The sequence below is a fragment of the Eleutherodactylus coqui genome, chromosome 2, assembly GCF_035609145.1.
Source record: "Eleutherodactylus coqui strain aEleCoq1 chromosome 2, aEleCoq1.hap1, whole genome shotgun sequence".
In the NCBI taxonomy this organism is placed as follows: Eukaryota; Metazoa; Chordata; class Amphibia; order Anura; family Eleutherodactylidae; genus Eleutherodactylus; species Eleutherodactylus coqui.
Window position 1 is genome coordinate 112,317,866 of NC_089838.1, and position 144,179 is coordinate 112,462,044.

Below are 144,179 nucleotides of genomic sequence, written 5' to 3' on the forward strand. Positions count from 1 at the left end.
TAATTTGCTTAAATATTAGAGTGTTAATGCTATAGAATGTAGGTTGAGAGATATATGTATACTCAGTCTAACTTAATGACCAATAATGAACATTTGTGAAGAAATATCAGATTGATGAAAAACACCTACAAATGACACATTGAGACTGGGAAACAGACAATTAAAACTTTGCAATGTCTAATATTTCTATGTGTTCTTCTAACATTGTGGAATTGTTGTCCCTCCAGCATCATCTCCAAGGAGAAATCTCCATGATGACTATCATACTGGTTGACCTGATCTATGAAGCTATTGAACCATAGAGCAAAGCAGCAAGTACTGTTCGCTTACAAAGAGTGCATTCTGCATAAATTATGGACAGCTGAACAAAGATGGACTGTACTTTGAAATGTGTTGTTTAGAGATGAGCGAGTATACTCGCTAAAGGCAATTGCTCGAGCGAGCATTGTCTTTAGCGAGTACCTGCCCGCTCGAGACTGAAGGTTCGGGTGCCGGCGGCGGGCAGGGAGCTCTCTCCCCCCCGCTCCCTCCTGCTGACAGCCGCTACTCACCACTCCCCCGCGCCGGCACCTGAACCTTCAGTCTCGAGCGGACAGGTACTCGCTAAAGGCAATGCTCGCTCAAGCAATTGCCTTTAGCGAGTATACTCGCTCATCTCTAGTGTTGTTCAAACACCTCCTTACAATATTGTATTCCGCTTCTGCTTGTCTCATGAAGACACACGCATGCTCCTTCTCCTACCCAGGGATAGCATAGCTGCCATAGGATCCGGCGAGGGGATGCCCTACGGGTGTTACCTTGTATGGGTAAAGGGTGTGGACTTCTGAAAAGAGCCCAAGGCGTTTATGCCCTTCTCCCAGTGTTAGGTAAGGAAACCTGCCCCTGTAGGATAGTTTAGTTTGGTGTCGGGAAGGAGAGTGAGAGGTTTGCGTGGTATAACATAGTAGGGCAGCAGAAGTGATCCCAAAACGGTGAAAACAATGGAGAATACCTATTTGTGTGACATTTTCATATTAATTATTCATGATAATAAAATTGTATGTGTGTCCTTGAGTTAACATATATTGAAATATTAAGAGTAGCAGTAATAGGGCCAGTCTGGAAGATAATAAAGTGTTGTGTTTCTTAGAAATGTAAACCTTAGGAGTTAGAATATAGTGTGTGAAGCTTTAGGGGTAACATATTGTGTGCAGCAAGTATATACATAATGTAAGAATAAATCATGTAAGTTGCTGTTCTCTTAAGGAGCACGTAACCAAGGTCCAGGTAATGCTCTCTGGTATGTTAAAAAGGGATTAAAGCACTGTAGCTACCTACGAGACCAGGAACTGGTAATGAGACACCTGTTATCACAGAGGTCATCCTAATAGCAACATAGAATATAATGTGTGCTGTGAATATATATATTTTACTAACCGTGAAGAGGAGGACGCCAAGAAGCCACTGCAGGAAGATTGTATTGCTCAGTTTCCATTCAAATAAGAGGAGGAAATGTAATGGAAAATATTTGATTATGAAATATTTTGGTTATGGAAAATAATTATTTGAATTAAACTGCGCCATAACAGACAGCATTGAAATATACCAGAGAAGCTACTTCACAAACTAGGTTGTGTAACTATACTGAGGGACATATGTCTAGATAGGATAAGGATATCGAGAAACTTCCACATGTCGGCTCAAGGGGCCATACCAAGAACATCAAGATACTAAGGGGGGGGGGGGGGGGTGACGCCTCACACTAAGGATAGAGAATAATGTAAAGTAATCATGAACTGGATATATGTGAGTGTATATATGTATATGTGTATATATATTTATATGTAAGTGTACATGTATGTGCGTATGCCTATGTGTATATGGATATATGCGTATAAGTGATATTTGAAATATTATGCCACAGAATCATCCTGTAATGTATTGCACAGATCACGTGACCATATTCTTAGCTATTCACTGCTGACTTGGAAGTTTCTGGAAGGTATGCAAATGAAGAATCAGAATGTATCCAGTGAATGCCATGCAATGTCTGAGAAGTAACCAATCAGAGGTCAGATTGAGAACTGTCCAAAGAACTATGATATTTCTTGGAGTAATGAGGTGTAACCAATGGACACGAATAAGAAGGGTTAAGTTGACCTATGAGAAATGTTGGATTGGAAACTAACCAATAAACGTGCATAGTTAATTGTCCAATGATGTTGCGACACCCCAATGTAAGGGGGCTATAAATAAAGTTGCTCAACATCGATTTGTTGGGAATTCTTTGATGAATCCATAACTGTGTGGGCTCTGTCATTTAATTCCTCCGTCATATGACGTACTGAACTCTAGGTGTGGCAGCCCTACTGCATGGGTCACCTAGACTTCAGTCTCATGGTACACTCTGCTGTCCCTCAGCAGGCTGTCACCGTAGCATGGGTCATATGATGTCATTCACAAGGTACACTCCGCTTTCCCTAAACGGCCATAGATTTTTGCCGTAACATAAGGTATTGAGAAAGGTATTGAACATTGACTATGGTGCTTGCTTTCACAAGAGTAATGTATGTTTCTCTGCTAAACTTTAGTAAGTTTATTGTGAAGAGTCAAACTGGGGCAGACATCACTCAGGCAATCAGTGTGTTCCAGTCTCTGCTCATAATTTTTGGAGATGGAATTAATTTGGTTGGAGGGATTAATTTACATTAGGCTGTTTTGTGGGTGTGATATACATAAAGAGGCAGGGCTGTTGATAAAACTTTTGGGTCGTCTGTGGTTTTTGCCCCAGTTGTCCAGAAATAGTTCAAAAGTAGGTTGGCAACCCTGCTCAGAATGCACCATAATACTAGGTTGCAACAATATTTAAGCCTTTTCTCAAACTGGAATTGCATACAAACACACATCAGTGTAGAATATATTCAAGTAATTGACATCTTGATGTTGATGTAGAAAAAATATGAAGGTACAATAAATTGTGGTTTAATTGCAATATAAATGCTTACTGAATGTTCAAGCAACAATTGATGCTGTATGCATAACATACTAGCTCAGAAATTGAAAATATTATGAATTTGTTAGGTTATGCTTCTGGGACCTGTACTATGAGTTTCCAGGAGCACATTTCCACAGGTTTGGCATGATTGAGCTGGCTGGGTATGGTGTTCTCCAGCCAGCCAATCATCACCAATCTGTTACATATAAATATCACCCCTTTGGCTGGAGGGACCTGGTGTTCCTCATTTCTCCTTGTGGTTGCACTCATGCTTGTTGCTCAGTAAGTGTGAGCTGCGATGTGTTCTGTGTGTCTGAGCTGGTTGCCAGACATGTGGTGTGAACAGTCCTGTGTTAGTATGAACTAATGTCTTGTGCTGCATGGATTGTTTACCATCTAGCAAGAATTAGGTCTATAGGTTCCAGTGTGAGGCCCTCCCTATCAGGACGAATGCTGTGCATGCAGGCAGGATTCATGGGGGCTAGTTGTCTTCTAAGAGTAAGGACCCACAAGACAACGAGGACCCTTGAAGTGGGCTTGCAGGCTTAAAGGAGTTTTCCAGTGTAATACTACTGATGATCTATCATCAGGATAGGTCATCAATAGTTGATCGGCTGGGGTCCGTCGCTCTGGACCCTGACCGATCAGCTGAATGGGCATATGCTATCAGCGCCGCAATAACACATAGGTTGGAGCAGAAGCCTCAGCACCAACCTCTGTTTAGTGGCAGGTGCTTGTAACTGCAGGCACAACTCTCATTGGAATTTATGAGAACCGTGCCTGCAGTTACAAGCACCGGCTACTACATGGGAGGTCGGCATAGAGACTTCCGCTCCAAATACACAAAGGTCAGAGTGGAAGCAGGCAGGTTTCTTAGGGTTAGTTGTCTCGTTAGGGTAGGGACCCTTGATGTGGGCTTGCAGGCTTAAGTGTCTTGGCTGATCCACGAACGAATACCTGGAACATTCTTTAGCAATTCCACCTGTTATGTGTGCAGGTATGTATGGTGCATGTTTTGGGTTATTTGTCAGACATGGTTTATGTCTGTATTCCATCCTATATCTGTTCCACCTGTCCACTGGTTGGTGGATGCCTGGTTGATGATGTTTATTTGTCCTACCTGTCCATTAGTGGGCCGATACCTGAGAATTATCCTGTCCCATTCGTCCATTGGTAGGCAGATGTTAGGGTCTTGTTTGTCTATCTGTTCCTGCATCTAGCCACTAGTATAGCAAGCTCACACATCAGTCCTGGCTGCTCCTGTGCCATGTGATCCCAGAGTCCCATTGGCAGGCTAGGACGAACATAATAAAACTAGATTTATGTACAGAGATGTATCAATACAGAATACAATCAAATAATTGCTAATATGCAGTACATATATAGATGAAGTTAACTATGGCTGACTAGTGATATAAGTGCTAGCCGTGAATTTGCGCAACTGGCTATGATATGCATGACATACTGAAGTAAGGACTAAGTGCTCAGTGGTATCTGGTGGAAAAACGGCACTTTCACTAATATAATATTATAGTGACACAGGCACCACTTATAAATGAAAGAGACAAGGTGCAGCAATACTGTGTCAACACAAGCTGACTCTATAAGCACATGTGCAGAAACAGAACAGGTATCAGATCAGTTTTAGGCAATCAGAATAGAGCGAGTGGACTACACACAAGGACTCCCCAATAACTGGCACAGGTAGAAAGGCTGAGCAGGTTCATATAGAGCACCGAGCACACTGATTGGCTGCTAGAGAGGCACACTAATTGGCTGCTAGAGAGGCACATTGATTGGCTGCTAGAGAGGCCCACTGATTAGTATGCTGGCAGAACCTGATTGACAGGGGGGAAGAACCAGGAAACACTCAGCTCAGAATTAAAGCAAGACACAAGGAGGAATAATAGAATACAGAAGTTCCATAATGCTACAGCTGGGGTCCAAGTGACGGTGGCTGGCACAAAGAACACGTAGGTACATTACACTCTGCAAACTGTAGAAAGCCGAGTTCATCCCAGGCTTGGAGAAATTTAAAATCCAAAAACTTAATTTTTTCATCATTTAAAAAAAACGTGATTTTAGTGGTGCTTCCCAATGCATATGTTTATCGCATACCCCAGCCTGCCTCATCAGGAGCCTGATATTAGAACAATAGTCATATAAAGATAGATAGAAAATATCTAAAAGAAAGGGCGTCCAGCCTTGAAATCAACATGGCAACCATCAAGGCTGGGTGTCATTTATTATTTTCTATCTTTATATGAATAGTGTTGTAATATCAGGCTGCTAATGAGGCAGGCTAGGGTATACTGCTGAAACATATTGAGCCAGAGCAGCAATAGTTCGGTACTGGTTATCATATTACTGCCTTTGAGATGGATATAAGGACTTTTATATATTCAAGGCTGCCACATGAATAGGGGTATTTAGGGTCTTGTTTATGGGAGATATAGGGTATGATAGTCCTGTTTTAGGGCTCGTTCACATGAGGGAATTTGCGCAGCTAAGTTAGCCGCGCAAAAAAGTTGCAACTATTAGGACCAGTGGTATCCTATGGAAACGTTCAGATGAAGGAATTTTAGACATGCAAAAAAATAAAAATCGTACCTAAAAAGATAGGACATCAGCGACTAAAATTCAGCAATGGAAATTCCCCGCTATGCGAAAATATAAGTTTTGACCTATTTTTGGTGCACGATAAGCAGGAGTGTCTATAGACTATGGGAGCTGGGAAAAAGGAAGGGCAGGGAGTTTAGCTGCGTCCAACGCTCGGAAAAGAGGACAGGTGCCTGTATTTAGGACATTAGAAGTCACTAGGAGGATTTCTACCAACCAAGGGAATTCCGAACAGCTGCACTTTTTTTCTGCAGCACTCCACTCCAGATCGTGTGAATGGGCGATTTTTACGCGAATGAAGCTTGGGACTCGACCAAGGAAACCATCCATTTTCTTGTTTTCTTGCACAGTTAGCAGTGATTTTGTTTTCAATCAGAACCTTTGCGCGATTAGGTATCTTGTGTGAACGAGCCATTAGGAATGGAAGAGCCAGGGATCATCTAATTGACTGAATAATTGAGTGGCATTATGAATGTAAATGGACTTCCCAGCTCCTATTTTTGATTCCTTCGTGTGGGACAGGAACTGAACACGTCGGTCACATTCTTGATGCATTATGGTATATTCTGATCTATTATCAGCTCAATTTGATTTTTAATATTTATTAAATAAAGGCTATGTTTTATCACTTTTCTACTCTCCTGCAGTGAATACAGAGTGTTTTTGATTAAAGGGGTTGTCCCGCGAAACAAAGTTGGGGTATACACTTCTGTATGGCCATATTAATGCACTTTGTAATGTACATTGTGCATTAATTATGAGCCATACAGAAGTTATTCACTTACCTGTTCCATTGCTAGCGTCCTCGTCTCCATGGTGCCGTTTAATTTTCAGCGTCTAATCGCCCGATTAGACGCGCTTGCGCAGTCCGGTCTTCTCCCTTCTGAATGGGGCCGCTCGTGCCGGAGAGCTGCTCCTCGTAGCTCCGCCCCGTCACGTGTGCCGATTCCAGCCAATCAGGAGGCTGGAATCGGCAATGGACCGCACAGAAGACCTGCGGTCTACCGAGGGTGAAGATCCCGGCGGCCATCTTCGCAAGGTAAGTAAGAAGTCACCGGAGCGCGAGGATTCGGGTAAGTACTATCCGTTTTGTTTTTTTAACCCCTGCATCGGGTTTGTCTCGCGCCGAACGGGGGGGCTATTGAAAAAAAAAAGAAAACGTTTCGGCGCGGGACAACCCCTTTAACATTGTTATTTTATATTGCAAATAATATTTACATTATACAGAATGCAATTTAAACAACTCAGTGATCCATAAAGCTCTCCACAGTGCTGCATTTCCCTATATCTCCTTCCTCATCTCTGTCTACCAATGTACCTGTTCTCTCAGCTATGCTAATGACCTAACACTGAAGCCCCATTTACGCAGGACGACTGTTGGGCAAACAATGCCCGGCACTCATCCCCGCATGTACTCGCTCCTGTACTGTTGCACAGTAGCGAGTATCATTGGCTTGCAGTAGGGCGGTTCGAGGAGATTTCATTCCTCGCTCTCCCCCGCCCCTCTCCATTCACTTAATACAGCGGCCGTTCAGTATTGAACGGCTGCTTTTTACATTGAATGATCATCATTCAGAATCATCGTTCAGCTCGTCGTTTAGGCTGCATAAAAACCTGAACGATGATCGTTTAGTTTAAAAAGCAGCCATTCAGTACTGAATGGCCGCTGTGTTAAGGGGCGGGGGAGAGCGAGGAGTGAAATCTTGTGCAGCAAGTACACACAGGGACGAGTGTCGGGCATCGTTTGCCTGACATTTGTCCAGTGTAAATAGGCCTTAAGTTCCTCCTTAATCCAAACTTCCCGCTCCCAACTTCAAGATTTTTCCAGAGTGACACCACTTCTCTAGAATGCACTACCCCAGTCAGGTTTGTTCCCAACTATCACAGTTTTCAGAGTACCCTAAAAATGCATCTTTTTAAGGCTGTCTTCCATATTCCCTTATCTAACTTCTTTGCATCTACCCTGCTTCTACACTCCCCCTTGAATCCTGCCCCCCTTCTTCTCATTGTATCCCCCACACACCTTAGGGGCTCATTTACATAGGCGTATGCATACAAAGCTGCAGCATTCTATGCATCGCAGCCCATATCCTCTGCCATCAGAGAGCTGGCAGAGATCACGTACAGGCTGAGATTGGCACTGCGCATGCCCGGGAATCTGACGTCACGGGCATTCAGATTGTTATTTTATTTTATTTTTTTTTTCAAATTCCCCGCTCTGTTCAGAGTGGGGCTGTGTATTGAAACGCTGCCCATACAAAATACATGTGTATGGACAACATTTCATATGCAGCCCATACAAGAGCTGCGTATGATACGCAGGGAAATAGAGCATGCTGCGATTTATTTCCCCTGTGTATCGATATGCAGTGTCCGCACGCAGGTGTGCATGGAAGAGTGACATTTATTGCCTCCATTCACCGCGTGTTACGCATGGGAAACACATGTGCATAATACCCGGTGACAATACGTCTGTGTGAATGAGCACTAATGCACGTGTTACCTGTATATACACAGATATGGCTTCTGGGCGGCTCAGAGAACGTTATGTATATACTGTATGTAAAGCACTTGTACCTCTTGTGTCACCTCTCTTTCCTTATAGTCTGTAAGCTCTTGTGAGCAGGGACTTCTATTGTTCAAGCTGTCCATTGGTTTAATACTGTATATTATGTCTTATTTTGTGTATATTCCCTCTGACTTGTAAAGTGGTGTAGAATATATTGGTGCTATATACGACTCGTAATTAATATTATTTTACGAATGCCTAATTTTAACATTTCATGTGAAAGATGCAAAAAAAAAAGGCAGTCCAGCAAGTAGCAGCTTTAATATCCTCCACCTTATGAATGTATCCACTTAATACAATATATACAGTACATGTATCTTTACACTATAGATGCTTTTTTGAGGTAGGTAATTAGTACCGGAATTGGTCTTCCCTAAAATGATACCTGATAATATAGACTGCAGAAAGCTATTGGCTCATGAAATTGAATAATTGAAAAATGGCCTCGTAGTGACCCAGCTATGGGTTCATGGTAGTGGCTGACGTGTATCTGACCTCATCATGTCTGATGGGAAGAGGGAAATTATAGAGCATCCTTGCATGAAGGAGAAAAGGTCAGAGATGAGAGCTGAGCGAGGGCTTTGAATTATACATATGTCATTTTACGAGTATGTTGGGGGCTGCTAGTAAAAGGCGAGGATCTGTCTTATAGCGGGGGGGGAGTTATTGACTGTGGGCTTCTGAAATCCATTCTTGGTTGCTCATAGGATCTCCTACCACAAGGGGGTGGACAGCACTCACACAAGCAGCAGTAAGCACTTTGAAGCGTAGCTTTATCTGGAAGACAGGGGCGGGTGTACACTGATAGAGTAGCATCCCATGGCTCTGTAGCACTGACACTGCCTGCTGAGGGACCCCCTGAGATATCTACATCTGATCCCTCCTCTGCTTCATCGTCATATAGAGAAAGGACTGAAACCCATTCACCTCTGAACCCCAGGTAAGGGAGGGCGAGGGGCTGGCAGAGCTGCATTTATAAGAAGCTTCATCACAGCTGCTCCATCTGTCTGACATTTTCCTTTGCCTTTTTTTCACACTTGCAGACAGCCTGTTGGAGAAGAGCGACAGCACCTGCAATAAGATTGGGTCTGAGAAGGTCAGTGTTTTTCTTTAGAATTTCCGTCTTTTGGTTGATTGCATTGTTGTCCAACCAAACCTGTTTGCAGGGCCCCTAAGACACGACGGCAAGAGAGTGGGGGTAGTTGCATCTGTCATAGGCGAAAAAGCATTGGCTGCTCTCATCTGCATCATGCCTGGGGAGACAATTCCAGGTCCTTCTACTAATGTTTATGTTTGATGACATAGGGAGACACGGAATACAATATAGCCTAATCTTCCATTATGTGTAAGTCTGGGGAACAGATGAGATTTCCTGATGCTTAGCGAGGGTGGAACTAAGGTGCCCTCAGGGCAATTTCTAGTCTGTCATCATCTGCTGTCTCTTGTATAATCACAAGATGGCCAAACTGTAGTCTACATTTTTCATCATTTCCATCCTAATATTCAATTATATTATCTCCCCATCTTATGAAAACTGCAACGCTTGTGTACAGGGTAATGCTGGGATTGCTGCACCTCCCCCTCGTACCCTTCCTCCTTTATTTTGCAGTGGGGGAAAAAAATCCAGGTTTCAAGGACATGAGGCCAATGTAGCTTGAATAATTCTAGAGGAATACACCTGTTCAATGTATCATTCAAATATACCGTGTGCACATATAAGTGTGTATTAGCATGATTATATATGTGCATATATTAGATTAGGGTGTCCGTATGATAGATGCATGTGTAAATTAGCAGATTAAATGCACACACCAATTCCAATAGGCATACTTCGACTCGATACATAGTAGCTACTTCTCTCCTGTATGGTGGCAGAATGGCTGTGAGATCATGTATTATAGATGTATCTCTATTTCTAAACATAAAACAGCATATGTTTCTAATAGATGTGTACATTTACAAGTCTAGAATGAAAAGTGTAACATGCATTTTCCTGACTCATTGTACCCCCTCCCACCCTCCTCCCCCTGTTCTATCAGAGTGAGGAATGTACTAATCTGATGTGAGTAGGGGTAGCTTCCTATTTGAAAAGCAGGTCAGAGTGAGCTGCAGGGGCTTCTGCTATCACTCTGCTTCCTGTGCTTACACTACTAAGCTGCTGCCTCCTCTCCCTCCTCTCCATAGACTGCAACAGATCAGAATGGATGTTCTTATGAAAGGCTTGTCCAAAGCAAAAGAAGGGGTGGTGGCCGCAGCTGAGAAAACCAAGCAAGGGGTAGCAGAAGCTGCAGAGAAGACCAAAGAAGGTGTTCTATATGTGGGTAAGTATCTCAGGCCAGTCCCTGACCGGTGCTCCACAAGTTACTGCTGTCTGTTGGCTTTACTTATTTGGTAATTGTAGTCTGGAGTAAAAATTTGCATATTCATGATATCCTTAGGTGAGTTGAATATTTATATATGATTATATGGAACAAATTGTTTAATGCAGACTTAGGTGATTGGTAGCAGTTGTTTAAAAAGGTCCAAGAAAGCTTTATAACTTTTTTCATCACAAACAAAAATCTATCAAACATGATCATTTCAAGTTCATGGAGTGTCTGGGGTAATACAGAAGAAGAAAGAGCTGTCCAGTGCTGAAACTGTACAGAGCATAGGCTATCCCCTAGAAAAACTGTCTGCTTCATTTCCACTCTAAACATTGAGATATATATATATATATGTCATGTAATACAAGGAAATATTCATAAAGCATTTTACACAAGTTCCTGGTATAACAAATACCAAGAAAGTCACAAATGTTTGGCACAAGTGGGCCCTTTGCACTGCACTTGCCACCTTTGTTAAAAAAAAGTGGGTGGGGCCACCCAACCCCACAGATTTATGCATAATTTATGCCAGAAACTGACGTAAATTATAGCAGAAAAGCATGAGAGTCATGTGCCGGTGGAAATCATATTAAGACCAGTGTTTAAAATTCAATTTCTCCCATTGAGCTGTGCATAAAAAGAATGGAGTTCAAAGCTCTATAAAGTTTTATTATAAAACTAATCAACCCACAGAGGCACATGTACCAAAGCCAGCATATCAATGCCTACCAGAGTAAAGTGGGACAAATCTATTAAGAGGCACATGCTTTGCAATAAACGTGGTGCATCTCTGGCTACTCCATGTGCTAGAAAGTCTAATATATGCCAGTAGTAAATGTGTTGGCCCCATAATTAAAAATCTGCACGACACCTACAATAAGTGGACGCAGGCCTCTCGCACAGGAGTTCAGGTCATCTAAGTTTCACCACTTCTATTTGCTAAGATTCTGAAAGTAATTGCTGTCTATATAATCATCTAATATTTAAATCTAGGTGGATCTACACTGTCACTTTCCACTCCTTGCCTTGTGGATAGATCTGACACGGCTCACCAGACACATTAAACACATTTCTCTTACTTATGCCACATCATAACGGATGTAAAAGTACACGGATATTTTCAACTAAAAATTGGTTCAGGTTTTATTCCATTTGTGGCATTTAATGTTTCATTGTAGCCGCAATCCTTTTTTTAGACTCTTCGGAGTGAAAACGACCTAAAATAAATAATACATTCGGGGCACATCAGACACACTCAATTTTTTTAGATTGAATTCTGAAGATAAATGTGTTCTCCGTGAGCAAAAAATGTCATTCAGTGTTCTGAGTATAAAGTAGTCCATTTCCTTTTTCCTTGTGCCTTTTGTGGGTAATGGCCTCAAGGTTGGGTGTGTCATATGCATCGGCTGTTGGAAGTGTGATGTCTTCCTTCAGGTTATAATGAATTAGGATGTCTGAGCATGAAGATGTATTAAAAGCCATCTCATTACTTATATAGCATGTCATCATCTGCAGAGCTGTACACAGAATGTATGTGCTCTCATTACTTATATAGCATGTCATCATCTGCAGAGCTGTACACAGAATGTATGTGCTCTCATTACTTATATAGCATGTCATTATCTGCAGAGCTGTACACAGAATGTATGTGCTCTCATTACTTATATAGCATGTCATCATCTGCAGAGCTGTACACAGAATGTATGTGCTCTCATTACTTATATAGCATGTCATTATCTGCAGAGCTGTACACAGAATGTATGTGCTCTTGCCAGTCCCTCTCATCAGCTGAGCTCTCGACCTAGTTTATCACATGTAAACACAATGCCACCATACTGACCATATATATATATATATATATATATATAAATGCTTATTGCATCCATGCATACATTATATGTAGGTTTTTTTTTTTTTTTATAATTAACTCTACTTGCATTTCCATGAATTTCCATGAATTGGAACAAAAACACAAAAATACAACATTGAACTTTTTGTCAATAATTAGGCCGGTTTCACATCTGCGTCTGGACCTCCGCTGCAGGCTCTGTTTGAGATCCGGCTGAAAATACCGGAAGAAAAAGCGCCCTTCCGTCCAAAAGCTAGGCCGCTGAGTGGAGGGCAGATTGACTCCATTATAGTCAATCGGGTCCATCCATCGCTGTTCTGTTCCATCCAAAGACGGAACCATTCAGCCGCAGCGATTCCCCAACCGGAGCAGGAAAGCGGAATCGCTGCCACAGATGTGAGACCACCCTTACATATCCATCTTAGCAGTATAAGGATCTGTATAACATGGGTCGAATTGCTTATACTCTGTTAAAACTAGCACATGTTTAATTCCATACTATGACTGGATTATTGTATAATAGTACCTTATTGTACATCCTTTACTGAACAGCTCTCCAGCATATATTATAAGGTTATGCAAATACCAGTGTATAAAGAAACTATTTTTCACAGTATATTGTACATTCACACCTGCATGCCAAGAGAGGTGCAAGCTATACTTGAGAGAGCAGGAATTAACCATTTCAAGGATAGCGAATAAAGTATCAAAAGTACATAATCTATAGGAAAAGGGCAAAGGAACCAATAAGGATTGATTAGGTTATTGGCATTATCGTGTTACCTTATTAAGCTGCAATCATTGTCTTACATATGTAATGATTTATTGAAATCCTCAGCTGTTCTTTCTGGGTGAATATGGGTTAATTATAGCTTATCTTAGTATCTCTTTGTGTATAGCTGACTCTAGGTCCCTCTGGGCCTCTTGGATAAAATGCTGAACCAAATTAAATGGCTGCTATCAAGGTCTGTTTGACGAGCCATTGATTTCGTTGAAATAACATATAGTGATCTGCTTTTTATTCTGTGATTGTATGTATGTGTGTAGGCCTATATATATATATATATATATATATATATATATGTGTGTGTGTGTATATATATATATATATATATATAGTTGTGACTCATTTACATGGTTTGTGCTTGTTTTTAGGCCAAGTGACCAAACATGAATATTCTGTAACACAAATGCTTTTCTGTATACATGTATCACATATGCCTCCTAGCAGTTTCCTTTCTTAATGTCAGATGACCTTGGCTTCTACATGTGTCCCCTAATGTCAACCCGGCGGTTGAGTAAAACTCATTTATATTCTGGATCTATACCTGCCTACCTATGATGATTTTAAATCCAATCTGTACTGAAGATATATTCCAGCCGAAAGACAATCCTGTTCAAAGCTGATTTGGCCTTCTTCACTTGCTGATAGAGGCAAACTTTATTGGCTGACTTAAGGTCGATTTACACGCAACGATTATCGCTCAAAATTCATCCAAACAACGTTTTTTGAGCGATAGCCGTTGTGTGTCAATGTGTGCCCATCGTTCGTTTACCATGCACTCTTCGCACATTGCTGAGTTCAGCTCAGCATAAAATCCATCGTTTCTGATAACAGGGACAGCATGCTGAGTTCTCCATGGGCAGCGGTGATAGCATTGTATGCAGCCAGCTGCCTGCGGCAGAACAAAAGTGATGTATTTAGAGACCAGACCACCCGCTGTTCTCTAAATACATGCAAATAAAGCTAGTTAGATACTAATTAGCCCATTAGTACCTAATGCAAAATGATCGCTCAAAACTGTCAGTTTCTGACGAATTCTGAGCAATCATCTTTGCGTGTAAATGGACCTTTACAAATATCTGATTACAATTTATTAGATATCCCCTATGTACACAATGATAACAGCATTATTTAGAAAGCAATTAAAAGTGGACATGTATGACATGTTGTATATAGAGCAAAGGCAGGAGTAGAACTGAAAATATCTAATACTAAACCCAGGCCCCTGCTAACACACATGATTTGTAAAACTGGACTCCTCATATGGTACAGTTGGATCTTTTTGACTTCTCAAGCCCCACTGATTAAGCCTAGTCTCACATGGGTGTATTGGCATTGCACGTCATGCATGCAATTTTCACGCTCGCAATACACGATGCCAATAGCCCATTAATTTTAATTGTGGCACTCACACCTGCGTATTTTTCACGTGCGGAGCACTGAAGCAAAAAAAATTGTGGCATATCCTATCTTGGCATATATTACACGTGGATATACGCCAAGATAGTGTATGGGGATTGGCGTTACGCAGCAAATATCAAAAGAAACAGCAAAACCACAGGTCTGCGCCAAACAATTTTTGCAAGCAATTTAAATTGAGAAGTATGTACTGCAGGTAAATCATTTCCATCCCTAAGGATGCCTTTACACAGGAGCTAAAGTTGCACGAGATTTGTGCGTTTTGAGACGCACAAATCTCACACATATATGACTTCCATACTTTTGAATGGGGTCATACACATGAGCGATGTTTTCCTGTATGGTACCGCAATGTGATGCAATGCGAGAAGCAAACCGCAGCATGTTCTGTCTTGCTGCGTGATCTCGCATCGCAGCGCCAATTGTTTTCAATGGGAGAAACCCTGTGATCCTCCTGCTGCGGCTGACAGCCACCACAGTGGAGGATGCATGAATATGCATCTCATCCCTGGGGAATTCACATGGTGGGGAGTGCGCTAAGGGGCGGGGTTTAAGTTAGCCTAATGCCGCCTGCAGATGGGCGGGTCCGATCCGGCGGGAGGATTCTTGCCGCGGGACCTGACCTGAGCACCTGCAGGGATCAGCGCGTACTCACCCGCGCCCGCCGGCTCTGGCTCTTTGATGTGCCGGCTTGCAGCGCCGCCGGCGCATGCGCAGACCGGAGCCGGCGGCATGCGAGTGACATTTCTGTGCGGGGATCTGCGAGCCCCGCACAGAAATAGAGCATGTCACGATTTGTTTGCCGCGCGATATTTTGCGCGGCCAAATCGCGGCTGTCTGCATAGGATTGCGTTTGTTAACGCAATCCTATGCAGGTTTACAGCAGCAGAAATTCCACGGGAAATCCCGCCGCGGAATTTCCGCACATGTGCAGGGGGCCTAAGGCCGCTCTAACACGGGTGTTTTTTTTACAGCGCTTAGCTGTACTGAGCCTCCATTCATTTCAATGGGGCTTCTCAGATGAGCGCTGTAGCGAAGCATTTCTAACGTGCGCTAAAACAGTCGATGTATGTTCTATTTTTGTGCGTTTAGCGCATTTTTGATGCAGCACATCACCCATTGCAATGATGGGGTGTGTTAAAATGCTGTCAAACACAGTCAAAAATGCCATTCTAAAGCGCTGTAAAACGTGGCGTTTAAAAACACGGCATTTTTTACTAAGCCTGTGTGAGAGTGGCTTAACTCTAAATTATAATTGCAAAACCCTAAAACTAATATAATGTGTTAACTAAAGTAGTTTTCAGGGGAGCGTAATGTGTCCTTTATTGCTCCTCTATTATGAATGCAACACCCAAACTCCCCAAAGTTTGAACTGATGGTCGTCAGGGTGTTGCGTCTGTAATAGCACCCATATTACGCTCATCTGAAAATGGCCAAGCACGTTATTTTCTTTCGTGGAACTCATTTCAAATGACGTATTCACCGGGTGGGACTACATTTCAAATGACAGATTAGGGCGATAGTTTATGGGGGGAAATGTCTTTCTTGACTGTCCGAAACCTTTTTTATCTGTCAGAAATGTATTGGACATTCCTCTCTATTGATGGTCATTATCGTGACTGTAGCACATAACAGACATCCTTAGAGAAGCAGTCCGCATAGTTTTTATTAGATATGTGTAAAATATATAACCTTTATTGATGTTTGTGTATGTGGTGTGACTGCTGGTAAATATTTGACACCACAATGTCGATGTTGGTACTTATCTGGGTCACAGAATCAATAGATTTCCTAATAAGGCACAAAGGGGTAATTAGATGAGCATGTGATTATCTTCTCACTCCTTTTCCAAAAAAAAAAAAAAAAGGGCCCACCCACCCCCCATATGTGACAATCAGGGAGTAAATATATTCACTGATTACTGGGGGTAATAACATGAACAGCAGTCTGAGTTACCCTATAACTATCCACTGTGATCTAAAACCTTATGGCCCGTTTACATGTAATGACTGTCGCTCAAAATTCGTTCAAACAAACAAATTTTTAGCAATAATCATGCAGTGTAAATGCTAAAAAAAAAATCACTCACGATTCATTCGCAATGCTCCCTGCTCAGCGCTTCGCATACAAGGTGAAGCGCTAAGCGAGAAGCCTGCAAGAACCCAGCAATCCACTGGTGAAGTCTATTTGTCTAAATTCTTTGCACAAACGCTAATGACCTTAGGGATGATGTCAGTGCCCATGCAGTCATTTAGCTAACTGTCGTCCCATGTAAAAGGGCCATTATAGAGACATGAGGAAGATCACAGATCTTCCTTTGCTTCCTGCAGCCTGTTAGCATGTCCCCTGTTGTCCCGTCTCTCCTCCTCCATGAAGAATGGGGTACTTCAACTTTCTCTATCTCAGGCTACATTGCAGCTTTAATACAAGACCAGGATCACAACTCTAGCTGTCATCTAGCGTACGATAGAGCTTTTAGTAGCAAGTGCGTATCCTATTCATCCTTGGCTACTGAAGTTCATTTCTACCAGAATGCATGGAATATCTCTTTGGCAAGGAAAAGCTTAAAGAAAATCCAAGGCACCACAGTTCAGCATGGGACAGATCCCTTGGAAATGCAGCACAACTGATCCCTTCAACTTCACTGTGAGGTTTCTTTTTTTTTTTACTGGGTGTGTGTCAGAAAATACTATTCTTCCCACTACAAATCTAATGGAACAGGGGCTGATAGGAGCCAACTGATGGCATTGCCAACAGGAAGATCCCGTTGAGCTCAATGGAAAAACATTTCCCTACTTTTTTCTTTAAAAATGATGGAGGAGAATTAACATAAAGAGTAGAGATGAGCGAGTATACTCACTAAGGACAATTGCTCGAGCGAGCATTGCCCTTAGCGAGTACCTGCCCGCTTGAGACAAAAGGTTCGGATGCCGGCGTGAGGGAGCGGTGAATAGCGGCAGTCAGCAGGGGGGAGTGGGGGGGGGGAGAGAGGGAGAGAGAGATCTCCCCTCCGTTCCTCCCCAATCTTCCCCGCAGCTCCCTGCCTGCCGCCGGCACCCGAACCTTTTGTCTCGAGCGGGCATGTACTCGCTAAGGGCAATGCTCACTCGAGCAATTGCCCTTAGCGAGGATACTCGCTCACCACTAATAAAGAGGTTAACAGAGCGTAACACAATTCTAAACATTAGAGAAAGTAATACTGTATGTAATATAGAAGGGATAGAATTAAACTTCCCTCCACACACACACTAAATCTGGCAGCCCAAAGAGCAGTTCTCCTCTCTGTGTACCCCAGGAAACCTGAATAATCTGTACAAAGGCTGCTGATTGCCCTGCAGTAATAAGGTTGTAATAATATCAATAACATCATTATCTCCTCTTGCTTTTACAGGCAGCTATGTAAATGTGGAGCTCTGGAAGCATTCTGTTGCCTGAAGGGGACATATCAGCTCATTTAAATGAGATCGATATAGAAATCTTTATAAATAACTGCTTGTGCTTGCCCACAATAATGTTGGATCTCACTGCCCAGGTTATACCCAAGTAACATAGATTCATAGATTTGCTAAATATAATACCTACTAATAATGTTAGTGGGATAATTAATTCTATTTCACAATTTGAGAGGGAGGTACCCATATCTCTTGGATATCAAATACTATTATTATTGTTGGGGGACATGCACAGGCTCTGAGAACATATATTATGCAGAATGGGGATCCCGTCTGCCCACTTGTGCAAGCTTCTGCAAAACAGCTCCATGCAAGTGAATGTGTTGCCTGCATGGGGAGTTAAGGTAAAAATATGTGAAGGTGCCTCATCACTTAAATAGAGACATGCCACTAATTCTAATAGTGAGAAAACTCTTTTTATTAGGGTATTGCATACTCTAGTGCACCCTATAATCCCTATAGGCAACATGTTTATCATTTAAAGTATGTAGCAATGAATCCTTATGATCATGGAGAAAGGCAACATTGCTGAGTGCATTCTTATACCTTGTGCGACGTCATATGCGCAGATGACCTCTCGTCATCCAAACCAGAGACATCTCCAAGTGGAAGAGTCTCTGGTTTAGCTGACATGAGCTAATTTGCATACTCTTCCCCGTAGAGCATTAGCTGAAAATAAGTTCCCAAATACCCACTAGGTCTCGTCAATAAGGACAATACTGTTGCAGCCTTCATTGCCATCTTTTCTTACCTGTCACAGCTGGTGACCATGGTGCATGTTCCCCTGCTGTCCAAAGTTTGCACACACATGCACATGGCTGCAGTCTTAAAGGGACAGTTTATGCCTGGTATTTCTGTCCCCACGCAATCCTAGAGCACCTAGGGTTATATAAAGCACATTACTCCAAAAGGTACATTTATACACACAGATGATTGCTCAAAATTCGTTAGAAATGGTAGCTAACTAGCTTCATTTGTATGTATTTAGAGAACAGCAGGTGGTCTGTTCTCTAAATACACAACTATTGTTCTCCAGCGGGACAGCTGTTGAAAGAATGTTATCAGTGCTGCCCTCAGAGAACTCAGCCTGCGATTCCTCTTATCAGTCCCGATGGGTTTTAAGCTGAGCTGAACTCAGTGATGGGTGAAAAGTGCATGGTAAATGCATGATGGACCCACATTTATACACAACGATAATTGCTCAAAAGATGGCTTTTGAGCAGTAATTGTTGCGTGTAAAAGGGCCTTAAGGAATGAACCTAAACTTTTCTTTGTCCAGCTGAAGGTGTTATTTACCACTCCTGACTTCAGCTTACTTTACAGAGCATTGTCCTGTCTGCTGCCTGTCTTGACTCCTGGCCTGTTTGTATTATATTGAACCTACCTTGTTTGCCCCGACTTTTAGACTACTTGTGTTGAACTATATGCTGTCTGCCTCAATTCGGACTCCTCTGACTATGACTCTGTTTACACATTTAGCTATCACTCCTTTGACTAGTTGCATCAGCAGTCACAGAACTGAGACCACTTCTAGTGTAACAGCCTGGGGAACCCACATTGAAGCCCAGATTCCAACCAGTGGGGTGAGAGGGTGAACACCAGGGTTCCTCAGGTGTGGCCTCTAGATGTGGCCCAAAGTCAAATCAATATGTGGCACAGTGATCCATATCCGCTGATTCTCACAAGTACTTTCCTTCAGTAATGTCATGTACCTAGCTTTCTACATTCACACTGGTTTATATGGGATTTTACTCTATAATTGAGAATGAGCAAACAATTTATTCTAGCCATGCTACAAAATTCGAGAAGTTGTCACACTATCTCAGCTGTTGACAATTTTCTTTCAATAGATACAAATATAACAAGCAGCAAATAAACGTTGCTTTATGACCATTTGCATGGATTTGCGAAATTTCATACACAATTTCCATAACACAGCTACTACAAGACAAAGTAAATAGGCAGCCATACTATGTAAATTTTATCCGCGCAAAACAAATGTGTCTTAACTTGTTGCAAACATTCATTGTTACATTTGTAGGAATTAAAATGTGCGCAGAACACACCCACTCCCTGATTTAAATGGCTATTTAATCTAATGAGTTCCAGATGTGTTCGTTTTTTACAGAATTGCGCTATATATTGTGCATCTGTGTTCAATCATATTGCATGCAAATTTGCACACCTCCCGTAGACTTCTATGGGGACTTTTAGGGTACAAATATGCAAGTGTGAAGGAGCCCTATGGCTACATTGTGCTATTTAGCTGAGATTAGATAATTCCATTTGGAGGTTAAGATATAAATGAGATTTTTTGTACGTAGACCAATTTCTGTAAAAACAGGGTGCACAAGTTATGCATTAAAAAGATTGCATCGTGAAAGATAGGTAAAGTATGGAACCAGGAATGGAGTTGGAGGAGTCAGTGGACCTTACTACAGAAATGTGGCAGTGTGGCCAGCTAAACCCTTGGGAGTGGAGAGCAATGTGGACCAGGTATTAAAAATACAAACACTAGGGATTTGTGAGAAGGGGGGAGACAGGGGTTAAAGAGTTTTTTTTCAAAATCTAAGATTCCCCCCTGTCCCTAGGATAGGGGATAACTTTATGATCAGTGGGGGTCTGCAGTGCAAGCTGCCCAGCTGATTTAAAGCATGTGCATTTGATTTGCGGATCTTTGGATGCAGAATTCAAATTGCAGCATGCTCCATTTTCTTGCGGTTCCCGCACGGACGGCTTCCATTGAAGTCGATGGAAGCCATCCGATCTGCGGCCCATCTGCAGTTGACATTGTGGACAGGCCATGAATCCTGTGGGAAAGCAGGAGTTTAAAAAAAAAAACAAACTGCAAACTCTCTTGTGCATGTGCAGCGGCGTGCCGGCCGGCACTTCTGCACATGTCCGCAGTGAAGACCCGGGCAGGTAGGCACAGTCCTCGGCCACAGGCAGGGTTGGAATCCAACCCGCCCATCGACATGAGGCCTAAATCCATCATCTTTTGTAATATGACCACACACAGAGGTATAACTTGAAGCTACTGGACCCCAATATAAAATCTGTAACAGCCCCTGCACCAGCACCTACCGTCACCATAGATGACACTAGTGCCCAAGTGTGTCTCTGCACCCCCTATAGGTATGTTGCACTACTAATTGGATGTCCAGAAAAGTTCTAGCCACCCAAAAAGTGTGAATGTCCAAACATTGTTCACATTTTAAAGAAATTCAGAAAAACAAGTGAAGGCTAAGGTTAAAATAAGGCTGTTTACAGCACCTCTTGCTTTATAAATAGCTATTTATTGCATTGCCATTGAAAGTTGTCACATCATGTGAACAGTACACACTTATGTGTTTCTCACATCGTTACTATTATATTTGAAATGCGTAAGCGTTTAGTTTTCACGTGTTGCAACAACTTTTAATTGAAATCCAATATAGGGCTATTTCTAAAGCCAGAAGTGCTGGAAACAACTTATTTTCATATGGACCTTACTTGGAAATAAGCACCGTGGATTATAAAGCACATGCAGCCTGGGAGCGTGCGGAGCTCTTATCTGTAAAGCTACTGCTGCCAACTACTACTTGTCCGCTAAGTGGTTGATAAAAAGATAATCCATTACATTACAACTAGTTATGTACAAGAATTTCACTGGACATTCCCATCTACTGTACATTAGGGAAGAGGAATAGGCAAGACGCCAGTGCCTATTATTGTCCGATTAACTCTAATGAGTTTGGAGGTCCAAATGTACATTGTGGGCTTGTTCTCCCCTTTTGGACTTAAACAGACGAACATGTTTTACTCCCGTTATGTGGCCTAAAATTGGTTTATAACTCTGCCTAAGAGCCATAAAAGCCCTACATAACTCTCTTAGGTCACCTAGGGCGAGCGCGATATCGGGCCGAGACACCCAGCCCAATATCACGCTTGTCAAAGTACGTTTAACCCGTGAATGTAAAACATTTTTCATGCAAAAACGCACTTCTCTGATTGTTTCACGTGTCAGAGGATCGGTAAGTGTTGCCCATTGATTTAAATGGGAAACGTCATATTGCACTAACATGCACATCGCACGGCATGTAATTTGTTTGACTGGCCCATTGAAAACAATTGGTGATGCTTTCCGAGGGCTATGAGAAAATAGGATATGCAGCGACCTTGCAGCATCACTGTGCCGCAAAAAAAAAAAAAAATCGCTCATGTGTATGACTCCATTCAAAAGAATAGAATTCATATTCCTGTGAGTTTTCTGCGTCTCACAATGCGTGAAACTCGCACAAGGTTCATGTTCACGTGAATGTAGGCCTAGGCGGGCATTGATAGCAGAATTCCTACATTTTTTTATGTCCTTAATCCCCAAAATTATATTACTATGCAGTGACACACGCGTAACAGCCTGATTAATGCCATCTTAAAGCTTTGTCCATGCACAAATACAGTACATTGCGGCGAACGTATTTGTGCACACACTCGTTTGTTGAAGCCCTTACTTATTAATCAAGTGACTTAAATGGGAAGAGCGTTTCCAACAACAACCAGGTCTGTTGCAATGTGCGCGGAGCTGTCAGCTTCAGACGCCATCGCACTGACAATAGCCTGGTAAACGGCAGATTGCTGGGGGTCATGAGCTGCAGATCTCCACTGATCAGCTATTGGTAATCTATACCGAGGATAGATCATCAGTAGTTCAGAACGATACAACCCCTTTAATTAATACTGGCTATATTGTCATCTATCAGCTTATTTATCTTCCTTGGGGAGCATAAGATCGCAGAAGTTTTGGGCGCTGTGAAATGCACAAAATTTGCATGAAGATATAACCTATTCTTTTCAATGGGTGTATTGGCATGAGCAATTTTTTTTTCTGTCGCAGAGACGCATGAGAGTAGAACATGCAGATGTGCGGTCTCCTGCATATCGCACAGCACACAGTCTCTGCGTCCTGTGTGATGTGAGCCGCGCTGTGTCAATGCACCCTAAGTATTTAGCTAATTTCACTTATTTTTCAGGTAGTTTATACAATTCATTGCAGAAAAAAGTTTTTCCTGGAAACTTACTACCATTAGCTTTATGAGGTTATATATAGTGTTGGTCGTCTTGATCGGCCAGGTGATAAAATGCTTCCACCAGGTTTCCTCCTTCTTCTCCCAAAACAAAAATTTTCTAAAGCACAAGAGACAGCGGTAACTCTACAGCTATTTTTTGGAGCAGGCCCGTGCTTGAGTGTTATATTGGACTTGCAGAATCTCTCCTTGTAAAATGTATGGCATTGCTTTTATAACAAGCAGCACATCTGCTGTCTTCCTTGGTGCAATCTTTGATATAGGAGACCCTATATGGGCCGCCTTTTGTTTTCAGTGACACCCCTGTGCTACGATTTACCCTCACATCACTTTACACTATTTTGACCAATTTTCAGGAAGAGCAAAGTGTTCCCCAGATGTGTGGCTGTATTTCTATACAATTTGGGGGGCTTTAAATGCATTGGAGACCTTCTGGAAGGAAAATTGGTGAACCCGCTGTTTAATCCCATTGACTTTAATGGGAGTAGAAATTGGCCATCTCAATTCTAGATGCTTTTAGTGAAATCGCCCGGATACCGTCATAAACTGATTATTCCAATAATCGCTCATCACTAGTTATATTTCATCACACAATTCATCATGCAGTCATGGTGAGGTACTGCTATTGGATACTGAATTTCTAGGGTTTCACTTTTATTTTAATTATGCCTTGCATGAATACCCATTTTATTACACATGAGTATCTGATGGTTATTAGCACATCCCAACAGTCTGCTGAATAACTTAGGAATTCCTAAAACATGTGTTGGTTTTTCATGTATTAATGAACATGGATATTAATTTGTGAATAAGCCATTTAGACCCACAGCATACTCACTGTAGTACGTTGTCATGTATTCATACTACTACTGTAGTACTTCTTAATATAAAAAGGCCTACAGACTTTTTCGTGCACCACACTTTGACCCCTTCGTGTGGCCTTTGGTGGACAATTTTGGTGTCATTAGATTTAAGACATCCTCACCACTGCTGTAAAATCATAAAATTTGAGTCAGGCCAGGTCAAAGTTCCTATGTTAAGTCTAGCGGCGCGGTTGTGCTTCAGCCAACACCGCCGCTGGGGAGAGTCAGGCGTTGCTATGCAATGTTCATATCAAGTGCCTACCATTCTGACTGCTGCCATGTCCCCAAAATGTGGAAGACCAAGCCGTGGCCGGTGAACAGTTCAAGGGGTACGCTCAGATGGAAGCTGGTACACTGAAAATGTAGTTGATCCTGAAGTCATCGCCAATTAAAATAATCAGTTCTCAAATCATTTACAACCATTTTTCGAAACATTCTATGTTCACGTAGAAAACATCGGGTCAATCTAGTTATATGAATAAGTCCCATCAATAGCAGCTTGATGACAGTTTCCAGGAAGGAATGAGTTTTTCTGTACTACTAAAATCTACAAAAGCTAACTAATGAAAAGGAGGAAAGGAAAAAAATGCTGCAAAAAGTACTGGACTATAAATAGTCAATGTTAATTAAAGCTGAAGATTCACTTGTGTAAATGTGTGAAAAGAACAATAATTAGGCCACTCTCACACATAGCATCAGCAAAATGCCGCAATTTTAATAGATTTTACTGCAGTTTTCAGACGCTGGTTACTGCATCCGGCCGCGGTTTTTAACAAACCCCATCATTGTGATGGGTGATGAGGTGCTACAAAAAGCGTGAAAACTCAGTAAAACAGAGCAGACAGCTCTCAAAAATCGCCGCGCTTGTCTGCAAAGGCCCATTGAAAACAATGGGACATTTTCCCACAATTACCGCGACATTAATAACGCCACAGTAATCGCGGTAAAAAGCGCTTGTATGAGCGGCCTTATTATATTGTCAGACACATCTAATATAAATAAGCCTACTTGCTTTCTCTTGCACCACACTTTGACTCCTTTGCTGTAACTTTGGTGTATGATGTTGGTGTCATTAGATGACACACACGCTCATCGCTGCCGTAAAATCATCACATGTGAGTTTAATACACTCAGGAACCTGTCAGGCGGGTTGAAAGTTACAATGTTAAGTCTATGAGCGGCGCTGCTGTGCTTCAGGCGCGCTGGAGAGAGCGACACGTACAATGCTAAGCTGCAACATACACTGCTCAACCACCAGGGGGCCCATATAATGCCTGCAGTAATCCCCACCCACTCGGCTGCTGTCCCTCCCCGCCGGTCACCTCGTAGCTGTGACTCTTCACGGACAGCACGGAGCACAGCACTGGTTTCCATTTTTGAAACCAATTTTTGAAATCAATGTAGAAAAAAATGTATCTGTTTTTTCGCATTTTATTTCTATTTCATTCAACCAAAAACAGAGCATGAAGACGTAAACCACTGAGCCACAACGCAGGGGAGAAAGCAGCCTTAGGCCACTTCACCCAGCCGAGAGAATCGCACAAGATTTGTGCGTTGCGAGAATGGGGTCATACGCATCATGGTGCAGATGAAAATCACGGCATGTGCTATCTTTGAGCGCTCCCTCAGAATGCCTCGCCCATTTTCAATGGGGCTGGAATACATATCACATGGCGTGCGAAGTGGGTGGGTATATCGCACAATCCCAAGCGCAATATCGGGCCGAGTGTCATATCCCGATATCACGCTCGGCCATGTGAAATTAGCTTGACTTGCAAAGCTCCCATTCTCTTAGGCTAACTTCATACTGGCGAGTGCGATATGGGACTGCGAATCACGGCTTGATATCACGTTCGCCATCCATGTGAATTCTCCATAAATGCAAGCCGTTGTTATGTCAAAACATCCTCATATCGCTTCGGAGAAGAAGGCTTCGTAGAGTTTCTTCCATTGTTTTCAATGGGAGATGTCGCATCACGTACAGCTAGCATGCGGTGTGATGCTGTCGCCGGCCCCATTGAAAACAATGGGTGCTGCGATACAAGGGCATGCAGCAAGATAGAACATGCCGCATCGCAGTGTCGGGAAAACACTACTCATCTACATGACCCCTTTCAAAAGAATGGGGTTCTTATACATATGAGACTTGTGCGTCTCGTTGCACAGAAATCTCGTGTGATTTTCTCGCCCGTGTGAAGGCAGCCTTATCGCATGCCATGTCCATCTTAGTCACACATTTGCCCCGTTGACTTTAGTAGTAAAAATGATGTCATTGAAATCCGCATATAAAAACCGCTTTCTTATAAAAGTGGAATTGAATTTATAACCTAATTTGCCTATAGGTGGCGTAGCGGGGAAGCATTTCATTTGCAGTTTGGTTACATATGTGGTTATGAATATGTTAATTAGGCACATATTGGAATATAATAGGTGTTTTATGTAGATTCCCTAAACGCACAGCCCTGTTTTCCATATAAAGAACAGGCTGGTCAGCTTGGCTGTAGATGAACCCAAGGGTCACGTTATTATAACCAAGTTTCATTATAAACTGTTTATGTTGTGGCTTTCAAACATTAAGAATTTATTGCACTTTCATAATTCTGAACTACATCAGCTCAGCTTAATGTTGTCTTGTAGAATTACCCTAATGTGTTTTGCTAGGATGAAAAAGCAAGCAGCTGCCGAGTACATAAAGATGATCATAACCCAGTTTAAAATATCCTCCGCTCTTTTGTGGTTGTCTGTCTATATTTAGCCTATTCCTCTATACATCCTGCATGAATTCCCAGCGGAAGACATTGGCTACATCATGTGATACCGTAGTACTGCACAAACACTTATTATCTATATGGTATAGGGCAGGGGGGCAGACTCATTGTCAGGGAGGGCCACATCAGGCTTCAAAGGGACGATTGTAATAGTATAGTAAGGGCTCATTGATTTCAGCGGATTCACTTGAGTGTATTTTTTCACGTGATGTGCTATCGCATGAAAAAATACGCAGCATGACTTATTATAGTGCATATTGTACACAGCAGTAGGCCATTTAAGTGAATGGGCAAGCGCTAATACATAGGCCGTATCCGAAGCTACGCTCGCATCTATGGCGTGAACTTGAGCATGAATGATGGTTTTTCCCTACTTGCCGTAGCGCAGGATTTAAAAAAAAGCGGCGGGAAGATATGTCCTACGCTATTTTTTTCCACACATAGTATTAACTACAATTAACGGGCGAGAATCCCGGTAGTGAAAACGAAAGCAATCAATGGTTTCGTTTCATTCCTTTATGCTTCCGAGACTATCACGACCGCATAACGGGACAAAATCACACCCATGTGAAGAAGCCCTCACTGTATATTTGCACACCATTTGGATGGGCCTGTCTGCAGGGTTTTTTTTGCATGTGCATATACACAGTGTATTCATGCACATTAAAAGATGGCCGAAAAACCTGGGTGTAAGCAATTTCTGGTCACACAAATATGCAGCGTATTTGCAGGATCGAAATGCGTTTACACCCATGTGACCAGGCCCTAACAGTGACCCTCATAATGGCCACAGTAGTAATAGTGACCTGCATAGTGACCCCAGTAGTAATAGTGATCCCCATGGTGATCTTAGTAGTAATAGTGACCTCCATAGTGGGCTCAGTAGCAATAGTGGCCCTCATAGTGGCCCCAATAGAAATAGTAACCCTTATGGTGGCCCCAGTAATAATAGTAACCCTGATAGTGGCCACAGTAGTAGTAGTGACCCTCATAGTGGCCCAGTAGTTATATTAACCAACATTTTGGCCGCAGTAATAATATGGACCCCCATAGTGGCCACAGAAATAATGGCAACCCTTCTACAGGCTTTGCGCTCGCCCAGCCTGCAGCCCCGGCCTGATGGGCCTATAACCCCTGACCTGTAACATTGGCATCTGTGCTTCATGCAAGATGGTGCATGCAAACACAAGGGGGAGAGGTCAGCGGTTACAGACTGCACTACTGCCACCGCCAGATCGGAGCATCAGGCTGCGTGATTGAAATACCTGTTGGGTTTGATGCACAGCCAGCGGGCCACATAAAATGAGGGGAGAGGCCAGATTCGGCCCATGGGCCTTGTGTTTGACATATGCTGGTTAGTGTTATACTACAGACTTACAATCAATTTCATACTTTTAAAAGGGATTTATTTTGCTATATATGAGCTGTATATGCTCAGTGTTTCCATTGGTGGTTTGTTTTAAAGGGGTTGAACATTAAATGACCGGTGCAGATGTGCTAAAATAACAAATCAGGCGGTACTTACCCATCCTCAGCCCTGGAGATCCAGCGCTGCAGCCCCACTATTCATACGGTTTCTGTTGACAGCGGAAGTCAGGTGACCACTACCTGCCAATCAGAGGCTGTGGCATCACCAACCATTTTCCTGGCATCAGCACTCACATCCTGGGTGCCTTGATGCTAGGAGTTCTCGAACGGTAACTCATGGGGGCTGGCACCCTGAATCTAGGGATGTGAATATTATATTTACCTTCCCCACTGTGTGTTGTTAAAGCCGCTATTGCCCACATCTGGCAGACTACATGGGCACACACGAAATGAGAGAACTAGTCCTCTCACTCTATGCGCACGCTAAGAAGTCGCCTAGGTACATTCAGCGGCAGCTTTGACAGCACAAAATGGAGAAGGTAAGTATAATATTCACATCCCCGGATTCAGGATGTCAACTCCTACGAGCTCATAAGTTTAGTTTATGGGGCTCACAGTTGCTGACAGACTCCCTTTCAGTTTGTTCACACTAGTATTGTTTTTGCTTCAGCTATTGTATGGCATGACATTAGCTTAACATTGAAAGAAAGTGGAATAACCTCACTTTTATACTAGGTGTGGCCTGTCATTGCAACTGGAAACTGAGAATCTATATGTTCATTATATCCTATGGTAGTACCCCCCATGATAAATTGCAATTGAGTTATAGTCTCTCTGTGAAGTCTGCTGCAGTGTTTTCAGTGTTTAAAGGGCACCATCATAGTCATAAGAATGTACTTTATGAGTTCACAATGATCCAATAAAATCAGAGCTCTTAAGACCCATTTAGATAGGACGAATGTCGGGCAATAAACAATGGACGATGAGCTGAACGCTGAGCGTTCAGTGTAAATAGCAGCCGTTCAGTACTGAGCGGCCACTGTGTTAAGTGATTGGAGAGGGGCGAAGGAGGGAGAAGAGAACTCTCCTGCAGCCTCCCAACTGTGAGCCAGCGATACTAGCTCCTGTGCGGGATGAGTGTCGGGCATCGTTTGCCCAATATTCGTCCTGTCTAAATGGGCCTTTACTTAGGGTCCTATTAGACGAGTCGATTCTCGTTTGAATGAGGGAACAAGTAAGTGATGCCACTGCTCCCTCGTTCTCCCTCATGCATCCTGTTTATACAGGCAGATACATCATTGGCTCCTTCAAACAAGAGTCACTCAGTCCTGGTATAAGTCAATGAGAGGGACTGAACGAATGCTGTTTAAACTGAACGCGGAAACAATGGTTTTTTTGCCTGCAGAAACTGATTCTCGTTGATCGTTCAGTCGTTGGCTCGCGTTTAGCTGGAATGATTATCTTTCACTTTCACTATTTTTAACAATTCTTTGAACGATAATCGTTGTGTCTAAAAGCACCATTACATATAAAGTCAGTGATCAGCGACAGCCCACCCATCAGGCCTTCAAAATACCGTAGGAAGGTCTTCACTGAGCGGTTAGTAAAATTGTGTAAATTAGAAGGTGTATGTTCATGAATCTTAGTTAAAGGGGTTTTCCTATCCATGGCCTCAACATTTTTACAGAGGACCCCTTAGCAGAATACCACTGCGCCCTGCACTGTGCTGCCTTCATTGCTCACACTGCTTTTTGCTTTACTGTTAGTTGTCACTCCGCTTGGTGTTGCAGCAACTGCCCATTCAATTCACCTAAACGTATGGCATTGTGCACAACACACCAGTGTAAATGATGAAGGGGACATAATCATGGTCGGTTTTAGCTATGTGCAACCAGTGTGATCGCACTGCTCACAGGCCACTTGCTTGCAGGGGGAGCACTAGGTTGATGTAGGAAATGTCCCCCTCTTAGGTCCACCCAGCCAGGTGATCTTCTCCATCCATGCGGTAGCGTCTTGTTGAGCTACATGAATCGTTCTCCTCCTCACTCTATGGGGAAATGCACCCTATGGGGGACCGCCTCTGGATTCCACAGCAAATAAGGCCATGTAATGCAAAAGTGATTCTTCATGCACACAAGCGTAAACCAATTGTGGTTTCTGCTCACGAATGAAAAATTACAGCATGCTCACTTTTCCTGTGGACTCTGCACGAACGGCTTGCATTGAAGTTAATGGAAGCCATCCGACCCGCAGCCTGTCCGCAATTCCCCAGCAGATTCCAAGGGAAAAGCAGGAGTTTGAAAAAAAAAAAAAAAGGTACTGCGCATGTCCGACAGCGAGCAGTGCGGACCATCCACAGTACAGAAAGAAGAAAATGAAAGCAGGTACGCGCAGATGCCGATGCTGCTAGAGCCAGATTCCGGTGGGGGATTCCGCATTCGGAATCCGACTCACCCGTCCCTTCTGATGTTCTGAAGCACCGCTGTCAATCCATCAGCACACTCACAACATAATGGCTTTTTTCTGCTGCTGCATTTATGCTTTGTTATGCTCTGCTCTGGGGTTATATTTATATTATGAGCTTGGTTCTGGTATTGAATCTATGTAGTGACGTTCGTTCATGCTGTATGTATGTTATTAGTTTGGTTATGGTGCTATATTTACATACTGAGCTTGGCTCTATGCTGTATTTATATTATGAGCTTTATGAGATTAGTTCTGGTACAGTATCCATTCACAATGTATTCTGGTGTGGGGATACTGCTGTCCTGCTGCATTCTGCAGAAGCAGACCGTCAATCAGTGCAATATAAATAATTATTCCTTATGATGGGGGGAGGGGCAGCCAAGAAAATATTCTGCACAAGCTGCCATCTAACCTATAACCAGCACTTGATACGAGAGCCTCAGCTCCTTCAAACAACTGATCAGCAGGGTAGTAATAGTACCCCCCCCTCCCCCCCTCCACTTTATCCAGTAGTGATGGCTTATCTTATCAAACTAATGTCCCTTTGTGCAGGGAGTGTTCATAGGACTGATGATGTTTATTTTGCACTTCGTACTGAATCTCTTTATTTGTAAACATTCTGTATATACAATTTCTATGTTAACATTTTGTAACAGTTCATGTTTTCTTCTTTTTTTAGGAAGCAAAACCAGAGATGGAGTAGTACAAGGAGTGGCTTCAGGTCAGTGTCGCCATTGTTGGAAAGCTCTGTTCTTACTGCCGCTACAAAGACTGCTAATCTGTGTGACACAGCACCTCAGGCGGTCCAGCAGCCAGAGCCAGCTCTGGTCATAATAGGATCAAAAGCTAACGGGTGACTGAGATCGCCCAGGCTGAGCTAATGCAATTAATACAAGTAGCTACTGCTCATCTTCTGCATGTTTACATCTAAATCTGAAAGTAAAGACATGGGATGTGAATAGATCCATGATATGATATGACAGACAAACAGCTTGTTTAGTCATGTGTGGGTTGGAACATATGGAGCTCTGCAGTTACACTGCATAATATTTTACATAAATACAGTGAAATCTTTGAAGTTTCTCGGGGAAAGATCCGTGCAGACATCTCAGGAACCTACACGGCTCAGCAAGATTGACATATATCAGTCCACCTGTCACAAATAGATTGGCTTATTACTAGTGCAGGAATATAGACATTACCAATGGCATACATTTAGATTAGGTCTCCTGATAGCAAAAAATAAAATGTGGCCCCCTTCTGGTTTTGGTTAACGCTATGAAATTTCGAGCCATCTGAAACTAGAAGACTTGGTACTTGTTGACCTCCCTTCTCCTTTCCGTTATCCGTAGGTTAAGGGTGAATGCAGACAGCCGAGTCGAATCCCGTTGAGAGAATTCTTGCAGCGGGATGTGATCCGTGCCCCGCCAGTGACCCGCGGCTCACCTCCTCCGGTGTCTTCGCTCTGCGATGTACTGGCTGGCGCACAGCCGCACATGCGCAGAGCAGAGCCAGTGCGTCAGCTGTGATATTTTTGTGTAGGCCCCTGAGTTTTCACATGGTCAAATCGCGGTTGTCTGCATAGTGTTGCATAAACCAAGGCTATCCTATGGCAGCGGAAAGTCTGCAGAAAATTTTGCTGCGGAATTTCCACTCGTGTGCATTCAACTTAAGGGGAGTTCTACACAAGTTCTCACTACCCATTAAAATAAGGGCTGTAGCAAACCTGGGCTGAGGTCCCTCTATCCAGGGTCGCTATATAAGCCACTGCCTCTATGGTACATACCTTCTTGAATCTTAGGCTTTAGAATCGTATGTACAGTATGAGATGCTAGGCTTTTACAAGACATGATCCACTGGTAAAGAACATTTGGATAATGCTAAATCAAGCTATTGGAAGTCTAACAAGCTTGAATCCTACTATGTTTTGTGTAAACCACTGAACATGGATCTTTCAGTTAGTAGCATACATAGTTTGGTTTACTTGAGCACATTGACTACGGCACTATTAATACATTTAATACATATCATTAACAAGAATAAAAAAAACTGCACTGCAATGAATACTTATCGACCAGTGGGGGAGCAAATACTGAGAAATGTCCCAATCCTCTGAATAAAGAAATAAAAGTACTTAAAGGGCCACTCCTGCAAAAACACATTTTCCCATCTCTGCCGTTCTCATCTGATTACCCGTCACACTCTGGGGGTCTGTTTTGTGTAATCCAGGCACTTCCCTGCAGTACAGCCTCCTTTCAGCCACCATACTGAGAGTTAGGTGTTTTAATTTCAGTTTCATATGTTTTCCATGATGTAATGAGCCCTGCTGTACCTAGGGGTAGACCAGGTGTGTAACTATAGGGAATGCAGAGGATGCAGTTGCATCTGGGCCCACGAGCCTTACGGAGCCCATAAGTCCTCTCTTCTCCATATAGGTCACCCAGTACTATGAATAAAGCATTAGTTGGGGGCCCTGTTACAGGTTTTGCATTGGGGCCCAGAAGCTTCAAGTTACGCCTCTGGGTTAGACCATTCTACCTACAGGGGGATAGTTTAATTATCATTACCTTCTATATTCACCTAAATAAGCTACAGATCATAAGTATACAGTAAGGAGGATGAGCTGTGATCTCCTATATTGTAACTGTGTGACAGGAGCCCTGTGATCATCATCAGTAACTTTGACAGAAGTGTCTATCTTCCCCTCATCAAAACTTCTGTGATAGATTTAGGCAACAGCATCACATAGGCCGTAAAATTGACTAGAAAATGAACACATAACCCCCAAGTAGATCTGAACTGGTTAGAATTGAGATCTCATGACCATCTGAGGAGAAAGAGGCCAGGAGTTTTAGACAGAAAGAAATAACTACATAATGAATAGCTACATAATGAATGAATTTTTAAAATCCCTGGAGTGGCCCTTTAAATGCGCTCCAGTAATGCCAAGAACTATAGTCACGTGAATGTAATTTTTTCATTTTTTCCTTCGATGGCTTCTCAGAAACAGTTGGCAGACAGCAAGTTTACACTATTCAGGTTCTCCATTCCAGACTTTTCCTGCTTTATTTAAAGACAGTGGATTGACATAGACATAGATAGTAACCTATCCGGGTCTTCTGTATGCTGTCCGGGTCTTTTAGTTTCTGGTCTGTGAATGCATGCGGAAGAGCCGGCCAGCGCGCCACCACGCATGCGTAGTCTTTTTGGACTCCTGCTTTCACGCAGAATCCACAGCCCATCCGCAATTCAATTGCAGATGGGCCGCGTATTGGACGGCTCCATTGACTTCAATGGAAGCCATCTGTATGGGTTCCGCACTGAAATGGAGCATGCTGTGATTTGTTTTTTGGACCAAAAGGTCCGCAAATCAAATCTGCATGCTTCATTTTATTTGCGGACGCCCATGTTTCCCATGGTGCCCCGCACGGATTCTGCAAATCAAACCCGCCCGTGGATATTGGGCCTAATGCAGCCAAAATGAGACCGAGATCTTCTAAGCATTTTTATTATACTGAAAAGGATACATAAAATACAGGCCTATCAATAAGCTGGATGCCGACATGCCTGTATTTTATTCAATATTGTGAGGATAATAAAGAACAATCTTCTGTCCTGTTTAGCTGTATTGCATGTCGATCTATTGTCTTTCAATACAGCAGGAAACGCATGGGGTGAGGATTCTAAATAGTGTGAACTTCTGGTCTGCCCACTGTTTCTGAGGAACCATCAGAGAGGGAGAAAAATATCCATGTGACTACAGTATATTTCTTGACATTGCTGGAGCACTTTTAAAGGGAATGTGTCATCAGAAATAAATAATAATCTCATTTTTAGATTAAACGTATTTTTAAAGAATTGTTGGTGACTTTTTTTTTATTTATAGTTACAAAATTTCTATTAACAAAAGATCCCGAGTGACTGCCTGTTTGCCATTAATGGAGGCGGGTTGACTAGAAGAGATCTCTGGTCCACTCTATCTCCATTCTATAGCTCCTGTGTGATAATCACAACTGTGTAACAGGGCAAAACAAAACCATTGAGCTTGGTGTGGCAGCAGAGTGTTAAGGCAGCAGAAATGCAGTCCTAAGCTCTTGCTCACAACCTGTGTGGTTCAGGTAGCCAACTCAAGGTTAACGCAGGCTTCCATCCTTCCGAGGTTGTACGAGCTGTGACTATCTACTCCCCTCCCTGCAAAATCACCTCTGTACAGGTTACAGAGCATGTCTAGAACAGTCTTCCATACAAGTCAATGGGTCCCCTTCTGTCCATTGTGTGAATGGCCCACGAGGCTGCAGTAAAACTCATCTCTAAATCCCCCAAATAAATGCTGTTCAATTCAGGAAAGATGGCCGCCCCCATAGTCATGTACAGACAACAGAATAAAAAAAACCTCTACAATCAGAAAAGAAAAACAGATTGGAAAAATGTTTATCAGGTTTTAATTAGTAAAAATAAATTTTGTGATATACTAGATACAATATAATAATGATGTTTGTTGCATATTTCATATGCAATATTTTATAGCATGAGCCGAGCTTTAGAAAAAGGATATAATAATTTGACGTAGCCAGAGTGGGAACATCTTACTGCCCTTATCAATCAAGCTATGGCAGTGAGAATGCTTCCAACTCCTACACTAACCACCATCTAGCAATGCAGTCTGACTAAGAAAGTGGAGCAGGGTTCTGTCACCCTGTTACATATTATGTTACAGATTTAGGATCGCTGCAGGCTTTGTTACATTATTTAGTTTGTTAACTTTTTCAAGCCTAATGTTTCTTTTGTAACTCAGCTTGTCACCTTAAAGTTTATAAATAGTGGAAGAGAGTGCAGCCAAGACTTCTGAAGAGTTGCATTCAGGAACAAGAAGTCATTTCTGTATGACCTTTTCTACAGGTCTAATTTAAATAGGTCCTGTCGCCTCTGCAGACATGTTTAGTTTAGACTGGCCTAAAATTCTTGGACAGCCTATAAAAATCGGGAATTTTTTTCCACTGCCCATAAAAAAAAATTTGATGTGTCCGAAATTTTTTTTGAAGCTGGAAGAGCTTGTGCAGGTTATTACGATTGTAATGATCAGTATAGAGCTGCCAATAGATGCTACTAATGTGTTTATATCAGTATTCTAGACCGCAGACATGTATCACTTATAAACCTTAAGATGTATTATGATTTTTAATGTATCCATAAAAAATGGTGACTGTAAATTTTTTTTTTTTAAAGGTATGTAGGAAAAAGAAAAATATCAGGTTGGCAACCCCCGGATGGAACTACAGGGATAAGGGCAGATTTAGATGTACAAGGTTTTCTCCCGTTATGCGGCCATGATAATCACGGCTGCATAGCGGGACAAAAAGAGAACACTTATTTCAATAGGATTCCAGTGGTTTTGTTTACACTAACCCGGTTTTCGCCCGTTAATTGTATAGGCGAGAAAAAATAGGAGCTGCCCTATCTTTCCCGCATGTAGTAGATACTACGTGCGAGAAAGAACGGGCAGCACCTATCTTACCATGTTTTTTTTAAAACTGTGGTGCTCTGGCGCAGAGTTTGAAGAGCCGGCAAAGTTGCACCTACGCTCATCCGACACCACCCTTAATGTGTGCAATGGACACTATTTTGGGTTCTGTTTCACGAGCTTTCTGTCCCTGTCTTTTAACTAACTAGAAATTAATAATCTACAGGTTTACTTTGGTGTGAGTCTTGTGCGACGTGTTGGCAAGTGCAATATCAAGCCGCGTTTCTCGGCCCAATATCACGCTCTCCTGTGTGAATGTAGCCTTAGGCCGGCTTCACACGGGTGGGAAAATTGAGTAAGATTTACGCGTTGCATTCTTTTAAATGGCGTCATACACATGAGTGATGTTTTCCCGCATGGCACCACGATGCCATGCGGGAAACAAATCATGGCAGGTTCTACCTCACTGCGTGCTCTCGCATAGCACTGCCAATTTTTTTCAATGGAGCCGGCGACAGCATCGCACCATGTGCTACATGCGCGCAATGTGAGGTCTCCCATTAGAAGCAATGGGAGAAACTGCGTGATCCTCCGCTGCGGCTGACAAATACGGCAGAGGATTGCTACATCCCTGAAGTCATGGGAGGGGGCTTTGACATAAAAACGCCTCATATCCGCGGAGAATTCACCTGATGACGAGCACGATATCGGCTATGTGCAGGTATTCTAAGTCCTTATGCACATGACCATATGCTTATGCTCATGTATATACATGATTAATTTAGCAAAAAATTGTGATCATCTGAAGCATTGGATTGCAATGTGTTCATGCAGATGAGCGATTTTTAGGTGCTTATAAAAAAATCTCCTGGGAAGGATAGGACATCGGTGACTGAAAACGGCGACTGATTTTATATGGCGCGTGAAAAGATAGCTCTTGCCCTATCTTTTCTCAGAGATACGCTGGCAGCTCCCATAGACTTCTGTGGGAGCTGGAAAAAAGGAAGACTGAGGGAGTTTAGCTGCATTATATGCTGTAAAATGATATCGACGCTACAGCGTATTTTTTCGCCGATACACCACAGCTGCTCGTGTGAATTGATGACAAAACGCTAATTAAGATCGGGACTTGATCATGGCTAATCTTCTTTCATCCAATTTTTAGCCGCGATCGCATACGGTCGTGTGAACGAGACCTTAGGGTGCTTTCACATGTGGCAGAGTATTCTGAGCAGAAAAATCCACGCCAAAAGCCACATGTCTGACATGGATTTTGAGGTGGATTTGCAAGGGAATGGCTTCTTATTTAGAGATGAGCGAGCATACTCACTAAGGGCAATTGCTCGAGCAAGCATTGCCCTTAGTGAGTACCTGCCCGCTCGAGAGAAAAGGTTCGGGTAACGGCGCGGGGGAGCGGTGAGTTGTGCCAGGCAGCAGGGTGGAGCAGGGAAGGGGGAGGGGAAAGGGAGAGAGAGATCTCCCCTCTGTTCCTCCCCGCTCTCCCCCGCAGCTCCCTGCCCGCCGCCGGCACCCGAGCCTTTTCTCTCGAGCGGGCAGGTACTCGCTAAGGGCAATGCTCGCTCGAGCAATTGCCCTTAGCGAGTATGCTCGCTCATCACTATCCTTATTTCATGAAATCCACATAAATTCTGCTGCATATCTGCTACAAAATCTGCATGTTAAACATGTGGGTTTTGGTGCAGAGTTTTCCAATGTCATTAGGACCAAAGCAGGCCCCACTAAGTATTAACAAGTAAATAAATTCTACTTTTGTTTTTTGCTCAGATGTCCAAGTACTTCTTGTAGGATAGTGAACACCTCCGCAAACCTTTTTTTTTTGCTTTAGTGCATCTAAAATACAAAAAAATTAACACCTTTGCAAATAAATGAAAATAAATCCACTTCACCTTGCAGCAAAGGATGCGCAGACCGTGTAAAAAAGTGAAAGTCCAGCATCCATAAAAGGATAGTTTTATTTCCAAACTATTAAAATTTCACCAGGAAAGATAAGAACAGAGTAAAACCATTTACAAATAGTCTTGATTCAGCATCTATACATCCATGGTTACAGACTACAAACCAAGCCTGTGTGGTCAGATTCTGGAGTCATACTCCATTCCATCTACTCCCTGGAAGCAAGAGCAAAAGTCTGGCTATACATAAGGTTTGCTTGAAGTCTGTAACTGCAGAGACATATAGCTTTTTGTAGGACTTGGATGCTGAAAACTGTAAGATATTTTTAACCCTTTGCAATCCAATTTTAGATTCAGGGTTTTCCTAGAGGGCTTTCTCTTTCTACCATTATACAATGACACCATCTGCTGGCTAAGGCAAGTACTGCGGTATGTGACATGCTGGAGAGGCCCCGACAACAGAGCGGCCAGTAATACACAGTAAGAATACCCTGCCGGATGTCTTCCGACATCGGAGCTGTACAGCCTTCAATCAGAATGTCTTCAGACGTCAGACAGTGGATTGGAAAGGGTTAATCCAGAGTATTTACAATGTTTTCTTTTTTTATTATTTTGGATTCATTAAAACAATGAAAGAGGGTTGAAAAAAGTTCACATAGCCTTTAAGATGCCTAAAGACATGATAACATTGTTGACTACAACATTGCTAAGTGTTATAGTAACATAGTATGTAGAGCTTACAAAAGAAAATGCCCATCTAGTTCAGCCTATTACCCCCAATGTTGATCCAGAGGAAGGCAAAAAAACCTATGAGGTAGAAGCCAATTTTCCACATTTAAGGGGAAAAAAATCCTTCCCGACTCCATTCTGGCAATTGGAATAACCTCTGGCCCTTCTGAAGATATCAGTGATTATAACATATAATATTGTATTGCTCAAGAAAGGCGTCCAGGCCTCTCTTGAACTCTTAAATTATAATATTCTATATACTGTATGTGTGGCAATTCTATGAAAAATAATCATTTCCATGGGCAGCTTTTAGCCTTTTGCTCACAGAGCCTTAGATGTGGACATAGTGCATGGTGTAGTGTAAGAAACCGAAGAATGTGTTAAGAAATACTACGTTGGTGCATATTTCAAGTTAATTTTTTCCTCTGTTAAGCCACTTCTTTACTACCTCCGCCTTATTTTAACTTGTTTTTCTTATTCCAACAGTGGCTGAGAAGACCAAAGAGCAGGCATCTCAGCTGGGTGGGGCTGTCATGTCTGGAGCTGGGAACATTGCCGCAGCCACTGGCTTTGTGAAGAAGGACGAATTTCCAACGGATATAAAGGTGGGATGTTGGCAACTTAATTAATGACTATCATATGACGTCAACTTTTATTGGTGACCTTTCTTATGCTATATCATTCTAGCTGCTATATTTGTCATGCAATAGTCACAAGTAAATTCCACAAAAGTCAGAGTATGTGCGCACAAGCGTAATACGGGTGCATTTTTGCATCCATATTAGAGATGAGTAACTGGCCAGACCATGGATTTACTGATCGAAATTCTATGGTGCTGTGAATTTACATTATTAGTCCCACAGCCTGGGATGCTTGTGTGAAATGACCTATTACTATGGACTATCTTAAATGTTGCACTACCAAAACTATATGTGTAGGCCGATCCTAAAGGTTCATGTAGAAGGATACCTGCCTCTCAGATATAAAAATTAATAAGCAAATTTCCTTTTTCGTCAGGGTCTGGTTGCTCTCTAAGCATCCTGGGTTTCTGTGATTCAGACATCTTGAGGTTCTTCTTGCCTGCTTCATCTAAGACATAACACATTTATTTCCTACATAGCATGGTATCATGATCTTTCCCATTATCCACATAAGTGATACTGATGATAGGATAGATGATGATTCCACTCTGTACATGGTTTTTTGCTCCACAGCATACAGGAAGGATTAGCTATCATATCTTCAAACCAGCCATCTAATTAGATTCTGGGAAGTAAGTTGTGATATTGTGTTTCCATTTAGGGAATTTGGATATTTTGGCACAATGGATAGTTCACATAGTTTCAAGGTGCATGCTGAGAGGCTAAGATACAGTAGTGAGATGGATCCTAGATCTGGACACCTTCAGAAGAGTCACAGAGGCTGGTCAATCGGACAAAGACTGTTATCTAGGAAGCCAATGACTGCTAATTGCTTACAAAGCATTATAAAAGCCCTAAGATAGTTCATCATAGTACTAAGGAGTGTCTGACCAATGGCCTGGTCAAAGGCCAAAATGAAACTCAGACAGAGTAAGAGTGTGCTCGGGTTGGAGGAAGCTGGGACTACATCCACAGGTGGTTGCACAAATGGGATTCCATAACGATACTAAAGTCTGTAGTATCCTTCTGCAAGTAATATGTAGTGCAAGTGGCACCAAGTTGGCAAAGTAACAGATGTCCATAAAGACATATTGTTCAAATGATATTGTGTCCTGTGTTACAAGTTCAAGTTAGACTGGTACTTATAAACTGTGTAGTAAAACTGTATTGACCAAACATTGCAATAGTAGAAAAAGGAGGGGTGGAGTTAACCCAAAGCTGGATAGGTAGACCGAGAACTCTCAGTGAAAAATGGAGTTCTAATTGGAGATATGCCCCGGAAGGCAATTTTTTGATTAGCTCACAAGTGCTTCCAATCTAGACACCGTCAAACCTACGCAGGTAAATGTTCCAGTGACAAAATCATTGACAATGTAAAAATTTTGGAATAAGGCATAACCTGAAGAATATACAAACCCGCAGCAACGTTGCTACCTATTTGGACATTCTACCGGTTGCGCCTTATTCTAAAATTGTTATCTTTTCAATGATGTTCTCCACACATTGGTCTGGGGCCACTGTCTGCCAAAAGTGAAAGTGTGGTTGAGGTGTACAGTTTTTGCACACAACTTTAGGTGGACAGGGTTAATTTCTGTGGTAGGTAATGGCCTTGTGGTCACAACAACCCTCAGAGGTGCCAGTGCAACGACTGGAGGAGGTAGCAATAATGAGATCTATAGTGGCAAAGATTTGGGTGAGTCATCTTTGTCGCTACCTGACCTGCAGGGCTGCGATATGGTGCATAGTCCTCCAGCTGCTGGCAAGGGTCTGCACGTGGTTCTGCAACCATTCAACCATTAAACTCTTCCAGAGACTTTATCTACCAAGTGTGTGTCAAACCACAAAGCATTTTGCACCATTTAAAATGTCCATAAAGCCCCTAGAGTTGCCATGTGGCTATGCCTGTTAAGATGTGCCACTCTTAATAGATTGTCTGCACAAGTGCAATATACTGCAATAGTGAAGTAGAAGGGACCTTTCACATGGGACAGAATTAGCCAGCGTGGACATTTCAGCGTTTTAATGTTATCACTATGGGGCTTGAATGTCTCATCTGTTAAAATCTGTGCATCTATACTTCAAAACCACAAGATTAAATTCTGCAGTGGAAAAGCCTTCAGCTACGGAATTAAGGACGTCTTGCGGAATTGTTCTTGCAGATTTCTAACATTCAGGACATGTAATTCCGCAATTAAAATCTGCTCAAAAACATGCAAGAAATTCCACAAGACGTTCCATAGAACGCAATCTGCAGTTTAGTACACAACTATATCTGTACTGATTGACAAAATCCTCATCTGCGCCGGTTGCTGTGGACAATTCCATCACATGTGAAATGTCTCTATCAGTATATTGTATAAGTGATCAAGCTATCGCAAGTTCAAGTCTTTCACGGGGACGGAAGGCAAATTTGCAGCTGCAGAATTCCACTCCAAACTTCACAGGTCTAACGGAAGACTTTGATGCAGAATTAGGGTGCATTCAGACGACCGTATATAGGCCGGGTTTTCACGGCCGGCCTATATGCGGTGTCCCTCTCTGCAGGGGGGGGGGCTGGAAGAGTCGGGAGTAGTGCACTGAGCTAAGTCTCAGAGGGGGGCGGGAGCTCAGATCACTGCTCCCGACTCTTCCAGCCTCCTTCCCCTGCAGAGAGGGACACCGTATATTGCCCGGCCGTGAAAACCCGGCCAATATACGGTTGTCTGAAGCCGCCCTTACAAGCAGATTTTAAGCCATGTTTAATTCTGCCTGAAAAACCACAGATAACTTGTGGAATTTATGGCTTACGGTGCATCATGCGGCTTATTCTGTCTAGTCTGAAAGGTCCCTTAGGGGACTAAAAAAATAAAAATAATTTTTTAAAATTATCCCAAAAAACAATATTAGAAGTTTAATCCACCATTTTCTCATAGTTATAATATAAAACTTAGGGGTCTTCCTACAGCTTCATTGCTTCTCAAGCACCCTATTTCCTGGTTGCTGCTGACAAGGACAATATGACTGCTGCAGCCAATCAATGGCCACAGCAATGGCTTTTTATGGCCAGTGATTGGCTACAGTAGTCACATATTCTTGTCAGCAGCAAGCAGGGAGTACAGAGTGGTTGTGAAGTAAAACGTTAGGCCGTTTTCACACCGCCGAGAAAATCGTGAGTTCTGAGATGCCTGACTATGAACTCCATTCTTTTGAATGGAGTCATACACAATAGCGATGTTTTCCCGCATCACACCATAGGTGCATACGGTGCAATGTGAAGTCTCCCCATTGAAAACAATGGGAGACATTCCGCAATCCTCCATTGGCAGCTGTTCTTCCTGACACCAAGTCTGGCAATCAGAGTAATCCCCAGATCACTGCACCTTCTGAAGTAACTATAGGCCCCTCTTGTACTCGTTTATTGAATTCACCATCACCACGTCCTCAGGCAGACAGTTCCATAGTCTCACTGCTCTTACAGTAAAGAACCCACTTCTATGTTGGTGTAGAAACCTTCTTTCCTCTAGATGTAGAGTGCGCTCCCTTGTTACAGTCATAGTCCTGGGTATAAACAGATGATGAAAGAGATCTTTGTATTGTCCCCTGATATATTTATACATAGTTATTAGGTGAAATCAATGGTCTACAGGGGACCGTGGGAACTACACCCATTGTGATCAGCAGTTTTTAGATTTGAAGAGTTTATCCATTCAAAAAAATTCTTGGAAAGCTGATCACATCACTTGATTGCCCACCACTTCTGTTCCAACGTTGACCAGTCCCCTACTGCTCTCTGCTTCTAGTTGCAGCAGTGATAACATCGCGACAACAGGACATGTGGTGGCTGCAGCTAATCACCGGCTAAAGCGAACTGGTGATTGAGTGAAGTGATCACATGACCCTTATAGACGTGCAGTACAAAGAAGGGCCGGTAGAGAGCTGCAGATAGGACTTCTGGTGCTATAGAGAGGTAGAGAAAGGGTTAACATGTATGGGTGTGGCAGGGGGCCATATAAAAGTCTTAGTTCCTGTCACACTGGAAGGGCTGCTAGCCCGAGGTCCAGTTTGGACCCGTAAGGTCCTGTGCGGACCTGTTGTGGGAACCGTCACATATCTGATGGAAGAAGATGCCTCCGGTGGGGCAGTGATGGCGACTCTGTGGGTTTGGGAACCCTAAAATATGGACTTTATGCTGTGTATGCTATACAAAGTTTGCTGTGTGGTGTGAAAATAAATGCTGGCAGGGGTCCATTTTAGAAGAGTCCAAGTCTCCTGGAGCCATTAATGCACGTGTCATGTCCATTCTGGTCTGTGTGAGGTCAGCGATTCAGAGGAGAGTAAATTCCCTTGCCACACCCTGTTGTCGGAGACATTATTGCTGCTGTAGGAAGTAGAAACCAGCGGAGGATTGGGTACCATTGGAACAGGAACGAGAGCAGAATGAGCAGCTCTTCTCAAAAAAATTTCTTTGCCTGGATACCACCTTTAACCCCTTAAGAACTGTCCCCCCTCCCGCCCTTTTTTTTTCATTTTAATCTTTTACTCCCCATTTGGTAAAAGTCATAACTCTCTTACTCTTTAATGCTCCATATGATGTACTGAAAAACATTTTAAAAATACTAAGTGGAGTGAAATGAAAAAAAAAAAGAAAGCATAGTTGCACCATATTTGTTTCTGTGGTGGACCCACTGCAGCAAAAAAGACATGATAACTTTATTCTATGGGTCAGTGCGATTACTATGATACCAAATTTATATATTTTTTTTTTGCTGTAGTAATCTTAAAAAATAGTGCCGGCGGAGGCAGAGCTGGGAGGAACAGGGGGGAGATCTCTCTCCCCCCCCCCCCCGCTCCCCCCTGCAACTCACCACTCACCCCCACCGGCACCCGAATCTTTTGATATGAGCGGGCAGGTACTCGCATAAGGCACTACTCACTCAAGTATTTGCCCTTAGCGAGTACGCTCGCTCATCTCTACTCCTGATCCTTCCCTATACAAACCTCGATCCTCCATGACATAACTGTACATCATGGAGCGTTAAGGAGTTAAAAATAGATACATAGATTTACATTAGCTCTTTACTATGGTCCATAAAACATGGGCAAAATACAGAGCTAAAACACACTCATTGGAAACTGGCCTTAGGGCTCCCACACACTTGCGTTTGTGTTTTTTGTCAACGCGATTGTCAATGGGACTTTCTAATGTTAAAAACGAAACCACCAAAAACGCAATTGCGTTGCGTTGTGTTTTTAATATTGGAAAGTCCCATTGACAATCACGTTAACAAAATACGCAAACGCAAGTGTGTGGGAGCCCTTAGAATGATTATACATGTCCCGCTGGTCTATTATAAATTATAATTTATCTATTACTTGCCTATTACCTATTTATCTATCCTGTGACAGAAAATGCTATCTTCCAATATGGAATGATTACTAGCAGATTTTTAAATATCCTGTTCCATTGTTTTCATTTTTTAAGTAAAGAGCATCATTGCAAGATTTTTGCATCTTTTTTTAATATGTCCATGAATACCACTTCACTTTTTGTTAGAGAGTTGAACATTATCTCAGGTGTAGCAGCAGCTGAGCTCCAGTAATGGCTGGTATTAAAGGCAGGCAAGTAAAAGATAACAGGAGGGGAATCTACAGGATATACAAGCATGCTATGGAGCAGTAAGAAAGAAGAATCTTGGAATCCACACACTCCTCAGACAATGAGGGGACTGCTTCCAGCTTAGCTTATAAATAGCAACAGCTGAGAAAATGAGGCCACAGCTTATACTGGCAGGAGGAGAACAAGCACTGGTGGAAGGCAGCATGCCGAGCTGGGGACTGATTGGAGGGAATAAGCTTGCCCCCCTCACCCAAGGTCCCCTTTTGATCCTATAAATCCCTGTGTTCATACGACCCACAGACAGATATGAGTGGCCCTCTCCTCCGCTCCTGCAGATTACACTCCGAATAGCGGCTCATTCCCTAGGTTTACATTGCTTACAATCTACTGATTTGTTTTACCTGATGTATTATTTCTCTGTCTGCAGAGGCGTAGCACGGAGCTGTGACTCGCAGCAGCCAGGCTTTAGCGAAAGATTATTTTCTATGTCAACTGAGCACAGCAATGGCGCTAACCCACAAAACATGACATTAATTATTAGACATTTAATATGCATATCACAGATACAGGGAGGGCTTTTTATTAATCCGCGAGTGGGACAAATGAAGATATAAAGATCACAGCTAGAGGTGAAATCAGCTGGAACAGTATCACTCCTCGTAAGACAAAAGACCTGTTATTAAACGGGAACCATGACTGAAATGCAAGCCAAATACAAATATGGCTGTTCTTACCAGCGCCGTTTCTGTATATATATTGAAATCAGAGGATAAAGATTTCTTCTTAACATACGCCTGCAAAATTGATTGACTTTAATTGATAAAAGGTCTAATTAGCACATCCTATTGCCTAAGTCGTTGAAACCCCATGATATTTCCATTGATAGCAGCACAGACTTCATTCTTGCTATGGTAGATTGTTTGGACTCCTGCATTGTCAATTATGTTGTAGACGCCATGGCTTCTATATTAGACAGGGAATGAACCCTTCATTTGTACAATGAATGGGATGGCGTTTGGCATCCATGCTACAGAGATAATTAGAGGGTGTCCAAGTTGGGAAAACAAACCATTAGTAGATACAATATAGTAGAACCCCTCCACTGGCAGACTGTGATTTATAGCCTATTGAATGGCGTATCTCTTTTCAACACTATTTAGTTAGAGCTTAAACACATGGACATGTATTAGTCCCGTTATGCTGCTGGTTGACATCTTCCTGATTTTGCACAGTCAGGTCTCTTTCACACGGCCGTAGGCGTTTTTATGTGCGCCTGCCAGTGCCGTAAAAACGCATGAACAAGCGCACAAATCTAACGTTTGTGTGCCCGTTTGGACAGCACAGTCCCGGCGCATATACGCCAAGGCCGCTATGCCGTTGGACGTGAGGAGACAGCTTAGCTATCTCCCCCTTCCCTCTCCCTCGCCGACTCACCTCCACTCTCCTCTCCTCCGGCTGTTTGCAATGGGAGGGGGTGGGATGGGAGCGGAGCTAAGCTCCCACTCCCTTTCCGTCCCTTGTCCATAGCCAGCAATGGGATCCCACCGCCTCCCATTGCAAACAGCTGGAGGGTAGGAGAGAGGAGGAGAGAAGGGCAGGGAGTTTAGCAGTCACGTTGCTAAACTCCCTCCCACCTCCCTTCTTTGGCCACTGTCATTGGCTCCCATAGTAGCCCATGCAGTGATTGATGTATTCTGGCCAGAAAGATAGTTCCAGGACTATCTTTCCAGCCCGGTGTAAAAGTGCTCGGCGCTATATTGGCCAGCCGAGCACTTTTATGCCACAGGAATACAGCCATGTGATCTGATGCATTGGAATTCAATCAGATTGTAAGGTATAGCTGTAGAGAAACGGAGCAGCACCACAGGCTTCCAAGGATAGTTGTTTTTATTTAATCCATACAAAATGGGACAGCAACGTTTCAACTCCTATGGAGTCTTTTTCAAGCTTGAAAAAGACTCCATAGGAGTTGAAACGTTGCTGTCCCATTTTGTATGGATTGAATAAAAACAACTGTCTTTGGAAGCCTGTGGTGCTGCTCCGTTTCTCTACAGCTAATTGACACTAGGATCCCAGGAGTGGGGATCAGTGAAGCTTGCACACAGGACCTGTGCCTCACATCTGATGGTGGTTTATAACTGAGTGCTGTTGCATCGTTACTCCTTGTGTAGGGTATATCGGCCGGCCGTGAAAACGGTCACCGATATACGCTCGTGTGAAAGAGTCCTCAGGCTGGGTTCACACGGACGTCTTAACATGCGTAATACGCAGTGAATAGAGACTATTGATTTCAATGGGTTTGTTTGCATGCCCGTATTTAGCCTGCGCATTTTAACCGCACAAAAAAAAAAAAGATTATGCTCTATCTTTCTGCGTATTTGCAAGGTTCTAAAGTTCCCCATAGAAGTCAATGGAAGGTGCACAAATGCGCACACAATACGCAAGGAGACGCGTGGAACACTACGGAATTCCTCTGCAAAAAGAACGCATCTAGAACTCATTAGACGTATTAGCCATTTCAATCAATGTGTTTTTGTGTCCCGAACACAAATGAACATGCCCTGCTGGCAGAAAAAGCAGAGTAAAATACGTTGAGACGTGTGCAAAAAAATCCTCGTCCATAGCCCAAATGTTGCACTAAGGCATGCGCAATTGTCTGTGTGAAGCCGGCCTCAAGGTGCATTTTACAGTTTTGGATATAGTAAAAACTGCAGTAGCAAAACTATGTGCATTTTGCCAAAGTTTTTGGCACATTTTTAACCCCATACAAACTGCCCCTTTTGAGTGACCCCATTAGGCAAAAAGCTGTTAGTTAGCGACAGGTGGGCTGGGAAAGCATACATCTCATGCATATAAGACTCCTGCCTTAGGCCCCTTCACACAGGCATATGTATATTTGTGCGTGCATGAGCATAGCGTTTTTTGAGAATGAACAATGCTTTTTTCCATGTGCATCAGCATATTTCACTGTACTTTTTGCACCCACAAGGCATGTACATTTAGATGCAGCAAAAAAATATACACCGATTGGAAGGGCTAATTAGTCTAATGAGTTCCATATGTGTTCTTTTTTCTGCACAATTACACAGGGTTTCACGCATTTGCGCATCCCCATTCAATGAGACTTTAGGTGCACAAATGCGCAGAAAAATAGAGCATGCTGCAGAGGATTTTTTGCAGACCGAAATGTGAAGGAAAAATACGTGCATGTGAACAATCCTATTGAACTCAATGATTTCTATTCTCTGCATTTTGCGAAGGCACAAGCAGAACATTTCTGCAATACGCACTGCAAAATCCACAGCCCCTGTGCAAATCTTGATGAAGAATTGAAAATGGCTTAATTCTGCTGGCAAGCTCGTATCAAAATCTACATGCAAAATTACAGGCAGCACTTAGCCATTCATTGCTGAATGGCTGTGCGCTGCCTGTGATTGGCTGAGCGCTCAGCCAATCAGCACAGCCCTTCCAGGAGGCGGGGATTTTAAAATCCCTGCCTGCTGAAAGAGCTTTACAGCAATGCCGGGGAGCTAGCTGGAGGACGCGCTTGCGCGGTGGAGAGGTGAGTATATAATTTTTTTTTCACCAGCTAGGGATGATTTTCAGGGAAGCGCTTATATTTCAAGCCCTTTCCCGAAAATCATTGCTACGAGAGTTGCCTACAACCCACTGCTTTTAATGGGGCTGCAGCAGCGCCGACCCCATCAAAAGCAATGGGATAGCATCCTGGACTTCTGCCACATCTGTGACAAAGGACACCGCGGGATGAAGGAAACCCCTGCCACAGCCGTGGCAGAAGTCCGCGATATACTCCCTATGTTTTCAATGGGGCTAGCGCTGCTGCTGATGGCCCCATTGAAAACACTGAGCGATATCGCAGATTTCTTCTCTGCGATGCGAAGCTGGAGTGAAAAATCGCAAATGAGTATGAAACTGTTGAAAATCATCGCTGTCACATCGCAGGAAAAAATATCGCTAGTGGGTAGGAGCCCTGACTGCGCTGGTGTAATGCTGCAACCAGAGTATTAACAGCTCATGCTGCCCTAATCACTATGCTTGTGTTTAGCCAATGGAGGTGAACAGTGAACATCAGTTATGCGTTTGCATTGCAGGTAGTGGTAATGCGACACAGATTCAGAATATGATGCAGCAGATGGTGTTACAAAAATGTGCAATATTTATTTGCAAACGTTAAAAACAAAAATGGGCTATATAGGATAACAAGAAAGCAATTTAACTTTTAGCATAGATTTACTTAACGCTGACTACGGCTAACTAAATCTTGAGATTAATAATCTCGGCACAATGCAAAATAACAGTAATGCGGAAAACAGTATCAATAATGCTTTAAAGAGATCAATTCTGTTAAACCGAAATATAAATCACACAGTTTGTACTTTTTTGGTTTAACACTTTGCTATCAAACTCACATTGACATGTCTCTATTCAGTAGGCTCGCGTCCCTGTGACACTCTCTAAGTTCGTACCCGTAAACACCAATATAGTCCAAGACTACACAATAGGCCTGTTTAACTGTTTACATCCTTACGATGTGCATACTTAGAGGCTTTTACTGAGGCCGGCTCATGATTCTTTGACAGCAAACTCCTAGGTGTCATCTTTGGTCTTGGTCCATTGCTCAGTTGTGTGGTGCCACACTATCCTGCAGATTGCTCTTCGCCCTGGATCCTGGCGTTCACTCAGGCCATAAAGCAGCAGCAACTCAAACAGTCCCTCTTAGGGGTTCAGGTTTCTGCTGCCTCTTCCTCTCTGCAGCAGTAGCTCCTCTGCAGGCTGTTTTACCGATCCAGCAACACCTCCACTCACTAACAGTATCTGCACTGTCCTCTTAAAGTGTGGACAACATCTCACTAGAACCTTCTTAGGGCATATGCTCAGTTCTGTTTGGAGTGGCCATCGTAGCACATCCATGCATTATCACTTCTGCAGTCCTTTTAGCATTAATCCCTCAGGTGTGTAATGGAGGGTGGCACCACCAGTTTGGAGATGGGGGTCTTACCTCAGGGGCTCCTAGATGATGCTCCAGCTCACTCACTCACTCCCCAACTGGGAAGCTCTCTGGTTTTCACCCAACAATACATCCATGGGCCCGAACATACTGGCGGTCACCAGCCTGACGAAGAGTCACCATGGGCTTCTAGTCATACAAATTAGCTATGTAAGCCATGGTCCACAAAGCTATTTTGCAAAGTTCACTTTGTTAACAGAAAACAGTAACTTGTTAATAGTTCGCTCAGCGAGAAAAATTGTGCTCTGAAGAATTGATCCCAAGTAACAGGAACAGATCAGGGTAAGTCCTTAGTCTTTCAACATATACAAGCTAAAGGAGATAATATAACAGAGTCTCTAAATAACTTCTCTCGCAGCACGAGGGTTGGTGCACTTTGATGTTTCCATACAACAACAAGGCTTTCATCTCACTCATCCACAGAGCGGAGTTATAAGTCAGTCGGTAAGTTAATAAGAATTCCCCGGAGTATCAGGTTGGCTTTGGTCCACTCGCCAGGTCTCATTTGGAAGTACTGTAGGCACTGGTTTCTCTTGCTGTTGCCAGGTGCAATGGCAAGGGGGAGGTTGGAGATGATACTGTAGTAGTCTCCGGGAAGTGCACAACTCCCTCTCTCCATTAGCCAGGTAAACTGCTGTGTCCATAAGGAACACAGGGTTGATAGGAGCCCAACTATAGTTCCAGGCTTCCAGGGTCTACCGGAGGTGTTGAGGGAATGGTCCAGTCGGTAGCCAACTTCTTCACATGATCACTTGGCGCCTGAAACTCTCTAATGGCGCACCTCCAAATCTATATGTACTGGCAGGTGAGAGAGCGTCCTCATGCCTCACCTTACCACAGTAATGGGTGGAAGCACAACCACCCATCCCACACACTCTGAAGGTAATACAGCATTATACCAGTAGGTGGCAGCACATAATCTCAAACATTATAAAACAACGACTAATCAATATATAATAAATCATGTATTGCATTAACAACAGGACTCACAGTCCACAGGCCCCTTCTTCAAGGAAAATCTCTTACATTTACAAAGAAATAAATGGTATTTTCCACAAACAGCACTTGTATGAAAGTCTTTAGAATCTCGGTATATAATTTTAATACCATTGCCTATACTGGTAATTTTAGAAAAGTGGAGTTGAACAACAGCTGGTAAAGCTCATCATTGTTCAGCATGTTTGATACGGTTGGTCAGAATCTGAAATTTTCTAATGAGGACGATATTGAGATATAATGCATAAATCAATAAATAAAACTATTATTTATATGAGTATGGAAAACAGTTTCACAAATTTATAAAACGTTGACAGGATATTTCTGGGGATTGCAGCAGATATTTTGAGGCAAGCTTATTTTTTGGCATCTATGCTAATTAAAAAGGAATTATAAAAGTGGACATCAACACTGCCCCATAAAACATAACACAACCAACAACAGTGCTGCCATCGTGGTGCCCCATAACACAACCAACAACAGTGCTGCCATCGTGGTGCCCCATAACATAACCAACAACAATGCCGCCATCAGTGTGCCCCATAATACAACCAACAAAAGTGCTGCCGTCACAGTGCCCCGTAACACATGAAATTGCTACATGACCAGAAGCACAGTTGAGGGGGTGGAAAGGCAGCAGTCGCACCTGAGACCAGGTGCTTGAGGTGGCCCAGTGCTGCCATCGTGGTGCCCCATAACACAACCAACAACAATGCTGCCATCACAGTGCCCCATAACATAACCAACAACAATGCTGCCATCACAGTGCCCCATAACATAACCAACAACAATGCTGCCATCACAGTGCCCCATAGCACAAAAAACGACAATTCTGCCATCAAAGTGCCCCATAACATAACCAACAACAATGCTGCCATCGTGGTACCCCATAACACAACCAACAACAATGCTGCCATCACAGTGCCCCATAACACAACCAACAACAATGCTGTCATCAAAGTGCCCCATAACACAACAAACAACAATGCTGTCATCACAGTGCCCCAAAACACAGCCAACAATACTGCCATTACAGTGCCCCATAACCTAACCAACAACAATGCTGTCATCACAGTTCCCCATAACACAGCCAACAATACTGCCATTACAGTGCCCCATAACACAGCCAACAACAATACTGCCATTCTAGTGCCTCATTACACAGCCAACAACAATACTGCCATTATAGTGCCCCATAACACAACCAACAACAATACTGCCATTCTAGTGCCCCATTACACAGCCAACAACAATACTGACATTATAGTGCCCCATAACACAACCAACAACAATACTGCCATTATAGTGCCCCATAACACAACCAACAACAATACTGACATTACAGTGCCCCATAACACAGCCAACAACAATACTGACATTATAGTGCCCCATAACACAACCAACAACAATACTGCCATTATAGTGCCCCATAACACAACCAACAACAATACTGCCATTATAGTGCCCCATAACACAGCCAACAACAATACTGACATTATAGTGCCCCATAACACAACCAACAACAATACTGCCATTATAGTGCCCCATAACACAGCCAACAACCATACTGCCATTATAGTGCCCCATAACACAGCCAACAACAATACTGACATTACAGTGCCCCATAACACAGCCAACAACAATACTGACAATATAGTGCCCCATAACACAACCAACAACAATACTGCCATTATAGTGCCCCATAACACAGCCAACAACCATACTGCCATTATAGTGCCCCATAACACAGCCAACAACAATACTGACATTACAGTGCCCCATAACACAGCCAACAACAATACTGACAATATAGTGCCCCATAACACAACCAACAACAATACTGCCATTACAGTGCCCCATAACACAGCCAACAACAATACTGACATCACAGTGCCCCATAACACAGCCAACAACAATACTGCCATTACAGTGCCCCATAACACAACCAACAACAATACTGACATTATAGTGCCCCATAACACAGCCAACAACAATACAGCCATTATAGTGCCCCATAACACAACCAACAACAGTGCTGCCATCACTGTGCCACATAACACAACCAACAAAATTGCTGCCATCACAGTGCCCCGTAACACATGAAATTGCTACATGACTAGAAGCGCAGTTGAGGGCGTGCAGAGGTAGCAGTCGCACCTGAGACCAGGTGCTTGAGGTGACCCAAAGGCCTCTCTGAAACATAATAAGATACCAGAATTTTAAAGGTCTCATGGTTAGTTGAGGCCCTCTTATAAATTTGGCATTTGGGCCAAAGAGCTTTAGTTTACGGCAGAGACAAGATACAGTATCGGAGTATGGTATATAACAGCTTTTCTTCCAGTTTTTAGAAGTCAAGTAAACTCTATTCATGGTTTCTGCACAACGTGAACAAGGCAGACGGCAGAGAAGAAAGAGATTATATAACTAGACAGTAGGACTAGGATGTGAAACAGTTAGGAAGTAGAACATGAACAGTAACCAGGAAGAGAAATCAAGAGTAGCTCAACTAAATAATTTGGTGTCATCAGCACAAAATTCAGGGATTTGTTAAAACCTAATAAGCAGATTGCCAGCCATATAATAGAGGACATCGCTGGATTGTAAATTGAGTGACAGTTGTACTTCTAATACAAGAATCAATGTCTTTTAGCTTTGTAGCATGTCAGCACATTGCAGCCACCTTTGGCTAAGATATGTCTTAGCACTTTTCATGGTGTAGTACTTCATCTTGGTTTCTTCAGCCTAAAATCCAAACTTAGATCTAACAAACATGATACTAAACAGGTTCCACTTATGTTATCTCAGAGGGTCGCTTTGCTTGACCTAATCAAAATTCAATATCTTGTAGATAGCAGAATGTCCTGTAGGGTAACACCACATCATCATTTGAGAGGAATGCTAAAAGCTAGAAACTGTGTCAGTGAAAAATGATTCTCCAAGCCACCAGATCAATAAGACAATGTGAAGTTGGAAGGTGATATGTTATAAAGTGAAGTGTGGTGGATAACTAGAAAACAATCAGTTTGTCATTAAATCTGTCATTTATAAATCTTACATGGGGTCACCGCTACTTCCAGTCTGAAATATGCTCAATATCGCATAATAGCATCACCTTCTGCTTATGATGAAGAGAGAGAAGACAAGCACAATGTGGTAAGAAAGTAACATTCAGTAGTTTGTGAGGCTGAAAAAGATGTGTCTATCCGATTCAACCAAGTATCCTGCAATATTGATCCAGAGGAAGAAAAAAACCCACGAGGTAGAAGCCAATTTTCCCAATCTTATGGAAAAAAAATATTCCTCCCTGATTCCAAGTCTGGCAGTCAGAATAATCCCTGGATCAATACTAGAGATGAGCGAGCATACTCGCTAAGGCAAACTACTCGAGCGAGTAGTGCTTTATGCGAGTACCTGCCCGCTTGTCTCTAAAGAGTCGGATGCTAGCGGGGGAGAGCGGTGAGTTATGGCGGTGAGCAGGGGGGAGCTGGGGGGAGAGAGTGAGAGAGAGATCTCCCCCCTGTTCCTCCCCACTCTTCCCACCCCCCGCCGGCACCCGAATCTTTTGAGACGAGCGGGCAGGTACTCGCATAGGGCACTACTCGCTCGAGTAGTTTGCCTTAGCGAGTATGCTTGCTCATCTCTAATCAATACCCATCTCTAGAAATCTAGTTACTAAAACTTGCAACATTATTACACTTAAAAAAAGGCATCCAGGCCCCTCTGGAACTCTTTTAGTGAATTCACTCTGACAACTTTATCTAAGGGAGAGTTTCATAGTCAAATGCTCTTACTGTAAAGACCCCCTTCTATGTAGATCTAGATGTAGATGTTTTTTGCAGGAGTTGTATTTTTTTAATGGTACCAGTTCATGTTTTATACAATTTGTAGGAAGGCTTAAAACTTGTTGCAAACTGGGAAATAAACTGCACTTGCACCATCTTGGGGTTGGGGGGGGGGGGTATTTTACAGAGTTCATGGTGCAGGAAAAATGATATTTTATCTTTATTCTGTGGGCCAGTATAATTACAGCACTACCAAAATTACATATTTTTTATTTATAAAGTAGTGATTTTAAAAATACCATTAAAAAATTGTTTTCTGTTGCCAGTTATGGGGGAGTCAAATTCCATAACTTTTTATTTTTCTTTTGACAGGGCTGTGAGGGCTTGTTTCTTGAGGACCAACCTGTAGTTTGTATTGGTACCATCTTGGGGAACACACGACTTTTAGATCACTTTTTATTCTATTTTTTTTCTGGGAGACGGAGTGACCAAAAAACTGCAATTCTGCCACTGTGGGCTTTTTCAGATGGAGTTAGCCATGTGTGATTAATAGAATATTTTAATAAATTGAACCTTTATGGATGCAGTGATACCAATTTTGAGATTAAAAAAAAACATGCAATCAACGGAAAGGTTTTTCTTTTCCTTTTCTTTTTAATATTTCTTTTTATAGTACCGTATATTCCGGCGTATAAGGCGACGGGGCGTATAAGACGACCCCCCAACTGTCGCCTTATAATACCTTGGAATACAGTGTAAAAAAAAATCAGTATTCACCTCACCCGGAGTTCTGCGGCTGTCGCTCCCTCCTTGTCCCCGACAGAGCATTGCTTTCCAGATGCGGGGCTTGAAATCTCCGCCTCCAGAAAGCTAATGCTGTGATTGGCTAATTCACGCGGCGTCAGCCAATCACAGCCATTCAACATAGAGCATTGGTGACATGCCCACAACCTTACATTTATCAGTCTTACACTTAATTTGCCACTTTCTGCCTCCAATTTATCCAGATCCATTTGCAACCACATTCTGTTATCTCTTGTGTTAATTACAGTACTTTACATAATTTAGTATGATCTTCAGAAATTGATATTTTACTGTACAATCCATCTATAAGATTAATAAAGATATTTAAGAAAATAGGGCCCAATACTGCCCCCTGTGGTACCCCACCAGTAACAAGAACCCAATCTAAGTATGTGCTAATAAAAAATGATGCTAAGGCAGGGAATGTTAGCAAACCGCAAATGACATTGAGCGGGTACCAAGGCGGGCAACTAAGGTAGTAAACGAAATGGGAGGACTACAATACCCAGAGAGGTTATCCAAATTGGGATTATTTAGTTTAGATAAAAGACGGCTGAGGGCGACCTAATGACTATGTATAAATTATTTTAGGGGAAAATACAGAGATATCTTCCATATGTTTATACCCAGGACTGTGGCTCTAAGGCCGGGCTCACACAAGCTTATCTGATGAAGAACTCACTAAAAGAGTGTAAGAGGGTCCTGGACGCCTTTCTTGAGTGTTATAATATTGCACGTTGTAGTCACAAATTACTTCAGAAGGGTTGGTGATCCCGGGATTATTCAGATTGCCAGATAAGAGTTGGGAAGGAATTTACTTCCATAAAATAAGGAAAATTGGCTTCTACCTCCTGGGGACTTTTGCCTTCCTCTGGATCAGCATGGCAGGATAATAGGTTGGTACAGATGGACATGTATCTTTTGTGCAGCCTGACATACTATGTTACTACCCTATGTCACCTGTCCAATCCTGCACAGTTTCGGGGTTGCAGTTCTGGTTCTCTCTTCCAGGTTTTACTTATCTGGCAGCAGCAGTGACACCCCATGTATCCTATGTAACCAATGAAGATATTCACTAGCCTTGGTGTTCTTGTTCCACATATGGATGAAGTCAATGATTGGCTGAAGCGGTCATGATATCTCACCACGGCAGCCAATTCAACAGGAACAGCAGCACTGCAGCTATAGAGGATTGAATTATGGCCCTTTTACACGGGCCGACAGTCATCTAAACAACTGCATGAGCACTGATGTCACCGCTATGATCGTTACCGCTTGTGCAGAGTGTTCACATTGAAAGACTTATTGCAGGCTTCTCGCACAGAGCTTTACCTTCTATGTGAAGTGCTGAGCAGGGAGCGTTTACACGCATCGAAAAGCCAGTGATCCAGGGATAGTTTCATTACTGACTGATAGTCAGTGATAATGACAATTGAACCAATAGTGAGCGATTTTTTTTTTTGCATTTACACAGAAGGATTATCACTCAAATCCATTAGTTTGAATGAACTTTAAGCGATAATCGTTAAGTGTAAATGGGCCAGAAGTCAGTATAACTTCATTAGTTGTTTTATAACATTACCTGTATTGGCATAATTTTTAATGACTCGGACAACCCCTTTTAATAATAACCCTTTGTTTTCTACCTGCTGTTTTGTCATCTCCTGTCTTTGTAGTTCATTGTTGGGGTAATTGCTATACAACTGTACCACAGATGATCTAATGCAGTGGGTCAGCTGACCACACTGCTTCGCTCAGCCTCATTTGGTGAGGAGTTACTGATTGGTTTGGATTTTTCTGGCTCCTACTGTGTGGTGCTGGATATAGCATAAACCATGTGCATTTATATCCTTTATTCCTTGTTTGCTTCTACTATCTGGCTCCTATTTGAGTTTGTTTTGGTATTCTTGGCAGTGTGATCTTTTTCCTGTGGTTATTTATAGTCTAGTCTTTGCTTCTTGGCCTTGTAGTTTTTGTTTGCTCTTTTCCTGTTTATATTTAGCTTCGTAGTTCAGCTTAAGTTTGGTTTTCTTGTCTCTGTGTCTCAGTCCTCTCTCAATGGTTGTCAGGGTCAGTATTTCAAATAGGGTTTCAATTGGGGATATCTTTGGGGATACTCAGGGACAGTGGTGTCTGATGTTAGGGTTCGGGATAGATTAGGGAAGAAGGTCAGTTATTGTAAGTTTATTATCTGTTTACCATCTGGTCCACTATCTAATAACACCACCATAATCATCTGATTAGTATAACCATTATGTTTCTGTCATCTATTGGTGCCTTCCTAGTCTTGCATTTTTGTTGCCTGATAGTGTTGATACATGCTTCATATTACTGCTTACTTGATTGTCCCATATTTTAGTTCTACTGTAAGTTCTTAGGGTATCTGTGTATCTGGGAACACCGTTAGTACCCAATAAACAAGTCTAGTTCTGTTGATTAGTGTCCAACTGGTGTTGTTACACTCAATTTTCTTAGCACACACTAATGACTAGAGATGAGCGAGCATACTCGCTAAGGACAATTGCTTGATCGAGTATTGTCCTTAGCGAGTATCTCCCCGCTCAGAAGAAAAGGTTTGGCTGCCGGCGCAGGTGACAGGTGAGTTGTGGCAGTTAGCAGGGGGGAGCGGGGGAGAGAGAGGGAGAGAGATCTCCCCTCTGTTCCTCCCCGCTCTCCCCCGCCGCTCCCCGCCCGCCACCGGCAGCCGAATCTTTTCTTCCGAGCGGGCAGGTACTCGCTAAGGGCAATGCTCGATCGAGTGAAGAGAATTTACTAAGACTGACATTTCTTATGCCAGTCTTAAATCTAAGTACATTGCAGTAAAATGTGGCAAATTTATTAAGAGGCACCTACATCCCTCTTAAGAAATTTGTCTCCTCCTTGGCCAGTCCGTGCTCCAGAAATTCAAATCTATACCTGCAATTACGCTGGAAATCAACGGTGCCCAAATCTGCACCAAAATGGCGCATTTTATAATTGTGGATTAGCTGTGGAATTTAAGTCATGTATTGGAAAGGTTGAATTCTGCAGCATAAATAAATATGCCGTGGATTTAGAATTTATACAGGTGTGTCAAATTACTACCTACTACTACCTAGTGTTCTTAAATGAATACACAAGCATTATGTCTTTGGAGGCAGTTTTGCAAATGAAGCAAAGTGGAATAGTAAGGGAAGAGGGGGAAGGATTTTAGCAACAGGGATCCCTGAAAGAGAAAATACCAATACCAATTTATGTTTACTTTTTTATTTCTTCATATGGAAAAAGCTGTTTTTGAATTTTTTATATTTTTCATATTTTTTAAACATTTTAATAAACTTTTTGTAAGCTTTTTATTTAGTCCCACTAGGGAACTTGAACATCTGATTACCTGATCGCTTGTACCATGTACTCCAATATGGAGTACCTTTCAGTTTTGTCTATTAGGCATTCATACATGACAACCCTGAGAGTTTTCTCTAGGCCCCAGGCTGCCATGCTCACCCACTAGCACCCCATGATTGCATTGCAGGGTGGGTGGGTGGGGAGCTATGGGGTGTTAGAAGGGTCTCCCTTTGGCTAGCTGCTTAGAAATCACAGTCAGGGTGGACCATGATGTCTAAACAGCTAAATGGCTACAATCAGAGCCAGCCTGATAGCAGCCGCTACCAGCAGTTTACAGGTCTGCCTTATGCGCGACCGTATAGAAACATATGTATGGCAGTCGTAAGGGGTTAAAGGGGTTGTCAGGTTATAAAATCACTTTTTAAGTTTAGCCAAGTCACTTAAAACAATATAACAAAGGTGGAATTACTGTCCTCAGCCCCAGCGATCGGGCAATGAGGCTCTGCGATTCTCACAGTCTCCAATGATGGAAGTCAAGTCACCACTGTCTGCCAATCAGAGGCCGCAGCATGGTATACGCCAAGATAGGACATGCTGTGATTTATTTTGCATGCGTATTCCGCGCAAGTTGTGTCAGTGGCTGCATGGCTGCCTATGGCAGATTGGTACAACGTATTACGTGTGCAAGACTGCTATCTTTTCTCCTTAGGGAGAAAACCCAGACTCCTACTGTACACTGATGAAGGGCAAATACCCTGAAACAGCTGTCTGTGCATGGAGTCTGGCTTTGCTTTGAATTCCCAGTCATTGTTACAAGGCTTGTATAAAGAGATTTTTGCTTGAAGTAATGCTGCCTTCCAATAGGTGGCACTGTGTAGGTATTATTCTATCTCCCTTATTTGCATATTACCCAGAGGAGCATGAATGGCCTTGAGTCTCCTCACTCACCGTCTAGGTGCTCTCCCTAAGGAGAAAAGATAGCGTTTCTGACGCCCATCCCAGGCCTCTCACTAGCCAAGCTAGACTCCTACTGTACACTGAAGAAGGGCAAACACCCTGAAACAGCTGTATGTGCATGGAGTCTGGCTTTGCTTTTAATTCCCAGTCATTGTTACAAGGCTTGTCTAAAGAATCTAACTTTGGCTTGAAGAAATGCTGCCTTCCAATAGGAGGTAATATTCCATCTTCCTTATGTGGACAAGACTTGTGTGTGAAAAATGCCGTACTGAAATGCTCGTGTGAGATCGGTCTTAAGTGTAGCATCCATAATGAGCTAGAGTGGTGATCTGGTTTATGGTAACATCCCTGGAAGCTAAGGGTAGTAAAGGGGTTAATGGTAACAGCCCTTGTCATGTAGCATGGGGCTCGCCCATCTCGCCAGGGTCCAGCAAGGTGTTAACCGCTCTATTCAATTTTCAAATGTATAATCCCCAGTTAGTAATAAGAGTGGAGAGTTGTGTATGTGCCCAATCCTTGATATTTAAGAAGATCCATTAAAGGCAATTGTTACTGTAAATCTTTTCTACAAGATTATACTCTGAAACAAATGGGCAGTAATTACAACAATATTTCTAAAACATTCAATGAATATTTTATTTATTACGACTGCGGGAATAGCTCCATTATGCCTTTGGTAAATCCCACTGCCAGTTTTGGCTTTCCACCTCAGCATACTGTAGATCGCAGAGGACAAATGTGGACTCATATTAACAAATAAAAGTGCCGCATGTAAATTATTGAACACCTCTAATGTAAGCTGACACATTTCAATTAAGCATATATGCCGTATGCATTGGCTATAAGGCTGGCTTCACACGGGCGTATTTGCACGCATATTTACGCACACAAGATTTGAGCACGCAATTTGCAGTGATAAGAGCCCATTGATCACACAAAAAAAAGAAAGCGATGCATGCTCTATTTTTCTTCGCATTTGCACTCCAAAAGTCCCCATAAACGTCAATAGGGATGTGAAAATGCACGCAAAATATAGCTAGGAGATGAGGGAAAAGGATACGTCTTGAAATCATTAGACTGATTGATAGAGATGAGCAAGTATACTCGCTAAAGGCAATTGCTCGAGCGAGCATTGCCTTTAGCGAGTACCTGCCCACTCGAGACCAAAGGTTCGGGTGCTGGCGCGGGGGAGCGGTGAGTAGCGGCAGTCAGCAAGAGGGAGCAGGGGGCAGAGAGGGAGAGAGAGATCGCCCCTCCGTTCCTCCCCGCTCTGACCCGCAGCTCCCTGCCCGCCGCCGGCACCCGAACCTTTGGTCTTGAGCGGGCAGGTACTCGCTAAAGGCAATGCTCGCTCGAGCAATTGCCTTTAGCGAGTATACTCGCTCATCTCTACTGATTAGCCATTTCAATGACTGGTATAACTAGTGCGTATTTTTTGCGCAAGTAAAAGTACAGTAAAATATGCCGTGGTGTGTGCAAAAAAAGCAACAACCATTCCGTAAAAGTGCGGTGCACATGCTTGTGTGAAGCCAGCTTAAGGGCTCCTGCAGACGAGTGTTTTTGCCCACATTTTCAATCATGTAAAATCGCTTGTGTAAACCGCAAACAATAGAACCCATTGATTTTGCGCTCAATTTTCATGCATGTAAAAATATATATGCAACATGTTCTATTTTTGTGTGCATTTGCGCTCCCAGGGCACCAAATGCGCACCCCATCCGCACAGAATCACACACGGAACAGCGTGATTTTGCTATGTTAATTGATAACACCGGTGACTAATTAGGCTGCACAGCTGGTTCTGTGGACGGACCTGGCAGCATGGTAAAGTACAGTACACAGCGCTGCTATGCGTGCGAAAGCATGTGATGGTGCTCCCTTCACAGCGCAATCACGTCATGCTCTCGCGAGAGTATAGACGCCTACGCTCATCTGCAGGAGCCCTAAGGGTGGTTTCAGGAGGACGTATTTGTGCACATTTTTGAGTTTAATAGGTTCAGTCTGATTTCCCTTTTCTGAGAGTGCGAGAAAACAGGACATGCTCTATTTTCCTGCGTATTTGCACACCAAGGACTCTATAGAAGTCTATGAGAGGTGTGGAAATCTGTGCGCAAAATGCAAGAACACGCCCAATATGCTGCACAATTCTGTGAAAAAGAGAACACACTTAGACCCTATTAGGCTACATAGCCTTTTAAATCAGGACGGGGGGATGTCGTACGTGCAATTGAACTGGCCAGGCATATGCAAAAAGTAGAGAACTATGTGCAGACACACACAACAATCAACCTCATTCACTGCGAAAATACATTGCGCTGAGGAAAGCGTATTTGCGCATGCGCTCATCTGAAGGAGAGAGAAATGGTGATTAATTTGCAGCACATAATGACATGTAATGTTGGTGTCTTGCTCCCAGCATTTCCATATTTATCCAGCATGATTAATGCATTCACACCTTAGTCACCAGAGGAGCAAGAACTGCAGCGCAGTGACAAGTGACAGGAGCAGGATGCTACATCACACTGTGCTTACTTAGCAGTCAATGTGCCTGACCAGTGCCTCTACCTGTGCCTGTTCCCTGCAGACTGCCCTTTACCTTATGTTCCAGTGGCAGACAGGTACAATTCTCAGATTTCACTGGAAGGAGGTCATTTCTAATCTGAAAATCTGAGAATCTGTTAAGTTCCTATTACAGGAGTGCTAGATCCACATGCTGTACAGCAGATCAATATATACTAAGCATCCAACGTATGGCACAATTCTTAATTACTGTACCTTCAAGCAGACTGCATTAAACTAAGAAGAGGCTATCAATCTGCAGGTCTAGACGTACATTAAATTCTATTAAGCTGTTTGGTCTTGTTTAAGCGGAGGGAAACATTAAAGTCCGTTCACATGGGATTATTTCCTGTTCGTGTGCTGCCCGTGTATTTCACGGACCTATTATAGCTAGTTAAGCTATTCACACAGACGTTTTTTCACATGGCGGACCAATGGTATCATGGACAAGAACCGAAGAATGGATAACGTGTCGATGTGTTGTACGAATTTAAGGTGCAACCCACATATGCCCGTGTGAAAGGACCTGTAATAAAGAAAGATCTGTTTTTAAAACTTTGTGTAGGTAGGTTTTGCCTGTTCACCAGCCCTCTAATAAAGTGTAATGGGCAATCGGATTGAGACATTAATAAAGGTATTTTCACCTGTGGCAGATATGCTGCACACGTTTCGCAGCAGAAAAATCTGCCGCAAATCTGCACTAAAATCAATGTGTCACATTATGCTCCTGGGACCTGTAGTTCTGTGGGTTTCCAGGATCACACTTCCACAGGCGTGGAATGATTGAGCAGGCTGGGTGTGTATTACTCGACCGGTCAATTGCACATAAATACCAGCTACTCTTGCTAGAGAGTGCTGGCCATTTATTATCTGGTGCTTGGAGTCTTGTGTGGTCAGCTTTAGTGTTGCTTGCTTGCTTTCATGAGGTTTTGGGTGGGATTCTCTCGTCTGTTTATTGGTGTGAACTAATAACAAAGTTCCAGTGCGGGGCCGTCCCTATTAGGACGATCACCCCGCTTGTAGGTAGGGTTCTTTCTTTGAGTTTTAGTTGTCTTGTTAGAATAGGTACTCGCAAGACGAGGACCCTTGAGGTGAGCTTGCGTATTTTGGCTACAATATTAACCAATACCTCGTATGTACTAATTCATTAGATATTTCCATCTGTCTGGCGGTTGTGGTACATTAGTAAGTATTTTAGCAGTGTTTGTCTGTTGTTGTTGTTATGCACATTCTGGTTTATGGTTGATGTTGGTGTCCAGCGTGAATGCGCATCCTTGCTCCCCTTTCTTCGCTCCAGCCATTATTTGGGTTGTGTCCGTGTAAGTCGTTGTACCCACGGATGTAACACCACGTAAAGATCAGCACAAAATTTAATTTGCTGTTGAACCAGCAAAACCAGCAGCACATCTGCTACATGTGTGAAAATACCCTTTAGGCCATCCACACATGGATGCAGCAAAGCGCCGCGATTTTACTTTTGTTTTCAGCAGCAGTGATGGGTCATGAGGTGCACTAAACACCAAAAAAATAAAGTGGACAACACTTTTTAGCACTGCAGTTTTCAAGCGCTGTCTGCTCGATTTTCGAGTGCATGTCTGTGAGGCCCCACTTAAATCAAAGGGAGCAATCAAAACGCTGTGGTAAAAAGCGCCTGTGTGGGAGCAGCCTTAGACTGCATTTAGGCCATCTGCACACGGCAGAGCCGGATTCCACATGCAGAAGCCCACAGCGGAATCTGGCTCCGTCACGGCTGGCGACCGCGTGTACCTGTCTTCTTTTTTTCTTTTTTCTGTACTGCAGATTGTCTGGACGACAATTTTTTTTCTTCAACTGCTTATTTTTCCTGCGCCATCGCAAATCGAAGACAAGAATCCGTCCGTGCAGAGCCCACAAGACAATGGAGCATGTTACAATTTTTCCTCCGTGAGCGGAAATCGCAATTCATTTCCACTCATGTGCAGGAAGTAGCCGTTCTCTATAGGCTGTAACGAATGGTATTTGCTGTGGATTTACAGTGTGGACACAGACTGCAGATTCCGCAATGCAAATCCGCCCGTGTGCAGCCAGCCTTACACCTAGCTGATTTGGTGTGGAGCTGCAGAAGATTTCATTTTTCACTTGAATTCAAATTAAGGCTGCTTTCACATGGAAGACTATGGCTGTGATTGGTTCATCGAATGCTAGCTCTGATTGGCTGAACCAATCACGGCCAGTGCTTCATGGAGGCGGGGATTTTAAACCTCTAATCCAGGAAGGGCTTCCTGAAGACTACAGAACAGTGTGCCAGAGCTGCAGAGGAGACACGCGCTGCAGCTGACAGCACCTAATAGGTGATTTCTTTTTTTTTGAAGCAGCCAGGGCTTATTTTAGGGCTATTACAGTAGGAAGCTCCATTATAGGGCCCCTCTCTTGCCTAATACTGTTGCAGGTAGAACTATTATACACACGTACTGCTGTCTCCTTCTCGTCTGATGCGGGGCATGCTCTCACAGTGTGACCTCATTCCTACCCCTCGGCTTTGGCACTCAAAGTACAGTGGGTGCCAAATCCAGGGGCGGAAGTAAGGTCATACTGTGGAGAGCGTGAATGCAGTCTGTGTTTGTACATAGTGAAAGTTCTACCGTGTTTTCCCGATAATAAGACAGTGTCTTATATTAATTTTTGTTCAAAAAGGTTTAACTTTTTTACATGTATAGCTGCCTGGACACTATTTAAATTGACTTTTTTAATTAACTGTTAGCAGGGCTTAATTTTGAAGTAGGGCTTACATTTCAAGCATCCTCAAAAAGCCTGAAAAATCATTTTGCATCCTCAAAAATTCTGGAAAATCATGCTAGGTTTTATTTTCAGGTTATGTCTTATTTTCAGGGAAACAGGGTATCTGCTATAACATATATGTTGGGCCGAGATGGGTCTATTCAGTTCAGCCTATTACAACCCGCCCCATAAGTTGATCCGGAGGATGGCAAACAAACCCAATGAGGTAGTATTAGGAGTGAATGCTAGTAAACAGTTTGTACAGCTGTAGGGCCACCTGAAGCCTCGGGGCGTCCGCCCATACCGTCCATACGTAGATTTGCTATTGTAAGTGGCCATGGTGTATACAAAGCTTGTGTTCCTTGTATAGATGCCCATTCAGACAGCCAAATGTTTTGGGCCATATGCAGTCTGTGTATTTCACGGACAGCACATGGATCAATTATTACCAATTAGGCTATGAACATGACCATTTTTTCCCATGAACTGATGGTCAATATGAAAGAACTTGCTGCATGTCCTATTCTTCTCCATTTTCAGGTGGCCGTGTGCAGTCCAATGTGAGTTGCACAGTCAAAAACTAGAGTGCAAATCCGAAGAATAGGAATCCCTACTCTGATACTGCTGCAGGGTCCTAAAACCAGTCCTTGACTCTCACAATCCTGTTTACTGTATTTTGTAACTTTCTATAGTACCAACTGGCATTCCACTTTCTAACATGATATATGTAATCCAGCTTCCAGGCTGTGTGCTGTAAAGTAGTCCTGTCAGTAGACTTCTTACTAGATTTTATTTGCTTTGAGAATGGCAAGTGAGCAAATTGCCGCAGAGAAATAGCTTCCTACCAGGAGTACATAATGCCCTGTAAACAAAGCCGATAAAATATGGAAAGAGACCTGCCGGTTGGTGCCCATTAATGTGAGGTAGAAGTAAACAAAGGTTTTCTTCCAGAAAGGCTCAAGCCAGACAGCATTATATGTGTGTAACTTATGTTTCTATTAAATGGAAAAGACGAAGGTTGTATTTGACTTCAGTTTTTGTGTGATCCCGCACCGTTGCATGATGGAGTATTCCTGGGACAGAACATTACTAGTAAGCCTGACAGGAGAAAATAGGGAGCTCCAGAGGTAATAAAGTTCCATGTACACAGTATTTAGGAAATTATAGATCTTCTAAGTTTGCTTGTAGCAGATTTACTGTAACGGAAACTTCTGGGCAGTACCAAAGAGCTATAAGCCCTCTCTAGAGCCCTTTCATTCAGAAAAATCGGAATGGTCTGATATCACAGTTTTCTGTCGTGGTGTGATTAGATGAACGGTCTTGTCACCTGAAGGCCTAAAAGTGGTTCCACCCATGGTCTATAAAACGTCACTCAGAGACTCCTTGTACGTAGTGACCTCTTTTTCCACTTGTGTAGAGCTTGTTGACCGCTAGACGCCTCTAAGATGCAATTGAAGAGATTTCATCCAATTAACAGAGTTTGAGAAGGGATGCAAGAAGCTGGATGGTCGTATTGATGAATTGCCCACAACCTGGGCTATTTTGACCAGACTATTAGGAGTTGTTGGGACCAGTGGATGCGTGAAGGCGCACACAGAAGGCAACCAGGCTCAGGATGCCCTCGACAAACCACCAGTAGAGAGGATCGCTTGATCGTCGCACAAGCAGCTCCAACTCTTTCATTGTCCAACATCCAGAGACAGGTAGCACCATCGTTACAGGCTCTATGTCTATTAGAATCATTTCCAAGAGCTTGCTAAATGACATTTGGTCTTACGGTGACCATTACATGTACCGACTTTGACACCAACCCACCGTCGGCTCTGTTTGCAGTAGTGTCATGAAGACAAAACTGGACTGCTACAGAGTGGAACCAGGTTGCCTTAAGCAATGAATCCAGGTTCAGTTTGGTCACCGATGAAGGTTGTGTTAATGTCTGGAGACCTAGAGGTGAACACCTCAATTCTGCCCTTCCTGTGGAGCAGCACACTGCGCCCACTGCTGACCTGTCTGGTCGCCAGATTTAATCCACAGTAGAATATGTATGGGACTATCTGGGATGCCAACTTCAACAGCTTATGAGTTTGCACAATGTAGAGGCTCCGCTACAGCAAATATGAAGCACTATATAGCAGGATACCATATAGAACCTGTATGCTTCCATGCAGCCCATATCAGATCATGCATCCAAGACAGAGGTGGTACAACAGGTTACTAGAGCCTCCTTGCCCGCCCATATCACATCTTGTATCCAAGCTAGAGGCTGTACAACAGGGTACCAGAGCCTCCATGCAGCCCGTATCACATCTTGCATCCAAGCTAGAGGCAGTCCAACAGGGTATTAGAGCCTCAATGCCCATCCGTGTCACATCTTGTATACAAGCTAGAGGCGGTACAACAGGATACAACAGGGGAGCGATTTTTTTGTGACAATGAGTGTATTTTTTTCATGCATTCTGCTTTCCTCCTACAAACATAGTAGCCTTGAAGTCTTATGTACCTGTGAGCCTGGATTTCTATTTCTTTCCTCCTATGCATTATAAGCACACAGTGTTGATAAGAGCTGCTTGGCAAATACATAAGTAACACTCCCTCTGCTGGATGACACGGGATTCAACAACTCCAGTTTCTTATGCAATTCCGTTTGCTGCTCATGAAAAGGCCACCCAGCAATCATGTGTTATCACAGGTCCAACAGTATAAAGACGAGACTCAAGCCTTAAATATTTGAGAATTCTCGATATATGATAGCATTGTTGATACCTATTTGAGGACATACCAGTGACTGTTTTGGCACAATACACTATTGTTGGTTAATGTCATTATTAACTGTGGCTTCTGTGTTTACAGCCTGAAGAAGAAGGCCAGGAAGCTTTGGAAGAACCTCTTGCTGAACCACTGCTGGAGCCAGAAGGGGAGAGCTATGAGGAAGCCCCCCAGGTAAGAAATCATATTCTGCACATAGGGTGCTTGAATGAAAGCCATGGGAGTTCTCATATCACTATCATTGGCATAAAGAGTGGTAAAGTCGTTAGTGGGTTTTCATTTTTTCCCCCCTAGAAACATTGGTCCATGGACTTTGTCTGGTATTGCAGATAAATTCTAACTAGGTTAATTGCCTGATCGCTGCGGAATATGTTGGCGTTATAAAGATTTCTATTATTATTATTACAATACCAGATGTACAGGAAAAACATTCACAGGAGAAAAAACTCAATTTTTACAGGCAAAGATAATCTTTAAAACAATTGAAAGATTGAACGTTTTAGCAATCTTTTTGTATAAAGTGTTAATGTACACTAATGTCCATTTACACTTTATCATCTCAATTTGCATGTAAATTGGCCCCCAGGAGCTGCTTGCAGAGCCCAGCATGTGACTAATCATACGCCCTGCTGTGCAACCAGCTGCATTGTTCTCCCAGGGGCTGCCAGCAGAATACAATGTAATCCCTGACTCCCTTGGAGAACACAGCATGCGATCTATTGAGAGATACTTTATCTCTCTACAGCTGAATGATGGATTTTAAGTTAACCTTAAAATCATCCTTCAGACGAAAAGCGCACGATGGCAGCTGTTTACATGTAACAATTTTCGCTCATTTTCGGTCATTTGAGCAAATTTTGAGCAATAATTGTTACACCTTAACTTTATCTACACTTTTGAATGCAGGATCACAGAAACAATGGTACAGAGTGATGGCAGTACACTGGACATAAAACTAGTAACCCTTGTACTAACGGGCCAGTTTGAATATCTTTATATGTAAACTAGTAGGCTGATTGGGCTTAAAGACAATGCAGCCAGTCTATTGGCTCTGACGCCAGCGGGAGACGGTGTTCCCTTAATAACCAGTGTAGAATGACACTGCACATGCCCTGCCTGGTGCATCACATGGATCAGGGGCTGCCGTGCTGGCGTCACCCCGATCAGTCCGCTCAAGTCATTATGCAGGTATTCTTGCCTAGAAGCAATACTTTATTGCCTATAGAGATTGCCACAGAGCCACTTTTGTGTGCCCCCATCTTAAGGTAGAGGAACAGCAAAAGATTTATCTGGGTGGCATATTATATCTACTAGCTGATATACCCAGCTTCGCCCGGGTTAATTTGGTACTGGTGTTTATCTGATGTTCACATGGAAAATCTTATGAAGCCGTGGTTACTTTACAGATACCGAGCAAAAAAATATGTTCACTATTTTGCATGGTTCTTTGCGTTATCCAGGAAACACGACGTGGAGGTAACCATGTTTCCTTTATATAAAATGACATCAGGAAGTGAGAGAATTAGATTCCGTACGTAAAATTTGGACGCTAATTCTTTTGCGCTTAGAATTGAATAATGGAGTTGGGACCCATTAGCTTTTCCTATTTATGACATAACCAATGCTCGTGCCAAATTTCAAGTTTCTATGACATTGGGAAGTGATAGAATTAGATTCCGTACGTAAAATTTGGACGCTAATTCTTTTGTGCTTAGAATTGAATAATCGAGTGGGGAGCCATTAACTTTTCTTATTTAGGACATAATCAATGCTCGTGCCAAATTTCATGTTTCTATGACATCGGGAAGTTGGAGAATTAGTGGCGAGTCAGTGAGTGAGTGAGGGCTTTCATCTTCATATATATATATTAATTAAAGAATACAGCACATGTTACTCTACAATTCTATGTTGGTTTATCATGCCAGTCTTAGTAAATATGCCACCAAGTCTATTACAAAGTTCCATAACCTGTCATTACACAATAATACTAGACCACTCCTCTAGTGCCTTATATGATACACCTATGGACATGTCACAGTAACTTCCAAGCTTGTCACCAATCAAAAGTTAGGCTAATGGCTCTTTTAAGTTCAGAAATGGTTTATCTAGCATTAAGAAGGCTAAAGTAATTTAATCATAAGCGGAACGTTTCACCCGAGCTGCAGCAATTGTTTAAGTATGATTAAATGAGTTTAATAATTAATTACATCCAGGTGCAGAAACTTATGTCTGCCAATAAGCCCAGTAGAAAAGGTGAAATTAATAATACAACCTCAGCACTACTTCCAATTATAATATCCTTTAATGACTTTTGTCCTGGAATTAACCCCTTTACTGCTAATGAATTTACTCTATGCATTGTTTAATGTAACTTATAGGTGAAATAGCTCAGTGCAAATATTACGAGATCCCTGTTTACAAATTTCACACTCGCCTGTTTCCACTGAAGTATATGGAAAATGCAGCGGGCAGGAATCAGTAGACCCAATATGTGCAGATCCAATGGAGAGAGGTGGGGGCCAACCCAGACTCAGGGCCTACCTGCGAATTCACCTGTGGCCAGTCCATGCCTTGTAGTACCTGCGAATTCACCTGTGGCCAGTCCATGCCTGGTAGTACTTGCGAATTCACCTGTGGCCAGTCCATGCCTGGTAGTACCTGCAAATTCACCTGTGGCCAGTCCATGCCTGGTAGTACCTGCGAATTTACCTGTGGCCGGTCCATGCCCGGTAGTACCTGCGAATTCACCTGTGGCCAGACCATGCCTGGTAGTACCTGTGAATTAGGGAATAATAGATTTAGTAGATTTCCTGTAGATAGAAGGATACCATTCAGGTGACATATTTAATTTTCTCAGAGTTCAGCAGAACATATTCTTCATTATAGTTGCCAAACATTTTTATTTATCCACTGATGACTTGTAGTAATTAGCAATATGTATTTTATAGGTCTTAATGGTAACCTTGTGTACTGAGCAGAGGAGGGTCAGTCACTATAAAATGTGATATTTTATGTTTTTACGTCTTACACAATATATGAAATGTGCAATTCCACATATGAGACGTTATGAGCGAAGTATTAGACCGCTTTCAGACTAGCGTATTTTTAGTCCATATTTGGTCCACGTTTTGCGGACTGTAACACGGAGCTTCTGTAAATTTATGTAACTTTTTGCATAGCTGTATTTTTCTCACATATTCTAAAAACACAGCATGGCCTGTTTTTTTTTCCCATTTTTGCCTCCGTATTACTATTTTCCATTGAGCAAATACTGATACTCACTATCTGCCCAGTAGAATATATAAAACCAATGGCAGTAAATAGATCCAATACTGATGACATACGGTTGTAATGTCATATGGATCTGTATTACAGACGTGTCACAATACTCTGGTCTGAAACTGGCCTTAAGGCCGCCTTTACAGGGGCTGGAAATGCTGCAAAATTTCTGCTGGAGGAATTGCAACGAAAATTCCACAGCATTTAGGCCCAATGTTCACGGGCGGATTTGAATTGCGGGATTGCATAGGGAAACATGGGCGTCCGCACCTGAATTAAAGCATGCAGATTTGATTTGCAGATCTTTGGGTGCAGAAATCAAATCGCAGCATGACCCATTTATGTACGGTTCCCTCACGGACGGCCTCCATTGAAGTCAATGCAAGCTGTCCAATCTGTGGTCCGTCCGCAGCTGACAATGCAGACAGGCCGCGGATTCCGTGGGAAAGCAGGAGTTTGAAAAGAAAAAAAAAGTACTGCGCATGTGCCCCGTCACGCCAGTTGGCATTTCCGCAAACATCCGCAGTACAGAAAAAAGAAGATCCGGACAGGTAAGCAGGGTCCTTGGCCGCAGGCAGGGTCGGATTCCGCTCGTGGACAAGAGGCCTTCCAGTACAAGGCATGTGGAGGGAAGTTAAGAGATCTCCTTCACATACTGCAAAAAACTTCCACAACTAATCCAAAGAGTTTTTGAAAAATGCTGTGGATGCAAAATCTGTGTATTTATGCTGCAAAATTCAACCCTTGAAATCCAAGGGTCACATTCTACAGCAGATCCGCTTCAAAAACCACAGCCAAAGCCCCACCATTTGGGTGCAGATTTGGTCAGAAGCAGATTTCCAGTGTAATTGCAGTGGGCTTTCCATTGCAGAATGCCCACAGTGACTACGCTTTGTATGAGTGCTTAAACACATTGGCGTATTCCTATGCCGTTTTTCGGCTGTGAAAATCATGGCCACAAAACGGGACAAAACAAAACAATTGATTTCAATGATTTCGTTTTGATTAGCGGGATTCTCGCATTACTGCGCATTAGAACAGATAGGACTTGCCCTATCTTTGTCATACGTAGTTCTTCTGCATGCAGGGACGATAGGACAGGACCAATCTTCCCGCTTTGTTTTTCAAACTCACCAGGACAAGGCCTATCTTTTTACTTCATGTATAAAATCAGCGACTTACAACGGTCCCGTAGGTGCTATTTTTCCCAGCGCGATTAATTGACATGTCAGAAAAAAAAAGGTCATCCGAATGAACCCATTGGAATTCAATGCTTCACATGGTCACGTTTTCTGGATGATTTTTTTTATTTTACACAGCGAAATACCTGCGTAAATATGGTCGTCTGAATAACCCCTTAATGTGCTGTTTCCTTGTAAACTCGACAGCACATGGACTGGTGTCTGTGTGCGGTCCGATGCAAGTTGTGCCTACGCCTCTTGAGCGCAACTCGCACTTATGGCCAGTATGCCGGAGGTCTTACTGAAGTTTTTTCTTACTGATTGATGCAGAATCCAAGAAGATATATATTCCATCCTATGCTGTATTGTGCATTCCGAGGATTTCTGCCGATTGACGGATTTTCGCTCTATAGCATACTTTTTTGCAGATACGCTGCAGCTGCTTGTGTGAACGTCAGAAAATTTGCGGCTAAAGTTCAGAACTTGATCGCGGCAATTCTTCATTCATGTGATTTTATAGCGCATATCGGTGGCCATAAACATGCATGAGGTCGGGTGAAAGAGCCCTAAGACTGTATGCACACGGATGATATTTTTTGTGTGCGATTTTCGGACAGAAATAGAACCTATTCATATAATGGGTTCTTTCGCATGAACGATTTTTCACTTGGATCGATAAAGTCAAGTTTGAAAAATTGCTGCATGTCCTATTCTGGTCTGATTCTCAGACAAGATTTAAGCATGTAATGTGCGGTGTCCCACACATCAGACAGCGCACACATGGGGTGTCTCTGTGCTGTTTGTGTCCGAGAATGTCAGGCGGATCCTGCTATTGTCCGAGTACAGTCTTAAAGGTTTTTTAATTTTTGGACTCTGTACTTCCTGTTGCTGCTGACCAGGACATGTGACTGCTGTAGCCAATCATTGTGTCACGTTGCTGTTAGGTTGTGCTCCTAGAGCATCTGTGCGATATCGCTGCATTTTCTCGCGGCAATATCACAATTTTGTAGCGCTTTTTTGCCAGGCTTATATTTCAACCCCTACCCCGAAAAATATCCCCCAGCTGCATTATGAAAAATAAAAAAACAACCAATACATTACCTAACAGGCGCTGTCCACTCTGCTGCACGTCTCCTCCGCAAATTCGGTACTTGTTTGTAGTCTTCAGGCAGTGCTTCCTGGTCAGGGGGTTCATAAACCCCGCCTCCAGGAAACGCTGGCTCTGATTGGCTGAGCCGAGGCGCTTGAGAACCAATCACTGCAGCGCTCAATGAACCAATCGCAGCCATCGCATCAGAATATTTCCCTTTTTTAGCATTTTGTTATGTTGTGGCCTCATGCTAATTAAGAAAACATATTCAATTTTTTCCCATCATTCTGCACTCCATACCCTATAATGACAAAGTGAAAGCCGAATGTTAGAAATCTTCGTAAATTTTCAAAGAATCCAACATTTTGCATTGACATTAGTATTGAGACCCTTTGGTATGAGACTTGAAACTTAGCTCTGGAGGCCTCTCATATCTCCTGATTATGTTGTAAATGTTTTTACGCCTTGGTAAATTCAGTCCACCTGTGGTAAATTCAGTTGACTGGACTTCATTTTAAAAGACACACCCCTGTCTATGTAAGGTCTCACATAGAGATGAGCGAGCGTACTCGGATAAGCACTACTCGCTTGAGTAATTGGCTTTATCCGAGTATCGCTGTGCTCGGGGCTAAAGATTCGGGTACCGGCACGGAGCGGGGAGCTGCAGGGGAGAGCGGGGAGGAACGGAGGTAAGATCTTTCTCTCCTTCTCTCCCGGCCCGCTCTCCCCTGCTCCCCGCTGCGACTCACCTGTCAGCCGCAGCGGCACCCGAATCTTCAGACCCGAGCACAGCGATACTCGGATAAAGCCAATTACTCTCACAGCTTACAATGCATATCAGAGCCAAAACCAAGTCATGAGAGGAAATAACTGCCTGTAGAACTCAGACAGCATTGTGTGGAGGCACAGATATGGAGAAGGCTACAAAAATTTTCAGCTGCACTGCAAGTTCCCAGGAGCACAGCGGCCTATATAATTCTTAAATGGAAGCATTTTGAAACAACCTGGAGTCTTCCTAGAGCTGGCTGACCCACCAAACTAAGTAATTGGGGGAGAAGGGCATTGGTAAGAGAGGTGATGAAGAACCCAATGGTCAATCTGGCTGAGCTCCAAAGATCCTGTTTGTAGATGAGAGAAACTTCCAGAAGGTAAACCATTAGGGCTCCTGCACACTTGGGTTTTTCTTGCACGTTTTCTTCACGCGATTGTTAATGGGACTTTCTAATGTTAAAAATGCAACGCACAAAAATGGCAAAGCACAAACTTGCGACGTGTTTTTAACATTAGAAAGTCCCATTGACAATCGCGTAGAAAAAACGCTGCGATATCGCGTGAAAAAACGTGCAAGAAAAACGCAAGTGTGCAGGAGCCCTTACAGCAGCGTGGAGCCAATCTAGGCTTTATGGCAGAGTGGCCAGAAAGAAGCCTCTTCTGATTAAACTGCCCTAGTGGCAGAGAAGAGGCTCACTGCAGCTCCCTATTGCCGGAGCTTAGATTTCTAGGTGATATCTTTTTTTATTTTTCATATCAGGGATCCCCGGGGCAAGGGGAAACACAGGAAACTTTATAACATTCACAGCGCATCAATATTCAAACTTTTTTTATCTGTGTGCTGGAACCAGGATGAGCAGTTCTGTAAATTGCCCCAGAGAGGGTTATGAAGGACCGACCATGACCTATCCTGATATATCTTTATATTGCATGCATTTGCTAGTCCTATACACATTGTACATTTACCAGTGATCCTTCAAATTCCTGTATCACATATTATAGTGTCCACGGATGCAGGGGCGTAACTAAAGGCTCAGGGGCCCTGATGCAAAAGGTGAGCTGGGGCCCCCCCTCTATCTGTATCTGTACCCGTACCCATACCTAAACCATGCTGCACAGAGACATAACGTGAAGCTTCTGGGCCCCAATGCAAAACCTGTAACAGAGCCCCCAACTATAATGCTTTATTCATAGTACTGGGCTCGCTATATGGAGAAGAGAGGTCTTATGGGCCCCCTAAGGCTCCTGGGCCCCTGTGTAACCGCATCCCCTGCACACTCTATAGTTACGCCCCTGCACGGATGTAGCAAGGTGCTTGGGCACTGCGATCTGTGAACATAAGCAGGTCTCAGAGAAGACCTGTTCAGCCAAAGCTCCGTTATAAATAGGGAAGGCACGCTGAGTTATTTCATTACCCATCTCTCCCTCTGGTGGATACTGATGAAAGCTCACATGCTGAAAAAGTCATTTGCAACCACTGCTTTTTATTTATCATTATAAGCCCTCTAGTGGCCTCTAGCAAATCCTTAATTACTTAATCCAGGTCTATGTTACAGGCACACTGATGCACTACAAATGAGAGATGAGTGTTCAAATGCTTGTTGCATCAGATTAATCACATCCGCTAGGGATGCTATATTATGGTACTGCCAGTGAGAAGGCTTGCAGAATGCTCACCAACATCTGACTTACAGCACTTGTAAAAAGAAAGGGTGGTTCATTTTTCTTAAGAGAGATTTGAAAGACTTGCATCTGATTTTGAGGCACATTGGGTTTCTGTTACTGTTGTCAAAGTTGGGGCAACTAGTTATTGGTAACTGCATGCGTGATAAAGGCATTGGAAAACTGATTGTTCCATTGGTCTAATATTGCATACGCTTGAAGGGGTTTTCCCACAACTTAAAATTGCTCTAAAACTGCTCTGTCCTTCCTGGTTGCTGCTGACCAGGACATGTGACTGCTGCAGCCAATCACTGGCTATAGAAGAGGCCAGTGATTGGCTGCAGCAGTCACATGTCCTAGTCAGCAGGAAGTACAGAGTGGCTGTGAAGCCATTTTAAGTAATGGGAAAACCCCTTTAAAGTCTACCTAGCAATATTTTGTAGCATAAATCAGTGGCATATGTAAATATAAGATCCTGTTTGTGGGATGACTTGTATTTTTCAGCGGCAACATTTATGTATAATATAATGTTTTGGTAAACTTTTACAAATTGCATTGGTGAGGTTGTGTGAGGGCCCATTTTTGCAAGGTGACCTGTAGATTTTATTGATACCGCTTTGAAGTACATGCAACTTTTTGATCATTTTTTTCCCCTCAAGTCCAGGTGAACAAAAAAGCACAATTCTGGCATTCTCATTTCTTAAAGTAACAGTATAAGATATAACAAACCATGTGATAAGATATCAATATACTGGGGAGCCAACCTGCCTGTGCAGGCTCATACAAATATACACATTACACATAGATATGGTAAAGTGTGATTGTTCTTAGTAAGAGAAACCAATACCTTTTAATGGCTAACAAAAATACATGTTGTTATAGCAAGCTTTCGAACCTACTCAGTGTGCTGTCTGAGGAAGAACCCTGAGTAGGTTCGAAAGCTCGCTATAACAACATGTATTTTTGTTCGCTTGTTCATACGATAAATCAGCTTGTCTAAAAGTACCCTTTGTCTATCTGTATATCTAATATTTAAGACTAAGCTTAGTGAGATGCAAATTTTTACTCAACCAAGTATACTATACAGTGGCAGGCATGACTTCCTAGCTGACTGCCTATTTGAGTTCCTGACTGTAAGTACGACCTCTTGCTGATCCTCAGTCTTCTTTCATGCTTCAGTATCCGGTTTCTCTGGAGGAATTTATCACTTCAGTAAGACCTAAATCCTTGTCTTTCTAGTGCAATGTTTTATTAGATAAAGATATTTAAGATAGTTTGGCCAATACTTGAAAAGTGAAGCCACTGTGAACAGTCAGGATTCATTCCCAGTAGAAGTGGCATATCACAATATAAAAAGAGCCTTTGTTAATATTCACAGGGGAAATAGTGACACGGGGGGATTGTTAGCCCTGAATGCAGTAAAGGCCTTTGATACATTTAAGTGGAACTTTTTTTTTTGATAGTTCTTGCTAAAATAGGATTTGGGAAGAGATATTTGTAATGAATTAAATTACTCTATAATAGCCATTATTAATATCAATGGGACATTATCTGACTCTTTTTTTCCTCTGACTAGAAGAACCAGAGAGGGTTTCCCACGCTCTTGCTCTTTTTTGTTATTTCACTTAAACCCTTAGCAGAAAGGATAAGAACGGGCAACACAATTACATGCTTTAAGGCCCATTTAGATACAATGACTATCACTCAAAATTCACTCAAAAGACATCTTTTAAGCGATAATCATTGTGTGCATTTACACAGCAAGATGATCGCTTAAAATTTGCTCAAACGGCAGTTTAAGTGACAGTTTTGAGCGTTCACTTTGCATAAGTGTGTAAATGAAGGCTCACGCTGTATGCAGAAGACAAGTGGAACCACTATCTTCTGCATACAGCTATTGTCTTCTCAGAGTGCTCACCTGGTATACAGCTGAGCATTTTGAGCGGGGTATGCAGAACACAGCTGGAGCGCTGTCTTCTGCATACTCCTGCTGTGTTCAAGGAGCGCTCAGCTGGTATACAGCTAAGCGCTCCAAGCGGGGTATACAGAAGACAGCTGGAGCACTGTCTTCTGTTGTATTCTCTGAGCGGGATACCAGCTGAAACAATAGTATCAGCGGTATCCCACTGAGAACTCAGCATGCGGTACTGATAAGACTCATCGTTGTCTTTCAGCTTCAGCAAAGAGCAGGATTGAGGCGCTTACCCCTAGGTCTTTTCAGACATGAACATGGCCGTCACCAGTGCCCAAACCTGGATTTGTCGCTGAAGACAACCCAGTTCCACTCCGTAGCGTCAAGTTTTGTTGATCATGTTACGGAGGCGAATGTTGTTAACCTTAAGGGGATCTGTGGCATAAAGCTTTGTATTACTACATAATGCTTAGTTTATGGACTTTTGCTTCCAGAAGATACTATATACAAACCTGTTTGTAGAAATGCAAAAGCAAAGCATGTTCTAACTTTTTGCCTTACCCGGTATTAAAATTTGTAATGTAGCCCTTCGTATCGGAGGAATATATAGTAAATCAATAGCAAATATGGTGGAAGATATCCATAATACACCTATGCTAAAACTAATATGTTTTCTTTCACAGGATGATTACCAGGAATATGAACCAGAAGCATAACACCCCTTCACCCTGGACCCAGCCACCAGCAGCATCAGCACAAAGATAGCTATAATGAAGATACTAATAATAATTAAAAAAAAATCCCCATATTCCTAATCCTGTCCTACCCCAAGAGGAGTGCGGTCTACCCATTCTCTTTCCTCAAAAAGCGAGCTCTTCCTCTACTCCACGTTCAGAGAGCCTCATGTGAAGTGGTTTTATGTATGGTAATCCTTAGCGTTGAGTCATAGTCCAAACAAAACTGGTGTTTGAAATAACAAAAAGCCCTTTGTAACGTATGAACCCATGAATGCATTGTACTTGTCTTTGCAGTCATAATGCCCCCGGGGAATTATTTCTGTTTCCCTCCCAGAGAATAATTGTCGGGGGTTTTTGGTGAATTTTGTCTATCATGATTTTCTTTTGTTCTGGTGTGTCCTCTTGTTCGGTAGCAGAGGGGCCTGCAACCACCTGCAATTGAACCAGCTGATATTCTTTTGTGTCTACCTACATAAATAAAGCATGTTCTAACTTTTTATAAAGACATGGTGAAAAACACCTACAAATGTTGTTTCCTCTTTAACAAAGTGGCCGCCCTAATTTTGTGCGCCTGCACTTCTTCAGTGGCCATTGCGTTGAGGGAAAAAACACAAAAAAAACTGTAGTCGTGGATGACTGACCTTTGACATAGTTTATTCAGTGTTCTAATGTGATATTTATTTTGCTGTTGTTTTTTATACATATATACACATATCTGAAACATATAAATGGGTTAACTTATTTGTGACTGTTCTGTAAAGCAGATAAAAATCTGTGAGAATCCATGCAGAAACTTTTCAATGTCCTTGTGTTCCAAATAATTTTGCAAAAGGAATAAAAAAAGAATTAACAAAACAATGATTGTTATTCTTGTATCATGTGACTTGATTAGACGCTGGGCACATATAACTCTATGTATCAGGGCATGTGATATGGGCTAGGACACAGGGCAGGTGGAGTAGGCACTAGAGATGAGCGAGCATACTCGCTAAGGGCAATTACTCGAGCGAGCATTGTCCTTAGCGAGTACCTGCCCGCTCAGAAGAAAAGATTCAGGTGCTGGTGGGGGGCGGGGAGCGGCGGGGGAGAGCGGGGAGGAACGGAGGGGAGATCTCTCTCTCTCACCCCCCCCCCTACCCACTGCTCACTCCCGCAACTCACCGCTCACTCGCGCCGGCACCCGAATCTTTTTTTACGGGCAGGCAGGTACTCGCTATGGACAATGATCGCTCGAGTAATTGCCCTTAGCGAGTATACTCGCTCATCTCTAGTAGGCACCAATTTGGGGCAAGACACAATTAGTCAGTCTACATTATCTCTTTATTCTGATATTACAGTTTCCATTATAGCTACACTGTCCTGTGACATGACTTGGTGCATTCTCCCCATAGTGTAAATGGGAAGATGGAACAATGCCTCTACAGTACCACCTACTAGAAGCGGCATTCCTGCAAGTCAATGTTTGACCTTTTACAATAGCCAATATTAACACATTTTGGGGGTACATCCCTTCTTCAGAAATGACTGTAAGGAGAATAGAGTGTGTAAAGGATTTCTCCTATCTTTTAGCAGACTTTGCAACAATGACTGGGAAAATAAGCCAGACAGTTTTTTTGGTGATTTTTGCCCCTCATCAGTGTACAGTAGGTTGCTGACTGGTGAGAAGCCTATGATGTGGGTCAGAAGGAGTGAAGTTTCTCTTTATGTAGAGTACCTTTATAGGTGTGAGGAGTAGCACCCTGGCAACCAAACTTTACTTTTAGCCACTTGCTTGTCACTGCTAAGCTGGCATCTCCTACACTGCCAACCGGCCAAAGCTACAGCCTACCCTGGGTATAAGCACAGTACTGTGTACCCATCCCTAGCTTTCCACCTGGGCTGACATCTCACACAGTCCCAAAAGACTCTTCAGAATGGACTCTTACAAGTCAAGCAGTTGGCCCTGCTTTCACTACAACCCAACGACTTGTCCCTTCCCTCTGCTAAGACAACCCCAGCCTCTATACTCTAAAGTGGGAATATTTCCACAGTCTGCTCCCTATCTGCTCCTAGTGGAATTCTAAAAGGTCTTCTAAACCAGCACTTATCTAGACTACCTTTTATATCTCCTAAAGCATGCTAATTGACCCACCATACTGTGTGACTACTGTCCACTGCCACTACTTTCCAAACCTCCAGCATACCCATAATGGACAAGACCTCTTCAGCTTTCAGCCCACCACTTCTTTGGCAATGGTCAAGTCACTCCAGCCCCCAGGCCACTGATGAACACACATGAACAAGCCATCTCCTATGCGACTAAGAAACAAAGGCTTTAACAGGGCTGGGCGTAGGCTGCATGGTGCCCCAATTAAAAATGTCCCTGGGTGCATTTTTAATTGTTATGTAATGTTGGTATTTGGTGCCTTTGTTGACTAGGGCCATTATTATAATATATAATATATAATAATATAGTAACAGTGGTCCTCAGACTGCCCCAATGTAGTAACAAGGGTCCCGATAGTGCTCCCTTTGTGCCAATTAAAATAAAAGTAAACAAATGCACATATCAGCTGTTTCCACAAAGAGAAGCTTATCCTCTTCTGTCTGCAGCCCAGCACTGATGACACGATGAGGTGACATCATCACGCCGCCTGAGGCTTGAGCCTAACAACTCCTAAATCCTGGCCAATGTAAGTGCTGGGGTGGGAAGCTGTGGATTCTACTGCTGGTACTTCATTCTCAACTAGATTGCCATTCTGATGACAGTAATCCAGTTGAAAAGTGGAGATTGCCCGATCCTTAAATCCTTAGCAGCTCAGCAGGACAGGGGCTGTCGGACTGTACAGGATAGCAGATGCTGCAGATCATTTTAGGCACAGTCTGTATCCAGCCCACTGTCATACCTTCCCCGCCAGCTGGCACTCTGTGTGACCGCACAGACTACACATAGCTAAGGCTCGCCATGGACCCCAAGATAAGACACACTGTAAACATAGTCCATTCATCTAAAGTAACAGGAACAGAATGCACACTCCCCTGACCCTTGCTCATGTAAGGGGGCTGCCTCACACCCTCTGCTACACAGACACGGCATGCAGCCACTACCTGATGTAGCTGATGGCCATGTTAGCTCTATTCCCTCCAGTACCCATCCAGGAGGGGGAGCAGAGAAGAGGAAGCAGTGGGCTTCAGCCACTGGTTGAAGATCTACCCCCCGCCCCCCCACGCCAGCCAAGAGCCACGGCTGGAGAAGGAAGGTAAAGAGGGGCACATTTTAACTCCCTGCTCCCCTGCTATAGAACCGCAACAGTGAGTAGGGTTCTAAAAAGGTGCAGGGCACAAATTTCCTGAAGCCTCAGGTGAGACTAGATAAAAGAGGTCCGCCCCTGGTACAATGTGAGAGGTGACACAAATAGTTCATCACCGCCCAAAAGATCATTCCCATTATAGCGGAAAGCGTAGAATGGGGCAAGGCCCCATCTGAGCTCTGCCTATCCACCCATGATGTGGGCAACCATAGTAGAGACATATAAGCTTTTGTAGCTGCGTCACAGCTTCAGAAGAAAGAACAGAGAAGCAGGGCAGCAGCACACAAGAGCACCCCCAGCAACATTAGGGGGTCAGAGAGGCCTGTTGTGAGGTGGTGGCAGAGCAGTGACTGGAGCGCTGCCTCCATGCCGTGTTGATAATGTGTGCCACGGACCTCTGGAAATAAAATATGCTATACTATAGTTAGAGACAGATGGTCATAAGAGGGATTGAAGTGCCTTACTGGTCCAAGTTGAGACAGTTTATTAATGTGAAAATCCAATTTAAGTTATGTAATGTTAAAGTATGAAAAGCTCTCCTATCAAGCATAAATAGTTAGCTATTGCTTCCGGTTAAGTAAAGTTCATTTTTATAAAACAGAAAAATGCTGACTCTGCCTCCGTCTGTCACTACCATGCTATATACAACACCACCCACTGATAATAGCAAATTGATAGTACTCTGGACAGCCAAAGATGCATGATGACACCAATCCTGGGAATGAATCTACTAGCCCATCCATAACGTAAGTACTACTTCTCGTTTTGTGATCTGTGTTATGTTAGACTAGTCTTTTGAGTGAAGCCTCAACGGGACTTCAGTTTGAGTCTCTCACAGGATCTCCAAGTTCAGGATATCTGCATTGGCCAAGAGAGAACACACAAACTATACAACATAGAATCGTACAGTTGAAAGGGACCTCCAGGGTCATAGGGTCCAACATCCTACTCAATGCAGGATTCACTAAATCATCCCAGACATATGTTTGTCCAGCCTTTGTTTAAACACTTCCATTGAAGGAGAACTCACCACCTCCTGTGGTAACCTGTTCCACTCATTGATCACCCTCACTGTCAGAAAGTTTTTTCTAATATCTAAATTGTGTCTTTCAGTTTCATCCCATTGCTTCTAGTCTTTCCTTGTACAAATGAGAATAGGTCTGATCCCTCTGCACTGTGACAGCCCTTCAGATGTTTGTAGACAGCTATTAAGTCTCCTCTCAGCCTTCTTTTTTGCAAGTTAAACATTCCCAGAACCTTTAATCGTTCCTCATAAGACATGACTTGCAAACCGCTCACCATCCTGGTAGCTCTTCTCTGAACTTGCTCCAGTTTGTCTATGTCTTTTTTTTAATCGGAGTGCCTAAACTGGACACAATATTCCAGATGACGTCTTACCAAGAAAAAGTAGAGGGGGATAATTATCTCATGTGATCTAGACTTTATGCTTCTCTTAATACATCCCAGCAGAGGTGTAACTTGAAGCTCCTGAGCTAAAATGCAAAATCTGAACAGGGCCCCCAACTATAATGCTTTATTCATAGTACTAGGCTCCCTATATGGGCCCCCTAAGGCTCCTGGGCCCAGGTGCAACTGCATCCCTTATAGTTACGCCCCTGACCTTCAAGCCAAACAAGGGTAAATATTAACTACTAACCAGATGAAGATACTGCTGTATTATGAGTTTTGGAATCTATAAGATCTTAAGGCCTATTTAGACTTAATGATCATCGCTCCAAATTTGTTAAAAGTGTCACAATTGACATGTAACGCATAAACGCACGCCAGTCGGGCACTTTTCATTAGTCATTTGTTCATCGTTGTCTTTTAGTCCGCTTAAAATCTATCGTTTGGTAATTCGCTTATCGTTTGGTTTAAATGAAAATCGTTCAGCCGTTTAACGATTTTTACCAAATTTTTTTTTTACCTTTACTGATGCAGATGCCATTCAAGCAAACTATCATTCAATTATCGTTTATCATCCATTTTTCAACGATAATTGTTACGTTTAAATGGTCATCTTTTCAAGCAAAACCATCGCTCACTTTCGACACTTGAGCGATGAGCGTTGCGTCTAAATGGGCCTTTACACTATAGTACCCCAGGTATATGCCTACAGAGCATGTCCAAGTAACACAGGCTGAAAGTCAAGATATGGTCATGGTAACTTTCTTAGACAAAGCACAGATCAGAAAAGTGAAAACAACTGTCTAAGTGAGTTAACCTTTGATTATATATGAAATTGAGTCATAATAGTAACCTTATATTTATTAAGAACGGAGCTAAAGACAGACACACAAAAAGATAGAAAAAGAGAGAAAAATAATCAAGAGGTTGCCTTCTTAATCAGAGCAGTTAACAATTTCATGTCAGGCAACCATCGAAGCTCAAGGATGAAGATGTTTCTAGTGTGACCCATGGGTGTCACTTTTCTGGCTGGAATATTGTGTTTTATGTAACAGTAGCTTATACTGTATCCCACAAAGTCTGAAATATTTTACATGCTCAATCTTTCCGACTGGACTTTATATAGTATACTAGTGATTAGGTGTTGATACGTACATTGGCACTGTGGGAGTTAACATGGTGTACTGGTTATGTTGGGGTTCGGCGTGAGTGATGAGCTCAGAGACAGTGACTGATCCCATGATGGTGACATCATCACACGTCCTGTAAGCATATGGCTGCTGTCTGGTTCAAACTATAAGTGTAAGGCTGCCTGTCCACAGGCGTTTTTGGATTGCACTCCCTGCAGCGATAATCCGGCCACGGGGAACGCAATGCACGTTTTCCATAGCGTTGCTATGGAAAGCGCAGCCCCCCTGTCCACGAGCAAAGAATCATAGCGATTCTCCGCTCGCCTGCGGCAAATCGCAGCATGCTGAGCATTGCCGCAATTCTCTGAGGTCAGCCTATCTGTCAGATAGGCTGACTGCAGAGATCAGTCTGCCGGCTCCTGCTCCCGGGCGGGACTTTCTAATGTTAAAAACGCATCGCACAAAAATTGCAAAGCACCAACTTGTGATGCGTTTTTAATAGAGATGAGCGAACGTGTTCTTCCGAGCTTGATATTCGTGCGAATATTAGGGTGTTCGGGATGTTCGTTATTCGTAACGAACACCATGCGGTGTTCTGGTTACTTTCACTTCCTTCCCTGAGACGTTAGCGCGCTTTTCTGGCCAATTGAAAGACAGGGAAGGCATTACAACTTCCCCCTGTGACATTCAAGCCCTATACCACCCCCCTGCTGTGAGTGGCTGGGAAGATCAGGTGTCACCCGAACATAAAAGTCGGCCCCTCCCGCGGTTCGCCTCAGATGCCGTGTGAGTTAGATGAGGGACAGTGCTGTTTGTACCGGAGCTGCTGTAGGAAAAGAATTGGTAGTTAGTGTAGGCTTCAAGACCCCCCAAAGGTCCTTATTAGGGCCACTGATAGCAGTGTGTTGGCTGCTGTTAGCAGTGGCAATTTTTTTTTTTCTCAAAATCGGCTCTGCAGAGCGTTGCACCCGGCATTAGGGACAGAAGTGCTGCATAGTCAGGGAGAGTGTTAGGAGTGAGTGTAGCCTTCAAGAACCTCAACGGTCCTTTCTAGGGCCATATTTAACCGTGTGCAGTACTGTCCAGGCTGCTGTTAGCTGTGCTGCATTTTTTTTTGCTTCTCAAAATCGCTCTGCAGAGCATTGCACCCTCCATTGATACTGCAGGGAAAGAATTGTATAGGCAGGGCCACAACACAGTTATTATTCATTGAATATACGCAGTGCTGCCTTTTGCTTGTAAAACAAGTGAAAATAATTCTATTTGTCCTGCCTCTGTCCGTCCTAAGGGCGGTGGACACGTGTCGGCTGCGTGTGCAACCTGTAAAAATCAGACGCACCCAGCTACGTTTTACTCCTGGCTTCGCCATTTGCTTTCCTTAATTGGGAAAAAAAATACCTGCTCTGCCACAGTTAATAACTCTGCTACCCTCACGTTCTGTGACACATTAGCAGGAAAACAGCACAGTTATTAAACTTAGATTATACATTCACTAGAGGCAGTGGGGCCTTTCGTTTTCAAAAAAGGGAAAAAATTATATTTGGCCTGCAGTCTTGCGCCAATTTATTAGCTGCCTGTGAAATCAAATCACTGGTAATACAGCATGCTGAGGGGTGGGGGTAGGCCTAGAGGACGTGGACGCGGCCGAGGACGCGGAGGGCCAAGTCAGGGTGTGGGCACAGGCCGAGCTCCTGATCCAGGTGTGTCGCAGCCGACTGCTGCGCGATTAGGAGAGAGGCACGTTTCTGGTGTCCCCACATTCATCGCCCAATTAATGGGTCCACGCGGGAGACGGTTATTAGAAAATGAGCAGTGTGAGCAGGTCCTGTCCTGGATGGCAGAAAGTGCTTCGAGCAACCTATCGTCTACCCGCAGTTCTGCGCCGTCCACTGCTGCCAATCCGAATCCTCTGTCTGCTGCTCCTCCTTCCTCCCAGCCTCCTCACTCCACTACAATGACACCTGCTCAGGAGCGGGAACACTCCCAGGAACTGTTCTCGGGCCCCTGCTTAGATTGGGCAGCAGCGGTTCCTCTCCCACCAGAGGAGTTTATCGTCACTGATGCCCAACCATTCGAAAGTTCCCGGGGTCCGGGGGAAGAGGCTGGGGACTTCCGCCAACTGTCTCAACAACTTTCTGTGGGTGAGGAGGACGATGACGATCAGACACAGTTGTCTTGCAGTGAGGTAGTAGTAAGGGCAGTAAGTCCGAGGGAGCAGCGCACAGAGGATTCGGAGGAAGAGCAGCAGGACGATGAGGTGACTGACCCCACCTGGTGTGCAACGCTTACTCAGGAGGACAGGTCTTCAGAGGGGGAGTCAAGGGCATCAGCAGGGCAGGTTGCAAGAGGCAGTGCGGTGGCCAGGGGTAGAGGCAGGGCCAGACCGAATAATCCACCAAGTGTTTCCCAAAGCGCCCCCTCGCGCCATGCCACCCTGCAGAGGCCGAGGTGCTCTAAGGTCTGGCAGTTTTTCACAGAGACGCCTGAGGACCGACGAACAGTGGTGTGCAACCTTTGTCGCGCAAAGCTCAGCCGGGGAGCCAACACCAACAGCCTCACCACCACCACCATGCGCAGACATATGATGGCCAAGCACCCCGCAAGGTGGGACGAAGGCCGTTCAGCGCCTCCGGTTTGCACCCCTGCCTCTCCCCCTGTGCCCCAACCTGACACTGAGATGCAACCCCCCTCTCAGGACACAGGCACTACCGTCTCCTGGCCTGCACCCACACCCTCACCTCCACTGTCCTCGGCCCCATCCAGCAGTGTAGTTCAGAGCCGTCGCTTGCGCAACTGTTGGAGCGCAAGCGCAAGTACGCCGCCACGCACCCGCACGCTCAAACGTTAACCGTCCGCATAGCAAAATTCATCAGCCTTGAGATGCTGCCGTATAGGGTTGTGGAAACGGAGTCCTTCAAAAGTATCATGGAGGCGGCGGCCCCGCGCTACTCAGTTCCCAGTCGCCACTACTTTTCCCGATGTGCCGTCCCAGCCCTGCACGACCACGTCTCCCGCAACATTGTACGCGCCCTCACCAACGCGGTTACTGCCACGGTCCACTTAACTACGGACACGTGGACAAGCACAGGCGGGCAGGGCCACTACATCTCCCTGACGGCACATTGGGTGAATTTAGTGGAGGCTGGGACAGAGTCAGAGCCTGGGACCGCTCATGTCCTACCCACCCCCAGAATTGCGGGCCCCAGCTCGGTGGTGGTATCTGCGGAGGTGTATGCTTCCTCCACTAAAGCACCCTCCTCCTCCTCCTCCTCCTCCTCCTCTGTCTCGCAATCAAGATGTGTTAGCAGCAGCATGTCGCCAGCAGTCGGTGTCGCGCGGTGTGGCAGCACAGCGGTGGGCAAGCGTCAGCAGGCCGTGCTGAAACTACTCAGCTTAGGCGATAAGAGGCACACGGCCCACGAACTGCTGCAGGGTCTGACACAGCAGACCGACCGCTGGCTTGCGCCGCTGAGCCTCCAACCGGGCATGGTCGTGTGTGACAACGGCCGTAACCTGGTGGCGGCTCTGCAGCTCGGCAGCCTCACGCACGTGCCATGCCTGGCCCACGTCTTTAATTTGGTGGTTCAGCGCTTTCTGAAAAGCTACCCACGCTTGTCAGACCTGCTCGTAAAGGCGCGCCGGCTCTGCGCACATTTTCGCAAGTCCCACACGGACGCTGCCACCCTGCGCACCCTGCAACATCACTTTAAGCTGCCAGTGCACCGACTGCTGTGCGACGTGCCCACACGGTGGAACTCTACGCTCCACATGTTGGCCAGGCTCTATGAACAACGTAGAGCTATAGTCGAATACCAACTCCAACATGGGCGGCGCAGTGGGAGTCAGCCTCCTCAATTCCTTTCAGAAGAGTGGGCCTGGTTGGCAGACATCTGCCATGTCCTTGGTAATTTTGAGGAGTCTACCCAGGTGGTGAGCGGCGATGCTACAATCATTAGCGTCACCATTCCTCTGCTATGCATCTTGAGAAATTCCCTGCAAACCATAAAGGCAGCTGCTTTGCGCTCGGAAACGGGGGCGGGGGAAGACAGTATGTCGCTGGATAGTCAGGGCACCCTCCTGTCTATTTCTCAGCGCGTACAGGAGGAGGAGGAGGAGCATGAGGAGGATGAGGAGGAGGGGGAAGAGACAGCTTGGGCCGCTGCTGACGGTACACCGGATGATTGCCTGTCATCCTTTCAGCGTGTATGGCCTGAGGAGGAGGAGGAGGAGGAGGAGGAGGATCCTGAAAGTGATCTTCCTAGTGAAGACAGCCATGTGTTGCGTACAGGTACCCTGGCACACATGGCTGACTTCATGTTAGGATGCCTTTCTCGTGACCCTCGCGTTGCACGCATTCTGGCCACGACGGATTACTGGGTGTACACACTGCTCGATCCACGGTATAAGGATAACCTGCCCACTCTGATTCCCGAAGAGGAAAGGGGTTCGAGAGTGTTGCTATACCACAGGACCCTTGCGGACAAGCTGATGGTAAAATTCCCAGCCGACAGCGCTAGTGGCAGAAGGCGCAGTACCGAGGGCAAGGTAGCAGGGGATGTGCGTAGATCGAGCAGCATGTACATCCCAGGCAGTGCAACAGTCTTTAAGGGCCTGGCCAGCTTTATGGCTCCCCACCAAGACTGTGTCACCGCTCCCCAGTCACGGCTGAGTCGGCGGGAGCACTGTAAAAGGATGGTGAGGGAGTACGTAGCGGATCGCACGACCATCCTTGGTGACGCCTCTGCCCCCTACAACTACTGGGTGTCGAAGCTGGACACGTGGCCTGAACTAGCGCTGTATGCCCTGGAGGTGCTTGCTTGTCCTGCGGCTAGCGTCTTGTCGGAGAGGGTGTTTAGTGCGGCTGGGGGAATCATCACAGATAAGCGTAGCCACTTGTCAACCGACAGTGCCGACAGGCTAACACTCATCAAGATGAACAAAGGCTGGATTTCGCCAGACTTCTGTTCTCCACCAGCGGACAGCAGCGATACGTAAGCAATACGTAGGCTGCACCCGCGGATGGAAGCTACGTTCTCTCTCACCATCCAAAACGGGGACATTTCTGCTTCATCAATCTGTGTCTAATATTCCTCCTCCTCCTCCTGCTCCTCCTCCTGAAACCTCACGTAATCACGCTGAACGGGCAATTTTTCTTAGGGCCACAAGGCTCACTCAAATAATTTTTCTGAACAATTTTTATAAGTTTCAATGCGCTTAAAAGCGTTGGAACTTTAACTTGAACCAATTTTTCGTTACACTGGGCTGCCTCCAGGCCTAGTTACCACTTAAGCCACATTAACCAAAGCGATTAATGGGTTTCACCTGCCCTCTTGGCTGGCCATGGCCAATTTTTGGGATGTACATTAGTACTGTTGATACAGCAATTTTTGTGGGCCCTCGCCTACAGTGTAATCAAATTAATTTTTAGCCCACCTGCATTACAGCTGACGTTACCTCAGCTGTGTTGGGCAATGCAATGGGATATTTTTATGTACCGCCGGTGGGTTCCAGGGAGCCACCCATGCTGTAGGTGCACACGGAGTTTTTAATACATCTGTACACTTCTAAAGAACCCCAGTCTGACTGGGGCATGCAGTGTGGGCCGAAGCCCACCTGTATTACGCACGACATTACTACCTCAGCTGTGTTGGGCAATGCAATGGGATATTTCTATGTACCGCCGGTGGCTTCCTGGCACCCACCCAGGCAGTGGGTCCACAGGGAGTTTAACCTACATGTGTCCACTTGTAAAGAACCCCAGTCTGACTGGGGCATGCAGTGTGGGCCGAAGCCCACCTGCATTAAGCACGACATTACTACCTCAGCTGTGTTGGGCAATGCAATGGGATATTTTTATGTACCGCCGGTGGGTTCCAGGGAGCCACCCATGCTGTAGGTGCACATGGAGTTTTTAATACATCTGTACACTTCTAAAGAACCCCAGTCTGACTAGGGCATGCAGTGTGGGCCGAAGCCCACCTGTATTACGCACAACATTACTACCTCAGCTGTGTTGGGCAATGCAATGGGATATTTCTATGTACCGCCGGTGGCTTCCTGGCACCCACCCAGGCAGTGGGTCCACAGGGAGTTTAACCTACATGTGTCCACTTCTAAAGAACCCCAGTCTGACTGGGGCATGCAGTGTGGGCCGAAGCCCACCTGCATTAAGCACGACATTACTACCTCAGCTGTGTTGGGCAATGCAATGGGATATTTTTATGTACCGCCGGTGGGTTCCAGGGAGCCACCCATGCTGTAGGTGCACACGGAGTGTAACCTACATGTGTCCACTTGTAAAGAACCCCGGTCAGACTGGGGCATGCAGTGTGGGCCGAAGCCCACCTGTATTACGCACAACATTACTACCTCAGCTGTGTTGGGCAATGCAATGGGATATTTCTATGTACCGCCGGTGGCTTCCTGGCACCCACCCAGGCAGTGGGTCCACAGGGAGTTTAACCTACATGTGTCCATTTCTAAAGAACCCCAGTCTGACTGGGGCATGCAGTGTGGGCCGAAGCCCACCTGCATTAAGCACGACATTACTACCTCAGCTGTGTTGGGCAATGCAATGGGATATTTTTATGTACCGCCGGTGGGTTCCAGGGAGCCACCCATGCTGTAGGTGCACACGGAGTGTAACCTACATGTGTCCACTTGTAAAGAACCCCGGTCAGACTGGGGCATGCAGTGTGGGCCGAAGCCCACCTGTATTACGCACGACATTACTACCTCAGCTGTGTTGGGCAATGCAATGGGATATTTCTATGTACCGCCGGTGGCTTCCTGGCACCCACCCATGCTGTGGGTCGACAGGGACTTCACAATAGGGAGTTGTACCTGCCTGTGTCTATGAATTAAAAAGCCCGGTCTAACTGGGGCATGCAGACACCTTGACAGAATGAATAGTGTGTGGCACATAGGTTCCCCATTGCTATGCCTACGTGTGCAGCTCCTGATGGCGGTGGCACAGGATTCTATTTCTCATTGCTTCTGTACAGCATTGTGGGCTATCGCCCCGCCCCTTTTAAAGAGGGCTGCTGCCTAGCCATGCCAACCCTCTGCAGTGTGTGCCTGCGGTTCCTCCTCATGGCAGACGCACTTCTAAATAGACATGAGTGTGGCGTGGCATGAGGGCAGCTGAAGGCTGCGCAGGGAAACTTTGGTGTGCGCTGTGGGGGGGAGGGGGGCGGTTGGTCAGCATGTAACCCAGGAGAAGTGGCAGCGGAGTGTCATCCAGGCAGTGATTGTGCTTTGTTGTAGCTAGTGTGGTGCTTAGCAAAGGTATGCCATGCTAATGAGGGCTTTTCAGAAGTAAAAGTTGTTGGGAGGGGGGGGGGGGGGCCCACTCTTGCCGGTATTGTGGCTTAATAGTGGGACCTGTGAACTTGAGATGCAGCCCAACATGTAGCCCCTCGCCTGCCCTATCCGTTTCTGTGTCATTCCCATCACTTTCTTGAATTGCCCAGATTTTCACACATGAAAACCTTAGCGAGCATCGGCGAAATACAAAAATGCTCTGGTCGCCCATTGACTTCAATGGGGTTCGTTGTTCGAAACGAACCCTCGAACATCGCGGGAAGTTCGTTCCGAATAACGAACACCCGAACATTTTGGTGTTCGCTCATCTCTAGTTTTTAACATTAGAAAGTCCCATTGACAATCGCATGAAAAAAACGCAGCGACATCGCATGAAAAAAACGCACAAGAAAAACGCAAGAGTGCAGGAGCCCTAAGGATGTTCCTACAGTACTGGCTAAATTTACACGGTGAAACACAGAAAATGAACTATGTGAAATATCTTCAAAATGAGAGCCAATAAAAACTTTTCATGGTCATATTGGTGTTCAGCACACCAAGATACTACAGATTAGGACAATTTCAGTGTTGACCAGTGTTACTTTTCTCTTTTTTTCTGTTTTTTTTTGTGTCTATCTTTAGCCCAATTCTTAATTTTTAACTACGTATATTAAAAATGAAGTTTTATGGTTCTCCCTCTGCGAGACTCATATTAAGTTGAGATGCCTCTGTCTTGGTGAAAAAAAACCTTATATTTATGGTTACCTTACATTGGGAAATGCATTGGCGAGAATCTATTATAATGAAAACACTTAAACATGAATGTACTTCTCACGTCCAATAAGACTGGTCTGCATTATTGGAGATGACAATAATGAGAATCGCCAGAACCACCCAAACCAGACCAGCCTCTCAAGCGGAGCACCCGCCCCCCCCCAAAAAAAGTGACACCCCAATGCAGGAGAGAAGACGAGAGCAAGTCTGAGATGAACCAGCAACACCGACCACAGAACTACTTGGGTTCAGAAGCATAGAATAGGACACTGAGCAGATCTTCAGAGCACTTACGTCTCAGGAATACGGCCATGTTATTGGAATTCAATGCATCAGCAGATCACGGCGTATATCAGCTGCCCGATATACACTCATGGGAAAGAAGCCTAAGGGTGCATTCCCACGAACGTATATCGGCTCGGTTTTCACGCCGAGCCGATATACGTTGTCCTCGTGTGCAGGGGGGATGGAAGAGCCAGGAGCAGGAACTGAGCTCCCGCCCCCTCTCTGCCTCCTCTCCGCCCCTCTGCACTATTTGCAATGAAAGGAGGTGGGGCGGGGATGGGGCTAAGTTCTGAGAATTGGCCCCCGCCCCTCCTCTCCCCATTGCAAATAGTGCAGAGGGGCAGAGAGGGGGCAGAGAGGGGGCGGGAGCTCAGTTCCTGCTCCTGGCTCTTCCATCCTCCCCCTCCCCCCCCTGCACGCGAGGACAGCGTATATTGGCTCGGCGTGAAAACCAAGCAGATATACGTTCGTGGGAATGCACCCTGAGGGTGATAGTCACCTGAATAATTGTTCAAAAGAGCGGCTGTCTAGGAGCGAGAAAGTTCACAACTGGTTGCAATTTATTGATGATGGCTTTTTTCTATGGCAGGGATGAGTAGCTGAATTGTGCTTATTCATATGTTTGCAAGATCAAAATTCCATCAATGTCAAGTTGACTCAATTTTTATTTATTTTTCTAGATGCAAGTATCAAAATAGATGGCGGCTTTGGAATAGTAACAGATACCCATCACAAACCCACAGCTGTGAATTCCACTCTTCTTTTAGAATCTTCCCTTCCAGTCTCTGATTGATGGTATTCCCACTGGACAATTTCTATGTGCCAGACATATATGTTCTACAGAAGAAGGCTATCTGAGGATCTTAAATGTTGATTTTTGGAGAGAGAGTATAGCAACAGATCAATAAATAAGGTTATTATCAAGCGAAAAGGAGTCAAAGAAAACATTTTCTAAGTCCTAACAATTAGAAAGATGAATTGATTTCTAATAATTAATCGGCTGGATTACGTAACTATTTTTCAAAAACATTGGAATATTTTACTTCTGGATCCCATAATTAAGCAGTGTGTCTCTGAATCACCTATAATTACAGCTAGAAGATAGGAAAATCTGAAGGCGCAAGATGGTCATAATTCAATGAATGGCTGAGCGTTGTCTATAAATGGCTGAGCGTTGTCTGTGATTGGCTGAGCACTGTGACCAATCACAGGCAGCGCTCAGCTGTCATTTAATGAAAGGCTGAGCGCTCACCCAATCAGACACAGCCCTTTCAGCAGGCAGGGATTTAAAATCTCCGCCTGCTGAAAGAGCTTCAGAGCAGTGCAGGTGGACCAAGCGGCTAGACGCACCTGAGCCCCGACAGCGGAGGAGAGATGAGTATATTTTTTTTTACACCAGCTAGAGATGATTTTCATGGAAAGGCTCATATTTAAAGCCCTTCTCTGAAAATTACTGCAGGGGTTGCCGTCAGCCTACTACTTTTAATGGGGCCACCGGCAGCAGCGGTAGCCCCATTAAATGCAATGGGAGAAACAGTGCGATCCTCTGCCACAGCTGTCACAGCTGTGGCAGGGGATTCTATACTCCCCACGGGGAGTTCCATCATTACTGAACATTGTGACAGTGGTGTCACAGTTTTCAGTGATGAGGGGACTCCCCACGGGGAATATTTACACGTAACACAGACCTATGCAGTACACACATGTCCTATCTTTTGGTTCTAATAGATGCGCAGTTTTGTGCGTGCGTATATGTGCACATGAACACGCTCGTCTGAACAAGGCCTTTTAACCACATTATACGAGGAGTTAACTCGCATATGACGGAGTTAGATTAAGTGCAGATGCACTAAAAATTGTAGGGATGAGACAGAAAACATGTGGTACTTCAGGAATATGCTCATTGGTCTATTGATCCTTTTTAATGGGTAACTCAGTTTTTCCCAGTTGCGCCTCCTGGAAGAAGCTAATTGAAAACGCACATTGCATCATGGGGAATTCAGAGCGCTATTAGGTAATATGTATTAGTTCTTTATATTCTGATTTAAATTTATCATACTTGTGGCACTCATTACCCTGCATTTGCACTTTATTGTTCATGCAGCAGCACTTCGTGGTCTCGAAAGAGCACTTTATTGCCTTTATTTGACTTGGAGTTCTTTTTCATTAAGTATGGTGATTTGATACCATATTATTATGTAGTTACTTTTGAGGTGCTGCTAAAGGAACATAATGTGCAACATAAAATATTTTTTTTGTATGTTACATTTTTTTTAGGTATTAGTCTATTTTTGGTGGTGGCACTTTTTCATTGCATTCGGCACTTCAGTATTCTCACAGCAGCACTTCCTGGTATGCAATAGCACTTTTATTTATATCAATGATTAATTAATGGTTGTTTGACATTGCACTTCTGTTTGGTTATTTATTTGGAATGTGTAAAACATAATTATATTAATATTTATTATTTTGACATTTATTTCTTCATATTCAATTGTGGATTGGTTCTTTGCTATGTATTTTTGATCAAGTACATTGGTGGTTTTGTAAGTATTACGGCTTATTCAGTCGACCGTATATCAGCCGCGTATTCACGCCGGCCGATATACGGCATCCCTCTCTGCAGGAGGAGGAGGCTGGAAGAGCTGGAAGAGCCGAGAGCAGTGCACTGAACTCCCGCCCCTCGGCACTATTTGCAATGAGAGGAGGTGGGGCAAGGCGGAGCTAAGCCCACCCCTCCTATTGCAAATAGTGCCGAGGGGCGGAAAGGGGTGGGAGCTCAGTGCACTGCTCCCGACTCTTCCAGCCTCCTCCCCCTGCAGAGAGGGACACCGTATATCGTCCGGCGTAAATACCTGGCTGATATACGGTCATCTGAATAAGCACGTAGAATTATGAATTTTGTATTTATTACATGGATTTTGTATTGATTTTGCAGTCATCTATGGTAGATAATATATGCGATTGGATTCATGTAGGGGTGATAGGTGGTCATAGTCAGCTATGAATTTGCTCTTGTCTGCTCCATTTAGGGGGCGATATTCCTTATATTTTGTTTTTTACATATTAACATAGATTCATGTATTTTAAGAGTAATATACTGTGGTTTTTTGGTGTCGGAATTTTATGTTTATGAAGAAGTCTGTTACAGAGGGTGGAAAAAAGTAGGGTGAACATACTGAGAGAGGGGGCAGAGGAGGTTGAGGAAAGATAATAATACAGACTTACACTGTTTTTGAGTGGGAGCTGACTGGAAAACAAATCTTTCCTCACAGTTGATGGTATAATTGCCTCTGTCTTGTTCACCTTCTGCTCAGTGATGTTGAATAGCTGCAAAATATGTTCGTAAAATACTATTTTCTTTAAAGATCCACTAAAGATTTAACTCTTTCATTGCCAAGGGTTATAGGACTTTTATTTTAAATTAAAAGCCTCCTATTCAAAACCCCCATACCCATATGTTTTGAAAGCAGACACCAAGCATTTTGTCTAAAAGTCACCCAGCACTCTATATAAACAGAGGCACCTTCATGAAATTTTGCATAAAAGTGTAAGTTTTCATTTAAAAAACTGCATTAAATTCATAATTTGGGGCTTAGACCCCATTTCCAAAATGTGCAACACATCCTAAATATAAAAGTTGAAGTTTTTCACAGTTTATACAGTGCATACAACTTATGTCTGCATGCACAGAACTGGAGAGTGCACCCTTATGTATTTCCTGAAAGTAGGCAACCTGCCCATTGAAGCTTATTGATGCCCTGTTGACAGTTAAGTCCACCTTCATGTAATTTTGGAAAAAAATATATTCTTGTAAGAAAAGGTTTACACTAAAAACAATATAAAAATAACAGATCAAGGTATGCAAAATGTGTACATCCCACAAAAGTCAATATTAACAAGAGCTTGTTCTCTCAAAAAGGGCGAAACAGAGGCTATTCAGTTTTTAGCCTTCAGCCACAAATGTGATAAAATCATGCAGTGCAGACTTAAAGCAGCAACTGTGCTATAAAAAAAGGCACATAGCATAAAAACACAAGTTAAATAAACGCTAAGTTTTAAACAACGTGCGCTTATATAATAATTTGTTTTACACAAGATCAACAGTCATGCTGTAAATGGAGGGAGAGACCGAAATTCACTGTTTCCAGCAATAATTTTTTTACACAGGACAACTGAGTGCTTAAGTGCCCAACAGGCATTTCAACGATTATTGCTCACGTGCTCTCATACAAAAGCAATAGTCGTTTAGTGAGAGGACATGGAGATCTCTTCCAACCGCCTATCTCCATTCGGTAAGCAGTTTGATTATCGTTTGATTTTTCTATGCCTACATAAACTGGACAACAAACAATAAGTGAATGAATTATCATTTGTTGTTCAGTCACTGGCAGTGTTTACACTAAATAATTACTGTTCAAGTTTGCACAATCAGGTGGTAACCTTCGGTTATCTACAATCATACTAAAACAGGAGAAGGATCACAGAGCTATAAAATTTACTCTTTAGCCTGCTGTAACTCAGGTTAGATTCCTGGCATTAAAACAAACCCAAGATCACAGCTTAAGTCCCAATCTAGCTCAAGCGTGCATAACTTGGTAGTAGGTAAGGGACAAAATTAAATTTGTCAAGTGGGGTGCTAAAAATCTATTCTTTAGTTTAATAGTTAAACTATTTTGCAAACCCCAGGATGCTCTGTGGCTTGTGAAAAGATATGAGCATGGAACTCAATTGGTTCATGCTGCTATTTAGGGCTTGTTCATACAAGCACATTTATGCTGTGTATGATGTGCATAATGCCCAGTGAATAGAACCTGTTGATTTCCATTAGTTCATTCACATGAACATATTTTTAATGCGATGTGCAATTGCATGAAAAAATATGTGGTATCTTATCTTGGTGCGTATAATGCGCCATAGATGCCTATTGAAATCAATGGGCATGTGAAAATACATGTAAAATATGCAGGAAACCTGCATATTAGCTGCATATTTACTCACAAAATCAATGCAATTGTGTGTACAATTTTGCGTGCGCAAATACAGTGTATTTGCGCACACAGAAACACCAGCATGGGTAAAAAACGCGGGCATAAGCGATTTTCAGTCATGTAAATATGCTGGGTATTTACGCGGCTGAAATGCAATTACATCCATGAGAACTGGCCCTTAAACACAGAGCGTGTATACAAGTTTTTTTTACTAAAAGTATTACTGTGCACACTGCTGCCTATATGTACTAAGAAAGCTAAGAAACGCCAGAGCAGAATCACACAAAACATTTTACCCTACGATGCACTTACTGCAGCATAAACATGGTTCCAAATACAGGTTGAAAGATTCTGCTGCACTGCCAGGACACGAGGTATGTCCTTGGCAGGGAGAAGGGTGAAAGGTCATGTACACCTTTGTACAATTTGTTTTGTTAGTTTACTTCCTAAATGCAAAATGCAAAATTGCCTTCATTAAAACTTTTCTACCATTTGTTGCTGTAGAATCTGTGCAACTCCTTTATATGACTGACTATGATGCTCAATATGACATAGATCTGTTCCTGGCTGCTGTAAGCTCATAGCTAATGGTATCTATAATAATAATAATAATAATAATCTTTATTTGTATAGCGCCAACTTATTCCGCAGCGCTTTCAGGCATAATGGCCCTTTTACACGTGCCGAGAATCTCACGATTCTCGTTTGCCCGAGCAAATGATCTGATGACGTCATTACCAGCTCGTTCGTGCTTGGGCAGCCTGTTTAGACAGCATGATTCTTATTAAGAATTGGGCAGTCCTTGAGCGCTTATCATTCAGTATTTAAATGGCACAATAAGTGCCAAGCCTGTGGTAGTTTTTATGCCGGCTGAAATGGAACGATCAGTGAGAATCTCACGATTCTCACTTGTCGTTCATTCGCTGACCTGCATTCAAACTGAATGATTATCGTCAACAGGTTTATTCATTTGTAGCTTCAAGAGTCCAAAAAAGACGGATCTTTCTGGGCTATACTGCTATTTGAAGAATTCCAGTGGATCCAAAATATTGCTCAGAAGGTTCATTAGAGGCACTTACATCTACGCTTTATGAGAACGTCCCCGTCTGTTTATCAGGGCAAAGAGACAGTCAATCCCAGTAAAGCGCTGTGGAATATTTTGCTACTATATAAATGAATACATTAATATCTACTTTTTTGCTGCTTTTCATTACGATTTGTACCTTTTGCACTATTCATCATTGTAGCTAGGAAAATATTGATTCCAAAAGGGCTAGATGTTGATTTGGAATACATTGACCTGATTTGGTGCATTATATTGTTACATTGTTGTTTGTCTTTCAACTTCATAAACAAACACAAATGAATTCTGTATCTGTTGCCCTCTTGTGGTGAGAAAGAGAACTGTTTACAGAGGTAATATCACCACACAGCGCTCTGGATTTAACAGTTAGTTATCACAATTTATATAACCCTGCTTTTTCTTTATATTTTTTTGTACATAAATTACATCAAGCACCTGCAGGGCATATTCAGTGTGTGTTTTCCTTATTCCCACAGAGAAAGGTAGTTACATGTTGATACACTCACTATACGGATAATACTAAAAGCTGTTTGTAATGCGTTTTTCAGAAATCTGGGAGTCTGGAAAGTATGCTCAAATCGGTGTCTTAACAGATCTTCTAAGTTGCTTCTGCTCAGGCTAGGAGAACTCTCTTCCAGCCCGCAGCTGCCATTCTGGCAAGTGCTACATGGCCCAGTATCAGCAGCGGAGCACTTTGCTTGCAATTACTTTTTTAATCGGCCACTAGGTATTGGATTTATAGGATTTACATAATGGCTGATAATACTTCCACTGCTCCAGCATCAGTACGGTGGAGATGAAGAGGAGTGAGGAGAACAGTGTATTGGCCAACGCTTTAGTCCCTTCATTCTCAGGATCATTGTTGTGCTAGAGGTCCAATCTCCAGTGACCACAAAATGATGGCGTACCATAGCTATGTGATAGAAAGTAATAGCCCTTCAACTAAACTTAAGCTATAGGGCGCCCACCCACTGGCGATTTTTTTCCCTGCAAAATTCGCTGCATTTTTTTCTCTGCAGGGGTCTATGGGACTTGTAATGTTAAAATCGCGATCGCGCAAAATCGCAATTTACCGCGAAATCGCGATTTTGCGCGATCGCGATTTTGCGCGATCGCGATTTTAACATTACAAGTCCCATAGACCCCTGCAGAGAAAAAAATGCTGCGAATTTCGCAGGGAAAAAAATCGCCAGTGGGTGGGCGCCCATAACCTGGCTTTAATTACGCGAGTTTTGTCCGTTACAAGACACACACGAAAATAGAACCCATTATTTACAATGCGTCTATTTACATAAGCTATTTCATTCTTGCAGCAATGCTAAATCACAGCGTGTGCTATTTTTTGGGTGTGGTCGCCCATTATTGTTTATGGGAAAAATATCACATGAAGATGCAATTTTCGTGCAAGTGTGATGTAATTTAATTTTTTCCTATTGAAATAGCATGTGATTTTCACGCACGTGACGTTAGAATCACATGTACATGAATGCAACGTGTTTTTCTCACAAAATGCATTGCACCCATATAGATCAATATCGCACTCTTAGATGTGTGAGATTCTTGGATCGATATGACACTTGTTTATAATTCCAGGAAAACACTGAAAAGTTTTGGATGGCACACACTGCTATTAGTCCCCATTTAGAAATAATGTCTCCTTTATGCCCCCAATTAGTAATTATAGCCCTCTTTTGCCCCCAAATCTAATATATTAAAGCCTGCAGGCTTTTTCTTGCACCGCACGTTGACCCCTTTGCGTGACCTTTGGTGGATGATTTTGGTGTCATTAGATTTGTGACAGCCTCACCGTTGCCGTAAAATCATTAAATTTTAGTATGATACATTAAGTGACCTGTAGGGCAAGGTCAAAGTTCCCATGTTAAGTCTAGCGGTGCTGTCGTGCTTCAGCCAACAGCGCCGCTGGGGAGAGTCAAACGTTGCTGAGCGAGGTTCATATCACGTTGATTTAACCCCTTAAGGACCAAGCGCGGCAAATATACGGCGCTTGGTCCTGGGCTTTAATCCAAGCCAATAACAGAAAAACGGCACAGGATTAAAGCCTCTGCTCTTGCAATCAAGCAGGAGCAGGTCAGGTTCTCATCGGTAAGGCCTCTCTTATCCAGATGTTTGCACCACGTTTACTGCGGTTTCTGCAGCACTAGCATGTGTTTTGCCAGCGTTTTGGCTGCGTTTTCAGCACAGCTAAAAACACAGCCAAGAAAGCTGGAAAAAAGAATAAAATTGATATTCACCTAGATCCAGCAAGAGATTGCTCTGATTGGTTCATCAAGCGCTGGCTCAGCCAATCAGATCCAGCGCTTGATGCACCAATTACAGCCATTCATTGAATTAATGAACCAATCAGAGCAACCTCCAGCAATAGCAATCCCTGTTACCATTAAGAGATGCTTTGTCGGCACTGACAAGTGCAGGGAAGCCTGCCCAAAGCTCTGTAGAGCAGCGGGAGGGACCTGGACAGTGCCTGCTAGGTGAGTATTGCTTTTTTTTTCATCTAGTGTAGCTAGGGCTGATTTTCAGGGTAGGGCCTATATTTGAAGTCCCCACCACCCCCCGAAAATCAGGGTGCATTTAATGCTGCCCAAAACATGGTACCAAGTTGTGCCGCATTTTCAGCAGTGCTCAAACCACTGCCCATTCATTTCAATGGGTGACGCACGGCTGAAAACGGCCAAAAATATAACATGCATCGCTTTTTGACGCTTGTGTGAGCAGCCCCATGGAAATGAATGAGGCCCCCTTTTGCCCCACTCTGTAATAATAGTCCCCTTTTGCCCCCGGTCAGTAATAATGGCAGCCTTTGGTCCCTAGTAGAGATGAGCGAATATACTCGTTTTGAGTAATTACTCGATCGAGCACCGCGATTTTCGAGTACTTCCGTACTCGGGTGAAAAGATTCGGGGGACGCCGGGGGGCGGGGGGAGGTGTGGCGGAGCAGGGGGTAGCAGCGGGGAACAGGGGGGAGCCCTCTCTCTCTCCCTCTCCCCCCCACTGCCTGCTGCAACCCCCCACTCACCCACGGCGCCCCCCGAATCTTTTCGCCGCGGCGGTCGGGCGAAAAAGGGGCGTGGCCGAGTAGGTTCTCTCATCTCTAGTCCCTAGTCATTAATGGTGACCTCTTTTTTCCTCAGTCATTAATAGCATAATGGCTCCCTTTTGCCCCCAATCAGCAATTATGGCCAGCTTTTTCACCAGGTCAGTAATGAGGCCCCCTTTTACCCTAGTCACAAATGTGGCCCTCTTACATAAGAAAATAAAGGTCATACTTACCTCCTATATATGTTGGGCTGAAAGACAATGTCCATCTAGTTCAGCCTATGGTTGGCTGACTTCCGGCTTGTGCGATCTCACTAAGGCCTCCTGCATGCAGGCAGGTCAGACCCCGCATACGGGATTCCTGCAGCGGAGTTCGACCTGGTGCCTGGCCGGTGACCCAGCTAACCTGTCCGGTGGCTTCTGCACACACTGTGGATGTGCTGGTCGGCACTCTGTCGCACATGCAGAGTAACCATCAACGCTGGGGGTGTCGTGTATCTCAGATGAGTGCTCACTGCAGAAGTGCCGCGGGACAGACGGCTTCTATTGACTTCAATGAAAGCTGGTCGTGCGTAACCCGCACAAAATTGCAGCATGCTGCGATTTATTTACTGCGAACGGAAAATCGCAAATGATTTCCGCTCGTGGAGATGAAATGGCGTTTTGCCATTGAATACTATGGGCAGCACTTGCTGCGGAGTCCGGAGGCGGATGCCCCCTACGGACTCGACAATGCAAATACGCTGGCAGGTGACCTAAGACAGTAATTCACTGCAGCAATCATGACCAGGGAGCTACAGAGAAGGCCTGTTTTTTTTATTTTTTGACGTACAATTAAAGCAGCCCCACAGAACCTGACCGGCCCACTGGAATTTTTCCTGGTGGGGTGAATGGCCAATCTGCCTGTGGCCATAGTGGCCCCTTTTTGTAAAATAGATGTGAAGCTGGTGATAGTTGCAGCGCCTTCTAACACTTTGATTATGGGTGAACGGGCACTGCGCTGACAATGCTATTGCAGCTATTGAATGGCATCCAACTAAATTCCCAACCTGACTAACTAAATGCCGAAGTCTTACTAAAAAAACTATTTAAATAGGATCAGTCATGGAGGTACAAGTTAATTGCATAAGGAAATGTGTTGCAGGAGCTCATGGTCCTCTGGCTGACACCCTCCTGGGTCTGGACAAACTTTGAACTATAGGTGAAGGCACAGGGGGACAAGTGACGATAACACTGCGGTTGCCATCAGTTCTTTCTTGACTGTAAATAATTTGGCAACAACAACAGAGTGATAACTGGCACCCCAATGCCCAACATATATGGGTCAATGCAGCAAAAAAGGATGCAGTATCCATAAAATCACCACTATCGAGACATATTAAAATCCCGACAGCAAGGACATATAATGGCACGGCCATCTGTCATGTTTCAAGCTGTCATAGCAGCTCTTAGTCGTAGCATAAGAACACGGCGCACCTGCTGGGTTTAAAAAGAAACATACAACCAATGAGCAAACAGAAAGTAATCATGTGACTAAGCAGGAATAAGGGAGAGAAAGCAGAGAAAGAACACCTGGCAATTAACTCTTATTAGTGCAAAATCAGATCTGTTATTTAAACCAAAGGGGGGGGGGGGTCATTCATTTTCTTTGTATGATATATAGGTAATTACAGCTGAAGATTAACAGTCTCTGAAAGTCATCAGCTTGGGAAAAATCCCTGGGGGCGGTTGGGGACTTAAATTTTGCTACGGAAGTGTAAAAAAAATAAAAAAAACATATTCACCTGTGTCTCTCCTCCCGACTCCCAGCCAATGCAGTCTGCCCCACAAGAGCCCCACTCTTACTACTGCATTGTGTGATCACATGATCGCTATGTCCAGTTCCCACAAAATTAATAGCATGTGACCACCCTCTGCTTCTATGATCTGTGTGGCGGCATCTGGGCTGCAGTGCTGGACAGGGATCAGTGGAAATTCGTGAGTATTTAATTTCTTTTTATTTTAACCCCGTATATATTTTTTAATGTCTCAGAAAATTCCTTTAAGGAAGGGAATTATAACTGAGTGGGGTCATGAAAGGGGGCACCATTACTCTGTATATGGCACTAAAAGTGGTACTTACTGTGTAGGGCCAAAACAAAGCACACAATGGGGATACTATTAGGCATTATTACTATCTGGGGCACTATGGATGGGAAGATTTTGTAGAAGTGTGGAAGACAAAGGCAAGTGCTAGCTGGGAAATTGAGGAGTCAATGATGTGTGTGTATTAAATTCTGCAGAGACAGGTTGTGACTGGGAGAAGTCATGATTGTGGTCTGGATCAGATGGAGAAGAAAGGGGAAAGTAAATGATCTCAGTCAGAGGGGATGTCACCTGTAATTACCAGAGGTAACTGTACTGTAATCACTTATACAGTCTGCAGACCGCCTATGTACTGGTACTATGAACTGGTATCAACTGCTATATGGTTACTGTATGGGGGGTAATCTTGGTTTTTGTAAACTGTTTTTTTCAATAACACAGAAAGTCCACAGCATTAACGTCCCATGTGAATATGCTATTAGAGTTACTGAGAAGTAGCAACATCAATAGGAGATTTGTGCTTCACGGTGATGGTCCTTGTACCCTGTTAAATGAAAAGGCCCATAAAATAGCCACCCCACCTGCAGTGTGGGAAGGTGACAAGCGTTCCTGAAATACACCTAATATGCTTTGGATGCCTGGTCTACTGCTGTGATTTTTAGATGCTGGTTTACATTGTAATGTGTATTCACTGTTCTTTCAAGCAGGTAATTTGTGATAATGCTACATAATCATTCCCTCCATAAATTGTGTGCAGTTTATGAGGAGGCAGATCATGATCCACTAATTTTCTAACTCCCTCAGCCAGTTGTGCCTGAAGCTGGTTTGGTGACCCCACAAGGTTACAATAGAGCCTCAGCCGCTCTGTTCTTCTTTTGCTGAACACAACCCCTGCATCCCATCTGCGAGCTCCACATCTGCTTAAGTTGTCCAGCTTTCTGCACGGCTTCATGCATGAGTCAATGGGGCAGTCTTGCAGATGAAGCAGTCAGTCATGTGCAAAGAGTCAGAGATTGGATGGGAGGGGGATGCTCTCTAGCAGCCCAAAGGAAATACCATCCTTTTCTGTTAAAAAAAAGTGGTAGAATTTATTTTGCAGTGTAAGAGAACTCCAGCAGATATCTTGCCACATATTGGTACCTCAGTATATGGGTCTAATACAGCCAGTTGGCTTCTGCAGGAACAGTTGAGATACCACCAACATTCAAGGAAGAACTGCAAGAAGATTCACATTATATCTATGGAACACATACTTACAAGAGAGGCATTTAAGAGCTGTGACTAGTGGTGATCAGATAGCAGGGTGTGTGCAAACTTAGGGTCTGTTCAGATCGTATTTTACTCTATATCCCAAGGTTCCCTCTGGATCCCCAAAAACAGGATTTGACAGAACTCCAGGATGAAACCATAGGCTAGTCAAACAGAGGCCAATAAGATCTTTATTTGAGTAGGTTTACAATAATAATAGTAATAATAATCTTTATTCATATAGCGCCAATATATTCCGCAGCACTTTATACGTCAGAGGAAACATACACAAAATAAGACATAACATACTGTATTAAAGTGATAGACAGCTTGAACAATAGGAGTGAGGTCCCCGCAAGAGCTTACAGACTATAAGGAAATAGGGGAAATACAAGAGGTACAAGTGCTTGTTCTATACAATCCAGCAAGAAAGGAAATACAGAGTACTACCGTATATATACAGTATATATATATATATATATATATATATATATATATATATATATATATATATAATTGATAGATGGATAGATAAAAAAATGGAAAAAAACATATATATTATATATATAAGGCCAGCCATCAGCCGTATCTGTGTATACACAAGTGAGAAATACAATAGGCTGTGTAGGGCATACGGCCCTTTAAATTGATATAACAGTTTTAAAAAATCATACCGTCCTTGCAAATAATAGTCACATTATTGTGTATGAGTTTATTTGTTTCTCTTTGGAGCAAATCATTATGCTAAATGTAAGATATACTGACTCAAAAACAACATTAAAGGGGTTCTGTCATTGGAAAAAAAATTCTATACACTTACCTATTCCTCTGCCGTCAGTCTTCTTCCCAGATTTTCTCCTCCCCGATCTTCTCCAGTCCTCCGGGTCACGTCACCTCCAGCCGTCTGGATCCTCGTCTTCCTGTTCTGTAGAGTACACTTGCTGCAGTTCACTTCCTGCAGCTCATCACTAGTGATGTAGCGCACACTGCCCAGCAGGGAAAGCTGAATCCTCGGCAGCCTTCTTTATCATGCAGGCAAGGGTTATTGCCGCGACTGTGCTTGCGCGCTGTGTCGCATCAAGTGTTCATGTACTATATGAACACTAGCGGCGAGAAGTTCTAGGCTCTTCAAATGTTAAACTGTAAACCCTAAATAAAAGCTTAATTTAACATCCTCACTGGCAGACATAGGAAACAATCAGAGTACCAGCAGCACCAGATGTGATCTAAAGCAAGCAGCATTGTAAAAGTGCACTGAGGTGAGCAACAGTGCTAATAAATTCCTAGTGAATGTCCCTAGTGAACAAAATATTAATCGTCTAGCCTAGAACACCAAGAAAGAAGGCATTTGTAAGGAAAGTAAGCCAATCTGGCTATGTCTCTTGTAATTTTCCGCATACAATTTTGTGTATATGAGTTGAAACTGTAATGTCAACTGTTGTCAGTAGATGGCTCTGCTACAGCAGAAATCAGGAGGATGCATATAGGAGCTGTTAGCCAGAAGTGAGTCAGTGTGTAGCTGAAGCCACATGACAGGGAGGCAGAGTTACTTTGTTCCCGAGGAGAGAAAATAACTAAGAGGAAAGTAGCAGTTTTGAGGGGCAGAAGGGGAAGCATCAGAGGAGTGCTGCAACTATAGAGAGACATTTAATAGTGGAAAGGTTATAGCGTGCTCTAACTGAGACCCAGAGCGATGCGTTTGAGGAGATGGAAGCCTATGGTGTGGAAGGAAAGCAACCATGAGCGCAGTGTGTAGGACAAACTTAAGAATATTCATGCCTGTGTCAGGATGTCACTATCTTGTATTTAGACTGTGTGTGGTGTGTGTGTTTTGGCCGGTATTATCTGTACATCTTGATGTGTGGCGGTGTGTTGAAGTCAGTCCACTGTACTTAGTGATGCCGCCATATCGTGCCATTTTTCCTGATTTTTCTTTTCCCAAAAGAGAAACTCTCATGGGAAATACCACCAAGGTGTATGTATCCATCATACATGATTGCTTTCATTGGCTATAATGAAAGAGTGGCTTAAGACATTGTGGGAATTTGGATGGCAATATCCCGAACGCCCCCTCCTCCAGTGATGCGATTGTAGGGTGCCGTCCATGCCTATTAAGATGTGCCTATGGCGCCCACCTAAAAAAAAAAAAAACTGCTGAAATCGCGTTTTCCAATTCAACCACAATTAAAAGTTTTTTAAAAACTTTTCCAAAACATTATATGGCAAGTTTAATTGTACCATTGAAAAATGCTAAATCATTCCACAAAAAACAAGCCTTCATGTAGCTATATCACCCAAACATTTTTGGAAAATGCAAAGAAAACAATATAAACAAATTAGTCGGCAGTGGGAAGGGGTATACAGAAGCAAAGTTATAGTGGGTGCAGGGGGACAGGCACTACCAGGCCCTGGAGCCTTAGGGGGCCCAAAGGCCCCTCGATCACATAAGAAGACACCAGTATTATAAACTGTGTGATGTGTGTAGTACAGTGTGCAGATTTTCTTGCCTCAAAGGTGCCTTCACACTTGCGAGAAAATCGCGCGATTTTTGAGCAATGTGAGAGTGAAAACCAGAATTATGAAACCAATGACTTTATGCCTATTTGCGATGCTTTCTGTGCTGTGATTTGAAAATCACTGCATGTCCTATCTTTCTGCGTTCTGTGGTTTTGTTTTCTCACCCATGCTTCCCTATGGAGCCTCAGACTTATCGCATCGCAACTAGAGATGAGCGAGCATACTCGCTAAGGACAATTACTCGATCGAGCATTGTCCTTAGCGAGTATCTCCCCGCTCGGAAGAAAAGGTTCAGCTGCCGGCGCGGGTGACAGGTGAGTTGTGGCAGTCAGCAGGGGGGAGCGGGGGGGGGGGGCAGAGAGAGATCTCCCCTCTGTTCCTCCCTGCTCTCCCCCGCCGCTCCCTGCCAGCCGCTCCCCGCCAGCCGCCGGCAGCCAAATCTTTTCTTCCGAGCGGGCAGGTACTCGCTAAGGGAAATGCTCGATCGAGTAATTGCTCTTAGCGAGTATGCTTGCTTATCTCTAATCGCCACGCATGAACTTGAAAATGATGAGTTTTCAACATTAGGAAACTCCTATCGTCTTTCGCACAAGAAAATTGTGGGCGGCAGCAATGCAATGTGATATTATTCTTAGGAAAAAGCGTGGCTGACGCTCAAAAATGTGATTTTGCAGCTATTTTCTCACGTGCCCCAAGGCACACCTCCTGGATGTTCACAACTTTGTCTCATGCACACTCCTTCACATGGAGGTTCACTTACACATAGCAATAATCATTGCAATTTCTAGTTTAAATACACACAAAAAAGATCATTGATAAAACTGTTGCTAATTATTCATCAAGATTGATTGCTTGTGCATACAAGTTGTTAGTGACACCTGTTAAGTCTCACTTGTTCAACATTTACATTTATAACACATGCATATTAAATGGTCCCACTTTCAGTTAGAGGTGTCCAATATCAAAAGGGTTAATATGTTACAATATGGCAAGGCAAAAAAATCGGACCACCGGATTTTTCTAAAGCTGTAACCTTAAACATTTCCATGGAGCTCTTCTGAGCTCAGCAGCCAGCTTGTAACACCTGCAATAACCCCTTCCTTCCGACTCTGCAATAAGAGGCTGTTAATAACACAAGGGTTGCCATGGATACAGTGGCACACGATGTTTTGAACATTCTGTAGCAGTGATTGTATTTAATCAAACCTCCGAATTATCCTTGCCAATACATAACGCCTATAGAAACCATTCATGACAAATGCATTCATGCTCACTCGCTAGGTTCACTCATCTCAGGACCTACATGGATAAAACTTTTCACTGAATTCTGAATTGAGGCTTAAAGTGACCCACCAATTTTGGAAAAAATTCTGTCCTAGGGAAAAAGGGTCTGGAGGTATATTACCTTTAGTTGTTCTAAAATCTGCTTTCAGCCGCCTAAGGTGTCTGCAGCAGTTTTCTAACTACTAGAGATGAACGAGCGTACTCGCTAAGGCAAACTACTTGAGCAAGTAGTGCCTTATGCGAGTACCTGCCCGCTCGTCTCAAAAGATTCGAGTGCCGGCGGGTAAGAGCGGTGAGTTGTGGGAGTGAGCAGGGAGGAGCGGGGGGAAAGAGAGTGAGAGAGATCTCCCCTCCGTTCCTCCCCGCTCTCCCCCGCCGCTCCCCGCCCTACGCCGGCACCCGAATCTTTTGAGACGAACGGGCAGGTACTCGCATAAGGCACTACTTGCTCAAGTAGTTTGCCTTAGCGAGTAAGCTCGCTCATCTCTACTAACTACTTAATACACACTGTGCACTTCTCTTTGATTGGCAAGTGCTAATCACATAAGCAGCTCTGGTTAATCAGAGAGCAGGGGTAGTAGAGTAGTAGTCTAACACTGTGTCACAGCGTACTGCAGCTGCAGCTCCCCTGCCTTTGGGGGTATGGTTGGGCGCCAACATTCCTCATACCCTGCACATTGAGCTCTGTCTACTCTATGCTCTAATTCTACTGCTCTTTGCCTTGTCTCTGCCCGTAGGACTAGCACACGCTCCCGATCTCTTTCTTAAAGGATCAGTGCACGCCCCCTAAACCTGTCCCCCTCCAATAGCATCCATGCATCTGCTTTATTAGAAACGCCTTAGGTTAGGTTTAGTATAGGGATATTAGATCACCTCAGTACACTGGAGGTAATAACAATTATCTTATTGACATACAATAACTATTCAATTATCTTTAGAAGAATATTATATTAAAGCATGAGAGCAACAAGTATTCTAGACTCCTTCTAGGTAAAATTACAATATTATAATCAACAGATGAGTCCATTCAACATAGAAATGCCTTCAATAGCACAACCTTTGGCTGTTCAGGATTTGCCTTGTAAATCAGTGACATATACCGTATCTAATTGCATACACACACACACACATATATATATATATATATATATATATATATATATATATATATATATATATATATATGAGGGTGATAGCAAGAATTCTGTCCCTAAACCGCAGGGGTAGCAGCCATACTATTTCTCTTCTTCTTCAAAAACAATTGTAATCCAGTAGTAGGTTAATAGGTCAGTCGATGAAGGAGAAGGTCGATAATAGCACAAATTCTGTCTCTTAGTGATGATGGTAACATCTAGTCTACCTCATCCCCTGTAATTGTAATCCGTCAATAGGTTAGATGATGTGGAGAAAGGTCGTCAGTATCAATAATCCTTTCTTTTCTGCAATCAACTTTACAATATACCTGTTGAATTTGCTGTGCAGAGGAAGAGGTCAACAGCAAGAGTTTAGTTCCCCAGTAGTGAGATTTATAGGTGAGCACAGCCTGCCGGGCAGAAAGCCAAACGATTGACGTCCAAGTCCTGCTGAAAAGTATGATCCAATGCAGGGGCGTAGCTAAAGGCTCATGGGCCCGGGTGCGAAGGTTTGTCTTGTGGCCACCCAACTTCTCTTAACCCCTTAACGCAAAGGCGTAACTTGAAGCTCCTGGGCCCCAATGCAAAACCTGTAACAGGGCCCCCAAGTATAATACTTTATTCATAGTACTGCATTCCATATATGGAGAAGAGAGGCCTTATGGGCCCCCTAAGGCTGCTGGACCCGAGTGCAACCGCATCCCTCGCATCCTGTATAGTTACGCTAGTGGTCCAATGGATTAATGTAGGTTTCACTGAAGACAGCTCTCTAAGATCAAGCTTAATGCCTGTAGGAGTTATTTCATAGTCCACATCAATGTAGGGACACCAATGACTAACCTAATACTTTCAGATGCTGCACAATTACTGTGAGTTTCCCCTTTATTTATCGTGCTCTCCAAAGCCACAGTGTGCTATCTGACATTAGCCAGCAACAGCTTTACCGTCTACCCTCCAGCAGATTGTGACTGTTAGTGTCCTTATAGCTATAGCTGTGCTAAGACCTGCAGAAAAGCGCTGTATCATCTCTTCTTACTTTGATTGGTTAATGAGTTAAGAGAGTTGGGTTAACCTGACTGATATTGAAGACTCAAAGAGTAATCTTTTTGGTTAGTACAGCCGCACCTCCGCTGCCAGCCATGACCACAGTTTCTCTTTCGGATAGACACCTGTTTACCGTATCAGGTACTGCACCTTAGCTCAGTGCAATGTCAGCAGCCATATTACCGAGACTATTGGCTTGGAGGCCTCGCAGCAAAGTCCATATCCCACTTGCAGGGGTCAAGGGTGAAAACCGGGGTTCCCCAGGTGCTGTTTCCAAAGATAGTCCAAAGTCAAACCGGTGTGTGGCAAGGCGGATCCACATCCACCCGTCTAACATTTCCAGAGCATTATGGGGATTAGGCACACTGAAGATTGAATTGCCCATCTTGGACGGCCAAAAATAGTACACGGAACCAGCGGAATCAGACGAACAGCAGTGAAGGACTGCAGATAATTTACCTGCTCCCCTTCCTGTTCGGGACAGAATTTTGTACTAAAACTGTAGGGTCACTTCAAAGAGCATGAAAAATTACATTTGGACATTATTAATTATTAGAGATGAGCGAGCGTACTCGGATAAGCACTACTCGCTCGAGTAATTTGCTTTATCCGAGTATCGCTGTGCTCGTCCCTGAAGATTCGGGTGCCGCTGCGGCTGACAGGTGAGTCGCAGCGGGGAGCAGGGGAGAGCGGGCGGGAGAGAGGGAGAGAAAGATCTCCCCTCCGTTCCTCCCCGCTCTCCCCTGCAGCTCCCCGCTCCGTGCCGGCACCCGAATCTTTAGACCCGAGCACAGCGATACTCGGATAAAGCCAATTACTCGAGCGAGTAGTGCTTATCCGAGTACGCTCGCTCATCTCTATTAATTATCAAAGCCTGTGAGTTACTAAATGACACAAATGTCTAGCAATGTGCTGAAGAATATTTGTTGAGTGAGTGATCATGATGTGATATAGCCTGGAGGTCCTTCTCTGTCTTCTGTCTCTTTGCAATAATGTAAAACAAAAACACATTAATAGCATTTAGTAAGAGGTCTGAATGAAGGTATTGGCTATACTAAAAGATAATCCCTCTCTAAATAATATCCCACAGAGAGAAAGTTCTAAAAACAGCCATACATGAGGAGAGGTCAATGATCAGGGAGACATCTGCCCATCCTTGGAGCAGATCATCCCTTTTCCAATGATACAATGATCAGTTAAAGGACAAATATTTTGCTACAAGATGTACCATATGGAATGTCCTCCAAAACTTTCATTATCTCACATAAAGGTGTAACTACGAGGGAAGCAGCCATTGTACTTGCTATGTATCCTATCTGCAAAAGGGGTCCATCTCTCATGGTGGATAGTGTGAAGGGAGAGTGAAAGACAGCAAAAGAAAATTGGATGCAGCTTATTGAGAGACCAAAGAAAAAAGGAAAGCTAGAAGGGACAACAAAAGAAATCATAAGCTTTACATGTCCTAAGCTCCCTTGCTCCCTTAGTTGGTCATGGTGGACTAGGGCTTCATTTGACATTTTGCTATTTTGCCCCATGATTCATTGTTACATCTCCGATCTTGCCCCTACACAGCCTAATTATCATTCCAGTTATGCTGAGGAATGTAACTGTCAATTAAACATAAAGGGAAACTATATGCGGGTCCATGCTGCCCGAACAATTGACAGCATGAATTGGGGACAGCTATGCCCATTGCCCCTGTGTGAACACTGCAGTGTTTCAAAATAAACATACTTCAACTTAGAACAAAAGTTCTGAGTCAAAGAGGCAGGCCGAATCAGTCTCTCCCCACCCGCAGCATGAAGACTGATACTGTTCTCACTTTACCCAAAAGTGGAGAGAACTGTCAGACAACATGCTGCGGGCAGGGAGAGACTGACATGGCCTGCTTTTTTAACTCAGAGCTGTGTTCCAAGTCAAACTTGTAAGTTTGTTTATTTTGAAATGCCGTACCGCTTCAAAACAACACATACATGAGGGCAATGGGCATACCTGTCCCAGATTCATGCTGCCCGTGGTTTAGCCAACATGAACCTGGTGACAGGTTCACTTTAAAAAAATGTCTAGCTGTTAAGTAGTTGACAGCATTGTAATGTATTGATAACACTGGCAAACACGTATTTTGGTGCAGAGCGTTTGATAGCTGATATAAGGTATATTTCGTATGCTGATTTCAAATATGCCATCCATTTTCGCTATGAGCTCTAGTTTCTGTGATATAGGCACCGACTGAATTCTATTACCCTATTCCATATTACACATATGATCAATATAATTAAACAAATACCATACATATTAGTGTTATTTTCTACAATATTGTAATGCAAGGAACAAAACAAAGTGGACTACCTTGTTTCCCTGAAAATAAGACCTACCCCGAAAATAAGACCTAGCACGATTTTTCAGGATTTTTGAGGATGCAGAATGCTTTTTCAGGATTTTTGAGGATGCTTGAAGTATAGGCTCTACTCCAAAATTGAGCACTAGTTACAGTTAATAAAAAAAGACAATATAAATAGTGTCCAGGCAGCTATACATGTAAAAAAGTAAAATCTATTGGAGCAAAAATTAATATAAGACACTGTCTTATTTTCGGGGAAACAGGGTATGTAACAGTTTATTATTTCAAATAATGAAAATTAAACCATAAATGAAACGGACATTAGTTTAGGAAACGTCTTTTATGGGACATTCGTGAACGAACTTTGGTAGAAGAGTCTCTTTGCAAATTCCAACAGTAATCAGCCATCATATGTTTATCCCATCGTCCCTGATAACGATCTTCCCTGGTCCTAATGTCTTGGTAAAATCTTTCACCTTGTTCTTCGCTGAAGTCACCCAAATTATCTGGAAAACGGTCCAAGTGGCTGTGAAGGTAGTGAACCTTAATGCTCATATTACATCCAAGATCTCTGTAATTATTAAGCATATTGTTTACCAGCTCAGCATAATTTGGGGCTTTGTGGTTGCCCAAAAAGTTTTTAACAACCTGAATGAATGACATCCATGCACTGCGCTCAACATTACTCATGGAGTCGACGAAGCCACTATCATTTATACATTGTCTGATTTGTGGACCATAGAAAATTTTTCTGTACTTAGGTCAGGCATTTTCCTACATATATATTGAAAGCATCGTCCATTATAATCAAGAGCCTTCCCAAACTGCTTCATCGGGCCTAGCTTTATGTGAAGTGGGACAGGATTATTTTGTCTCTTCCAACCAATGGTTCTCGAATCAAATTCTTTTCCCCGAAAACCATGTTCTCCCTCACAGGCCACTGACGTTTCACCCAGTGGTCTTGTTTGGCCCTACAGTCCCAAAGGCACATAAAACACGGATATTTTGTGTACCCACTTTGTTGGCCTAATAGGAAATTGACCATTTTTATATCAACACCTGGGTCCCTGAGCCTTTAGGTACACCCCTGAACACAACGATTGTATAGCTACAACACCCCAGAACACCTCGGGCGACAAATGTACACAAATGTTCCTCACTACCGGTCGCAACAAACTAAATGTACGAATAAGATTGGTGATGTGACACGGTGTGGCTGGCCATGTACATGTGCCCAAACTATAGCTGATGGAGAGAACCTGACTGCATATTCATAAATAGGCCAAATATACACTAAATTAGTTGTAACATTCCCAGGACCAAAAATATTTTTCAATTTTGTTGGCCAGTGTAATTTTTTATTTAATTATTTCAAAGCCTCAGTTACGAATATAATCTGCCAAAGCAGGGTGTGCAAATGTTGCTCCCTCCAGTGACTTGGGTCTCTTGTAAATGAATGTATGGAGTTAAGTAGAACAAAGCTTCCAAAAAAGTGGAGCACACACACTTTTACTGCTTAAAATACCAAAGTACTGCAGTGTATTATCTGAGTGATCAGAGGATCACAGGTTCAAGTCCTCCACAGGAACATAGAAAAAGGTTAAAAAAAAAGAAAAGAAAATATACATATAGTCAAACAAGTATTTAAGTTAAGAAAAAAAAATATTGACCACTTTTCTGGCCTTTTTTTTTTAAATGAACAAAAAAATGCATGTTTGGTATCGTTACACCCATAACAACCCATGCAATAAATTAAACACATTTTTTGTCCCATATATTGAACACTTAAAAGAATGGACTTTTGGCACCTTTATTCTTGATTTTTTTTAACATTTTGCTTCAAAAAAGTCATATATACCCACCAAATGGTACCAATAAAAACTGCAGCTCCCCAGATAATGAACACATACTCACATGCTATGCTGACTGAAAACTAAAAGAGTCATAGCTTTTGAAAAGTGGAGAGGACAATCCCCATAAAAATCATTGCGTCCTTAGATACCTAACTAGGCTGCGTTGTTAACCCCTTAGTGACAGCCCTATCGTAAAACTACGTCCTGCTGTTGCAGGACATGTATGGAGGGAGGTAGCAGCGCTATCTCCCTCCATACAGCGCGGGCATCAGCTGTTTATTACAGCTGACACCCACGGGCAATAGCTGCGCTCGGCCGATCGCGGCTATTAACCCTTTAAATGCCGCTGTCAATTCTGACAGCGGCATTTAAATCCCCCGAACGCTGTTCGGGGGTCCCGCACGGCCCCCCCGTGGTGAGATCGGGGGAGACGTGCAGGTGTCATGGCAGCCGGGGGCCTAATGAATGGCCCCAGGGCTGCCTTAGCAGACTGCCTATCAAGCCATCCACACAGGGTGGCTTGAAAGACTGCCTGTAAAAAAGCAGTATGACGTAATGCTATAGCATTACGTCATACTGCAGGAGCGATCAAAGCATCACATGTTAAAGTCCCCCAGGGGGACTTCAAAGTAATGTAAAAAAAAAAATCAATAAAGTTTTTTTAATTGTTAAAAAAAAAAAAGTTATAAAACTTTTTGCCATATCCATTATTAAAAAATCAAAATCATAAAATAAAAATATGTATTTGATATCGCCGCGTCCGTAAAAGTCCGATCTATCAAAGTAGTGCATTATTTTTCCCACACGGTGAACGTTGTCTGAAAAAAAAAAAGAACGCCAGAAATACACTTTTTTAGTTACCCTGTCTCCCAGAAAAAACGCAATAAGAAAGTCGTATGTATTCCAAATTGATACTATCGGAAACTTCAGGACATCCTGCAAAAAATGAGCCCTTGCTCAACTACGTCGACAGAAAAATAAAAAAGGTATTGCGCGCACAAAATGACCGCAGAAAATAATTGAAAAAAATTAAATATCTTAAAAAAAATAAATAAAAGTACTACAGCAAAAAAAAAACCAATATAAGTTTGGTATCGTAGCAATCGTACTGACCCATAGAATAAAAATATCAGGTCGTTTTTGTTGCAATTTGTGTGCTGTAGAAACAGGACGCACCGAAAGATGGTGGAATGTCAGTTTTTTTCCATTTCTCTCCGCTAAGAATTTTTTAAAAGTTTTTCAGTAAATTATATGGTACAATAAATAGTACCATTGAAAAATACAACTCGTCCCGCAAGAAACAAGCCCTCATACAGCGACGTCAATGGATAAATAAAGGAGCTACGATTTTTTAAAAGGGAGTAGGAAAAAACAAAAATGGAAAAAAGCAAAAAAGCTCTGTCACTAAGGGGTTAAGGGATTCAAGTCAGCAGCAGGATGGGGAGCTGTTAGAGAGGGTGAGAAAGTGCTACAATAGTTAGCAGCTAAAGATGCTTGAGCAGAAAACTACAGAGGAGAAAGCTGCGCTGTGATTGGTTGCTATGGGCAACACAGAATTTCTTTTAGTATAAATGCTAAATATATTTATATCCTATTGGTTGTGTATGCTGTATCTAATAGGTGACTTGATAATAATGTGAGTCTTTCATACACACTAACTCAGTCATATACATTGCTGTTTATATGGGTGGAAAATTTATGAAAGAATGACGAGAGTGAAAAAACATTCATTTTTTCATTAGCTGGGAATGTCATAAAAGACATAAAAACAAGAAGTGCAGTTTAAACAAGAGATGAATGTATTTTTTGTTCTACGCGAGTGCATCTATGCTTCTAGTCCCAAAATGAAAGGCTCTAGAGACTGTTTCCTAGGTGATGCCTATGACTCTTTAAGTCCGCATGTCGCTCATATTTACCCAGTTCAGACACTTCAGATGACAGCATTGCTAGCCACTCTCTGACTCATAGTTTATTTCGGAGTGCTGGTCATGTATTGAACAGTCTTATAGTCTGAATGTTTATTTTGTCTAACTGACTTGATATTAAAGTCTCTGAGTGTAACGCTTGCTGCGCTACTAGTAATCCAAGGCAATGCTTCTACTAATTTATTACTCACTCATATACAGCGATAACCGCTATATAAGGGCTTATACGGCTGATGGCGGTTTTGACTTTCAGAGTGTGTTCACATAATAGATTTGGTCGCAGACTTTGGTGCAGATCTATAACAGATTTTACCCTTTGAATGGAATTCAAATTGAAGGGGGGAAATCTACTGCAGATCTACATGTGAATGCACCCTAAATCTAATTTGTCGGTTGTACATGAAGGAGGGTGTAGCGGCAGAATTTGGTTTTCGTTAACGGAGGTTTGATTTATGCTAGTATTGTTTTGGGTTTTTCCTCTCAGGTTTCTATAGCACTGGTGGAAGTGTCTATGAGAGTGTTCTGCTACCTGTTGCACCTGCTTAGCAATTAGGGAGGGCTTTTATTCCTATCTTGGCTGTGAACCTGTGCTGATTATTCTCAGTCTTCATCTGATGGTTGTTGGAATCAGAGCTGGATCTTGGTCTCCTGATTTCCCTGCTCTTCTCAAGCTAAGCACTGTGGTTATTGGTGGTAGTTGTATGCTTACTTAGCTGTTTACATTTGTCCCAGATACAGACAGTGAGTGGACGAGGAACATGGGTTGGGTGCGTTCTCATAAGGACGGCATATCCTCTATAGGCAGGTACGGTCTCTTATTCTAGTCACATAGGGAAAGTTTCCCTCTCCATCTATTATTCCACACGTCACCTGTGAAGGGTTTATGTTCTTTGTTCCACTGTGTAAACAGGGCCCAGGAACTGTTCGAGGGACCAGTTTCAGTACATCCTGGTAAGATCTGCCAGAGGGTAGGGTTATGTTACAGAATGCTAACAGAAATCTAAGAATGCCAATCAAGACATGGAAGAAAGTACAGTAATCAAAATAGAGGTAGCAATAACTGGATGAGTGGGTCAGAGGAATATATAGAGCAGTTTCGTTGTATTAGTTGACAATACTATGTCCCATTCTATGATGGGCAAGAATATTGTTTGAGCCTTATAGGCAAGACAGGGAAAATGTAAGCTTAATCTCTCCCCTTTTTCACCTACAGTATGTTTGTGGTGACTGTGGTAGTTGAACCTCTACACCAGGTTGACACAACTCATTGGAAAGACGACATGCCAAACTAAGGTTAATTTTCCTCCACATACCCCATAAAGCAGGTCATTTCCACTCAGTCTAAAAACTAATGTGGGATTTATTGAAGGCTTTACACCAATTCTTTGGCATAGAAATGTCACAAATCATGGCAGACATCACATTTGTGTAAGGGCTCCCACCCACTGGCGATATTTTCTCCACTGCGATGCGATTCTAACAATAATAATAATAATAATAATCTTTATTTGTATAGCGCCAACATATTCCGCAGCGCTTACATAGACAGGGGAAATACAGAAAGACAAAAGTACAAAAAATTACAGAACCACGGTTACAATCGTAATCAGCTGATGGAAACAATAGGGGTGAGGGTCCTGCTCCAACGAGCTTACATACTACGAGTAATGGGGTGATACAGAAGGTAAAATGGCTGGAGGTGTGCACAGTATCGCGTGCTGGAGAGTGAGGGATGCTATATACAGACAACAGTCAGACATTTAGCTATGCGACGGCAGGATCAATATGACTACAGGAGCGGTTTATGATGGCTAGCAGGGATTGCAGTCAGTAGGTCAGGGAGCATGTTATCAGGCGGAGTACAGAAGGGTTTGTTTAGGGAATGCGGTATGCATCCCTGAAGAGGTGCGTTTTTAGAGCACGCCTGAAGTTTTTCGAGTCCTGGATTGCCCGGATGTTCTTTGGTAGTGCGTTCCAGAGGACCGGTGCTGCTCTGGAGAAGTCTTGGAGGCGGGAGTGAGAAGTTCGAATTAGAGGGGTGTGCAGTCTAGTTTCGTTTGCCGAGCGGAGAGCCCGGGCTGGGTGATGGATTGAGATGAGGGAGGCGATATAGGGGGGCGCTGCACTGTGGAGGGCTTTGTGGATGAAGGTAATAAGTTTAAATTGAATTCTGTATTTAACTGGCAGCCAGTGCAGTGACTGGCACAGGGCAGAGGCATCTGAGTAGCGGCTGGACAGTAATATGAGCCTGGCTGCCGCATTCAGGATGGATTGTAGAGGGTAGAGTCTGGTGCAGGGGAGGCCGACCAGCAAGGAGTTGCAATAGTCGAGCCGTGAGTGGATGAGGGCAACAACAAGCGTTTTCAGCGTGTCCACAGTGAGAAAAGAGCGGATTCTTGAGATGTTCTTTAGGTGCAGCCGACATGTTCGGGCCACTGACTGGATGTAGGGAGTAAATGAGAGATCTGAGTCGAATATGACCCCAAGGCCAAGGATTCTAAAGTTAAAGTCTCGCATCGCAGTGCGAGAAAAAAATCGGCATCACGCCGACATTGAAAAGAGATGGAGAATGCCGGGGACTTCTGCCACAGCTGTAACAGCTGTGACAGCTGTGGCAGGAGGTTCCTTCATCCCCACGGGGACCGCTATGAATGAATAGCTAAGAGCTATGTGTGATTGGCTGAGCGCTCAGCCAATAGCTAAACAGTAGCTGCTATTGGCTGAGCCCTCAGCCAATCTGCACAGCTCTTTCAAGAGGCGGGGATTTTTAAATCCCCGACTGCTGAAAGAGCTTCACAGCAGTGCCGGGGAGCCAGCAGGAGGACGCGGCTGAGCGCAGGAGAGGTGAGTATGATTTAAAAAAAAAAATTTTCACACTTATTGATGATTATCGGGGAAGGGCTTATATTTCAAGCCCTTTCCCGATAATCATTCTGCGGGGCTTGACTGAAACCACAGCTGTCACAGCTGTGGCAGACGTCCGCAGCATTCTCCCTATGCTCTCAATGGGGCTAGCGCTGCTGTTGCTAGCCCCATTGAAAGCACTGGCGATATGCCAGTTCTATACCGGCCTCTTTCTTGCGCTGCGATGCGAGATTTTTCAAGTGCTCTCGCAGCGCAAGAAAGAAAATATCGTCAGTGGGTGGGAGCCCTAATAGTTGACAGCATTTTGGCCATTTTGTGCTTCGTTTGACATTTTTCAAAAGTGGTAAGAAGAGAGACTAGGGTTATTATGAAATAAATTCCGACCTTAAATATGTGTAACGTTGTGGTATATTAGAGACTAATTTACTTGGCATAAAGTCCCCCACAAAGACACCCATTCTTCTATGAGAACAATATTGAAGTAGAACAGTTCAACGACCGCACACCAAACAGCATCCAACCAGGTCACTATAATGTTCACATTTGCTGAGCAGTCACATGGATTATATATGCAAAGGATGTTTGGTGAGTGGTTGGCCGTTTGTCTTATGTTATGTCTGTCCGTGAGTCCAGTACTCAGTTCACTGTCCCTTTGGTGTTCCACTTGCGTGTCCAGTTGGAACGCAATATCACTTCCGCGTCCGTGCTGTGGCGAAGTTCGCCGAGCGGACGTAACATAGGGGTCCTGTGTGGGATGGACGCAACTCCTATGGAGTGTGAGGTACCAGGCTAGAGATAGTGAAACAGGTAATGGGCAATGATTAACCCCTTCCCGCTCCAGGACGTACCGGTACGTCCTGTGGATAGCACAAGATCACATATGATCCCGCGCTATCCCGCAGCGGGAGTCGGCTGTCAGTCACAGCCGGTGTCCCGCTGTAACAGTGGGGGGACATCGGAGATGCGCCCCCCCTCTGTTAACCCCTTCCCTGCTCCGTACATAGAAAAATAAAAAAGTTACAGGACTTTGAATGCAGCTATAGAGAAAAAAAAAGGTTTCCCCCCAAAAATGGCTTTTTAATAGAAAAAAAGTGTAAAAACCTTTAAAAAATATAAGAATTTTGGTATCGTTGTAACCGTACCGACCCGCAGAAAAAATTTAGTGTGTCATGTATGCTGCATGATTAACGCTGTAAAAAAATATATAAATCTATGTCAGAATTGATGCGTTTTCTCTCCCTGTTATCATAAAAAAAATAATAAAGGTTTTACGATATAGTCTATGTACCCAAAAGTGGCACCGTTAAAAACTACAGCTCGCCACGCAAAAAACAAGCCCTTATACGGTCGCGTCGACGGAAAAATAAAAAAGTTATGGCTTTTGAAAAATGGAGATGGAAAAATACCAAAAATCGCTTGGTCCTCAACGCCAAAATAGGCCGTGTCATTAAGGGGTTAAAGGAGTCCCAGATAGTCATGTGCCTTCCTGCTGCTACTGGGGAAATTTACAGGCGATGAAGGTCCGGTGCGTTATACCAGGTAATGAAAATGGCTTTTGGTTACTGTCACTTTAAGAGAATGATGACAAGTTATGATGCAACGTTCAAGTATGAGAACCCTTGTATAGAGCAACATAATGTAAAGACTGATTCTGCTCAGTAAAGTTAATTTCCCTAAAATAAATGTAGTGCCTGTGTCTCCGTCTGTCATCGCCCGTGATCACACACCAGCCACCTGTCATACAGATCTGAAGGAAGGAAATACATGGCATGTTCCATCAGGCTTCATATATAGAGAGGTATGAGAAAGCATTGCTTCAAGGGGAGAACATCTCCGTACACTTAAAAGAAGCCCTTATAGCAATGTACAAAGTCTGCATGACTCCACACTAAAGAGCTGTAAGGGCTTACTCAGATGGCCGTAGGCACAACTATGCTCGGCGGCACGGAGCGTAGTTGCGCCTGAACTAGGGGAATCCATTCCCGTTGCCGGATTTCAAACTCCATGCCATAGCGCAGGAGTTTGAAAATAACTGTGGAAAGATAGGTGCTGCACGATCTTCCCCACATGTAGTTTAACTACATGTCGGAAAGATAGGGCAGATCTTATCTATTCTCGGCCGTACAATTAACGTCCGCGAAATGAGTTAATGAAAACAAAACCGCTGAACTCCCATAGAAATTGTTATAGAGCCGTGATTATCATGGGTGTATAGGGGGAGAAAACCATGTTCATCTGAATCTGCCCTAGCTACGTACGCCATGCATACTTTACAGTGTTAATAGCTTCTTCAGATGAGCGTATACGCAAATACGCTCGCCTCTGCACAACGTATTTGTGCAGTGAACTAGGTTGATTTAGCGCATGTCTGCGTGTAGTTTTGTACTTTTTTTTGCGCACATAGGACATGGTCATATGCGTGCAAAACACACCCCTGCCCTGATTTAAAAACTTATTTAGCCTAACGAGGTCCAGATGTGTTCTCTTATTCACGGAATTGCGCAACATATTGCGCATTTGTGCACCTCCCATAGACTTCTCTGGGGACCTTTGCTGCATAAATACACAGAAAGAAAGGGCAGGTCCATAAAATGCACACAAAAAAAATCGGAATGAGATCGATGTCAATGGGTTCTATTCTCTGCGTATTGTACGTCCAATGTGCTATGCAAATATGTCCATCTAAAGAAGTCCTAAATGGGACATATAGAAACATGCAGTCTACATCCAGTAAAAAAAAACTAAAGCAAAACAGAAAGGATTCAGGTTTTTTTTTAAAACCCATTGAAATCAATGGGGGAAAAAAACTGATTTTTTTTTTCAATTTTACATCAGTTTCTCTCCATCTCAGTCTGATATGGTATAACATGTATTAGTACATGATGCAATAATTCTTTGTACTGCGTTATTAAAGTGGAGAGGTGAGGCTACGTTCACATCTTTGTCGGGAGTTCCGTTTTCAGGAAGCAGAAAAGGGGGAATCCCCTGGCCGAACGGATCCGTCTTATGACAGAACCAAACAGAAGACAAAGCAGACCATTGTGTGTGGGGGAGTTTGTAATTAGCAGCCTATTCGCTAGGCATGTCCTGTCTGTTGCGCCAGCGACGGAAGAAGCTGCCACCTTGAACTGTTTAGTAGCCGTGGAGAAACTGACTACGGAATTTAACCAGAGAAGCATATCCAGGCTCAATATAGCTGCCAGCACATCCTTTTATTTTAGATAGCCTAAAGCATTAAAAATTGCCAATTCATTGCCTCATATAACACCTGAAGATATAAACACGCTCACAATATCATGAGCTCAGAAACAATACAGCATCAAATGTTGTGTACCCAATGATGGAAGTGGTCAGGAAGGATATCCTTTCTCCTTAAGGAGAGCACACCCCTCTGGGAACAATGCCTCTACGGCGCCACCTATTGGAAGGCAGCCTTGTAACAATAGAAAGATGGAACAATACCTCTACAGCTCCTCACATGTGGCAGATGCTCTCCGTAAGGGAAAACGATACCATTCCTGACCCACATCTATAGGCCTGTCACTAGCTAAGCCAGAACCCTGCTGCCCACTGATGAGGAGCAATCACCCCCCAAAACAGTTGTCTGTGCATGGTTATTCTGGCTTTGGCTCATAATTCCCAGTCTTCCAATCTCAGGCTTGTTAAAAAGTCTGAGATTGACTTGCAGGAATGCTGCCTTCCAATAGGTGGCACTGTAGAGTTATTGTCCATCTTCCCATTTCCCGATGATGGAAAGCATGAATCCGCATTTGCCCTGCCTTAAAATTGAAGGCAGCCATGCATACTCCAAATCAGATCCCAGTATCATGATCATAAAGTTTTTGTTCTGGAAGGAAGTTGCAAACTCCATATAAAAACTTTAGTCTGAGGGAAAACGCTTCCATTTATCCAAATCACTGGAACATTTGTCGGCAGAGAGAAATTTTTCCAGTTATACCATACGCTATCGCTCAATTGAAAGTCCATAAAGTTTTACACTTTGTACCTACAATATCACTCTATCCCATAACATCCTACCTTGAGATTGAAAATGTATTACTTTATCACTCGGTACAAAAAGTTTGAGTAGTACTTCCAGTTTATTGTCCCTCGCTGGCTAACATTCACCACCACCTGTTCAAATAATGGAACTAAAATGATATTATATGAGCAATGAAATATGGACCGGGAACAGGATGGATGTTTGATCTCAGACGTGTGGACTAACACAGGCTTATTTTTGTAATGTTCATTATGTTTTCTCAGCCCCTATTTTTAGCATTATTTTCGCCCTCCACCACCCTCCCTACTCTTTACTGGAAGCAGCATGTACTCCTACGTATGTCTGCTGTTGCTAGGCAACCAGCTTCAACGTGAATACGGATTGGATCAGCCGGCAGGATGAACATGAAGGATGTTACACACACACATAAAGAGCGAGTGTGAGGATTACAAAGAAAGTGTGGAAAGGAAATGTAGGAGGTAAAATGAGCAAAGAAGAGAGATCGAGCTAGAACACAATGCATCGGGCAACACTAGGACAACAATGGTGACCACTGCATTGGTTCCAAGGGCTTGTCTGCGCTCATCTATCAAGAAAGAGGGGATAAAACAGCAACAAAAGAGGATCACGGCCCATTTGTCCATCGTATATTGTACAATATGTTCCATGTTTTTAATTGATTTATGTCTTTAGAGGGGTTTTCCAGGGAAATACTATTGATGACCTATCATCAGGATAGGTCATCAATAGTTGATCGGCTGGGGTCCATTGCTCGGGCCCCTGACTAATCAGCTGTGTGAGCACATGCTGTCAGCGCTGCAAATACACAGAGGTCGGAGCGGAAGCCTCTGCGCTGATCTCCATGTAGTGGCCGTTGCTTGTAACTGCCGGCACTGCTCCCATGGATTTCAATGAGAGCAGTGCCTGCAGTTACAAGCGCCAGCCTCTACACGGAGGTCGGCACGGAGGCTTCTGCTCTGACCTCTGTGCATTTGCGGTGCTGACAGCATGCACTCACTCAGCTGATCGGTCAGGGTCCCAAGCGATGGATCCCAGACGATCAACTATTGATGACCTATCCTGATGATAGGTCATCAATAGTATTTCCCTGGAAAGCCCCTTTAAGATGTCTACGAGTCTTCCATTGGCTTCTCATATTATGATGTTACATATGTGTCTTGATCTCATGTGAACAAAGGGTCATATATGGTTTAAACATCTGATGAACACTGGTCTGCAACAAGATTAACAAATCTGTTACTAAATATGTTATTTCTTTATGCTCTTTGTGGTGCTGAATACGTATCTGGACACTAGATTCCTTCAGCACTTACAGTTTTTTAAGACATAACATTTTCTATAATTATCAAAAATTACATTTTTTTGCAAGCTTTCCTCTTAATATATTTGTTATGAGAATTTGAAAGTATTATTAAAGGTTTTTTTATTTTATGCCTTTACATTTTTATCATGTGACGATTCGTCATGTTTTCAAAAGTTATTAAGTGTAATGTTATATATACAGGTGAAAATAGAGCTTTGAATATATATAAATTTTCATTTTTTTTCATAACATATTGAAATGGAACAGATTTTAAGCTTAAATTTGGTATATCGGGGTACGTTCAAACACTGCGAATTTTAGTGTGCAGTTGCACCAAAATCTACACTATATTTTGTACTGCAGAATTGGTGTGGATTAGAGATGAGTGAGAATGCTCGTTTAGGACAATTACTCGATCGAGCATAGCTTTTTTCGAGTAACTGCCTACTCGGACAAAAAGTTTTGGGGGGTGCTGGGGGGCGGCCGGGTGGAGCGGGGGTAGCAGGGGTGAACAGGGGGGAGCCCTCTCTCTCTCCCCCCCACCTGCCACCGCAAGCCCCCACTCACCCCTGGCGCCCCCCGAATCTTTTTGCCCGATTAGGCAGGTACTCGAAAAAAGCGATGCTCGATCGAGTAATTGCTCTAAACTAGCACGTTCGCTCATCTGTAGTGTGGATCCAAACCAAAAACTTGGTGTGGATTTTGACATTGTTTTTTGTGCGGATCTGCAGCAGATTTCATCCTTTCAATTGAAGGGGTAAATTCTGCTGCAGATCAGCACAAAAATCCATGTCAAAAACCATATTTTCTACTATATTTTCTATAGTGGAAAATCTGCAACAATTTTGCTATATGTGCACGTTTGTGCTGACCAAAGCCCAAAAAAAAACTTTCAATAACTTGGAAAAAACTGCAGAATTGAAACAAAAACTCCTTCCTATCAGTGATACCAATCTGAGGGCTACTTCAGATGACCGTGATTTTTGTCCCGCTTTGATGCCGTGAAAATCACAGTTGCCAAACAGGATGAAACGAAACCATCGATCTCAATGGCTTAGTTTTCACTAGTTGTCTCAGACAAATATGGAGAGAGGTTCCATCTTAATATCTCCCCAATAGAACAATCTTACCGTGCTAAATGAAATGCCTATGGACTATTGTTGGACCCGTCAGCAAGAGGCTATTGCTGGAGGATATAAGAGAAAGAAAATGACTACGTGAGTTGTTCGTTGGCCCTAATGTTAAACAAGTTTAAAAAAAACTAAATATTTATTCAGCATTTCTCAAAATGCTCAATTAATAATGTAAATAGAAAATAAATTGGTGTAAATTTGATTTCTTGGTTGAGATGACTGTTTCTTCACAGAAGACCCCTATCTTTCCTACACGGTGGGTGATACAACAATTCTGCTTCCAGATTCGGATACAGCACCCTCAAAGCTATAAAGTGAAGGCATAATTCCAAAAGGCAGCAAAAGATTTTTTTTTGCAGATCTGTAGAATTGGAACACTGAATTTTGGAGTTTGCTAATATGCTGACATTTGATTCTTAGATACTTCTTAAGTGTCTTGAATCTTGTTTTAAGGTCCTGTCAACTCATTGGATGAAAGTATTATAGTTAATTCTTTTTGGCACCTTGACTCACAAACTCAAAAATCAACTATAAGACCTTTCGTACAAGAGTTTTATCGCAGTTATTTTGCCACGATAAAACGCCAACTGAAAATCGCAAGATTTTATGGCGTGTAAAACTGTCCAGCTGGCAAAGATAGCGCATACGGTGCGCATTCCGGCTGGCCGCTTTACCGCCTATGAGATTTGTCAGCTCCCATAGGCTGGGGAGGGAGGGGTAGGGAATTTAGCGCTGCCAAAGTCCCTCCCTCTCCCCATGCCGGCAGCTCCAATAGGCTTCTATGGGAGCTTCTATTGCCGCTATCAGCCGGCAAGGGGAGGGGGAGAGACCCCCTGTCCACGGAATTCCAGGCTGTGGCGTTTATGCGATTTTCGGCCACAATGCGGGTGGCCGGAAATCACAATGCCCGTGTGAAAGAGGCCTGAGTGTGGAGATTGCCCACCCATTTACGTCAATGGACTTTTGCTGTGCCTAATACACACCAACATGCTGCATATTTTTTCACTCGATTGCACATGGCATGAAAAAATATGCTCCTGTGAAGAAATCCATGGAAGTTAATGCGTTCTATTCACCAGAGTACAGCACGGCCACAGGGTACATACACACAATAGGAAATAGCCGTACACCACACTATGCTGAACGGTACACCACTCCAGGTGGAAGGAAGACTGGCCCTAACCTAGCAGGGGAGGTGAAGGGTCCCTGCCTAGAAGCAGAGTAATCATCTCGATAGAGACAGTCCCACGGTCTTCATCCTGGGCCCTGACTGTCCCTATAGGGGCTCCTGGAGAGCTGAACTGAACAGCAAAGCAGAACAGAAATGAAAAGCAGAAATATAACTGAAAAGAAACCTGCAGCAACTTATCTGCAAGTAGCAAAACACCCAGCACAGCAGAGCTCCAAACTCCAGTTACTCCACTATGGAATGGAATAAGCAGCACTGAGTAAAGGGAGGGGTGAGAATATATAGTCACTCCGCATCTGGAACTGGCAAAGTGAATAGAAAACCACACCTCCACCCTACTCCCAGGCATGTCTAATCCAGCATGCATCCATGCAGCAAAGACATACAGCACCAGCAGTCTTTGCACATGGTGCATTAACCTTTGTCCTGCATAACAAGGTCTTGGCCTGTTTGGAGGCCACTATGCCAAGATGCTGTCGCGACAGACAAGCCGCGACACTGTGTCTATCTGTCTATCTCATATCTATTCATCTATCTTATATCTGTCTAATGAACTAATTATGTCCATCATGGATTTCCTAATTTTATGCTTTTTGGATAACACGTTAACCCCTTAAGGACTAAGCTGTTTTGTACCTTAAGACCCAGACACTTTTTACGGTTTTACTGCTCTATTTTTTTTCCTTTAGCTACCAAAAGTATTTTTGCTGCGTTTTTTTTTTTCCGTGACATATAGGACTATTTTTTATATATTTTTCACCGCCTTTTTTCCCGTTTTTTCGTTTTATTGGGGGTAAAAAGCTAAAAAAATCATTTTTTTAACATTTATAACTTTTTTAAAAATTATTTTTGTATTTACACTAAAATAAAGTATGGGTTCCTCTATTTGTTTTGGACATTTTGATATATAGTATGTATGGTTTTGGTTTACGGGGCGCATACGGCGACAGTTTTTGTTGGCGTCTGCTTTGTGTTATTCTCTTTCTTATGTATGTATTGTTGTTTTATTCTGTTATTTTGTTTTACTTATTTATGTAATTTTGTTTTTTACTATCTGTGTCCCCCCATGATGTTATGTAAGACCTCTGGGGGACATTCACATTTTTTTTTTTTGTTTGACACTTTCCCATTGTAGCTGGGGCGTCCATAGGAGCCCTAGTTACAGGGGAAAGCAACCCCTATGGTGACATTAGTCACTTGCAGAGCTGCCAGGGTCTAGTCTGACTCTCCAGCTCTGCAGTAGCAGGGAATCCCAGGAGGTCACATGACCCCCCGAGGCTCCCATAGTAAAAGTACATGTTACTTTCCCTTTCCCCATACAGTGCTCATTGAGGGAAAGCAGAAGGGGAAGCAGAAGGCAGGAAGGGTTAAAAACCCCTCCTGCCTTCTGCTCCAGGTTATCAGCTGTCAATAACAGCTGATAGCCCGTTCCTGCCATCTGACTGATTGCAGAGGCAGGAGACTTAAAGCACCGCCGTAATTTTACTATCGGCGGTGCTCTAAGCCTAGGACCAGCCGCCGTAAATTTACGGTGGCTGGTCCTAAATGAGTTAAAGGGTTTTTCCGAGAACCACTGACATTGATGACATTGGGGCACATAATGACTAGAAAAAATAAACAGCAATACTTACCTCCCACTGCGCCTGCTCCTCCGACCGCCACTGGCTGCTAGTCTGGTCTCTATTTACATTGGACTGCAGCAGTCATGTGAGTTGTTTACCCAATAGGAGGCCAGCAGAGACACCATTTGTGACATCCCATAAATCTGCCTTAGGGCTTCAACATTTAAAGCTCACATGACAGGTTTACAGGACAAGGCCTAATGACGAGGTATCGTCACCTCTCAGATGCCATGGTGCCAGACCTCCAAAGTGGCGGTCCAACACCAGAGTGAGTGAATTGATTCTATATAGTTTTGGGCACGAGAATGCCAAAAAGTATAAAATTAATAACTCTGAAAAACCCTTTAAGGCTAGGGTCCCACAGTGCAGTGGCAGTGTGGCCATCATACATCAACTGCATGAGTCATGACAATGATTTAGTGCAGCTCACAAATTAATTAAGTGGTAATTGAATGATAGGTAATAGCAGCACAGAGCCGCCGTTGGCCTGCGACCATACTGAGCTGCCCAATTATGGGCCTGAACATTATCCCCTTTGGTAAAGTACTATTGTTCTTGCTGGTCTTTTAGAGTATAATGATCTGCCTTAATCCCCTGAATGGAGTATTGTGATATTCCACTGCACTTTGCGCTTTCCATTTCGTTTATAGTCTTTATTGATCAGGTATTGGAGATGTTCACATGATATTTGTGTCCCTGGATGAATTGTAAAGGTACCTTTACACGAGCAACTATCGCACGAATAATCGCTCAGACAAATTGTTGAAGTATGTGAACGACAATCATTTGTTTGCTTTTACACAGAGCAATGATTGTTCAATAGCTGTTTGCTACATTATTGTTCATAGGGAAGGGGAAATCTCCATGCCAATACGTTCTCAAGTTGTTCAAATGCAAACAATTGTAACTTTTAATTCAATGAATGGCTGAGCGCTGCCTCTGATTGACTGAGCGCTGCCTGTGATTGACTGAGCGCTGCCTCTGATTGACTGAGCGCTGCCTCTGATTGGTCACAGCGCTCAACCAGTCAGACCCAATGCTTTCAGCACGTGGGGATTTTTAAATCCTCGACCAGGAGAAAATGCGTCAGAAGAGTGCCGGGGAGCCAGGTGGAAGATACGCCAGGGCTGCACAGCATCGGAGAGGTGATGTATATACAAGGGGCTGCTGATAAGTCTTTGGCTTTAGGGCGCCTACCCACTGGCGTTGCCGATTTTCGTGCGTGAAAAACGCAGCGTTTTTCCGGCGTTTTCCGTGCATTTTCCGCGCCTTTTTCGCGGCGTTTTCCGCGCCTTTTTCGCGGCGTTTTTCGTTAATTTCCATTGACAATCATGGGTGCATTAAGAGAAAAATAAGGAGACATATGCAACTGACAGTTCCTATGTGAAAAATTGCAACGACACGAAAAAAAAAACCCCAAATGGACAAGAACACATTCTATGCTAATTGCTCTTCCGAAAAAACGCAAAACGCAATTTAGCATCGCAGGGAAAAAAATCGCCAGTGGGTAGGTACCCTTACCCAGAAAGAGACAATATAGGAAGATGAAACTTTACATTTATTCCACATACTCTCCACTGATGTCAACACACTTCTTACATCGGTATTCCAAGTTCTGTAAGCCTTGCAAAAAGAAGGATTTCGGTTGTGCCTCAAACCAGTCATCCGTAGCACCCATGGCATCAGAAACGGTGTGAAATTTGCTACAAAAAATGAACACAAAGCCAAAGATTTATCAGCAGCTCCTTGTATTTTTTTATTTTTTCAAACAGCTAGGCCTTATTTTCAGGGAAGAGCTTATAGTTAAAGCCCTTTCACGAAAATCACTACGGGGGTTGCCTGCATTCCATTGCTTTCAATGGGGCAACAGCAGCGCCGGCCCCATTGAGAGCAATGGAAGAGGATCGCGATCCTCTGCAACAGCTGTGACAGCTGTTGCAGAGGTTTCTTTCATCCCCACGAGGCGTCCTCTCATCACTGAACACTGTGACAGTGCTGTCACAGTGTTCAGTGATGGGGGGACTCCCGTGGGGATTCTTTACGCGCAGCACAGACCTTACCGGCGCACGCATGTCCTATCTTTTGCAGGTGCGAGTATTTTGCGCCTGTAAAAAACAGACATGTGAACACATCATAGGAAACCAATGGTTCTAATAAATGCATTTTTTCCGCACAAAAAAAACGCTCGTCTGACCACGGCCTAAGGGTAAAAAGTAAAAAAATATATCTGACATCTATGTGTATATACTGAGGAGAATCTAACTGACCTCTGTGTGTGTATATAATAAGGAGAATCTACCTCACCTCTATGTGTATATACTGAGGAGAATATAACTGACCTCTATGTGTTTATACTGAGGAGAATATAACTGACCTCTGTGTGTGTGTATATAATGAGGAGAATCTACCTCACCTCTACGTGTATATACTGAGGAGAATATAACTGACCTCTATGGTTATTTACCAAGGAGAATATAACTGACCTCTATGTATATATACTGAGGAGAATCTAACTGACCCCTGTGTGCATATACTGAAAGTCTGTAAAGTACATAAGGAAGCAGTCATGGACTGCAAGGTTGGAGCATGCCTTTAAGGCTAACAAGGGGCTGCAACCTTCAGTCTGGGGGTAAATTTGAATAAAAATGAGCGTTACCTTTAAGTGTGAAAAGTGAGGAGAATGAGAGGAACATCGGTACATGCAGTCTGAGGAGAATTTAACTCTCCTCTATGTGTATACATATTTTATTCCTCAGTTCCTCTGAAGTAACCACGACTTCATAAAATTTTGAACAACATATAAATATATGTACCAAATTAACTCAGGCGAAGCCGAGTATATCAATTAGTCCTGTATATAGTGATATACCAGTATGATCAATATCACTATATACAGGAAGATGTATATGTCCTGTATATAGTGAAATGGAGAATGTTAGTATAACCTGGATGTGTCCTATATATAATTATGCATGTACAGCTGGTATCACTTATACCAGCAATACATACAAGATTACATGCGGTACATACCTAGGTGTATTGCATGATTTGTTGACTCGGCTCTCCTCTTCCCTATCAGCCCCTGCCGACTGGACCAATCACGTGGCTGGCAGTGCACTGACAGACTACAGTTGTGACCAATTACAACCGCAGTCTCTCAGTGGAAGGGAGGACCGCGTGCCAGGGGAGTTTGCAGCCTGTAATTGGCTGCCGGATCCCCAGGTAATGGCCCTCCCCTCCCTGAGTGCCACCCATAGCCGGCCCGCAGGCCACAGTGGAGATACGGCATATGGTGGGGCCCACAGATCCCCATTCACTAAGAGGCTGGGTCGCAGTTGTGACCACTGCGATCCTTAGCAGTACACCAGTGACTATCGCCCAAACTATTTGTTTCTAGCGAATATTCAGATAATAATCATCCCATGTAAAGGTATTTTATAAAATCCACAGGAAAAAAAGTGTTACGGAGGGGAGAATCCCAGAGCTGAACTTTTGTACCCGGGCCCATGAGCCTTAAAGAGTTTTCCAGAGAGAATGCAATTGACGATTGTCATTAGTTGATCGGCTGGGGTCCATAGCTCAAAAACACAGAGATTGGAAGTCTCCGACTTCCGTGTAGTGGCCGGCGCTTGTAACTACAGGCACAGCTCTCATAGAAATCAACGTGCACTGTGCCTGCAGTTACAAGCGCCGGCCACTACACAAAGGTCATTGTAGAGACTTCTGCTGATTCCACTCCAAGCTTTGTGTATGTGCGGTGCTTACTGCATGCGCCCACTCAGCTGATCGGTCGGGGTCCCGATGAAATATTGGTAACCTATCCTGATGATAGGTCATCAATAGTATTCTCCCTGGAAAACCCCTTTAAGTTACGCCCCTGCTAGCCATTGTATGATTAAAGAACCCCACGCAATGAACTTTGCAATTTCACAGGGAAATCAAAAACAGTGGGGACTAATTAGGCTGCACAGCTTTTTAAATTACAGCATGGGAGTCTCAAGCGATGTGAATATTGCAGTGCACAAGTACAAAAAAATGCGCAAGTGTTTTTGTGCATACACCTGTGTGAAGCCGCACTTAAAGGGGTTGTCCCGCGCCGAAATATTTTTTGTTTTTTTTTCAACAGCCCCCCGTTTGGCGCGAGACAAACCCGATGCAGGGGTTAAACAAGAACACCGGACAGCGCTTACCTGAATCCCCGCGCTCCGGTGACTTCTTACTTACCTGCTGAAGATGGCCGCCGGGATCTTCTCCCTCGGTGGACCGCAGGGCTTCTGTGCGGTCCATTGCCGATTCCAGCCTCCTGATTGGCTGGAATCGGCACGTGACGGGGCGGAGCTACACGGAGCTACACGGAGCCCCATTGAGAAAAGAAGAAGACCCGGACTGCGCAAGCGCGTCTAATTTGGCCATTAGACGCTGAAAATTAGACGGCTCCATGGAAACGAGGACGCTAGCAACGGAACAGGTAAGTGAAAAATTTCTGATAACTTCTGTATGGCTCATAATTAATGCACAATGTACATTACAAAGTGCATTAATATGGCCATACAGAAGTGTATAGACCCACTTTGTTTCGCGGGACAACCCCTTTAAGCACTAAAAAAGATGGCAGTCATGGAAGTTACATCATTAATTTACTATATTTTACACATTAAAAACCAACAACCCTTTATACCTCATTAAAAGTCCCTTGTAAACTCAATCATTGGCTAATTCTGGCATCGGAGGATATATATGTTCCGGTTCCCACTGTTCATAGTTCCCCGTCCTCAGATTACTCCAAAATGTCATGCTTAAAAGCCCTTTCTGCACAGCTGCTTCCCATGGCCTTAACCAGTAATTATCTGACTTGTACATAGACAGGGGCTGTACTGCTGGCGTTGGAGGAGCCGCTCAGCAAGCCCAGAAGCTCTGTGTTCCTCAAGGCAATCTTTATCTACTACTGCCAATGCCGTAAGAGGCATGTACAGTACTTATGTGTCAGCGCTGAAATACCCTTAGTGCTGTAGAGAAAGACATCAAATATATAAATACAGCATAGATGATCTGGGATAACATGTAGATGAATAGAGGTTGTAATAGCTCAAACACAAGCTCAGAATTGTATATACTGGTAGCCATAATATGGCATATATAGATATGAGGAAGCCCTATTCTAAAAAAAATGAGGTCCCCATCTGTGCTTACTACCACAGCCATGACTACTTGGAACAGACTTATTAAACGCTTAAAGAAGCAGTCCCCAGATTTTCTTTTCTATTCTTTCTGTAACCAGACCCCATTACATATGTGGGTATATATCAGCTTGTATTGCCTTGTTTAGTTATTGCTCTATATCTGAAAATTTCCCTTCGGTTGGGTCATGTGATCTCATGGTGACCCCATTCCCCCTGAGAATTTCTAACGTAAAGGGGGTTACTACTAGAGCTTCGTGTATGACTGTCTATACGGTGCATGCTGTTCAAGGGAATAGACGCTCCTGTCAAATTACTACTAATGCATAGAGGCTTCTCTCACACAGTTATAATGAAGATGATGATAGTTGACTGTATACTTGTGTTTTTTTAGCTTGTTTAGGTGATTGTAGAGGTTAATGATACTTAAACTGTCCACCCAGCAGGCAGAGATGGTATCAGCACAACATTAGCTAGCAGCTATGCACCATGGGATTGATGTAAAGGTGAAACTAACATCAAGATGGTGACTGATAAATATCATTCTGCACTGTACTGAAGACAGTACAATACATAGAGGTGAATGTGACGTGCAATCAGGTGAGGGGTTCAGGCATGGAAAAATGTGTTTTCAGGGTAGTGCTTCTTTTCATCTTGTGCACCAAAATGTGTTACTTTTAGTACTTTATGCAGTCACAGCACTTTTAAAAAGGTGAGTGGGGCTTAGCGTTAGGGGGCTCTACTACTTTGAAAGACATACACGGGGCTCTATTGCTTTGTGGAGACAGAGGAGGGGTTATAAATTTTCAGGGACAGAAAGTGGGTGTTAGTAGCTTATAGGGGAAATTATTACTATGCGGGGCATTAGGAGGTATGTGTCATTACAGGGATGGCACCATTAATGTTGGAACCATGAAGGCCCAGAAGTCTTCATGGTGGTCTGGGCCTGGATAGAGAGGAAAAGGTATGTCTTTGGTCTTATGCTGCTAATCTTTTTGGAAACTAGCAATACTCTTTGCTGCTAATGCTGCATCAATGGGTCACTTAAAATGCAGCAAAAAGTTTAGTGTTGACTACGGAAAGTCATGAAGAGTAGTAGCGGTGGAAGAGGAGGAGACTCAACTTTTGCACCAGTGCCCATGAGCGTTTAGCTACACCCCTGAGCTAAAATAGAATAAGCCTCTCTCAGTTACACCAGAAACTGGAAAAACTTATAGCACTAATTTTCATCTGCTCATAACAGCTAAAGATTTCATTTTCTGGTGCATGAATAGCCTAAAATCCATGAAATTTGCATGTGCCTCTTAATGAATTCAGCATATATTACTCCAGAGCACATTGTTTTAAGATTGATGTATGAAAGACCTGTTTTAATAAATCTCCCCCACAGTGCTTACTGATAAATGAAAGCATCTACTGCAATACAGATCCAGGCTCAGTATATATCATACAGTTCAGTATACAGTCACACGTCTCTCTGTGACACTCGGCGAACCGCGCACTTTTCTTAACAGTGATATTGGCAGACATTATTATTTCCTATAATGTAACAATATACAAGTTCTCCTTTTTATCAGCTGGTCCCTTACTATAATTTGTGAATCCAGCTGAGAACATTTCTTTGTACTTGACATTTCCTAAGCGAATTTATTTAGTTCTATGCTGTTTTGTACTGAAATACAATACATCCACGAGGAAAAGCCTAATGAGATTATGTTTAGGCTTATTGAAATTCCATTTTACATTTTGTATACAAAGTTACTATAAAATAAATAGACACTTTCAAAGTTTTATAGAAACCAAAGTATTACTCATATATCCAAAATACTTCTAAGGACTTATTCAGACGGCCGTATATCAGCCGGGTATTCACGGCGGCCGATATACGGCGTCTCTCTTTGCAGGGGGAGGAGGCTGGAAGAGCCAGGAGCAGTGCTCTGAGCTCCCGCCCGCTGTCCGCCTCCTCCCCACCCCCTGTCTGCCCCTCTGCACAATTTGCAATGAGAGGAGGCGGGACGGGGCGGGGCTAAGTTACGGGAAATAGCTCCGCTCCACTCACGCCTCCCCTCATTGCAAATAGTGCAGAGGGGCGGAGAGGGGGTGGAGAGTTGGCGGAGAGGGGGGGAGCTCAGAGCACTGCTCCTGGCTCTTTCAGCCTCCTCCCCCTGCAGAAAAGGACGCCGTATATCGGCCGGTGTGAATACGCGGCCGATATAGTGTCATCTGAATAAGCCCTAAAGTAGTACGTATATTTTTTCTTCTTGCCCCAAGATGTAAATGTACTTCGTGGCTCGGAAGCAGTTCCAGTGAATGGACATAGAATTAAGTCCAATGGATAGTGCAGGCTCAGAAGATGAACCTGTGCCATCTGCAGCTGTGATTGACAATCAGCCTCACACTGCAACAGCGGGAATTGGTGAGAACACCGATCCCCACTGTTAACTCCTTACATGCCATGATCAATGTTGATTGCGGCATGGAAAGGGTTCACAGAGTAAGGACACTCCCTCTGTGATGTCATCGTACTTCCGTCATGTAATGGTGGTGGGCCGACGAGTTGCTGTGGCAACCGGACAGCAGACAATGGTGTCCAGATCTGCCATGGTCTGTGATCGCTAGAATTGGCAATAATGTTTTGCAATACTGAAGTATTGTAATATATTATCAGTGCAATCATAGGATCACACGTTCAAGTCCCCTACAGAAAAATGTAATAATTTTTAAAAATCACATTAAAAAGGTTAACAAAGACCTTTTTTACAGACTTTCCCCTGTTTACTTATTAAAATGTTTTAAAAACACATTTTTGGTATCGTTGCATCCATAATGACCCCCCCAAAAAACTGAACACACTTTTCATCCTTCATGGCAAACACTATAAACAAAAAGAAAAGAAAACGGAGCCAAAATGTTTTTTTGTTCATATCACTTTGAGGGCTTATTCAGACGACCGTATATCGGAACTTAGCCCCGCCCCATCCCGCCTCCTCTCATTGCAAATAGTGCAGAGGGGCGGAGAGGGGGCGGGAGCTCAGAGCACTGCTGCCGGCTCTTCCAGCTTCCTCCCCCTGCAGAGAGAGACTCCGTATATTTGCTGGTGTGAATACCCAGACGATATACGGTCGTCTGAATAAGCCCTAAAAGTGATTTTAAAAAGCCATATCTGTCCCAAAATGGTACCAATGAAAACTACATCTGGTCATGCAAAAATCAAGCCCTCACAGAGCTCCGTCAAAGGAAAAATAAAAAAAAATTATGGGACTTTGAATGCAGCGAACCAAAATAAGAGTAAATTAAAAGCAAAAAAAGGGAGGGGGGTTGTTGTACAGAAGTTAAAAAAATGTTGCTATTGCTTGAATATTACCAACCTGTCCCACCCACTCCCATTGCAAACCGCTCGGAGGGGAGGAGAGAATCAGAGAGCCGGTGAGTGGGAGGGATAGCGTATATCACCGGGCGTGAAAACCAGTCCGATATACGCACATCTGAATAAGCCCTAACACTGATAAAAAACAAAAAAATTATAAAAGTTGCAATGCAATACATTCTACGTACCCAAAAAATTGTACCAATAAAAACTATAGCTCGCCACCAAAAAAAAGCCCTCATATGGCCATATCACATTGTCACGTCTTCAGGTCCAAAACAGACCGTGTTAGTAAGGGGTTAAGCTTGTACGATTAAGGGCTCATGTCCACGACCGTGTTTTCACCACGTATCACGCGTGCATTACGCACATGCATGATACGCGGTGAATAGAATCAATGAAAATCTATGGACTTTCATTCTCCCATTCTGCCATGCATATCTGCGTGTGGGAACTGCATATCGATCCACAGGATGAATAGATCACAGCATGCTCTATTTCTATGGGTCGCGCATGTCCATGATGTGTGATTTGTGGGCGTCTGCAGTGCCATACTCAGCACATATGTGGTCTCTGCCGGCAGAGCGTATGTGCTGTAATATGTAAAGCGCAGTGAGAGACCCTCAGCGTTTTAAGCATACAGCCATGGACATGAGCCCTAGGGCTAACTTCAGATGGGCGAGTGCGATATCACGCTCGCCAACATGCGATATCCCAGTGGATGCAATGCATTTTTATACAAAACTGCCTCCCATCACTTCGGCGAAGTAGCGATGCACTGCCGCGGCTGTCAGCTATCGCAGGCTGTTTTTCATTGTTTACAATGGGAAGACATCGCACTTACGTTCACCTAGCACGCAGTACGATGCTGCCACCAGTCCCTTTGAAAACAATGGGCGATGCAAGGGCAAGCCCAAAGATAGGACGTGCCGCTATTTATTTCCCACATCGGAAATAAACAATGGGGCTCATATTCGTGCGAGTTGCGGTTACAACTGCAAATGAAGAACCATTTATTTTGCTGCAGTTTTCAATGCGGTTATAGTTTTTACCACAGCTGCATAGAAAATTGCACCAGATCATGGTAAAGCCGCGTGTAGTTTTTCAGGGTGGTGCCACACAGCATTGTTTGCGCATGTTTTTACGGACGCAAAATCTGCACGCACTAACACAGAGAATAGAGCCCATTGAAATTCTTCGCATAGGGGCATTTTTGCGCATGCATTTTGTGTGCGCTCAGAAAAAAAAGACCTGCTCTATTTTCCTGCATTTTGCGCAGCGAAACTGCCATAAAATTCTATGGCAGGTGCAGAAATACACAAGGAGGAAAGGTGAAACGCTGCGCAAAATGCAGGAAAAGAAGACCGACAGACTGTATTACACTTAAATAGCCATTACATTCCACAAAAATGGTGTGTCATATGTGTGTGAACTGGCCTTGCGAGCGCAAAAATTACAGTAATATGTGCAGACATGCACGCAAAACACTGAATATGTTGCCCTTGTTCATGCGCAAATAGTCTGCGCTGCGGCAAGCGTATTTGCGTAAACTCTCATATGTTTCTGCCCTTAGGCATACTTTTGATGCAGTCTTTGTCTGCTCTGCACCCACACCCTCTGAGACAGCCAAGGGCCCATTCAGACTAGCATTTTTTCGGTCTGTGTGTTGTCCAATTATTCCATGGACAGCGCACGGAGCCAATTAGGTTATTCGGACGAACATTCTTTCACATGGTCTGTGTAAAAAAATAAATCACTGCATGTCCCTGCCAATACACGCGCAAATATACCTCGTTCACCACACAAATGCATTGCACTGTGGCGTACGCAATTGCGCATATGCTTGTGTGAAGCCATCCTAAGGGTGAGGATTCACCATCCAGTTGGGATGCAGCTGAGATACGGCTGCGGGTCACAACAAGTCCATGTCTCATTGCTTTCTATGGTAATTGTGAAGTGCGGCTCAGACAGAGCTCTACTGATGTATTGATTTTGACAGCTGTGGAATAAATATTTGATCGCAGGTTTCTCCCTGCCGGTCTTCTGCGGCTGTTGAATGCATTACGTATGTTGCTGCAGTGCACTTGTACATATGCAATGCATTCTATTGTAGTTCATGCAGGAAGCGAGTCTCAAGTTATATACATGCAATCCAAATGTAACTGATTGTCAGGCTCATTGATACATTATAATAAGTACCAGTGTGCAGTGCCATCAATGTGATCTTTAACCCCCTAACGACCGCTTCTATCCGTTTTATGGCCTGTATCGGTGGTCTACGTATGAAGTGAGATCAGGCGGCGATCTCTCTTCATACATCGCGGGCGCTGGCTGTTTTTTACAGCCGACACCAAGCGGCAACAGCTCCGATCAGCGGCGATGCCCATCGGAGCTGTCAACCCTTTAAAGGCCGCTGTCAATTCTGACAGCGACATTTAAATCACCCAAACGATCTTCGGGGATCCCATAAGGCCCCCGGAAATGGGATGGAAGGGAGTCATGTAGGTGACATGGTAGCTGGGGGCCTTCTGAAAGGTCCCAGGGCTGTCATGGCAGAATGCCTATCGAGCCATGCCCTTGGGGGGGGGGGGGGGGGGTTGATAGACTGCCTGCCCAATAGCAGTATGATGTAAGGCTATAGCATAATATCCTACTGAAGGAGCGATCAAAGCATCACAAGTTGTTGTCCCTGCCGTGACCAAGGCGCAGGCCCCACAGCTGAGGAGATGGCAGGACATCAGTTAGGGATGTCACGGTGGCACTACCATCTCCTCCCCTGAGGGATGCATGCAACCCTTTGCCAAGGCCCTGACAGGCCTATCTGGGCAACACTAGTGGTGCGGTTACATGTATAAAGCTCTGTAGTGAAACTTTGGTATGTGTTATGGGTGACGCCACCATTCCATCCTCTGCGATGAACTCTGACGATGGTGCAATAAATTGTCCACACAGGGCTGTACTTTAAATAGACTGAACCGGGGATGGTCGGTAAAGCCTTTCTTTACTGTAACATCCAACGGGAATAATAGTTCTTGCAATGGAGGATTGGCTTTAGGACAACTTCTATTTGTGAGGAGGCAGGGAGGCTACTCGGGGCATCTTGATACATACAGTCCAAGTTATCTGTAGGATCACTCTCCCGGACGACTTCTCTCACTCTCACTCCCTCTACCAGCCAACACTCACTGTTTAGTTGTTTGTCACGACACTCTCTCAATCCTTCCATAATAACTCCAATACTCTAGACCAACTGGGGGTAAAACGGGGGATTCTCCATTTTTTAGAAGATGGGATATCACTCCGCTTCCTCCATATTGGATAGACGTAGGTGAGGCTTTCTCCTTTCTTTCACACTCTTCTCAAACAGATTGTAATCCTCAGGATGTCCTGCAAAAAATGAGCCCTCACACAACTATGTTGATGGAAAAATAAAAAAGTTATTGCGCTCAGAAGATGGCGAGAGAAAATAATTTTAAAAAATTTAATATCTTTGAAAAAAAATAAGAGCAGTACAGCAAAAAAAAAAAAAAACAATATATAAATTTAGTATCGTAGTAATCATACTGACCTATAGAATAAAGTTATCATGTCATTTTTGTTGCAGTTTGTGTGCCGTAGAAACAAAATGCACCGAAGGATGGTGGAATTTAGTTTTTTTCATGTTACTCCACTTAGAATTTTTTCAGTACATTATATGGTACATTAACTAACACCAATGTAAAAAATACAACTCGTCCCTCAAAAAACAAGCCCTCATACAGCTACATTGATGGATAAGTAAAGGAGTTTTTTAAAAGGGGAGAGGGAAAAAAATGGAAAAATGAAAAAAAAGCTTGGTCACTAGGGGGTTAAATGGGTTTATGAGAATTGCAGGTTATCCCCAATCCAAAGGATAGGGAATAACTAAATAATTTAAGGCGGTCTCCCCACTGAGACCCCCACCAATCCTGACAATAGAGGTCCCTAGTCCCCCATCCTCTTCACCATGGGAGTACTGCAGCCCCGCTGTGACAAGGTGAACGAATAGGGTGACAGTTGCACAAGCGCACTGCTGCTTTGTTAATTTTCAATGTGACCGCAGAGATAACCAAGTGGCAAGCACTTAGGTATTTCTGTCGGCCCCATTGAAATGAATGAAGTCCCAACTGCATATGCTTGGCAAGTGCTCCATTCAGTATGACATCATGGTGGGTGGAAGAAGCAACCTGGAGAGTTGAGAAGAGGCAAGCACGGGAACTACACTCTCAGGATCGCTGGGTGTCTCAGTGGTTAGACCCTTACTGACCATTAAGTAATTTCCTATTCTTGTAATTTTGGTATAACTCCTTTAAACACAAGGTTAATAAATGAATTGCAACAGCAAGAACTTGGTGATAAAAATTGCATGCAGTCAAAACTGCATCATGACTGGACTATGTGTCGTTACTCTGAGGTATGGTTCTATGTACTGGTTGCCACACGGCCATGTCCCATCTTGCAGTAGTAATGTGGCAAAAAGCCCCTACTGTGATGCAGGTTTGCATGAATTGCTCCTTTATGAGGGCTGTGATAGACATGATGATTAGTCAGTGTAAAATGTCTATTGATTTGTACTAAACTAGATGTATTACGCAGCTGTAGTGACTTTAACTCTTAGAGGCTAACGACTGCATAATCTCATTATAGTAGTTGCTGGAGAATGGCATGGTGAAAAGATGTGTGTTTTGTGACTTCAGCCTAATGTGGAACTCTGCTGCATAAGAAAAGAGTTAAATCACAGTGCTATATATATATATATATATTGCTTGTGTTCATCTTGGATGTTTCCCCAGCCCTGCCCCCACACAGAAACTTCTTAAATAACACAGAGACCTCTCAAACAATGACTTGTCACGTACACAGAAATTCCTATGTCTAAACTGCATGCTAAAGAGGACAAAGTCCAAACTACACGGGACTTGAGAGAAGGTGGGCAGGAAGGAGGGGAGGATTCTATATAACCTAGCGAATAAGAATATATGTATGTTACTGATGTAATCTGTTGCACGCCCATAAAAGGGCGGTTATCATGTGTTACAATAAAAGCCTGAGACTCTACACATTTAGGTAGAGACTCTCCCAGTTTTAGACCAGCACTTGTGTCTGATCTGGTCGATGATGTGTGCACACTATACAATTTGGAAGCTACAGAATACCCCAAAACCTGCTGGAGGAAAATATGATCCAGTTCAATTTGGTGTCCCTGTGGTGGGCCGAGTAGAGATTTTTGATTTCTTTCATTCTGGAAAAATACAGAGATCGGCAGATAACATGTAGAACTCAGGGGCCCGAAAATCTACAAAACACGGTAAGATTGCTTTATGATAATCTACCGATGTGAGATGATTTCTAACTGTCAATCTGCCTATCTCTAATCCAGAGTGATAAATCAATGAAAGGCAGGTAATATAGTCCTTTCTGCTCGGAAAAAAAAAACCCTGTTTTATCCTGCCTAAGGGGTATTCTGTATGCTGGGTATGATATGTCTGAGACGGTTAAAGATTGTGTATACAAGACCAAGAGATAAATTCTGTGAGGGTTAATGTGTCAGAAGGGCGGACTTGGCTGTTTAAGTCTGAGGGAGCACGCCAGAGAGAGACACTTACTCCTAGGTAACTAGTGTGAGGTTAGGAAAATTTATGATACGCGTATGCACCTGTATGATTGAGCGTGTTATGTTCTCATATGTGGAAAGGTATATACGCGGGAATTATAGCCGTGCTTTGTGATGGCTGACGTCTCCAGATATTGTTGAGGTCTTTGGTCACTGAATATAATAGTCAGTCTCTGTGTATAGCTAAATGTCCTGTCCCAACTGTGTGCAGGGAGTGCTGTTGGGGATTACTAGTGGAGGGTGGGCTGTCGCAAAGGTAGGCGAGCCATATACCTTGAGCCGTTATTGGTATTCTCCAGTGATCCCGTCTGTACCGTCTGTTCGGTGTTATAAAATTAATGTGCATTGTGATCTGAGTGGGAAAGAGAGGTTATATTGGAAGGATTTGAAGAAAGCAGATTTTACAAGAGGAACACTACTGTGTCCAGAAACTTAGGATAGGATAGACTTGGTAGGTAGAATAGAGTTGAGCAGATTGAGAAGGTTAGGCATAGACGCAGGTTGTTTAGAGAATGGGGAGCAAAGTGAGCAAGGACAAAGGCCATAGAGCTTGTGATTTGGTTGCTGAAAGGGAGGGAGCAGAGTTTACTGAACAATGGCAAAGGATCAGGAAA

The 144,179-nt window shown here is 43.5% G+C and overlaps 1 protein-coding gene across 1 annotated transcript; it reads left to right on the plus strand.

Annotated features, from left to right (window-relative positions):
• Positions 1–8,827: 8,827 nt before the first annotated feature.
• On the plus strand, positions 8,828–79,329 carry SNCB (synuclein beta). The gene is made up of 7 exons (XM_066589836.1): positions 8,828–9,102; positions 9,206–9,258; positions 10,347–10,483; positions 31,240–31,281; positions 39,150–39,268; positions 67,959–68,048; positions 78,453–79,329. Exons 3-7 carry the CDS (start codon positions 10,363–10,365, stop codon positions 78,483–78,485), a joined length of 405 nt encoding a protein of 134 aa, XP_066445933.1. The 5' UTR covers positions 8,828–9,102; positions 9,206–9,258; positions 10,347–10,362; the 3' UTR covers positions 78,486–79,329.
• The last annotated feature ends 64,850 nt before the right edge of the window (positions 79,330–144,179 follow it).

What these genes read in the sequence shown, in the direction of transcription:
- SNCB (XM_066589836.1), top strand. Translation starts at nt 10,363, where the DNA reads ATGGATGTTCTTATGAAAGGCTTGTCCAAAGCAAAAGAAGGGGTGGTG. An exon ending in AATTTCCAACGGATATAAAG is followed by an intron (nt 39,269 to 67,958) that starts GTGGGATGTTGG and finishes CTGTGTTTACAG; the next exon opens with CCTGAAGAAGAAGGCCAGGA. An exon ending in GCTATGAGGAAGCCCCCCAG is followed by an intron (nt 68,049 to 78,452) that starts GTAAGAAATCAT and finishes TTTCTTTCACAG; the next exon opens with GATGATTACCAGGAATATGA.